This window comes from Salmo salar, chromosome ssa03 (genome assembly GCF_905237065.1).
Source record: "Salmo salar chromosome ssa03, Ssal_v3.1, whole genome shotgun sequence".
Taxonomy (NCBI): domain Eukaryota; kingdom Metazoa; phylum Chordata; class Actinopteri; order Salmoniformes; family Salmonidae; genus Salmo; species Salmo salar.
The window spans coordinates 70239141-70383319 of NC_059444.1; the positions used below are offsets into that span (position 1 = coordinate 70239141).

The following is a 144179-nucleotide window of genomic DNA, read 5'->3' on the forward strand; positions in this document are numbered from 1 at the left end:
TAATACAAAGAATGTATAATCTTAATTCTTAGACAATAGAACCATACCTGCAATAGTATTATGAAAAGACAGGACAGGAACACATCAGTCTCCAATGCACCACCTGACAAGTTGTTCTACACAGGAGCATGAAGAAAGGTAAAACACATATCCTGTCTCACATCCCCAATACATTGCTAGGTGCTTTCAGTGTTGATAGTAGCAAAATACAACTCATGTACAAAACCACTGCAACACAAACAAGTTACAATGTAAAATCGCCTTAGAGGGCAAAAACTACATCCCCCATAATGCAACACCATCACTAGTCGGCAGCTCAGCTAGCCGTCTGCATCACAGAAAGAAAGTCATGCTAGCTAGCAACACTTTTAGCACTATGTAACTATATTAATAACAACAATAAAACTCTGAAAGTTACGTGTTTCGATAGTCTCACATCCCCTTATAACAATATCTACAGCATTAACCTTGGGACGTTTATTTATTTCACGTTACGGACTTCTACAAAGGAGTAATCTGCAACCCGTACCTTTCTCTCTCAGTGTTTTCTCAGACTGAGGAGAGCGGGATCTATGGGTACAACCAGGGTGTTAGTAGGTGACGTAAGCACCCAGATAAAATAAAATACATTTAATGAAACAAAACCTGAAGATGTTAACATCATTCAGCTACTGTAGCTGCCTACCTAACATCAACAGGCATCACCAGTAGCGCAACAATTAAAATTAGAAACCAAAAGTAAAGTTCCTGGCGATCTGACTCCCCCCTTCTGTCTGAACTCGGAATATTACTGTTCGCGGGCTTTTGGCCACTGACCCTCAACCTGATTGTTCTGTTCTGCGTTGTGTACTATTCTAATAATTTGAAGTTTGCTGGAATAACCATTTTAACTCTACTACATTTAGAAGCTTCTGATAGGCTAATTGACATAATTTGAGTCAATTGGAGGTGTACCTGTGGATGTATTTCAAGGCCTACCTTCAAACTCAGTGCCTTTTTGCTTGACATCATGGGAAAATCAAAAGAAATCAGCCACGACTTCAGAAAAAAACTGTAGACCTCCACAAGTCTGGTTCATCCTTGGGAGCAATTTCAAAATGCCTGAAGGTACCACGTTCATCTGTACGAACAATAGTACGCAAGTATAAACACGATGGAAGAACACCAGGAAGGATACACGTTCTGTCTCCTAGAGATGAACGTACTTTGGTGCGAAAAGTGCGACTCAATCTCAGAACAACAGCAAAGGACCCTGTGAAGATGCTGGAGGAAACAGGTAAAAAAGTATCTATATCCACAGTAAAACGAGTCCTATATCGACATAACCTGAAAGGCCGCTCAGCAAGGAAGAAGCCACTGCTCCAAAACCGCCATAAAAAAGACAGATTACGGTTTGCAACTGCACATGGGGAGAAAGATCATACTTTTTGGAGAAATGTCCTCTGGTCTGATGAAGAGCATCATGTTGTGGGGGTGCTTTGCTGCAAGAGAGACTGGTGCACTTCACAAAATAGATGGCATCATGAGGAAGGACAATTATGTGGATATATTGAAGCAATATCTCAAGACATCAGTCAGGAAGTTTAAGCTTGGTCGCAAATGGGTCTTCCAAACTCCATGCATACTTCCAAAGTTGTGGCAAAATGGCTTAAGGACAACAAAGTCAAGGTATTGGAGTGGCCATCACAAAGCCCTGACCTCAATCCTATAGAACATTTGTGGGCAGAAATGAAAAACTGTGTGCGAGCAAGGAGGCCTACAAACCTGACTCAGTTACACCAGCTCTGTCAGGAGGAATGGGCCAAAATTCACCCAACTTATTTTGGGAAGCTTGTGGAAGGCTACCCGACACGTTTGACTCAAGTTAAACATTTTAAAGGCAATGCTACCAAATACTAATTGAGTGTATGTAAACTTCTGACCAACTGGGAATGTGATGAAAGAAATAAAAGCTGAAATAAATCATTCTCAATACTATTATTCTGACATTTCACATTCTTAAAATAAGTTGGTGATCCTAACTGACCTAAAACAGGGAATTTGTACTAGGATTAAATGTCAGGAATTGTGAAAAACTGAGTTTAAATGTATTTGGCTAAGGTGCATGTAAACTTCCGACTTCAACTGTACGCCACTGCTTGTTTCCGGTCTTCCCTTGATTAACCTAGCTAGCTAGCATGTAGATTGTAGCTATAGCCAACCTAGGCTAGGTTTACTGCTCTCCCATCTCTCAAAACAAAGTAATCCCCAACAGACAGTATGAATAAGTGAGCTCATGACTGCCAATTTTGATGTCAGCTTTTGAAATACCACAGACTGTATCATAATAAAAAATAACTAGCTAGGAGTAGGAGCAGGACAAACATCAGGGCACTACATTGGATCTCCTATGCAGAGGCAATCAAGAGAATTGAGAAAGAATGTGATGCTAGTGTTGAACATATGGTCATGGATGCATCACATCCAGTAATGAACGTTTGTCAATCAAGAGAACTGGACACGCTGTGTGTGATTAAAGGGGATTTTGTGGCATTCATTGCAACTGTTATACATGGTAAGGTTCAAGTGTTAAAGAAATCAAATAAATTGGACATCATTGTGGCTGCGGCAGAAAAGTTTCTAGGCCTGAAAGTATTCACAGTGGAAGACCTAAGGGGTAATGACGAGGGAAGAACCGCCCTCCCAGACTCGTGAGCCTGGATAAGGGTCAGATTTGACTTTGTGATTTTAATAGAAGAAGCAGCGTTATTTTGTATATATTTTTTTGTTAGTATGAATATTTTCATCCAAAACATCTTTTGCTTTTTGGGGATATTTTTGTTGTCATCCTGCACAGTCGATGGCAGTAATACACCTTTTCTTGGTTGTAGTCCACCAATAAATCCCAAAGAAGAAGAATTAGGATCAGTCTCTGGGGCCTTTTCTCCATTAGATTTGTTCAACTCCATCCTCTCTCCTCCGTCCTCTCTGGCCTTTTGAAAAAGGTCAAAGGTAATCGAGGAGAGGCGGCGAGGAGAGGGAAAGTGGACGAAAATGCGCTTCTATGACATGAGACTCTCCTTCTCTAATCACGCGTCATCAGGCAAATTATGTTTACATGGTGGAATCCCAAAATAAATGTATAAAGTGATTTAACAAATTATAATTTAGCTAATTGAGAAAGACATTTATAGACAAAAAGATAAGTAGCATATTGTTTTTTAAATGTTAGCATGCTTTTCTCCTTCGAGAAAACAATAGCTGATTCGAAGGGGATTTGGCAGAATTAAAACCTCTTCTGCAAAAGACTCAGCAAGGATACACTTGTGCTTCCTCGCCAAAGGACGCTGTCGGGGAGGGGAGAACCGTCTTCTGTTTACCTTTCTTTTTTTTTTTTTTAACAGTATTTTTATTGGAGTTTCACAATTTTCACCCATATTAAGAGATACAAAGACGAGGCAAAAAAAACAGCACTCACTTACACATATCCGTATGTATGCACGCACGTACACACACACACACACACACCATTTCCCTCTCCCCGCTCAGCGCTTCTCTCACCCCATCCCCCTCATTGCGTCTCTCAATACATACATTTTAAACAAACATAAACAGAAAAAAATAAAAATAAAAAATAAATAAAAAAAGCTCAGTTTAAACCAAGAAGTTGAGTTCCCCACATGGAATGTACAGTGTAATTCTGAAATACATAGATCACCATTCTAAGAGAATCCTCGCAGCATAATAGCTGACACTTCAGGTTCTAGGTAATTTAGGTAAGGTTCCCATACTTTGTAGAACTGATCTGTCTTAGAATGCAATGTACATGTCAGATATTCCAGCGGCACCCATTCAAATAGTATCTTATGCCAATCTTTAATAGAGGGAAACTTATCACTAATCCACTGTAAAAGTATGTTTTTCCTCGCTGCGAAGGTGAGGATGTTGTAAAGCCTCCTCTTACCCACAGAAGTTACATGCCTACTAGGGAGACCTAACAGTAGAGAGACTGGGTCCAATTCTAGATCGACCCCTAGGATCTTTTCAATTTCAGGGCAGAACACCAGACCAATATCTTGGTATTTTGGTACATGACCATAAACAGTGTGTTAGGGTGCCTGTATCAGTTTTACATTTAAGACACTGAGGAGAGGAGGAAGAGGGGCTAAAAGCATGTCTGCGATTTGGGGATATATGCAATCTGTGTATTATTCTTAATTGAATTGCTCTAGTACGATTACATATAGATATTGTTTATGCATATTTCCAAATGTCCTCCCACATCTCTTCGTCAATAGTAACAGACAGTTCTTTCTCCCACACTTGTTTCACCCTCTGTGTATCGACAGCGGAAAAGGACCTTAAAGCATCATAAAACAGACTTACAGACATTTTCCTTTGTGGGAAAAAAAGCATTCTTTCAATGACAGACATATCAGGGTTGCCAATTAAGGTGGTGCTCTTCAGAATATAATGTCTTACTTGTAGGAAACGGAAAAAGTCCTGCTTTGGGAGTTGATATTTCTCGACCATCTGCTCAAATGACAATAAAATCTTATCCGCAAATAAGTCATTTAGTCTACGTATGCCCTTATTAAGCCAAACGTTAAAGCCAGCATCCAGCAATCCTGGGGCAAAATCTGGGTTGTTAAGAATTGGGGTAAGAGCAGAGGTTAGTTTGGACCTTCCCAGGAAACGTTGAACTGACCTCCATACTTTGAGTGTGTTAAGTGTAATGGGGTTGTTACAATGATCTTTTACAGACTTGAAACTTGTGAGAAACAAAAGATCCTGTAAAGGGTATTTTTAAAGAGAAGTCTCAATGTCTAACCAAATAGAGGAGTCATCGTTTGTGATCCAGTCTGAAATATAACATAGGTCGGCACACCACTGATAGAACCTGATATTGGGCAGATCCAAGCCACCCATAGAACTTGGCAGCTGCAATATTGCCATCTTAAGTCTTGGCTTGCGTTTACTCCATATAAAGGAACTTAGCCATCCATTTACATCCTTTATTACCTTATTGGAGAGTAATACTGGGATCATTTGGATTGGGTAGAGTAGCCTAGGTAAAATGTTCATTTTCAAGAGGGATACTCTACCCAACCATGAAATCGGAAGAGAGTTCCAGCGCTCCAGATCCTGTCTTATTGTGTCGAACAAGGGAACAAAATTGGCTTTGTACATTTGTTGGAATTTAGGAGTTACAAATATACCCAGATACGTAAAACCTGAGGGAAACCATTTAAAAGGGAAGGGGGGAGAAGTATTAGGTACAGAGTGAAGGTTACCAAGTGGCATAGCCTCTGATTTAGTTAGGTTAATCTTGTAGCCTGAGAATTCGCTGAATAACTCAATAATATTAATAAGAGATGTGATTGAAGTCTCGGGCTTAGAAATGAATATCAGGACATCATCAGCATACAAGCTTATTTTATGGTGAACATCACCAATGAGCAGCCCCTGTATAGCAGGCGTTACCCTGATGGCCTCGGCCAGTGGTTCCATAACAAGTCCAAATAGGAGGGGGGACAAAGGACAGCCCTGTCTGGTACCTCTGTGTATAGGGAAGCTATTTGACCGTAGTCCATTAGTAAGGACAGCAGCCTGAGGATCATCATATAAAACTTTCACCCATTTTATAAAGTTGTCCCCCAGACCAAATTTATTTAGAGCAAAGAATAGGTAAGACCACTCCACACAATCAAATGCTTTCTCAGCATCTACGGAGAGCACAAGACCATCCATAGCACTTCATTGGTAGACTTAAATTACATTAAGAAGACGTCTGACATTGTTACATGACCTACGTCCCTTAATGAAGCCAGTTTGGTCTCCTTTCACAATTAGTGGCAGTGAGTCCTCTAATCTTGTGGCTAGAATTTTAGAAAGCAATTTTCTATCCACATTCAGAAGGGAAATTGGTCTGTACGAGGAACAAGACTCCGGACATTTTCCCTTTTTGAGAATAAGTGATATGTTGTGTGGCAAAGAAGGGGGTCGAGTGATAAATGGCAGATATGTGAGGGCAGAACTAATAAACGGGCTCTGCCCGATCACTAAAATGGCCACCCCGATCAGAACTACAGATCACAAAATGGCCAAAACTACAATTCCCAGAAGCAAGGGGAACCCTCAGAAGGTGGAGCCGACCCACAGATAAAAGGTCAAGAAAAACCAGGAAGAGAGAGAGAGGGCGAGAAGGATCTATGAACCATAGAGAAAGAGACAATCTACATTGGCTGGATTTACCGTGTACGAGCTGGACTGTTTTGGACTTACCTGTTGGCGTTTAGACCTGGACCTACCGAGAACCAGATTTGTGTACCGAACCCTGCTATCCTTGACCTTACCTGCGGCCTGGGTGGACCAGGACAGCGAAACAAACACACAGGTACTGTCATGTTCGAAAGAACTTTCATTCTGGGCTGACTTTGGTGACAGTTTCCCACTTAATTTGTGACAAACGCTCCTAACTTTGAAGAGGTTTGCCACACGTGGTGGAGAATGTGGGTAGTAGATTAACCATACCGCTGGTTAGGTAGGAAAAAAAAAAAAAAGAGTTTAGTTAGCACTCCAAAGGGGAGTCAGGTTTTTTTTTATTTGTGGCTTTGTTTGGTTAGGACAGTTTTTTTTCAGGAAAATGAGTATGGAGGGAGCCATACAGGCCCTGTTACAAGCGGCGGCCGCCCAACAAGAGGCAACTAGAGCTCAACAAATAGCTCATCAGGATGCAATGCGAATGTATCAGGACACGTTACAGGTCCAGCACCGCACCAACCAGCTGCTCAGAGAAGAGCAAGAGAGAAACACCCGGGAGTTAAGAGAAGGCCTAAAGGTGCTAGCGGACCAAATTGGGGCTCAGTTACCAGCTGTAAATACCCAAAGGTGGGCCAATCATTTTCTTCAAAAAATGACAGCGCAGGATGATGTGGAAGCATATCTTACCACCTTCGAAAGGACGGCAGAGAGGGAGAAGTGGCCGAAAGAAGAATGGGCAGGGCTTCTGGCACCATACCTGGCAGGGGACGCTCAAAAAGCATATTTAGACCTGGAGTTGAAGGATGCACAGGATTACGATAAACTAAAGGGAGAGATTCTGACTAGACTGGGAGTGACCGATACCGTGAGGGCACACCGCTTCCACCAGTGGTCCTACAGACCGGGACAACCCCCCCGAACACAGATGTTCGACTTGATTCACCTGGCACGGAAATGGTTGCGACCGGAGACCCGTTCGTCCGCCGAGGTCGTCGAGACCATCGTACTCAACCAGTTTCAGCGAGGTCTACCCCAAGAAGTGCGACGGGTTGGCCAGAACGAGGTACTTTCTGCCGACCATCTCGTGGGCCTGGTTGAACGGTATTTTACGGCAGGAACAGCTGAGCAGGCGCAGGAGGAAAGATTCCCATTCCCCAGGCCTGGGCGAACCAGCGGACAGGGTAAGACTGTCCCAACAGGGGGAGGGGGAGGAGAGCAGTGTGGGGCCATGAGGAAAGAATCAGAATCGGGCCGAGACACTAAGGGAAAAACCGGAAACCGGGACTGGGGGTCGAGGAGGTCTTCCCCCCGGAACCCTATTATCTGTTACAATTGTAATCGACCGGGACATATTGCAGCCTACTGCCCTATTAAAGAAGAGCCAATGCAATGTAACCTCGGTGAAAAAGAAGATGAGATACGGTATGCATGTCCCGTGGTAACCACTGTACTTGAAAGATCAAGAAACAAACATATGTGCAGGGTGAAGGTTGAAGGGAAGGAGGTTGAAGCACTACTGGATTCCGGCAGTATGCTAACCCTGGTCGTTGCAAACCTAGTGCCGACGCATAAACTGGATACAAGTCAGGATATCAGTGTTACGTGCATTCATGGGGATACCCGCCTGTACCCCACAGCATTAGTGAGCATACAAACAGAGGACGGTCTGCTGGATTATGAGGTCGGCGTGGTCCCAAAGATGCCATATGATGTAATATTGGGTAGATACTTTCCTAACTTTGCGAAGTTAGGTCAAAAGAACAGCATATTTGAGAAGCCAACAACCCTGACCAAGCAGGAAGAAGCATGGGGCCTTCAACCAAGGTCAAGAAAAGAGGTCTCCCAGGGGCCAACCTCACAGGTACTAGTAGGGGAGGATGAGGATGAAGTGGCAAACCTCGTTGATAATGAACAGCCCAGTACTAGTGGGGCTGGGGTCGATCTGAATCCAGAGGATGACTATCTAGAACCAGCAGATCTGGCAGGGTCCATGACTAATTTCGGGACGGCCCAACACCAGGATCCAACCCTGCAGCAAGCCAGAGCAGACGTGCAGGTCGTAGATGGTACTCCCATAAATGATAGGATGATGCCTAATAGTTTTCCCCACTTCATCATGAAAAATGGTTTGGTGTACAGAGTCTCAAAAATAGGGGTTGATGTGGTGGAACAGTTGTTGGTCCCCACCCGGTACAGGAAGACAGTACTGGATCTAGCTCATGGGCACATTCTGGGTGGACACCTTGGTATCGATAAAACCCGAGACCGGATTGTAAGGAGGTTTTACTGGCCAGGAATTCAGGCTGAAGTGGCTCGGCATTGTGGAGAGTGCCCGGAGTGCCAGGTAACAGCTCCCCGACCAGCGTTTAGAAGCCCGTTAGTGCCACTCCCCATAATCGAAACGCCATTTGAGAGGATAGCGATGGATATAGTGGGCCCACTACCCAAATCTGCCAGAGGGCACCAATACATTCTGGTCATTCTAGATTATGCCACTCGCTACCCAGGAGCCATTCCCCTTCGGACAATGGCTTCCAAAAATATCGCCAAGGAACTAGTGCTATTGTTCACCAGGGTCGGGGTCCCAAAGGAGATCCTTACTGACCAGGGGACCCCCTTTATGTCCCGCCTTATGGCGGACCTTTGTAAATTGTGGCAGGTGAAACAGTTGAGGACATCGGTTTACCATCCACAGAAGGACGGGCTGGTTGAGAGATTCAACCGGACCCTGAAGTCAATGCTCAGGAAGGTAATCGACAAGGATGGGAAAAACTGGGATTGCATGTTGCCATATCTGATGTTTGCCATTAGAGAGGTTCCTCAAGCCTCGCTGGGGTTTTCTCCCTTCGAGCTGGTATATGGGAGGCACCCCGGGGAATCTTAGACATCGCCCGGGAAACCTGGGAACACCAATCCACCCCGTATACTAGTGTCATAGAGCACGTCACGGCAATGCAAAACAGGATAGCCACAGTCATGCCCATCGTCAGAGAGCACATGAGACAAGCACAAGAGCACCAGCGGCACACTTATAACCGGCAGGCTACCCTGAGGGAATTTCAACCGGGAGATAAGGTGTTAGTGCTGATCCCCACGGTAGAGTGCAAACTACTAGCCACATGGAAAGGACCATATGAAGTACTGGAGAGAATAGAAGAAGTTAATTATCGGATCCGACAGCCAGGTCGACGGCCCCAGGAACAGATATATCACATAAACCTGTTAAAAGCATGGAGAGAGAGAGAAACACTAATGGTCACGTACCCCACACACACTCAGGAGACAGCCGAAGTAAATATTTCCCCTACTTTGTCCCCAGCACAAGTACAGGAAGTAAAGACCCTGATCCAGAAAAACAGAGATGTGTTTTCAGAGGTACCCGGCCGAACTGTAACAGCTCATGATATCGTTTCCCTACCAGGGAGAAAAGTGAGCATGAGGCCATATCGGGTACCCGAGGCTCGACAGGCAGCGATTAGAGCAGAGACGGAGAAAATGTTGACAGCTGGAGTGATCGAAGAGTCACATAGTGAGTGGTCTAGCCGAATTGTGATGGTCTCCAAGCCCGATGGGTCTTTGCGGTTCTGTAACGACTTTCGGAAGGTAAATGAAATCTCCAAGTTTGATGCCTACCCCATGCCCAGAGTAGACGAACTACTGGAGAAAATTGGTAAAGCTCGGTACATTACGACCCTGGACCTGACAAAAGGGTACTGGCAAATTCCTCTGACCCCCAGGGCCAAAGAAAAGACAGCCTTTGCAACCCCTGACGGTTTGTTTCAATACACCGTCATGCCATTCGGCCTACACGGGGCCCCAGCCACCTTTCAACGGCTCATGGACAAGGTCCTAAAACCGCACCAAGCATACGCCGCAGCTTATTTAGATGACGTGGGGATCTACAGCCCAGATTGGGAATCCCACTTACCCCGGGTACAGGCAGTGTTAGACGCCCTTAGAAAGGCAGGGCTCACAGCGAACCCTGCCAAGTGTTATGTGGGGTTAGAGGAAACTGAGTATCTGGGATACACAGTGGGAAGATGATTAATCAAACCCCAACGTAAGAAGGTGGAGGCAATTAGAGAATGGCCGAAACCAGTAAATAAGAAGCAGGTTTGAGCCTTCCTAGGGCTGACCGGGTACTACCGGAAGTTCATCCCAAGTTATGCCACAGTGGCCGCCCCACTCACCGACATGATTAGAGCCAGAGGGCCAAACATAGTCAAGTGGGATGAAAGGGCCACCAAAGCATTTAGGACATTACAGGAGGCCCTCTGCTGTAATCCAGTGCTGGTGGTACCAGACTTTGAGAGAGAGTTTGTGGTTCAAACGGATGCTTCAGAGGTCGGCTTGGGAGCAGTGCTGTCCCAAGAGGTAGAAGGGGTGGAACACCCCGTCCTGTTTTTAAGCAGGAAGCTGGAACCACGGGAAACCAACTACTCAGTTGTTGAGAAAGAGGCGCTGGCAGTAAAGTGGGCTCTGAGGCTCCAACCGTTGTGCAGAGAAAAAAGTGAACTCTCTGTTGGAGGGATGAAAAGCTCTCCAAACATCAGCATACCTCAGATCATCACAAATAGCTGTAAGTGACTTAGCTTGAGGAGAGAGTGAGGCTATACCACTGGGAAGCTTATCAATAAGGGGGTTCAACAAACAATTAAAATCTCCTCCAACCACTGCAGTGTCTGAGTTTAATTCTGAAAAGTCTAGAAATACCTTAGTGAGGAAGTCAGGGGGTGGGCAGGGGGGAAGTAAATATTCATTATGGAAATGCTCTGCCCTTGTAAAGTACCATTAACTATAACAAAGCGACCCAATTTATCTTTCACACACTTCAAGACCTTAAGTGGTAGGTTCTTTTTCACAAGAATTGCTACACCTCTACTTCTGGATGTAAATGATGAGAAAAACACTTGACCAAACCCCCCTTGTTGTAATTTCAGATGCTCCTTATCATTCAAATGAGTTTCTTGTAACAGGGCAATATCAATATTTTATTTTTTCAAAAAGGACAGTACCTTCTTCCTTTTGATGGGGTTATGGCTCCCTCTAATGTTCCATGTACATACACGTAGTCTGTTACCTGCCATTGCGCTTTGACCATTCAATATCCAGACTGAATCCTACTGTAAAAATGGGGTGGTACCTTTTTCCATGTGTTGAACTCTCCTCTATCTCACTGAGCGTAAACAAACGATATGAACCCTGAACTCGAACTATACTAAACCCAAAAATTAAACATGAAAAGATCCAAAAGGGGGTTTTCCCACTAGCTAACATGCAGGGGATTTCAACTTTCCAATGTAGACTCTTAAGTCTGCATTGCCACTCAATAGCCTCATCCTTTATATATGTGGAAATTAAAATCAATAGAAGAAGATTGAGGCTCTTCCACCTAAAACCAAGCCTGGGCACCAATATAGGTTCACACATATCTCAGTCTGAGCTACGGCGGCTACGGTTACTTTAGCAAGAAAAATTATAACGATACGAATATTACTGAACAGGAGCACATGAGAACTTACACCACTGTTTCATGATCAGATTAAAAATAAAATAAGACGTTATCCAATGCTGCGGAGGTGCAGCTTAAGGTTATTTACCCGAGAGAGTCAATAAACGCAGCAGCCTCTTCAGATGTGTAGAGTTTTTTAGGCGATCCGTTGACCATAATCTTCAATGTGGTCGGGTACAGCAGTGCGTAGTCGATCTTCATTTTCTTGAGTCGAGCCTTCACATCAAACGCTTTGTGCCTTCGTACAACCGCTGTGGAATAATCATTGAAGAATGAGACCTTTGGACCTTTACGTTGACTACCGTCAGAACCGATGTTTCTAGCCGCATCCATGACGCGCTGCTTGTCGGTAAAGTTGTGGAACTTTATAACCACTGGTCGTGGGCGCTGATTGGGACCGGGTATCGGTGCTTGAGAGCGATGTGCTCTGTCTAGCTTTACCCGACCAGCCTTAGAGTCCATTTGTAGGTAGCCAGGGATCCATTCCTCAAAAAATTTTACTGAACGTGTCCCTTCAGAATTTTCCGGGAGTCCCACAACACGTATATTGCATCTGCGTCCTCGATTATCCAAGTCGTCAATGTGCTCCGCCATTTCGCGCACCTGTTTCTCAAGTGCTTTTATCTTAGTGTCCATGGATGTAGTTGAAGTTTCCACAGTAGCAATTCTTCCTTCCGCCTCATCAACACATTTGACAACCCTCTGTAGTTCAGCTGAATGGCCTGCTATTGCTTCCAGGACCGTTCTTATCTTAACATCGATCACTTTAGTAATGTTATCCGTCATCCTTTGAATCACCAGGTCCATTGTGCCTGGTGTAATGTTGTTAGATTCGCTAACGTTAGCTAGCTCCTCCTGCACATCTACATGGATGCCGGTTTTGGTCGACTTCTTAGTAGCTCTGTTGGGCATGTTGTCGGAGATTTTTGAGAAATAGTCGCCAAGACTCATTGTAGGGTAACTTTTATTTAGCCAATTCTACCTCTTTTTCAAGCTAGGAGATTAATGTAAGAATATACATTTACGAATACCGCGTGAGCTCGCTGAAACACCGTGTTCTCTCTACGGCGCCATTTTGTTCCCCCCCTGTTTACCTTTCTGACGAAGTGACACACACCTCGACCCTTTATCGGTTTCCGGCTCACGGCGGAAAGAGGACGGAGGAGAGAGGATGGAGGCCGGACTTTTGCCCAAACGGGCTTAGGAGATGTTATACGTTTTGTTCTATGAGATATGAGTCAGTTAACATGACCTTTGAATTATGAAGCCTTTGTGTGCTTTATGTGCTTGTTTTGATTATATAAATACTTCAAAATTCACAAGAAGTGACATTAGCTGATGATGATCTCATTGAACAAAAAGTATAAGATCTCCTTAGCCTGTGTTTACCACAGACCTTATTTTTGCCATTTTCCAAAATCACAAATTTTCCCATAGAATTTGGCCAACAAGCCATGGTGGAGTTAGTGGCTGTGTTCCTCTGCCCAGGCGTTGCTGACGCATGCCAGATCTTATAACGTCTGGATAGGTATTTTACGTATCAGCTAACCACATCATGGTTGCGTTCCCCTGCTCACACGTTGCATGAAACAACTAATGGTTGCGTGCCACGTCATCGACTGTGTCATCGATTGACAGATTGCTATAATATATGATGTGGTTAGTTGATATGTAAAATGCCTATCCAGGTGTTGTAAAAGCTGCAAGAAGTCAGCAATGCCTGGGCAGAGGAACACACCCAATATGTTATAGCAATCTGGTGCCCAATCTCAAGTAACCATTGGTTGATGCATGCAACGTCTGAGCAGGGGAACGCGTCCAGTGCCTACAAAAAGATGCCATTACTATAGCCAAAGACAGTACAGTATGAAGATAGAAATCCCTTACCATGCTTGATCAGACTTGTAGGCGATGTCATGGCGACGTTAGCTGGCTAAACTCATGCCCAGAAACAAGTCATCAGGTCTAACCAATAATCTATATGGATCTTTATCTACATAAAGATTGATGATGCTATGTATTGGCCATTGAGAGGCTTTGAAGCCACCTGTCAGCCATATTGGCACTCCCCAATAGGAGCAGTCCTCCATAAGAATGAATGGAATTCTACAGTATTTATATTAAATGTTTCAAGGACAATCTTTTTTGTTGTAGTGGGGACATTAATAACATGAGTCATCTCTAAAAAGGATACATTTAGGACATTTATATACAGTACCTGCTCATTCCATTTTTTTTATTACTATTTTCTAAATTGTAGAATAATAGTGAAGACATCAACACTATGGAATAACACATGGAACCATGTAGTAACCAAAAAAGTGTTAAACAAATAAAAATATATTTTATATTTGAGATTCTTCAAAGTAGCCACACATTGCCTTGTTGATGTCGTGGAAATATACAGTCGATCAAATTTCTCAAATACCGGAGCCTGTGAGTTCAAATAGACTTTTATTACAGCATAATAAAAGCTGAGCTCGTTCATGAATACAACTACTTTCCAGTCTTGGCTCATACTTCTTATACATTTTTCCTCCTTACGTCACACCCATAGTTACTCCTCTTAATGACTCATCCCCTCTGGCATTTAGCCACCGTTATCTTATTGCCTTGCACTAAGTTTAGTTTGGTTTCATATTAGGGCATGGAAACTGTAGAGCCACACCAATAGTTCAAGGATACAGACATGTACTCGCCTTAAGACAGGTTGATGCATGTAGGACCATAGCAACAGTCCTTGGCACTTTACAGAAGTAACCAGACATGTCATCCTGCTAACTCCTCTGAAAGGGACACCCATGTTCTGGAAAAGACCCAAGAGGTGTAACCATAGCAACAGCACATATTAGGCCATAACACAGTTGCAGGAATAACCAGTCGTGTCCACTCTCCAGACAGGTGCATGTCTAATGGTGTCTAATGACCCAGAGCACATATAGAGTGCACCCATCTTACTAGCTCTCCTGCAATTAATAATCAACACACATGGTCTGGAAAATTCTCAATAATGACAGCTTTGCACACTTGGCATTCTCTCAACCAGCTTCACCTGGAATGCTTTCCAACAGTCTTGAAGGAGTTCCCACATATGCTGAGCACTTGTTGGCTGCATCTCAGTGCTAGAGGCGTCACAACAGACCCTGGTTCGATTCCGGGCTGTATCACAACTGACTGTGATTGGGAGTCCCATAGGGTGGTGCACAATTGGCACAGCGTCGTCCGGGTTAGGGTTTGGCCGAGGTAGACCGTCATTGTAAATAAGAATTTGTTCTTAACTGACTTGCCTAGTAAAATAAAATAAATAAATATCAATAATATTCATGCAATTACAGAATACAGATAATCTTATACCTGAATCATGTCCTCTAGGAGGATATCTGTCTATGCTATTTTGTAGAACCATATTAAAGTCTCCCCCAAATATCAGCTTTGAAGAAGGAAAATGATCTAGGGGTGAATTTGCATTCTCTTTTATATCTAACGATAGTTTTTATTTTGCATTTCTTGAGTTATAACCAGAAATATTACAAAGTAAGAACTGTTTTCCAGCCGTTTCAATTACAAAAAATACCCAGTGACTTCGTGTATGAGTCTTAGTTGTTAATACAACAACAACAAAAAATGCCCATGCTGTAGATATCTATATCGGTCCACTAATGCAGGACTAGTAGAAGCCCAGTGCACCACTTTTGTGAAAACATTTTAACTAATTGTATTTTAGTGTTTACCAGCATTTGTAACTTGAGTCTGATAATTATCTGTACAAAAACAGTTAATCTGATAATACTTGTGGAATATAAAAATATTTGCTTGATATATGTTTCCAGTTTCTTGAAATACTTTGCAAATGCAATTTATTTCTATGTGAAAACTGAAATGGTCTATTCATTCCAATTTTAGTAGACATTCTTATCCTGGGCAACTTACAGTGGTGAGTGCATACATTTTCATACTTTTCCCCCGTTGGTATCGAACCCACAAACCTAGCATTGTAAGTGCCATGCTCTACCAACTGAGCCACATCATCCCAAACCACTTGATGTCTCAATGTACTCAATTACTGTATTGTGCGTTGTTTTTATTCAATGTTGATGGAAAGTCTTCAATTACAAACCTAGATGACCAGCCGTACAATACAGTAATGAACATTTACATTGTGGTTTGTAAGGATGGTAAATTACTACTGCCCAAAAAGTGGATGTTTCTAGATTTCCAGAAGGCCTTTGACACTAAGCCATATGTTTTTTTATACCCTCCACAAAATGTGGAGATTTCTTTATTAACGCAATAAGAACCTATACAATGAAAGTAATAGCTCTCTAAAACTTGCCAATGGCACATCACCTAAATTTGAAGTCAATAAAAGAGTGAGGCAAGGTTGCCCAATAGTCCATTCCTCTACCTCTTGATAGCTCCATTTTTACAGTTGAAGTTTACATACACCTTAGCCAAATACATTTAAACTCAGTTTAGGTCAGTTAGGATCACCACTTTATTTTAAGAATGTGAAATGTCAGAATAATTGTAATGCGACGCTACTGGCGGCAGAGAAGTCAGGCGCAGGAGAGCGGAAACTGATTTACAACGGTTGTGTTTAATAACCATAAACCACCGTCAACAGAACAATACAATAAATGGGTCAAATAAAACCCGGTAAATACCAGCATACCGTGCACAAGCACTACAACAAACAATTACGGACAAGGACATGGGGGGGAACAGAGGGTTAAATACACAACATGTAACTGATGGAATTGGAATCAGGTGTGATGGAAGACAAGACAAAACCAATGGAAAATGAAAAGTGGATCGGCGATGGCTAGAAGGACCGCCGAACGCCGCCCGAACAAGGAGAGGGACCAACTTCGGTGGAAGTCGTGACAATAATAGTAGAGAGAATGATTTATTTCAGCTTTTATTTTTTAAATCACGTTCCCAGTGGGTCAGAAGTTTACATACACTCAATTCGTATTTGGTAGCATTGCCTTTAAATTGTTTAACTTGGGTCAAACGTTTCCGGTAGCCTTCCACAAGCTTCCCACAATAAGTTGGGTGAATTTTGGCCCATTCCTCCTGACAGAGCTGGTGTAACTGAGTCAAGTGTGTAGGCCTCCTTGCTCGCACACGCTTTTTCAGTTCTGCCCACAAATTTTCTATGGGATTGATGTCAGAGCTTTGTGATGGCCACTCCAAAACCTTAACTTTGTTGTCCTTAAGCCATTTTGCCACAACTTTGGAAGTATGCCTGGGGTCATTGTCCATTTGGAAGACCCATTTTCGACCAAGCTTTAACTTCCTGACTGATGTCTTGAGATGTTGCTTCAATATATCCACATTATTTTCCATCCTCATGATGCCATCTATTTTGTGAAGTGCACCAGTCCCTCCTGCAGCAAAGCACCCCCCACAACATGATGCTGCAACCCCCGTGCTTCACGGTTGGGATGGTGTTCTTTGGCTTTTAAGCCTCCCCTTTTTCCTCCAAACATAAGGATGGTCATTGTGACCAAACAGTTGTATTTTTGTTTCATCAGACCAGAGGACATTTCTCCAAAAAGTACGATCTTTGTCCCCATGTGCAGTTGCAAACTGTAGTCTGTTTTTTTTATGGCGGTTTTGGAACAGTGGCTTCTTCCTTGCTGAGCGGCCTTTCAGGTTATGTTGATATTGGACTCCTTTTACTGTGGATATAGATACTTTTGTACCTGTTTCCTCCAGCATCTTCACAAGATCCTTTGCTGTTGTTCTGGGATTGATTTGCACTTTTCGCACCAAAGTACGTTCATCTCTAGGAGACAGAACGTGTCTCCTTCCTGAGCGGTATGACGGCTGCGTGGTGCCATGGTGTTTATACTTGCGTACTATTGTTTGTATAGATGAACGTGGTACCTTCATGTGTTTTGGAATTGCTCCCAAGGATGAACCAGACTTGTGGAGGTCTACAAAAATATGTCTGAGGTCTTGGCTGATTTCTTTTGATTTTCCCATGATGTCAAGCAAAGAGGCACTGAGTTTGAAGGTCGGCCATGAAATTCATCCACAGGTACAGCTCCAATTCACTCAAAATATGTCAATTAGCCTATCAGAAGCTTCTAAAGCCATGACATAATTTTCTGGAATTTTCCAAGCTGTTTAAAGGCACAGTCAACGTAGTGTATGTAAACTTCTGACCCACTGGAATTGTCATACAGTGAATTATAAATGAAATAATCTGTCTGTAAACAATTGTTGGAAAAATGACTTGTGTCATGCACAAAGTAGATGTCCTAACTGACTTGCCAAAACTATAGTTTGTTATTAACAAGAAATTTGTAGCGTGGTTGAAAAATGAGTTTTAATGACTCCAACCTGTGTATGTAAACTTTCGACTTCAATTGTACATCTACTGGTATCCCAGAATTAATTTACAGGTATTAAGATAGATAGATGAAAGAGAAATTAAGATATCCCAACTGGCAGATGATACCAAAAAAAATGTTTAAACCATTTGGAAGTTCCTCTAGCCCTTGATGTAATTATGACTTTTTCAAAGATCTCAGGTTTAAATCTGAATTTGAAAAAGTGTGACATTTTAGCATTGATAGGTACTGATATCACTGAAGCTTGCAGTATTCCAATCAAAGACACAAACTTATTTAGGGATAAAAATTACAAAAGAAAAGGAGAGAAGAACCTTAATCTTTGCCCAGTTGTCTCAGCTGTAAAAAAAAAAGTTTAACTCATGGTTAGGCAGAGATTTGTCCATTCGAGGAAGAGTTTTGCTGACTAAGGCTTGTCTAGAGCCTCTTATGCATTCTCTTGTCCTGATAGTCCCAAATCTATTTGCTCCCAATTAGATGAACAAATAAACCTCACAAAGGGAAAACTATGTTCTTACAAACAGTGTGTGAGGGCGTAACATGTTGGACTTCACTACTTTTAACCAAGTCTTAAAAATGTATTGGATAAAGCGTTACTTTAACGACCCAAACATCTTTCGGTTTACAATACCAAATCTTATTTTCAATACATTTGGTGGTTTAAGTTTCCTTTTGCAGTGTCCTTATGCCGTTGAAAAACGTCCCGTTAAACTGGCTGATTTCCACAAACAGATGCTTAATTGTTGGTCCCTTCTATACAAACATCATTTCCCCCCTCATAAGTATGTTATATGGAATAGTCTTGTCATAAAATATAAAAACAAGTCACTGTTTTTGGAACATTTGTTAAGGAAGGATATTTCACTTGTGGGCCAGCTGCTCAACTCCAATGGACATCTGTATATGTACAATCACTTTTTTGAGAATGTATCAGCTCCCTGTCTCACCAAAGGAATATGAAATGGTGTGAAAAGCAATACCAGATGGTGATCTAACACTTGAAACAAACTAGGGTCAATACAGATCCATCACTTGTAAATTCAACCATAGTAATTAACAGTTTCTCAATTATTGATAAAAATGTAGATAATTAATTAATTATTGAAGCTTTTTACAACAGTGATGTTCCAATAGCAACATGTTGGTGGGACTTGCAATGTGTTGTACATTTGCCAAAATAAGTCATATATATTACCCCTCCAATGAAAGTATTTGTAAATATATTATAAATGTTGATGAGAAATGTCAATCTGGGTCAGAATCAGTTGGGCATTTGTATTCCAATGTGTGTATGTGACTATGTTCTGGGTGGATCTTCAGCTGGACTTGGTAGGGACGTCCATCTGCAAGTGATTGTATTTTTGATTTTGATAGTCCAAGATTCTCCACTAGAAGTAGAAGCAGTTGCTAGGGACTCTTTTGGAAGAAGCTAGCTAGCTAACGAAGAATAACAAAGAATATCTAGTTAACAGAAGAAAAGAAAGAGAAAATCAGGACAGAAGAAAAAGGATATCAAAGTGAAACAGTTCTCTAAAGACACAGGAGACAATAATACAAGAAACAACACTTCTGTAGCTTGTCAACTATGTGTCTGTCTATCCCTGTTCTCTCCTCTCTGCACAGGCCATACAAACGCTCCACACCGCGTGGCCGCTGCCACTCTAACCTGGTGGTCCCAGCGCGCACGACCCACGTGGAGTTCCAGGTCTCCGGCAGCCTCTGGAACTGCCGGTCTGCAGCCAACAAGGCTGAGTTCATCTCAGCCTATGCTACCCTCCAGTCCCTAGACTTCCTGGCGCTGACGGAAACATGGATTACCACAGATAACACTGCTACTCCTACTGCTCTCTCTTCGTCTGCCCACGTGTTCTCGCATACCCCGAGAGCATCTGGCCAGCGGGGTGGTGGCACTGGAATCCTCATCTCTCCCAAGTGGACATTCTCTCTTTCTCCCCTGACCCATCTGTCTATCTCCTCATTTGAATTCCATGCTGTCACAGTTACCAGCCCTTTCAAGCTTAACATCCTTATCATTTATCGCCCTCCAGGTTCCCTTGGAGAGTTCATCAATGAGCTTGACGCCTTGATAAGTTCCTTTCCTGAGGATGGCTCACCTCTCACAGTTCTGGGTGACTTTAACCTCCCCACGTCTACCTTTGACTCATTCCTCTCTGCCTCCTTCTTTCCACTCCTCTCCTCTTTTGACCTCACCCTCTCACCTTCCCCCCCTACTCACAAGGCAGGCAATACGCTTGACCTCATCTTTACTAGATGCTGTTCTTCCACTAATCTCATTGCAACTCCCCTCCAAATCTCCGACCACTACCTTGTATCCTTTTCCCTCTTGCTCTCATCCAACACTTCTCACTCTGCCCCTACTCGGATGGTATTGCGCCGTCCCAACCCTCGCTCTCTCTCTCCCGCTACTCTCTCCTCTTCCATCCTATCATCTCTTCCCTCTGCTCAAACCTTCTCCAACCTATCACCTGATTCTGCCTCCTCAACCCTCCTCTCCTCCCTTTCTGCATCCTTTGATTTTCTCTGTCCCCTATCCTCCAGGCCGGCTCGGTCCTCCCCTCCTGCTCCGTGGCTCGACGACTCACTACGAGCTCACAGAACAAGGCTCCGGGCAGCCGAGCGGAAATGGAGGAAAACTCGCCTCCCCTGCGGACCTGGCATCCTTTCACTCACTCCTCTCTACATTCTCCTCTTCTGTCTCTGCTGCTAAAGCCACTTTCTACCACTCTAAATTCCAAGCATCTGCCTCTAACCCTAGGAAGCTCTTTGCTACCTTCTCCTCCCTCCTGAATCCTCCTCCCCCTCCCCCCCCCCTCCTCCCTCTCTGCGGATGACTTCGTCAACCATTTTGGAAAGAAGGTTGACGATATCCGATCCTCGTTTGCTAAGTCAAACGACACCGCTGGTCCTGCTCACACTGCCCTACCCTGTGCTTTGACCTCTTTCTCCCCTCTCTCTCCAGATGAAATCTCGCGTCTTGTGACGGCCGGCCGCCCAACAACCTGCCCACTTGACCCTATCCCCTCCTCTCTTCTCCAGACCATTTCCGGAGACCTTCTCCCCTTCCTCACCTCGCTCATCAACTCATCCTTGACCGCTGGCTACGTCCCTTCCGTCTTCAAGAGAGCGAGAGTTGCACCCCTTCTGAAAAAACCTACACTCGATCCCTCCGATGTCAACAACTACAGACCAGTATCCCTTCTTTCTTTTCTCTCCAAAACTCTTGAACGTGCCGTCCTTGGCCAGCTCTCCTGCTATCTCTCTCAGAATGACCTTCTTGATCCTAATCAGTCAGGTTTCAAGACTGGGCATTCAACTGAGACTGCTCTTCTCTGTGTCACGGAGGCTCTCCGCACTGCTAAAGCTAACTCTCTCTCCTCTGCTCTCATCCTTCTAGACCTATCTGCTGCCTTTGATACTGTGAACCATCAGATCCTCCTCTCCACCCTCTCCGAGTTGGGCATCTCCGGCGCGGCCCACGCTTGGATTGCGTCCTACCTGACAGGTCGCTCCTACCAGGTGGCGTGGCGAGAATCTGTCTCCGCACCATGCGCTCTCACCACTGGTGTCCCCCAGGGCTCTGTTCTAGGCCCTCTCCTATTCTCGCTATACACCAAGTCACTAGGCTCTGTCATATCCTCACATGGTCTCTCCTATCATTGCTATGCAGACGACACACAATTAATCTTCTCCTTTCCCCCTTCTGATAACCAGGCGGCGAATCGCATCTCTGCATGTCTGTCAGACATATCAGTGTGGATGACGGATCACCAGCTCAAGCTGAACCTCGGCAAGACGGAGCTGCTCTTCCTCCCGGGGAAGGACTGCCCGTTCCATGATCTCGCCATCACGGTTGACAACTCCCTTGTGTCCTCCTCCCAGAGTGCTAAGAACCTTGGCGTGATCCTGGACAACACCCTGTCGTTCTCCACTAACATCAAGGCGGTGACCCGATCCTGTAGGTTCATGCTCTACAACATTCGCAGAGTACGACCCTGCCTCACACAGGAAGCGGCGCAGGTCCTAATCCAGGCACTTGTCATCTCCCGTCTGGATTACTGCAACTCGCTGTTGGCTGGGCTCCCTGCCTGTGCCATTAAACCCCTACAACTCATCCAGAACGCCGCAGCCCGTCTGGTGTTCAACCTTCCCAAGTTCTCTCACGTCACCCCGCTCCTCCGCTCTCTCCACTGGCTTCCAGTTGAAGCTCGCATCCGCTACAAGACCATGGTGATTGCCTACGGAGCTGTGAAGGGAACGGCACCTCCATACCTTCAGGCTCTGATCAGGCCCTACACCCAAACAAGGGCACTGCGTTCATCCACCACTGGCCTGCTGGCCCCCCTACCTCTGAGGAAGCACAGTTCCCGCTCAGCCCAGTCAAAACTGTTCGCTGCTCTGGCACCCCAATGGTGGAACAAGCTCCCTCACGACGCCAGGACAGCGGAGTCAATCGCCACCTTCCGGAGACACCTGAAACCCCACCTCTTTAAGGAATACCTAGGATAGGATAAAGTAATCCTTCTAACCCCCCCCCTAAAAGATTTAGATGCACTATTGTAAAGTGGTTGTTCCACTGGATATCATAAGGTGAATGCACCATTTTGTAAGTCGCTCTGGATAAGAGCGTCTGCTAAATGACTTAAATGTAATGTAAATGTAAGTATGTGATGAATTTGATTATCATTCTTGCTACATATTACATCCATAAAATGCATTTTTTAAAGAACAAAACATCCTATTTTAAGGTAGATTTAAATAATTACTTTGCCACATTGAATACTATGCTCTGTAAGAATAAGAAGGTAATGAAATAAATTGATAGTCGTTTAAGCATTTCAAATAGATTTGTCTGTAAAAACCCTCTATTTGTTTCTGTTTTTGTGTTTATCTGTTTGTTTGTGATGTTTTGTGTTACCATTTTTAAGAAGAATGTATAGATTTTTGTAACATATTTGAATTTGTATCCTTCAAAATTGTTTAAATTCCATACATTTTTTAAATAAAAAATACTGAGGTCTGTAAGTCACTTCGGTATGGAAGTGCCATGAAAAGAGTCTTTCCACAGAGTTTCTAAACCCAGAAGCGCAACATCGCGAGACATCCGGGAACGCTTGCGAAACAGACTAGCCCAAGGTTTGGGGTTTGATAAGTCAAAGAGAGAAGTGAACATTTTTTATTTTCTCGAAATCTAAAGGCACAACCTAGATTCGAGCCAATGTCTTAAGTAGCTGAACTTATTACTCCAACCTCATGAGAGTGACAAACTGATATGTTTTCATTTTCGTCAAAAACAACTTTATATACAAGGTTATATAAAAAAGGTTGCCAGATCGAATCCCCGAGCTGACAAGGTACAAATCTGTCGTTCTACCCCTGAACAAACTAGTTGACCCACTGTTCCTAGGCCGTCATTGTAAATAAGAATGTTCTTAACTGACTTGCCTAGTTAAATAAAGGTTAAATAAAATAAAAAAAATGATACATGCCTTTGATTTGGAACGGCTTGCACATGCGCAGTACGGCGCGATAGACCGTTAAACCCGATGACGTGTTTCTACGCATGATCTTAGCTAACCAACTTCGCCATGACATCGCCTACAGCTGTGATCGGGAATTTCTATCTTCATACTGTACCATCTTTGGTGTTCCTCATAAGAAGAACGTGACATATTTGACCGGGATCTGAAGCATCCGGTATGTATCATATGACCAGAGAGGAAGCTTAGAGGCAAATCTGTCTTCCTCCAGCAGGTGGCGTTTTTTCGCACACCAATGAGTGTCGAATTTGGCCAACCTAAAAATGAATGGCTTAGTGGATCCATAAGGTTTATTTGACCGAATAGAAGTTTCGTAATGCTTAAGTTGTTACGAGTGTACTGATATAAGTGACATTACATCGCGGCAACTTTGCAAAAAATCACTTTACATAGGCGTTGTCTCGAAATAGCTATGCATATTCATAGCATAACGAGTCTAGTTTATGCTGCATTCAAAACAACTGGGAACTCGGAAAATACGTGGTCAAATCATGACGTCAGTGATCTCAGGTCGGAGCTCTAGAAAGCGGCCCGAGTTCGAATTCAGAGTTGGATGACCGTATCCCAGTCGGAGGTCGTTTTTTTCCCCAAGTTGCCAGCTCTTCTGAACGCACGGAGAGATTTACGCGGCAGTAGCATATCTCTCCATTTAATACAGGCATTTGACGTCAACTACAGTCATCGAATATTAAAAATATGATTACAATAATCACATGTATCCACCAATGCAAAGAAAATAGGCCGCTAGACAGCACACGGTGCCGCTTTATGGACATCGACTCAATCGTTAGGGCGGTGAGACCTGTATCTTGTCACTATATCCAGATTCTTTGATATGACTCACGGTGGCGGTCCGAATTTTGTTGTCTCGTGACCTAGTAAATACTAGATAAAGTCATAAACCCCTAAAATGTTTATTGAAAAAAATGTCATTTTAACAGTAACTACAATGCTCACCATATGCCTAACTTTAAATTAAGACCCAAAGCACACTTTTGTTTTCATACATTTTTACGATATATTAATGACGCCAATTCTGTTGCAAAGCATTTCTTTAACGGAAGCAAACGGAACGAAACGGGGGAGGGATCTTCCTTGATTTGTCCAATAGAAACTGTCGTTTTGCAACTGTTTGGCTAATGATTACACCCCTGTTGTGCACACAGTCATTGAATGTGCATGAGATAGAAGAATGCACATATAAAGTTTATTGGCGGAGGATGTTTATTTTCTGCACGAGTTATTTATTATTGTCATTCGCTGTCTTGTTGGCTTGAAATTTAGCTTTCTGGTTTAATTACCCTGAAAAAGATTCACTGAACGCAGGTGCGTGTTGTTTACATCTTACTTTGACTTTGTTAATACTGTTGCAAGTGCTTGAAAACAATGTCTAGAGATGATAAACGTAACTAGATAACCAGTTCAACGCTCATACTAAATCTAGCTACAGTACACATTATCGTACTAGCTACAGTAACGTTAACGTTAGACTGGAGAATGTGTCTAGACAGTGCTAGCTACTTTCTGCTGTAGTTCAGTTAGGGCAGGTTGTTTAGCTAGCTATCGTTAGCCAACTAAAAGTTAGCTTGCGTAGTTGACGTTATCTAGTGAGTGCAATACATTTATGCCACATAGCAGCAGATATAATGGCCTTAGCCAACTACTCAAGACAATGCATCACTAGTGTGATGGCATGAAATAGTTAGCAGTGCTAGTTAGCTAGCTATCTGCTTTCTCACAAGGTGTTCTGCATTTTCCCTGACGGAAAAACTAGATTTGTATAAAAGCGGTATCTATGAAAGTGAAACATTATGTGATTGTTTGGACACAGTTTTGTGAATAATTTGATTTAGGATTTGCCATTACTGTATCTTCCAGGTTGTGATCTCCAGTATTGGTGTCCATCATGGCAGGAGGCATCACAGAGACCGGGGAGCTCTACTCCCCGTATGTGAGTATCAGTATTAGACCCAGCAGTGTTATACTCATTCTCCTAACTGTTTCATGTCAGGTATTTGGTGTGCATTATTTTTTATTTTACAATCTTTTTGTAAAATGTCACTCCATATACGAACTTATACGAACAACAACTTCCAGACACACACAAAAAAACGACTACATCTCATCTGCCCAGACCCGCATGCTCACACCCCCATCCCTAGTGCCTGTATTATTGTTTGCCATAGTGCCTGTATTATTGTTTGCCACTTGGCCTGAAATTGTATCAATTTGTTATTCTCTGAAGCCCATGCCTTTTCAATATTCACATAAATAATTAGATTAAAAAATATATATGTGTTAATGATTGGCGTATTGATTTGATTTCCAAGTCTTCAGAGAAAGGTTTTTGAAGATGAGTGATGAGAAGAGAATTGTCCAGCCCATTGGGTGTCTCACTACATCCCCCTATGTCATGTCTTAAAATATAGAGACAGAAGGATTAAAAGTAAGTTTACATTGTAATACTTATGACAATCAACTTTCTAGCTCCGCCCACAACTTCCAGACTTTATAGAATTCCCAGAAAGCATGGATTATTGAGTCATTATTAGTTTTACACTTAAGACATGACTCTGCCATTGTGCTGTATAATTTGTGAATTTAGTCTCTTGTGTATATAATATATTCTATATATTAGTTTATACTGGATTAAGTGTAAATGTTAGTTATCTGTAATGTCGTTAGTTATACTCCAACTTTCCCTCCATCTTGTTCCAACATCAGTTATTTTTTACATCTTTGTTCCAATAGTTTTTTTTCCCGAAGAGATTGTCAGTTGGATGTGGTCTCTGCCAGGTTTTTATATCTTCCTATCATATGAACATAATTTTCTTACTCAAATAAGATTCCCTCAAGGTTGCTCTGATGTCAAGAAGATTTAAAATCAAAATTTTGTGATGTGTAACTTTTAAGTGTGCTGTAAATTCTGAAGAGAGGTTGACAAATGTATAATGGATAGCAAACGCTGAAAAATGATCTAGGCTAAATTAGTTCAAGTTACCTGCATGAGTCCAAAGTCCACACAATATGTGATAAAATTATTTAAAATAGTGATGTGCACCTACTCTCGTATAGATGACATTTTTATCCCTAAAATGTTCATGAATTCTGCTGCTTGTACAATCGGACCCATAGCGCTTTCAGATCACGCCTTTGTCCGCCTCCGCTTTGACCTCTGTAAGAACATCCCGAGATCAAAGAGCTGGAAATTCAACACCTCCATGCTATCAAATGAAGCATTCCATACATTGGTCACAACATGGATAGACAACTACACACAAGACAAAGACTCCTGTTTCTCCGGCCAAATGTGAGACGCTGCCAAAGCCACACTAAGAGGTCATCTGATTGTATATGATTCCTCAGAGAAAAAAGCAATGGAAGCACACAGGTTAGAGCTTGAGAAGGAACTGGAAGTACATAAACAATCTCCAGACAGCGCCTCCTGGATTCAACTTAAAGCAGCTAAAGCAAAACTAAACTTGGACTATACTCGGAGAGATATTGCATACCAATTTAAAAAAGAGCAGTCGGAGCATACAATCATGGCCATCCGAACAGAAGATGACGAGGTCACATATGTTCCAAATAAGATACATTTAACTTTTCATAATTTTTACTGCAAATGTATATGCTTCTGAAAGAGCACGTACAGATGCAGAACTCCATTCCTCCCTAGAGGGAATTTAGCTACCAAACCTATCAGAGACCAACCAAGATCTCAACTCCCCTTTCACTCCCGAGGAGGTCTTAGCGGCAATTATCTCCATGCCACCTAACAAATCCCCAGGCCCAAACAGATTTCCCAGAGTTCCACAAAGCTTTTTGGCCACTACAAAATAATTACCATACTGCTCGATGAGACTAAACACTCTTCTTCCCAAAATAATAAAAGTGTACCAAACTGGATTTATTAGAGACAGGTACTCTTCTGATAAAATTCGCCGTCTTTTTGATATTATAGATCAAGTAAACGCACGGAAGACCCTTGTTCTGCTGGCTTCACTGGATGCTGAGAAAGCATCCAGTGGGCTCCCGAGTGGCACAGCGGTCTAAGGCACTGCATCTCAGTGCTAGAAGCATCACTACAGACCCTGGTTAGATTCCAGGCTGTATCACAACCGGCCGTGATTGGGAGTCCCCATAGGGCTGTGCACAATTGGTCCAGCATTGTCTGGTTTAGGGTTTGTCCCGGGTAGGCCGTCATTGTAAATTAGAATTTGTTCTTAACTGACTTGCCTAGTTAAGGAAAAGGTCAAATAAAAAAAACGTTTGACAGGATGGAGTAAAGCTTTCTGTTCTCAGTCTTAAAAGTTCAATATGGGTCCAAACTTTATCAAATGGATTAAGTCCCTATATTCTTATCCAAATGCCATGGTGTCTACTAATGGTCTAAACTCGGAGAGATTCTCTTTGGGATGTGGCACAAGACAAGGATGCTCGCTGTCCCCTCTCTAAGTGGATGACGTCTTACGCTACATATCCAACCCTGAGAAATTCCTCCCCTCCATTTCAGACACACTTTCTCAGTACGGCAAGTTTTCAGGATATAAGATCAATTTGAATAAATCCATTGTTTCCAATGGAAGACACAGGCTTTCAATACCTTGGAATCTTTGTAACACCAGATCTGAATTGCCTTTTCAACTACCACTCCTGGATCAAATCAAGAATGACCTCCGAACCTGGATCTCCCTCCCAATTAGCTTAGTCAGAAGAATCCATGTTATCCATATCAACATACTCCCTAGATTGAACTATTTATTTCAGATGCTTCCATGCTATCTCCCAGTTTAATTTTTCAAAACAACTAACCAACGCATCACTGTTGTTTGAAAGAAAAGTACATTTTTTGTCCAATAAAATAAAATAATTCAGAAATACAGTGTAGATATTGTTAATGTTGTAAATGACTATTGTAGCTGGAAATGGCAGATTGTTTTATGGAATATCTACATAGGCGTACAGAGGCCCGTTTATCAGCAACCATCATTCCTGTGTTCCAATGACATGTTGTTAGCTAATCCAAGTTTATAATTGAAAAGGCTAGTTGATCATTAGAAAACCCTTTTACAATTATGTTAGCACAGCTGAAAACTGTTGTCCTGATTTAAAGAAGCAATAAAACTGGTCTTCTTTAGACTAGTTGAGTATCTGGAGCATCAGCATTTGTGGGTTTGATTACAGGCTCAAAATGGCTCTAACCAGAACATAAAGAGTAGGGTGAGGCCCCGGTACACAACTGAGCAAGAGGACAAGTACATTAGTGTGTCTAGTTTGAGAAACAGACACCTCACAAGTCCTCAACTGGCAGCTTAATTTTATGGTACCAACAAAACACCAGTCTCAAGGTCAACAGTGAAGAGGTGACTCCGGGATGCTGGCCTTCTAGGCAGAAAAAAAACAAGGACATTTCTAAGTGACCCAAAACATTTGAACAGTAGTGTATATAGGGAAATAAAAAATCTAGAATCAAGTTCTCCACTCTATCGAAACCTGAATCTAAGGGTGTTCTTGCCCTTCCCTGCCTGTAAATCAAATTGGATTTGTCACTTGTGCCGAATACAACAGTGAAATGCTTACACTGAAATGCTTACTTACAAGCCCTTAACCAACAATGCACTTTTAAGAAAAATACCCCCCAGAAAATAAGAAATAAAGTAAGAAATAATCCAAGAGCAGCAGTAAAATAACAATAGTGAGTCTATATACAGGGGGTACTGGTACACAGTCAATGTGCGGGGGCACCGGTTAGTCGAGGTAATTGAGATATCTACATGTAGGAAGAGTTATCAAAGTGACTATGCATAGATAATAACAGAGTAGGAGCAGTGTTAAGTGTGGGGGGGGGGGGGGGCAGTGCAATTAGTCTGGGTAGCCATTTGAGTAGATGTGCAGGAGTCTTATGGCTTGGGGGTAGAAGCTGTTTAGAAGCCTCTTGGACCTGGACTTGGCACTGCGGTACCACTTGCTGTGCGGTAGCAGAGAAAACATGACCAGGGTGGCTGGAGTCTTTGACAATTTTTAGGGCCTTCCTCTGACACCGCCTGGTATAGAGGTCCTGGATGGCAGGAAGCTTGGCCCCAGTGATGTACTGGACCGTAAGCACTACCCTCTGTAGTGCCTTGCAGTTGGAGGCCGAGCTGTTGCCATATCAGGCAGGGATGCAACCTGTCAGTATGCTCTCAATGGTGCAGCTGGAGAACTTTTTGAGGATCTGAGGACCCATGCCAAATCTTTTCAGTCTCCTGAGGGTAGTGCTTTTGTCGTGCCCTCTTCACAACTGTCTTGGTGTGCTTGGACCATGTTAGTTTGTTGGTGATGTGGATGAAAGGAACTTGATGCTCTCAACCTGCTCCACTACAGCCCCATTGATGAGAATGGGGGCGTGCTCGGTCCTCCTTTTCCTGTGGTCCACAATCATCTCCTTTGTCTTGATCACGTTGAGGGAGAGGTTGTTGTCCTTATGTTACACGGTCAGGTCTCTGACCTCCTCCCTATAGGCTGTCTCATCATTGTTGGTGATCAGGCCTACCACTGTTGTGTCATTGGCAAACCTATTGATGGTGTTGGAGTCGTGCCTGGCCGCGCAGTCATGCGTGAAGAGGGTGGTGTTTAGTCCCAGGGTCCTTAGCTTAGTGATGAGCTTTGAGGGCACTATGGTGTTGAACGCTGAGCTGTAGTCAATGAATAGCATTCTCACATAAGTGTTCCTTTTGTCCAGGTGTGAAAGGGCAGTGTGGAGTGCAATAGAGATTCCATCATCTGTTGGGGAGGTATGCAAATTGGAGTGGGTCTAGGGTTTCTGGGATAATGATGTTGATGTGAGCCATGACCAGCCTTTCAAAGCACTTCATTGCTACAGACCTGAGGTGCTACGGGTTGGTAGTAATTTAGGCAGGTTACCTTGGTGTTCTTGGGCACAGGGACTATGGTGGTCTGCTTGAAACATGTTGGTATTACAGACTCAGGCAGGGAGAGGTTGAAAGTGTCAGTGAAGACACTTGCCAGTTGGTCAGCGCATGCTCAGAGTACAAGTCCTGGTAATCCGTATGGCCCTGCGACCTTTGAATGTTGACGGACACAGTCATCCGGAACAGCTGATGCTCTCATGCATGTTTCAGTGTTCCTTGCCTCGAAGCGAGCATAGAAGTAATTTAGCTCGTCTGGTAGGTTCGTGTCATTGGGCAGCTCGGCTGTGCTTCCCTTTTTAGTCTGTAACAGTTTGCAAGCCCTGCCACATCTGATGAGCGTCGGAGCCGGTGTAGTACGTTTCGATCTTAGTCCTGTATTGAAGCTTTGCCTGTTTGATGGTTCGTCGGAGGGCATAGTGGGATTTCTTATAAACTTCCAGGTTAGAGTCCCGCTCCTTGAAAGCAGAAGCTCTACCCTTAGCTCAGTGCGGATGTTGCCTGTTATCCATGGTTTCTGATTGGGGTATGTACGTACAGTCACTGTGGGGACGATGTCATCGACGCACTTATTGATGAAGCCAGTGACTGATGTGGTGTACTCCTCAATCTCATCGGAAGAATCCCGGAACATATTCCAGTCTGTGCTAGCAGCATCCACTTCATCTGACCACTTTTTTTATAGACTGAGTCACTGGTGCGTCCTGCTTTCATTTTTGCTTGTAAGCAGGAATCAGGATAGAATTATGGTCAGATTTGCCAAATGAAGGGCAAGGGAGAGCTTTGTACGCGTATCTGTGTGTAGATTAAAGGTGGTCTATATTTTATTTTTATTTTTTTATTTTTTTTTATTAAAAAAAAGAAAAAGTTGTCTTTTTTTTTTCTCTCATGCTGGTAGAAATGAGGTAAAATGGATTTAAGTTTACCTGCATTAAAGTCCCCGGCCACTAGGAGCGCCACCTCTGTTTGAGCGTTTTCCTGTTTGCTTATGGCGGTATACAGCTCATTGAGTGCTGTCTTAGTGCCAGAATCGGTCTGTGGTGGTATGTAGACAGCTACAAAAAAATACAGATAGTGTTGTCTACAGCTTATCATGAGATACTCTACCTCAGGCAATCAAAATCTAGAGACTTCCTTAGATATCGTGCACCAGCTTTTGTTTACAAATATACATAGACCGCCACCCCTTGTCTTACCAGAGGCTTCTGTTCTATCCTGCCGATACAGTGTATAACCCACCAGCTGAATGTTATTCATGTCGTTGTTCATTCACGACTCGGTGAAACATAAGATATTACAATTTTTAATGTCCTGTTGGTAGGATATACATGCTTTTAGTTCGTCCAATTAATTATCCAGCAATTGTACGTTGGCCAATAGGTGGCAGATTAGCCACTCTTCGGCCGATCCTCACAAGGCACCCGGATCTCCTTCCGCGATACCTCTTCCATCTCTTTCTCCTGCAAATGACGGGGATGAGGGCCTGTTTGGGTGTCTGGAGTAAATCCCTCTCGTCCGACTCATTAAAGAAAAATTATTCATCCAATTCAAGGTGAGGAATCACTGTTCTGATGTCCAGAAGCTCTTTTTGGTCATAAGAGACAGTAGCAGCAACATTATGTACAATTGTACTACTGGTCTGCCCAAATCAGCAACATATTAACATGGATCACAAACAGACAAGACTCAATGTGGATTCAGATAGAGGCCCAATCCTGTGGTTAATTTCCCCTAAGCTCAATTATATTCATTAATGACTTTAGTGATGTTGGGAACATACCCAAAACCTTTGATTTACAACACCCTACTAGCATGGAAGGACTGCAAGAAATCCCTTTAATTTCCTCCCAGATATGCTCTCACTTGCCTATAGTAAACAACCCAGACTCGCCAAAGTCCAGAGTGATGCCAACTTTTATCTTTGGCATACTCTCAGGATCAGGACCTATTCAGACCTGTTTCATCAGAATGCAACTACACTGAAATCCTTTCAAGAGCTCTGCAGGGAATTCGAATGTGCACATTTTCTGTTGTTGATATCTTCAAATTAGACACGTAATTTCCTCATTCACTTCCAAGGGGAGGTTTAGAGCTCATCTCAATTAAGTTGAGACCCTTCTTTCTACAGCACAATCCATCAAAGGCAAAATCTCCAATATCTATAAATTCCTATACGAGAGTGTGGGTTCCTCCTTACTCTTAAAATAATCTGGGAAAAGGACCTTTGTCTGATTATCAGTGATGAGTTATGAGCGGAGGTTTGCGACAGGATATGCTGCTCCTCTACTAATATAAAAATGAAAGTATATAATTACACATTTTTGTTCAAATTGTATTACACCCCAGTGAGACTCCATAGAATGAATACAGACAGTTTTCCTTATTGTAAAATATGTACCTCTGAAAGTAGAACTTATATGCATGTATTTTGGAGTTGTAGAGAGATCTGGTCATCTATACATACTACTGCATGTACAGTTTGATATGACCTCATGTCTCTATCTTCTTAATGTTCAGCAGGACTTTGTTCTTGATCCAGACAGAGAGAATTTGTTTAAGACTATCACATACTTTGATGTAAAATGTATTCTCCTGCTGGGGGCTTCAAATTCCTCCCCTGCATTTTAAAATGTGGCTTGACCAGATTGCTGACTTTCTTCCTCTTGAAAAGCTCACTTACGACCGCCGCAAGAGACATCCCAGGTTTGATAGACTCTGGTCTCCACTACTCAACTTTATTTCAAACTGGACAGAGTGAATGGGGTGATTTAAGAAAATGTGTGTATACAGGAAGTGTAAGTTGCTCTAAAGCTAGTTCTTTACTTGTTGTCTCTGCGAAAGCTGGAAATGTGAAACACGATTACTGATAGTGCTGCTGCAAATTTGTTTGTTGGTTATTTTGTTTTATTCTATAATTTGTCTGCCACATCTGTGATTATGGAATGTGTTTTGTTTGTTGATTTGAAAAACAAGAACTTAATACATCTTTAAATTATACAATAGTGATGTTGAGCAGAAAGGTTGTGGGGAGCACGTGCGGTGGTTACTCATCTGGTCAGGACACTGAAAAGAGGAAGAAGGAATGCTTAGGCACTGAAAAAGGCTACCACTGATGAACTTTGATGACCCAAACCATAAATTCTGTTTAGCAAAGCATTATTGTGAGGCCTGTCTAGGTATTTCACAAGTTTCTGCAGGGACTGATATCAGCATGGCTATGTCTGCTTCAGCTGTTTTAAGGCTAGTTGTCTTGTGGTTAAAGTGCCCTTTCTAGATGAAATATTAATGAACTGAAGGGATGGATAGGGATAAGGGCTTTTTAGTGATCTGACCTTCTGTTCACTGGTCTATCTGTATGTCACGGTGTCAGCCCTACGTCTTTACTGCTAGATGGGACTGTAATAGTCCACAGCTGAGGACAGTGTTTGAATAAGATCAAGATAATGTCTTCAGTTGACCAGTGTGTTGCAACTTGGCAATGTGAGGTCAACATGTTTTTCTTTACACCCGTGCTAAACTGTCGCATGATTTCCAGGGTTCAAACTTCACTCCCTTGACCAGAGTGTGGTGTTACGTTAAGTGAAGGGAGGATAATGTCCAGTAAACAGGATCGTCCAGACGTACTGGCCTCTTGTGGACCAAAACACAACGACCCCCTCTAATAGAGCACTCCCTTGGTCTAACCTCTTGTTCTGTGTCTTTGCAGGTGGGCTTGGTGTACATGTTTAATCTGATCGTGGGCACGGGGGCACTGACGATGCCCAAGGCCTTTGCCCAAGCAGGTTGGGCGGTCAGCCTGGCGCTCATCTCCTTCCTGGCGTTTATGAGGCGAGTTCCTCGTAGGCTCACTGCCTTTCCATTCATTTCCACAACATTTGCCTTACATCCACTTCCCCAGCTCTCACTTTAGTTTAAGCACACCATAGCACAAGAGTAATTTACCATATTTAATCCTTATCGTCCACACCTAAGGTCCTCCCAGCCACCTAAGTGGAGTTATTGCCCTCCCTATCAAATGGGATGCCACTCAGTAATCTAGCAGGGAACAACCAGAGCAGGAGGAGTTGCAGATGAGTTGATGCAGCGTGTCAGTCAGCAGGAGGAAGTTGATGATGCAGGATGTGTTTCATTAGGGTAGTATATGAGGAAAAAGGGGAGACAGTAGACACACAGAGATGCAGATCAGAGGCCAGTACTTTAGCTTTGTGATGTGGATTTAAACATACACTGTGCCTTTTAACAGTCATGTTTTTATATTGCTTTGTTTTTGGTTGAGATCTAGAGATCTTATTTTATCACCAAGGATAGTGTGCAGTTAGGCAAGGTCACAGACTACAAGAAATACAACACAATGATATTCTATGACAGTTGTTGACAATGGGTCATACAATTCTACGTTTGTATAAAATTGTTATGCTGAGTATATAATGTGTGTAGACTCTTCAGGGCTAGTTTTTGTCATCTGAATATATTTTTCTGAACCAACTTTGTTTAATTTTCATCAGTTACATGACCACTACGTTTGTGATCGAGGCCATGGCAGCGGCCAACGCTCAGCTGCGCTGGAAGAGGAGGGAGCAGGAAGAGGTGAGTTAGCAGATAAAAATAACCAACAGGTGGAAGTAATGAAGGAAGAGTGATAGTCGACACTCATACATACTGTCTTTTCCAGTGATCCCTACTCATCAAGTGAAGGCCCAGATTCGCTAGTTCACTACCCCTTAACTTCTATGGGCTAGGTGGGACACCAGCGTCCCACCTGCGGGACACAGCCAGTGAAATATCAGGGCGGAAAATCCAAAAACAACAAAATGTCATAATTCAGCTTTCTCAAACATACAACTATTTTACACCATTTTAAAGATACACTTCTTGTTAATCTAACCACATTGTCCGATTTCAAAAAGGCTTTACAGCGAAAGCAAAACATCACACAGCCATTTTCCAAGCAAGGACATGTGTTAATAAAACCCAAAACACAGTGAAATGAAGCACTAACCTTTGACGATCTTCATCAGATGACACTCCTAGGACATTATGTTACACAATACATGTATGTTTTGTTCGATAAAGTTCATATTTATATCCAAAAACAGCATTTTACATTGGTGCGTGATATTCAGAAAATGTATTCCCACCAAAACGTCCGGTGAATGTGCACATCAATTTACAAAAATACTCATCATAAACGTTGACAAAATGCATAACAATTATTTTAAGAATTATAGATAGACTACTCCTATTGGTCCAGTGTGGCTCAGTTGGTAGAGCATGGTGCTTGAAACACCAGGGTTGTGGGTTCGATTCCCACGGGGGACCATTACACACACACACAACAACAACAAAAATTGTATGAAATGTATGCATTCACTACTGTAAGTCGCTCTGGATAAGAGTGTCTGCTAAATGACTAAAATGTAAAATGTCCTTTTATGCAACTGCTGTGTCAGATTTTAAAATAGCTTTACGGAGAAAGCACATTTTTCAATATTCGGAGTACATAGCTCAGCCATCACGGCGAGCTATTCAGACACCCGCCAAATCCGGGGCAACCTAAACTCAGAATTAGTATAAGAAATATTGTATTACCTTTGCTGATCTTCGTCAGAATGCACTCCCAGGACTGCTACTTCCCCAAGAAATGTTGTTTTTGTTCCAAATAATCCATATTTATGTCCAAATACTGTTTTGTTCGTGCGTACAGATCACTTATCCAAAGGCATAACGCGCGAGTGCAGAACGAGAGACGAAAAGTCAAAATGTTCCATTACCGTACTTAGAAGCATGTCAAACGCTGTTTAAAATCAATCTTTATGGTATTTTTAACGTAAAATTGCGATAATATTCCAACCGGACAATAGCATATTCATTGAAGAAGAAAAAGAAGGAGGGGCGCGCTTGCGGGACCGAGCATATCCAATCCCTTTGTTGCCAGGCAGACCACTCAGTAACTGAGCTCCTATTATCTGCCCAGTGACAGGAAAATGCTCAAACCACTTTCTGAAGGCTTTAGACAGCCAATGGAAGCCTTAGGAAGTGCAACGTCACCCACAGACACTGTAGCTTCGATAGAGAATCAAAAGAACAACTACAATTCTCAGACTTTTCACTTCCTGCTTGGATTTTTCTCAGGTTTTTACCTGCCATATGAGTTCTGTTATACTCAGACACCATTCAAACAGTTTTAGAAACTTCAGTGTTTTCTATCCAAATCTACTAATAATATGCATATTCTAGTTTCTGGGCCAGAGTAGTAACCTGTTTAAATTGGGTACGTTTTTCATCCGGCCGTGAAAATACTGCCCCCTATTCCAGACAGGTTAAACCTCAGCACCTTTACAGGAAGAGTAACCTCAAGGCGCTCAATAGACCATTAACCTCTCTGGGCTAGGTGGGACGCTTGCGTCCCACCTACTCAACAGCCAGTTGAATCCCGTGGCGCGTTATTCAAATACCTTAGAAATGCTATTACTTCAATTTCTCAAACATATGACTATTTTACAGCATTTTAAAGACAAGACTCTCGTTAATCTAACCACACTGTCCGATTTCAAAAAGGCTTTACAACGAAAGCAAAACATTAGATTATGTCAGCAGAGTACCCAGCCAGAAATAATCAGACACCCATTTTTCAAGCTAGCATATAATGTCACATAAACCCAAACCACAGCTAAATGCAGCACTAACCTTTGATCTTCATCAGATGACAATCTTAGGACATTATGTTAAACAATACATGCATGTCTGTTCAATCAAGTTCATATTTATATCAAAAACCAGCTTTTTACATTAGCAGGTGACTAGCATTCCCACCGAACACTTCCGGTGAATTTACTAAATTACTCACGATAAACATTCACAAAAAACATAACAATTATTTTAAGAATTATAGATACAGAACTCCTCTATGCACTCGATATGTCCGATTTTAAAATAGCTTTTCGGTGAAAGCACATTTTGCAATATTCTAAGTAGATAGCCCGGCATCACAGGGCTAGCTATTTAGACACCCAGCAAGTTTAGCACTCACCAAAGTCAGATTTACTATAAGAAAAATGTTATTACCTTTGCTGTTCTTCGTCAGAATGCACTCCCAGGACTTCTACTTCAATAACAAATGTTGGTTTGGTCCCAAATAATCCATTGTTATATCCAAATAGCGGCGTTTTGTTCGTGCGTTCAAGACACTATCCGAAAGGGTAAATAAGGGTGACGAGCACGACGCGTTTCGTGACAAAAAATGTCAAAATATTCCATTACCGTACTTCGAAGCATGTCAACCGCTGTTTAAAATCAATTTTTATGCCATTTTTCTCGTAAAAAAGCGATAATATTCCGACCGGGAAATCGTTTTTTAATACAAAGCGAGTGAAAGTAAAAGCATGCTATCCCCTCATGCACGAGCCTCAGTCTGATGGCCCTCTGATAGAGCACTTGCCAAACGCGCTAATGTGTTTCAGCCTGGGGATGGAATTACATTGTTCAGCTTTTTCCCGCCTTCTGAGAGCCCATGGGAGCCGTAGGAAGTGTCACGTCATGCCAGAGATCCCCTGTTTTTGTTAGAGATGATCAAGGAGGGCAAGAAATGGTCAGACAGGGTACTTCCTGTAAGGAATATTCTCAGGTTTTTGCCTGCCATATGAGTTCTGTTATACTCACAGACACCATTCAAACAGTTTTAGAAACTTTAGGGTGTTTTCTATCCAAAGCCAATAATTATATGCATATTCTAGTTACTGGGCAGGAGTAGTAACCAGATTAAATCGGGTACGTTTTTTATCCGGCCATGCAAATACTGCCCCGTATCCCCAACAGGTTAACCTCTTACATCTAGATGTTCCGCTAGTGGAACACCGCTCCAATATCCAATGATAGGGCGTGGCGCGAATTACAAACTCCTCAAAAATCCCAAAACTTCAATTTTTCAAACATATGACTATTTTACACCATTTTAAAGACAACTCTCCTTTATCTAACCACCTTGTCCGATTTCAAAAAGGCTTTACAACGAAAGCAAAACATTAGATTATGTCAGGAGAGTACCCAGCCAGAAATAATCACACACCCATTTTTCAAGCTAGCATATAATGTCACAAAAACCAAAACCACAGCTAAATGCAGCACTAACCTTTGATGATCTTCATCAGATGACACTCCTAGGACATTATGTTATACAATACATGCATGTTTTGTTCAATCAAGTTCATATTTATATCAAAAACCAGCTTTTTACATTAGCATGTGATGTTCAGAACTAGCATACCCACCGCAAACTTCCGGTGAATTTACTAAATTACTCACGATAAAAGTTCACAAAAAACATAACAATTATTTTAAGAATTATAGATACAGAACTCCTTTATGCAATCGCTATGTCAGATTTTAAAATAGCTTTTCGGTGAAAGCACATTTTGCAATATTCAGAGTAGACAGCCCGGCCATCATGGCTAGCTATTTTGACACCCACCAAGTTTGGCACTCACCAAACTCAGATTTACTATAAGAAAAATTGGATTACCTTTGCTGTTCTTCGTCAGAATGCACTCCCAGGACTTCTACTTTACACCCAATGTTGTTTTGGTTCCAAATAATCCATAGTTATATCCAAATAGCGGCGTTTTGTTCTTGCGTTCAAGACACTATCCGAAGGGTGACGCGCCGGCGCGTATCGTGACAAAAAAATGTCTAAATATTCCATTACCGTACTTCGAAGCATGTCAAACGCTGTTTAAAATCAATTTTTATGCGATTTTTCTCGTAAAATAGCGATAATATTCCGACCGGGAGACGTTGTTTTCGTTCAAAGACTGAAAATGTAAAATGGACTCTTCACGCGCATGCCCGTTTCATTGTTCTCAGATCGACCACTATCCAAATGCGCTACTGTTTTCCGCCCAGGGACTGCAGAGTCTGCAGTGTTTTCTATCCAAATCAAACAATTATATGCATATTCTAGTTTCTGGGCAGGAGTAATAACCAGATTAAATCGGGTACGTTTTTTATCCAGCCGTGAAAATACTGCCCCCTATCCTAAACAGGTTAAAGAATAATATGGGGAATGGAGCGCTTGCCACTCCCACAAATGTGTGATTAAACAAGCCTTGTAGTGTCCTCTACTGACTCACCGGGGGGGGGGCAATTTAGTTTTCAATCATTGTTACTTTAGTCATTTTAAATACTAACGGATTGTCATCTCGTGCAGAGATTGATGGAACTGGTGGAGTTCGTTTTCTTTTTTACAGAAAAGCAGCAAGTCATTTTGCCTAATGCCCAAGGTTTCCACTGGAGGAGTTATGAGCGTAAGGACAATGGGTCTGGCTTTGACAGAGCCCCAAACCCCATGGCCTTGATTCATGGCTCACTTAGTCTTCCTTCCAGTATTTCCTCCCACATAATGGGAAGAAGGGAGGCACAGAGTGGGAATGTTTACCCTTGAACATTCTTTATTTCTTTCCGCTCGAATGAAGCACATGAAAAAAATTAAGCTGTTCCTTTAAAGTGATATACTGGCCAACATTTTCTGAGAAAGTCCCAGAAAATTGTATTAGTTTGAATTTGGGGGGACTGACTCTACATCTCTCGGATGTGACGGAGAAATAGGATAGATCTGCTCTTTTGACTCAGCCAAGGCCACATCTGTCACTTAGATGCTTTGTTTCTGTTGCTGGCATATTCTCTTCCAGTGAGCCACCCACTTCATAGTCTCTCCCACACCCTGCCCAACCAGCTGTAGCTGCTCTTGTTAATTCAACTGATAATGACATCCTCAATGTCGATTGTAATTGAGCATTAATTAATATAAATTGGTAGATGAAGAGTTATGGGAGGGCGTCAGATAGGCGCTCATATCTATTGTATATGAGGGGGAAAGCTCCCTCATCCTCCCCAGCATATTCCAGCTGTTCCAGGCAATTTCCAGATGCTGCTCCCCTCCACGTCACATGTCCAGCAAATATAAAACAGTGTTAATAGGTTGTAAACTGACTGTTGTTGGCACTGAGCAATAGGACTTGTAGATTAGGAGTGAAGTCAGTGTTGGGTGGAGGCAGGCTGGTTATCCTCTTTCCATCACCCTCATCTTCAGGTCCAAGACAGCGACTCCACCTCTGATTATTCGGATGATGATGTCCGGGGACGATCAGAGCCAGAGACGAGGCCCATTTTGTCAGTCCGTGAGTATAGTGTTTCCCTCATCCCTCCTGAAGACTAGACACACTGCTAAGGTTGTGTTGAAAATAAGGTACACTACATGGCCAAAAGTATGTGGACAGCTGCTCGTCGAACATCTCATTACAAAATCATGGGCATTAATATGGAGTTGGTCCCCCCTTTGCTGCTATAATACCCTCCACTCTTTTGGGAAGGCTTTACACTAGATGTTGGAACATTGTTACAGGGACTTGCTTCCATTCAGCCATGAGCATTAGTGAGGTCTGGCATGGATGTTGGGAGATTAGGCCTGACTCAGTCATTCCAATTAATCTCAAAGGTGTTTGATGGGGTTGAGGTCAGGGCTCTGTGCAGACCAGTCAAGTTCTTCCACACCGATCTCGACAAACCCTTTCTGTATGGACCTTGCTTTGTGCATTTGGGGGCATTGTCCTGCTGAAACAGGATTGGGCCTTCCCCAAACTGTTGCCACAAAGTTGGAAGCACAGAATCGTCAAGAATTGTATTGTATGCTGTAGCGTCAATATTTCCCTTCACTGGAACTAAGGGGACTAGACTACTGAACCATGAAAAACAGCCCCAGCCCATTATTTCTCCTCCACCAAACTTTACAGTTGGCACTATGCATTCGGGCAGGTAGCGGTCTCCTGGCATCCGCCAAACCCAGATTCGTCTGTCGGTCTGCCAGATGGTGAAGTGTGATTCATCACTCCAGAGAACACGTTTCCACTGCTCCAGAGTCCAATGTCGGCAAGCTTTACACCACTCCAACCGACGCTTGGCATTGCGCATGGTGATGTTAGGCTTGTGTGCGGCTGCTCGACCATGGAAACCCATTTCATGAAGCTCCCAAAGAACAGTTATTGTGCTGACGTTGCTTCCAGAAGCAGTTTGGAACTCCGAAGTGAGTGAGTGACTATTTTTACTCGCTATGAGCTTCAGCACTCGGTGGTCCCGTTCTGTGATCTTGTGTGACCTACCACTTCGTGGCTGAGCCGTTGTTGCTCCTAGACGTTTCCACTTCACAATAACAGCACTTGCAGTTGACCGGGGCAGCTCTAGAAGGGCATAAATTTGACAAACTGACATGTTGGAAAGGTGGCATCCTATGACGGCGCCATGTTGAGAATGGACACCCTTCAAATTAGTGTATTTGGCACAAAACTCGATTTTAGAAGAGCTCAGTACGAGCCATTCTAGTGCCAATGTTTGTCTATGGCGATTGCATGGCTTTGTGCTCGATTTTAGACACCTGTTAGCATGGCTGAAATTGCCAAATCCACTAATTTGATGGGTGTCCACATACTTCTGGCCATGTAGTATATATGTGAAACCATTGAGTCTTGTGGAGGATTTGGAATTCTCTTTTTTGTCGTCCCTCCTTTTTGAAGGCCTCAATTCTTAAGCATATGTTGATTATGACATAATCAGATCAATCATAAATTGTATGTATCCTCCATATGTCATTGGTTAATGTCAATGTTTTATAGAAGGAATGACATCAGAATCACTCGGATTGGAATGACTCACCACTGCGTTCTCATGTCCATGCATTATCACAGAGCGAACAGGAGGAGGACACGTTGATCACTTTGACATTGTGGAGAGGGTAGAGATGGGTCAAATGGCCTCCATGTTCTTCAACAAAGGTAAGAGCCTATTCTCATTCAGTACTTTGAGTCAGGGGATATGATGAACCCACACTCCGTTATTGAATGAAGTGTTGCTGATGCAGCTATGTGCAGGGCATGGTAAAACCTGTCCTCCTTGTCTAACAACTATGGAGGAGTCTTGAAGGTTGTGTGGGATAATTTGGGGACAGTTTCTTAACCTTTAAATGGGAATCATTGTTAGATTCCAAAAGTGAGGCTGTTAGCTCTCTAATGGGGTGTAATTGTACACTGAGTGTACAAAACATTAGGATAATAGTGAGTTTATTATCCTAATAGTCAGTTGCACCCCCTTTTGCCCTACAAGGTGTTGAAAGCGTTCCACAGGGTTACTGGCCCGTGTTGACTCCAATGCTTCCCACAGTTGTGTCAAGTTGGCTGGTAGTAGATCTCTACTAGTAGCATTGTTCCATCTCATCCCACAGATGCTCAATTGGATTGAGATCTGGTGACTGGGTAGGCCACTGCAGTAAAGATAAATTCACTGTCATGTTCGTGGAACCATTCCTGGACAATCCTAACCTTGTGCCATTGAGTATTATCCTGATAATAAAAAATCTATTTGCAGATGGATACACTGCTGCCATGAAGGGATGCTCCTGATTGGCGATAATGTTCAGATATCCTGTGGCATTCAAATGTTCCTCCATTTTTATCAAGGGGCCCAATGTATGCCATGAAAACACACCCCACACCAATATACTACCACAACCACCACCAGCCTGCAATGTTGACACAGCATGATGGATGGATGTACTTGTGGTTTTCTCCATTCCCTAGTCCTCCCATCAGCAAGAACCGGGGTTCATTCAGATCAGGCAATGTTTTTCCAAGTGTCCATTGTTTTTATTCCTTAACCCACTGCAACCACAGTTTTTTGGGGTTTTTTGCTGGAAGAAGTGGAACTCTTTAAGGTCGTTGGCTGCCATACCCCATTTGTGTCAAGGTACGACTAGTTGTGCATTCTTTTATGAGTCTTTGGGCACCAATGTTGTACTGGACTATCAGTTGACTAACTGTAGCCCGTCTGTTGCGCTGCACAATTTGTCAGCCTCCTTTGTCCTCTTTCATCAATGACCCGTTTTCGACCAATGGCCTGCCGTTGGCTGGATGTCGTTTGCGTGGCTGATCATTCTTGATACACACGGTAAAGTGTTGAGCGTGAAAAACCCAGCAGCGTTGCAGTTCTTGATACATAACAGCTGCGCCTGGCACCTACTACCATACCCCGTTCAAAGGCACTTAAATATTTTGTCTTGTCCATTCACCCTCTGAATGGCACACATACACAATCCATGTCTCAATTGTCTCAAGGCTTAAAAATCCTTCTTTATCCTGTCTCCTCCCCTTCATCTACGCTGGTTGAAGTGGATTTACAGGTGACATCAATAAAGGATCATAGCTTTCAGCTGGTCAGTCTGTCATGGAAACAGCAGGTGTTCCTAATGTTTGGTACCCTCAGTGTATATGGCTAAATGGTTGTATTTCCCAGGCCATCACATTGCTGTTGTTTTAGTCTCCCCAGCGGTGTGTGTGGGCCTCCTGCAGGCTGCACCAGCGGCGGTGAACATGTTAAAGCCTCAGCAGCCTGAGTGATGAGCTAATTGAAAGCAGAATCATGTTCACCTTGAAACAGAACAACCTTGCTGATTTACATTACTCACCTACGTCAGAGTAGACACTCCTCGGTGTGCAGGGCCCGCTCACTACCCCCTCCCCACCCTCTCCTCCTCTGCTGGCAGGTCAGGCTGTTTCTCAAGTAGTATTAACCAGGTAGGTGACTCAACAGTCTGCAGCATACATACCTGCAGCGCCAATACTTCAACAGCATCGCTTTTGTCATCTCTGATGATAAAAAGGTCAAACCGTTCTGCTCCACTCTGACAATGTCACCTGTGTGCAGATCTCTTCCTGTGTTGTGATCCGGCTCTGGCCACTAGGTGGTGCACTTGGCACACTCACACAGAAAATGATTCACTAACTCACACAAAGCCAGGCAGGCATGCAACATGCTGTTAGAGAAGCAGCAGTGTTGTTCCCTAGTGGAACACTCCGGCTGCAGTCTCTTCTTTCCTATTTCTCTCAGCCCTATTAAAATTGATGTGTTAAAACACTCTTTGGTGATGACCTCTCCCTGTGTGTGTGTGGAGTGTGTCTGGTGTGGTGTTGTCCTCGGATGCAGGTGAGGGTGAGGCGCCACGAGGAAGTATCGATCGGTGGCAGAGATAAGAGTCCCCTTTTTCTCTCTGTGTGATGTGGGAGTGCTGCCCAGTGACTCTAATCAGAAATGAATTAGATGGGCACTGGGCCCAGAGAGAGGAGTGAGAGATGCTGCTCTTTCTCTCCGCTCAATGGCGCTCCAGCATAATGGAAGTCTTGTTTGTCTCTCTACCCAGATCTCCGCTGATATGAACTCTTCTTTGTGTAATTAGTGCTGGGAGGTAGTATAAGATTAGTGGTATGTCTGATCAGGGAGTTTTACTGGTGTGGTAAAGCTGTCAGGCATTAAAACAAAATCTCTTGTTTTTTTGTTGAGGGATTGGATAGTGGAGTGTTATTGAATGTGTTGTTGTAGTTAATGGGCTTGGTTGTGTGAGTGAAGGGCTGAGGCCTGCGGTGGGGAAGGGCAGCTCACAGAGCCTATCAGCTGGCCTCTTGAATCCTTACTACCTCGGGCTGGTTCTGGTTATTGATGGGACTGTTCGACCGCACTGGGCACCACTGGCAGGAAAGGCACTTTTTCACTTGATGCGCAGATGCAGATTCGGTGTGGATGTGTGGGGGAATCCTTTTTTTTTCCTTCTCCCCACTTCATGTAATTGAAAAATAATCACTATGAAAGGGCATTCGACTTCCTCCTGAGCCAAAATTGTCATAGCAGCAGAGCAAGCTTGGAATAAGGCCATGGGTATCGGCCCCGCTGGTACTGACAGGAATTTTGATGGGGGCTGGTTTATCTGCGGAGCAGCGAGGAGAGTGCGTGTAGTGTTACTGTAACCTTCCCCATCCACAATTTGCAAGTTGATTAGAAGACGACTTTGGCTAATATCACAAAGGGGGGTGAACAACAGAGGCTGGTCTGTGTGCTCCTTCGCCCATCTCAGCCCACCGTCCCTCTAGGTAGAAAAGGCAGTAGAAGTCATGTATGGGGATATGGATGATGTATGGGGATATGGCAAACAGAGGGAGAAGGTACAGGCTCTATAACATGCACCACCTTATACCCTTGACTTATAGAGAGGAATACTAAGCCAGTCTCCTTTATTACAGACCCCAGCTTTAATGAGTACCTAACACCGATGCATACATTTTTTTTTATACTTGAATGACTTTTCTTAAATGTCATACTTGTACGCTATGAGGGGCACTGACAAAAGGAAAATGGGGAGCAGCGCTGCCACTAAGAAGATAAATGGACATATTTATGTCAGCCATTTCCCCCCCTCCCACCACCCCAATTACATAAGCCTCAACTAAAATAGTTTTCAATTCTCTATTGTATATGAACATAAAGGATGTGCTTTCCTTTTCAGAGGGCCTGCTGCTATTAATGCTCAACTCTGATTATCCCAAGATCCAGATCAATATCCTAAGTTTTATCACAAAGAATACATCTCACTCAATAAAAGCCCATTGGGGTTTCAAAATCAAACCTAAGGAAAGTAATTTCTGTTGCATCCAACAAACCACCTTTAGTTGTCAGGCTCTCACATTCCTGCCTGATGAAGCTCCACGATAGTAGAGCGGAGACCAGTACAGCTGTGGCTTCCAGCGTGGTTGGCATTCAACAAAATGGCTGTGGATGTTGGAAGGAAGCAACTTCCTAATGTACCTCTTCTTCTGGGAACCACTCCTTCCTCCTCCAGACCCAGCTAGAGAGGCTATCAGGGCCTCTGTCAGTCTGCGACAGTAGGGTGATTGATAGTGACGTGTGTCCGTGCCGCTAGGGGACTGAGTGGAGCTCCTATGTGAAGAGTCATTTGCAGCAGCAGCGTGTGAGCCTCTGGGCATGGGTAATGGGGAGGTATTAATGACAGAGCCTGGCAGGGCAGCATCCTCTTGGTCATGCTGGGTCCTCACCTAGCTATCGCTCACTGACATGGGCAGCACAGGCAGCCCTGATTCCCCCTATCTGAGGCAAAAGCTCTAACAGGCTTCCTTTCCATAGGGCCAGATGGAGACATGCAGGAATGGTAGAGAGTACTGTACAGTGCTAACCTCTGAACGTGGGGTTGTCGGAGAGGAGGTGAAAATGGAATGTGTAGAATTGATGCAGAGAGAATCGAGTCCCGTCCCCCCCCCCACCAACCTGTGAGATACTTTCATACTGTAATCAGTGTGCAGATCAATACTGATAGGTACAGTATAGTGTAATCACACACACTGATGTCTTCTTGAGTTATCAATGTTTATTTTCCCCAGCCTGTGTTTTATGACCTCAGTGCACCACTGCACAATGATGTGATCAGATGGTCCTGGAAGAGAATAAACACAACCTGGCTACCAAAGTGCCCTTTGGTTCCCTCTCCCACAGTACTTTAGCACCACATTATCCTCAATGGAGGTAAGATGAGTGGTGGTGCTAGCTAGGTAAATGTTTTCTGTCATCGCCCTTTCCCACAGAATTTACCTGCTGTTAGACTCTCCATCTAACTCAAACAGGGCTGCAGCAACTTACTGTAGCAACTGTAATATAGCTTCATATCATAATGCAGTCTACTGTAAGTGTCCATCCAACCCTGTCATAAAACAGGTGATAACTGTTTTACAACTACATGGGCTTACCTGTCTGTTGGACCAACTAGTCCTCTTCCATGTCCCTTTTCTTGTTTCCCTCAGCTCGGCTGTGTGATGGGCAGCAGAAGGTTGCCATTTGTCCCTTTACTCTCAGATCAGATTAATTCAATTTAGCCCTGTAAAACTATAAACCCCTCCCTTTTATTGATTTTTAATGGACTCCACACTCTAATTTCCCTGTCAGTAATGAATTGGCTGCCAGGGCCAGTAGGACACAGGAGCCTCCCACATGAGAACTCCAGTGTATGATGGATGCCTGGCACACCATGGCTATCGGTCTCCCGTTGTTGAAAGCTCTCAATCTCCACTCGTTGCGCCAGCTTGGATGGGCCAGTAGTGTGAGGTGGGTGTGGGGGAGGTAATGAGGAGAATTTTCATCATGAAGTGATTACTTTCTTAATTAGTGTGATTAATATTCTTCCGGAGGAGCGGAGAAATGTGCTGCTGCAGTTGTGGCTGCCATCCCGGAGGGAGAAGCAGGAGATTGATGGAGGAGTGGAGGTGTAGAGATGGAGGAGATTGCCTCTGATGGAGACTGCACGTTCAGCTGTTGAAGTTTGACACAAGTTGCATTGACCATGTTTCATAATCAGGCATCTGACGTCTGTTAAAGATGAGGAATGTGTTAGCTAAGCTATCCCTGCATGTGTGTAGGCAGATTCTCTCGGAGGAATTGATAACACAGTCATATACACTAGAAATATACAATGTATGACATTTTATGTATAGATCCAGGTATAATCTGCTTATGTCTTAACCGTTTGGTTTTGTTTTTCAGTTGGTGTCAACATGTTCTACATCTGCATGGTAGTCTACCTGTATGGAGACCTGGCCATCTATGCTGCTGCTGTACCCATATCACTAATGGAAGTAGCCTGGTAAGACCAGCCAGCTTGCTGCTGATTCATTACATTCATGGGTTTCTTATTCGGGGGTATTATTTCAAGCAACTTTATGACTACTGTGGGTGCAGCTGACTTTCCCAAGTACTTGGAGCATTTACTTTTGGCAGGACAAAGCATATCCCTTTCTCTCAGTTCTGTTTTTGTTTCTGCACTTTGGCTGTTCCCTGACCTTCTTTCTCAGTAAAACTTTCTGATGAGGGGGCCTTTAGCCTTCCTGACCTCCCACCAGTGCTCTTGGCATTTACTTTTTGTTGATTGGCTTCCAGACAGGTTTTTAAGTCCCCTCCACTGGCCCGGTGGGCTGGGTGACATCACATATTCCATATTGTTCCATTCTCAGACGGTATGACTTAGCCTGCAGATCTAAGGGAGGCTCTTCTCTAGAGAAACTATTGTCCTGGTGAGACCACCTTAACCGTCAGGATCACAATTCAATTTGGTGTAGCTTTATGACAGAAAGATGATTGACTTTCTTATGGTGTACCAAAAAGTACAATTTCAACCAAAGACCCCCGCGCCAAAAACTTAAGCGCTCTCCCATTTTGTCCAAATGACGTTAGATTATCAGTGACTTTTTAAGGGTTCAGTGAGACCTGGGAGTGCCATATAGGGGTTTCTTATGAACATGATGTGGTGAGGATGAGATCCTTAAAAATGTATAGAGATACTTAGCTTTTAAAGGTGAAGGTGAGTGAATACATTTCAATTCAAGATTACAATTTAACCACTTACCACATCAGAGGAAGTTCTATTAACATACCAACCTAATAGCATGAAAAATATACGTTTGTCCCCCTCTGACTCAGCGGGGTCGAAATGCCCCGTGGTAACTTTCTAGCTAAAATGTGAGGCGGAACAGACACTTAAAAAGGAATTACCCTATGGCACAGACCGGAGCTCCCCGCCCGACTGGCTCTGCCACTGAGGAGAGCCAGGAGATTGAGATCGCAGAGCGGTATCTCTTTGTAAAGCCTTGCCACAGCAGACTTCTCAGTGGCAGAGGCAGACTGAGCATCAATTATGGGACATAATCATTAGAGTCTGCCGCACCTTGTTGGCAGTACTGAAAGAGTTTTGTGATTGCCTCAGAATGACAATGTGTAATTTTCCACCAGGAAGACTGGATCATCACTTCAACTCAGTAAAGTCTTGTGCAGTGATATAACTTTTACTGATACTTTTCTTACTGATAATCTAACCGCTCCGAGGTAGTAGGAACTGGCATCACTGATAATCTAACCACTCCGAGGTAGTAGGAACTGGCCTCACTGATAATCTAACCGCTCTGAGGTAGTAGGAACTGGCCTCACTGATAATCTAACCGCTCCGAGGTAGTAGGAACTGGCCTCACTGATAATCTAATCGCTCCGAGGTAGTAGGAACTGGCCTCACTGATAATCTAACCGCTCCGAGGTAGTAGGAACTGACCTCCCTGATAATCTAACCGCTCCGAGGTAGTAGGAACTGGCCTCACTGATAATCTAACCGCTCCGAGGTAGTAGGAACTGGCCTCACTGATAATCTAACCGCTCCGAGGTAGTAGGAACTGGCCTCACTGATAATCTAACCGCTCCGAGGTAGTAGGAACTGGCCTCACTGATAATCTAACCGCTCCGAGGTAGTAGGAACTGGCCTCACTGATAATCTAACCACTCCGAGGTAGTAGGAACTGGCAAGTCTGCAAAGTTTTAGTAATTCTGCCCTGTCATATTTAATCTTTTATCATTGTTTCATGTTCTTTTGCAATATTGTAAACTAGTCTTTCCTGTCATATGTTATTCTTGGACTGATTTGATCTGATCATGAAGGGATCTGTAATGATCACCAGTTTGTCTGTTCTCTCTGTAGTGGTAACCACTCATGCAGTGCTGGCGGTGTGAAATACGACGACACCGACTTGTGCTGGGGGCCTGTCACCAGGAAAGACGCCTACAAGGTGTTTCTGGTGAGTACATACTGCACCCCTGTTTCTCACCGCTGTCCTTCTACCCCCGTCCCAAAGGCCCCTGGAGGACACATGATGTACCACACCTCTCTCTGTCAGCCCCTGCCATCGTGACTGAGCCCCAATGTGCCAACCCCTGTCGGTGTTTGTGTCAGCCTCAGCCCAGAGAGCCCCTTCCAGTTCGGTCTCCCTCTCACGCCTCCCCTCCCGCAGCCCTGAGCAAGTGTGTGTGCCCTTGAAGTCTTAAGAGAGCGAAACTCCTGCGATTTCCACTTTTGCTTTAACTTTGCCGGCCGACAGTGATAGATGTGCTGATCTCCTCCTGTATTATTTCCCCCCTCCACTGTTCTCCCTCCACCATCCCTCCTCCCTCCACCCTCACTCATTTTCAACAGAACGAGCATACCCAAACAATTCTCCAATAAATGCATTGTTGTTTTTTATCTCGTCTGGGATAAGCCTCTTACATCATGTCAACGAATTGAAATTATGCTGATTTATAATCTCCTCCTGTATTTTTTGTTTACCTTGCAGTTTCACAAAGTTTCCTTTTAGGAAAGGGACATTTCCACCTCTGTGTTAATTTATCTAACTGATTGCTTCTTATTGCTTCTTATTATAGTAGATGTTGAGATGATGTCTGCTTGGTAATATGTTTCAAAAAATTGACTGTATCTGACAAAGTCAACTGTTCTCTGGTATTTCTTGAAGAAGTTGTCTCCTGTTACTAGTTTTGGTCTCTCCTGCTTACAGGCATTTGGACTTCTATTGGCTTAGTTGTATTTTCTCCCATTTTCTTCTCCATGAAACCTTATTAGATTTCATCCCGTGGTGGACTCGTCCTTAAATAAATAATTGGGCTTTGATAAAACATTCATCAGCTTCTGTTAGCACACAGGGAGTGGAGTGTCTTCCTGCTCCTCAGCCCCCCTTTGTCTTTGACGTGCCTGGGTCAAACGCTCTGGCCCCTTAGCCACTGCCCACCACTCCCCATGATCACTTTAAATAATTGATTGACTATTCCTTTTAAGCCCAGCTGCTCTCCATACACCGCTCTGTCCTGCCCAATGGAAATACCTCTCCTCTCCCACCTACGCTATGCCTGCTTATGCCCTCTGACACGTCTCTGCCCCACCCCAAAGACCAAGGTGCCCTTCGTCCTAATGATGAGTCTATCTAGGCACAATGTCCACAACATCTAGAGTCTTTGCCATCTGGAGTCATTATGCAGCCCAGTATTTTCCTTTTTCTTTACAACGTCCATATCATTTCACTGGAAGGCTTCAAGCTCCAAACTAAGTGACCTGCTTTATCACCCTACTGCAAAGTCTCTTTATGAACTGAGTGAGTCAGAGGGTGCTTTAGTATTGACTCCTATTGTAATATGCTTAATCAGAAAACAGTTGTCAGAAAGGCTGACAATACGGCATTGGGAAATGCTTAATTATTTTGTTTTGGTTTAGCTAAAGAATTCAAATGAGCCTATTCATTCATATATTATGCCGTCCCATTCTTTGAGTGTATGAAAAAGGCATTACAAAAAGAACCATAATTACAATTCCTAATTACTTTTTTGTTTTGGTTATGCAATTAGTTTGACTTAGTTTTGAGCCTCTAAGAGGGTGTAGGCATTAGCAAACACACTGCGTTCAATATGTTAGCGTTAGTTGCTGCTCAGTTGTTGTATACCAATGGAATTGCTCAAAGCTGGTCTTTGAACTATGTTCAGGAGGTTCTCTGTGTTTCAGTGGTCATTCTATCTGTTAATGGCCCTTCTCTCCTGTCCTCATCAACCACATTTCTCTCCTCACCATCACATCTTCTCAACCTCAAAATTGAGTAGTCTCTCCTGGCAACAGATTGTCAGTTAAAACCTTTTCAGGCTAGGGGGTGGTATTTTCACGTCCGGATGAAAAGTGTGCCCAAAGTAAACTGCCTGCTACTCAGGCCCAGAAGCTAGTATATGCATATAATTGGTAGATTTGGATAGAAAACACTCTAAAGTTTCTAAAACTGTTAAAATTATGTCTGTGACTATAACACAACTTATTTGGCAGGCGCAACCCCGAGGACAAACCATCCAGTATTTTGTTTTTTGAGTTGACAGTGTTTTTTCAATGGCTTTTCTATGTGGATCTAGATTTCTAAGGCACTTGCTTGCAGTTCCTATCGCTTCCACTGGATGTCAACAGTCTTTAGAAATTGGTTGATGTTTTTCTTTTGAGTAATGAAGAAGTATGGCTATTCAGAACGAGGGTCGAGCCTAGTGTACTGTTGTGTTTGGGGCGCATGACCTGAAAGCTCGCTCCACATCGTATTGAACACAGTTTATCTCGTCTTAAATTTGATCGATTATTTACGTAAAAAAATACCTAAAGTTGTATTAGGAAAGTTGTTTGAAATGTTTGGATCAAGATTACAGGTAACTTATTAGATATTTTGTAGTCATGTTGCGCGAGTTCTGAATAAAACGCGCCGAATAAATGGACATTTTGGAGAAATAACGACGGAATTTATCGAACAAAAGGACCATTTATGATGTTTATGGGACATATTGGAGTGCCAACAGAAGATCTTCAAAGGTAAGGCATGAATTATATCGTTATTTCTGAGTTTTGTGTCGTGCCTGGCGGGTTGAATTATGATTGTCATGTGTTTGTTTGATGGGGTGCTGTCCTCAGATAATAGCATGGTTTGCGTTCGCCGTAAAGCCTTTTTGAAATCTGACATGGTGGCTAGATTAACAAGAAGTTATTCTTTAATTTGGTGTATTGCACTTGTGAATGTATGAAAGTTAAATATTTTTAATACTTTTTTGGGAATTTCGCGCTCTGCAGTTTCACCGGATGTTGTCAAATCGATCCCGTTAACGGGATTCGATCCATAATAAGTTTTAATCCTCCATTTGTACCTTGACCAGGCATTTGTAGCTCCCAGTTCTATAGGTGTCATTGATAAGGGGCTTTAATCCCATGCTATGGTGTTATCGGTTTCCTTAACCTCTTACATCTAGACGTTCCGCTAGCGGAACACCTGCTCCAATATCCAATGATAGGCGTGGCGCGAATGACAAATTCCTCAAAAATACAAAAACTTCAATTTTTCAAACATATGACTATTTCACAGCATTTTAAAGACAAGACTCTCCTTTATCTAACCACACTGTCCGATTTCAAAAAGGCTTTACAGCGAAAGCAAAACATTAGATTATGTCAGCAGAGTACCCAGCCAGAAATAATCAGACACCCATTTTTCAAGCTAGCATATAATGTCACAAAAACCCAGAAGACAGCTAAATGCAGCACTAACCTTTGATGATCTTCATCAGATGACACACCTAGGACATTATGTTATACAATACATGCATTTTTTGTTCAATCAAGTTCATATTTATATCAAAAAACAGCTTTTTACATTAGCATGTGATGTTCAGAACTAGCATACCCCCCGCAAACTTCCGGGGAATTTACTAACAATTTACTAAATTACTCACGATAAACGTTCACAAAAAGCATAACAATTATTTTAAGAATTATAGATACAGAACTCCTCTATGCACTCGATATGTCCGATTTTAAAATAGCTTTTTGGTGAAAGCACATTTTGCAATATTCTAAGTACATAGCCCAGTCATCACGGGCTAGCAATTTAGACACCCGGCAAGTTTAGCCTTCACCAAAATCAGATTTACTATTATAAAAGTTTGATTACCTTTTGTTGTCTTCGTCAGAATGCACTCCCAGGACTGCTACTTCAATAACAAATGTTGGTTTGGTCCCAAATAATCCATCGTTATATCCGAATAGCGGCGTTTTGTTAGTGCGTTCCAGAAACTATCCGAAATGGTATATCAGGGTCGTGCGCATGGCGCAATTCGTGACAAAAAAAATCTAAATATTCCATTACCGTACTTCGAAGCATGTCAACCGCTGTTTAAAATACATTTTTATGCAATTTATCTCGTAAAAAAGCAATAATATTCCAACCGGGAATCTCCTTTTCGGCAAACAGAGGAAAAATCACAAAGACGGGGGCAGCCAGGGCACGCGCCTAAGCCCACAGTCCCTTGATCGGCCACTTGAGAAAGGCGATAATGTGTTTCAGCCTGGGGCTGGGATGACGACATTCTGTTTTTTCCCGGGCTCTGAGAGCCTATGGAAGACGTAGGAAGTGTCACGTTAGAGCAGAGATCCTTTGTAATTGAATGAGATGGCAAAGAAGTTCAAGAAATGGTCAGACAGGCCACTTCCTGTAAAGGAATCTCTCAGGTTTTGACCTGCCATTTGAGTTCTGTTATACTCACAGACACCATTCAAACAGTTTTAGAAACTTTGGAGTGTTCTCTATCCAAAGCCAATAATTATATGCATATTCTAGTTACTGGGCAGGAGTAGTAACCAGATTAAATCGGGTACGTTTTTTTATCCAGCCGTGAAAATACTGCCCCCTAGCCATAACAGGTTAAGGGATTTTACTGTGGTAACTGCTCTGTGTACCATACGTATTAATCTTAAATAATCAATAGTGTGTGTACTGTGTATGTTGTGGTTTTGTGCTAAGCACTAATGCAACCTGAACTTCCTCAGTTGGGTGCGCATTTTGGTCTGCCTGGGCTGCCGTACTGTGTAGGGCACCACTGGCTGCCACAGGGGGAGTGGGATTGATGTCGGACACATTAGTCCAGCCACAGCGTTATTAGGGTTTAGAAAAGGAAGCAAGGAAAGATTAAAGGGCAGCCCGATTACAGCATAACGGCGCACAGCTGTAATCCCCGTGTGGGTGGCTGTTTGAGAGAGAGTGAAAGAGAAGGAGAGAGCATGATATAGAGAACTCAGGCTAATGTCACAAACAGACAGAAGTAGGGTTGATGGAGTGGTTCCTCCAGGGGGCCTTCTACCCTCTGCACCCTCAAGAATGGACTGTTGTCCATACAGACAGGCTTACGAGCTTTTTTTCACCTGCCCTGTACTGTGTTGGTCTGAAAGTCACAACCCTGGGCGTTGCATGTTTCGGGCCACCGGCCTCCTCATCAGACCAGTTTTTTATAGATGCCACCCACATATCAGTGGTCTGCCCGGCCAGACCGTTCTAATCGTCATCAACTGAGCCACAAGCTAGTCTTATTCTAGATCTCATTGGTCGATTTGAATGTCCCAGTCCCTTTATCAGAACAAGATACAAAACACATTTCAGTTGAAGGCATTCAGTTGTACAACTGACTAGGTATCCCCATTTCCCGTACATGACCAAAACTGTGGACACCTGCTCGTCGAACATCTCATTCCAAAATCATGGTCTGCACACTTCTGCACTCGGCGGTCCCGTTCTGTGAGCTTGTGTGGCCTACCACTTTGCGGCTGAGTCATTGTTGCTCCTAGACGTTTCCACTCCACAATAATAGCACTTACAGTTGACCAGGGCAGCACTAACAGGGCAGAATTTTGACGTACTGATTTGTTGGAAAAGTGGCATCCTATGACGGTGCCACGTTGAAAGTCACTTAACTCTTGAGTACGGGCCATTTTACTGCCAATGTTTGTCCATGGATGTTGCATGGCTGTGTGCTCGATTTTATACACCTGTCAGCAACAGGTGTGGTTGAAATAGCCGAATCGAACAAAATTTGAAGGGGTGTCCACATACTTTTGTTTGTGTCTGTGTGTATATAGTGTACCTCACATTATGCTTGTAGATCTCTCATTTAATTTGTCATTTTTCCTCAGACAGTTGCCCCACGGTGGTTGCAGCAGTGTTTGTTGTGCTTTGACAACAGATTGTGGGTTATTTTTAGTATGTGACAACAGCTGTCCCAGTTCAGAAAAGTAGTTCTGCTCTACTAGCAGACCCACAAGGCTCTGGGGATCAGCACAGAGAAGGGGAGAGAGGTGAGAAAAACACTGACCAAATCAAGGATCGTCTATTATATAGGAGGGACTATTTTGATAACCGCTGTCAATAGATTTCTTCAGCTTATCTGAACAATTGTGAAGAAGTTACCGTCTTCACAGCCTGTCTAGGGCTGGGAATTTCCAGGGACCTCAAGGTGTTATCACGATACTTAGGTGCCAATATGATATGTATTGTGATTCTATATGTATTTCAATTCGATAATGCTGCAGAGACGAGAGCATGAGAAAATGAGTTTTGATTAGTCATGGAAATAAGTGCTGAAAACAAGTTGGCTCACTATTTTAAAAAGATGAAGAACAAGCTGTAGGATGAAAAATAACGGAGTTTTTGCTCGGTACAGCCGACTTGCTCTAGCTAATGCTACCAAGCAACAACAAAAAGTGTGTGTGTGTGTGTGTATATATATATATATATATATATAAAAATCACACACACAGTTGAAGTCGGAATTTTACATACACCTTAGCCAAATACATTTAATCTCAGTTTTTCACAATTCCTGACATTTAATCCTAGTAAAAATTCCCTGTTTTAGGTCAGTTAGGATCACCACTTTATTTTAAGAATGTGAAATGTCAGAATAATAGTAGAGAGAGTGATTTATTTCAGCTTGTATTTCTTTCATCACATTCCCAGTGGGTCAGAAGTTTGCATACACTCAATTAGTATTTGGTAGCATTGCCTTAAACAATTTAAACTTGGGTCAAACGTTTCGGGTAGCCTTCCACAAGTTTCCCACAATAAGTTGGGTGAATTTTGACCCATTCCTCCTGACAGAGCTGGTGTGACTGAGTCAGGTTTGTGGGTTTCCTTGCTCGCACATGCCTTTTCAGTTCGGCCCACAAATCTTCTATAAGATTGAGGTCAGGGCTTTGTGATGGCCACTCCAATACCTTGACTTTGTTGTCCTTAAGCCATTTTGCGACAACTTTGGAAGTATGCTTGGGGTCATTATCCATTTGGAAGACCCATTTGCGACCAAGCTTTAACTTCCTGACTAATGTCTTGAGATGTTGCTTTAATATATCCACCTAATTTTCCTACCTCATGATGCCATCTATTTTGTGAAGTGCACCAGTCCCTCCTGCAGCAAAGCACCCCCACATGACGCTGCCACCCCCGTGTTCACGGTTGGGATGGTGCTCTTCGGGTTGCAAGCCTCCCTCTTTTTCCTCCAAACATAATGCTGGTCATTATGGCCAAACAGTTCCATTTTTGTTTCATCAGACCAGAGGACATTTCTCCAAAAAGTACGATCTTTGTCCCCATGTGCAGTTGCAAACCGTGGTCTGTTTATTTTTTATGGCGGTTTTGGAGCAGTGTCTTCTTCCTTCCTGAGTGGCCTTTCAGGTTATGTCGATATAGGACTCGTTTTACTGTGGATATACCGTAAATTCCGGACTATAAGCCGCAACTTTTTTCCCACGCTTTGAACCTCGCGGCTTAAACAATGACGCGGCTAATATATGGATTTTTCCCGCTTTCAACTTTTTTGTTTACTGTTTAGATTAAATCGAGCGCTCTCAAACTTCCCATCATTCTGATTATGGTAGTCATTTTGTCACCCTCATCATGGCAAAGACACGGAGAAATGCATATGATGCAGCTTTCAAGTTGAAGGCGATTGATCTGGCTGTTGGAAAAGGAAATAGAGCTGCTGCACAGGAGCTTGGTCTTAATGAGTCGATGATAAGACGTTGGAAACAGCAGCGTGAGGAATTGACTCAGTGCAAAAAGACAACTAAAGCTTAGTACTAATTTTTTATTTTTTGTTACAAGCCGTGTTTCGTTAACCTCTATGGGCTACTCAACAGCCAGTTGAATCCTGTGGCGCGTTATTCAAATACCTTAGATATGCTATTACTTCAATTTTTCAAAAATATGACTATTTTACACCATTTTAAAGATAAGACTCTCGTTAATCTAACCACACTGTCCGATTTCAAAAAGGCTTCACAACAAAAGCAAAACATTAGATTATGTCAGCAGAGTACCCAGCCAGAAATAATCAGACACCCATTTTTCAAGCTAGCATATAATGTCACATAAACCCAAACCACAGCTAAATGTAACACTAACCTTTGATGATCTTCATCAGATGACAACCCTAGGACATTATGTTATACAATACATGCATGTTTTGTTCAATCAAGTTAATATTTATATCAGAAACCAGCTTTTTACATTAGCATGTGACTAGCATTCCCACCGAACACTGCCGGTGAATTTACTAAATTACTCACGATAAACGTTCACAAAAAGCATAACAATTATTTTAAGAATTATAGATACATAACTCCTCTATGCACTCGATATGTCCGATTTTAAAACAGCTTTTCGGTGAAAGCACATTTTACAATATTCTCAGCTATTTAGACACCCAGCAAGTTTAGCACTCATCAAAGTCAGATTTACTATAAGAAAAATGTTATTACCTTTGTTGTCTTCGTCAGAATGCACTCCCAGGACTTCTACTTCAATAACAAATCTTGGTTTGGTCCAAAATAATCCATCGTTATATCCAAATAGCGGCGTTTTGTTCGTGCGTTCTAGACACTATCCTAAAGGGTAAATAAGGGTGGCGAGCATGGCGCAATTCGTGACAAAAAAATTCTAAATATTCCATTACCGTACTTCGAAGCATGTCAACCGCTGTTTAAAATACATTTTTATGCCATTTTTCTCATAAAAAAGCGATAATATTCCGACCGGGAATCTGCTTTTAGGTAAACAGACAAAGGAAAAGAAAGCATTCGGTCGAAGCGGGCACGCGCCTAAGCCCATAGTACTCTGAGTGGCCACTTGCCAAAAGCGATGAAGTGTTTCAGCCAGAGGCTGCCTCGATATCGTTCAGCTTTTTCCCGGGCTCTGAGACCCTATGGAAGCCGTAGGAAGTGTCACGTTATTGCACAGATCCTGAGTCTTCAATAAAAAGAGCCAAGATGAAACACTACTTCTCAGACAGGCCACTTCCTGCTTGAAATCTTCTCAGGTTTTGGCCTGCCATATGAGTTCTGTTATACTCAGACACCATTCAAACAGTTTTAGAAACTTTAGGGTATTTTCTATCCAAAGCCACTAATTATATGCATATTCTAGTTACTGGGCAGGAGTGGTAACCAGATTAAATCGGGTACGTTTTTTATCCAGCCGTGTCAATACTGCCCCCTAGCCCTAACAGGTTAAAGCCTATTATTTTTGTTACAAGCCGTGTTTCGTTAAAGCCTGTGTAAAGTTCATTTGTTTCAATGTACCGGTAGGCACCTGCGGCTTATAGACATGTGCGGCTTATTTTTGTTCAAAATATATATATATTTTTAATTCAGTGGGTGCGGCTTATATTCAGGTGCGCTTCATAGTCCGGAAATTACGGTAGATACTTTTGTACCGGTTTCCTCTAGCATCTTCACAAGATCCTTCGCTGTTGTTCTGGGATTGATTTGCACTTTTCGCACCAAAGTACGTTCATCTCTAGGAGACAGAACAAGTCTCCTTCCTGAGCGTTATGACGGCTCCGTGGTCACATGGTGTTTATACTTGCGTACTGTTGTTTGTACAGATGAACGTGGTACCTTCAGGCGTTTGGAAATTGCTCCCAAGGATGAACCAGACTTGTGGAGGTCAACAATTTATTTTTAGGTCTTGGCTGATTTCTTTAGATTTTCCCATGATGTCAAGCAAAGAGGCACTGAGTTTGAAGGTAGGTCTTGAAATGCATCCACAGGTACACCTCCGATTGACTCAAATTATGTCAATTAGCCTATCAGAAGCTTCTAGTCATGACATAATTTTCTGGAATTTTCCAAGCTGTTTAAAGGCACAGTCAACGTAGTGTATGTAAACTTCTGACCCACTGGAATTGTGATACAGTGAATTATAAGTGAAATAATCTGTCTGTAAACAATTGTTGGAAAAATGACTTTGTGTCATGCACAAAGTAGATGTCCTAACCGACTTGCCAAAACTATAGTTTGTTAATAAGACATTTGTGGAGTGGTTGAAAAACGAGTTTTAATGACTCCAACTTCTGACTGTGAACTTCTGACTTCAACTGTGTATGTATGTATGTATGTATGTATGTATGTATGTATGTATGTATGTATGTATTAAATACATTTTTTTTACACATCGATACTTGAAGTCAAAGTATCAATATAATATTGTCCAAAAATAATCTTCCGATATGTAACTATATCGATCCCCCCCCCCATCACTAAGCCTGTCAAACCACTCTCTAGGATTGAGAGGTAGTGCCTACACATAGTATGAACTTTGCACCTCATGCATGCAGAGGATATGAGTGAAACTCAATAACAATATTCACTGGATTGCACGGAATGGAAGTCACAATTCTGGAGGTTAGCCTCACACCTTACCCTGAGGTGTCTGGACTATTTGTCAGGTTGACTTATCGTCAATGGCCAGCTCTGCGAGTTCTTTTGAAACTAAAAGTCATATCAGTTCATTCAGTGACTTTGTGACTGAAATGAAAAAGGTATTCCAGGTGATCAAAGGTTTTGTCATTCTGGAAACCTTCAATGGACGTCAAGCTTTTCACACAGCTTGTGCTGGGCTGTACTGTATGTCAGTTCCTTTCACATTCTTTAGTCCCATTTCAGACGGAGCTCAGACGACATTGATTGTAAACACAGGCTTTTGTCATAGCAAGACGGACTAATAACAGCATACAAGCTGCACGGTGGGTGGCCTGTTTGGGTCGCTCTGACCTTTGATTAGATCAATGGTGTCCACACAAAACAGTATGAATCATGCTGTGGAGCATAGCAGCCATTTTCTCCATCACGATCTGCAATACCTCTTTTACACTTATACTTATACTCCCCTTTTACACTTGTAGGAATTTGCCTATATGGATAGGGCTAAATTGAAATGTTTCTGACAGAAGAAATATGAAAAAGATATGCATAATCATGGTAGCAATTGAAAGGGAACAGTTTTGAGATTATTGGATAATTATTGGACCAAAGGTGAGGACACAACAGATCACCTGACACAAGACCGAATCCAAAAATTACACTGCATTTTATGTTCATTTTACATTTATTGTACTTCTGTTGCATTTGTTCATAACAAAATCTGGAATTACTCTGGATATATTCAGTAACATAAGAATATTCCTGGAAAATGTGGGGTAGGTGCAACATAAGACAAATAATTCCAAGTGTTTGAGTGAGAGGACTAATTGGTCTATCCAAGAGGCCACAGACCTCTCCAAAGTGTGCACGTGTCTTAAGTAATTTTAATGCACTTTTATTACTCAGAGAAAAGTCTTCAACTACAAGGTGCTTTTTTTTGCCCTCTTGTCTGTGTCGTATCCTGCATCCCAGCCATCACACAATTACTGTTGTTTTCACAATCCAGAAACTGTCCATTTATAAATCACAGTCTGGATCAGGTGGGCATCATTTGAAAGCTTGTTATATTGCCAACATGACAAACAAAATTCTAAAGTACGATTTTACAGTGTTAGGCTTTCACAATGCAGTTCAGGGAAATGGGTCATAATTTTGGTGCGCGTTAGAATGAGTGCATGTGCCGTGGCAAATTTTCTCCACAAAAGACAAAAATAGGCTCATTCTGTTTAGACACCCCAGTTTATGATGCCATGTCATCTTGTAACTGTACATCAAACATAGTGATCATAAACGTTGATATTGCATATGCATGAGTTTGATCATATAGATATGTGAAGTGTACATTTTGTACTCACTTGTATGACATAATACATAACAAACGTCATCTTCCAAAATACATAGTCCTCTTAATTTTAATGGGTGTTTGTGTAAGTAGCCGCAACTACTTGTCACACTCGTTCAGAACAGCGGTCAGTCAAACCCTTACAGTGACGTGAAGCGCAGAACTCTGACATCATGTTACTCTTCAGCCACAGCATTCCAATTTAGGCATTTATCCGTGCCCAAATCTGCTATTTTCAACCTGTACACGGTACGAGTGTAAAGGGCTACGAAGATGAGTTGGGTGAGATTTGATCTGCTGCTGACTGATTCTCGTGTCCAGAACCCAGGCTGTTTTCACTCTCCCTTAAAACCAATATACATTATCTTTAGACACTAAGAGAAATCTTACATCCTACCCACTCACTTCGATTGGGCTTTTCCTCAGTCATGCATATCCAAGCGTAAGGTTGTAGGTCATTGTGTGCTTGACCAATCCTAGCCGTTGACCTGCCCTTTACATTGGACTGCAGTTTTAATTGTAAGGATTATGTTTCGTCGTGAAAGTGCAACAATGGGGTCTTTCTGGGGACTGGCTTAACCCCAGCAGAGAGATTTCCTGAGACCTCAATTAAATCTCTTTGTCCGTTGTTGCTCCCTGGCGAGGTTTACCTTTTGATTTTCAATTGCAATTAGCAACACCATTGGGACTTTACTGCATAAAAAAGGCCCTAGCTGTCCACTGGTTCCATAATGCGTACATATACTGTTGGATAACCCAACTGTGATTTAAATGGCTGATTTTATATTGAGAATGTTTTTCTTGTGGTTGAGAAAGTGATGGAAATCAATACTGTATATCAGCTCAAAATTAGGTTTTGCTGACACTGCATTCTTTCCCTGTTTGTCTTTATGCATATGTGCGTATTAAAGGCTGTGTCCATTAGACCACTCAAAGTGAGTGGATGCCCAGTGAATTGAAATATTCTCTCAGCGGGCGCCACCCACCATGAAACGAGGCCACCTTTGTGTCAACCATCTGTTTAGATCCACTCCATTGAACGAGTCAGACTCACTCACACACTCGGGGACCCACAGAGAGAACAGACGCAGATAAGCCCAGATAATACGCACAGATACAGTATTTTACCCCAGGGTTTCTTTTCATGCCTCTGTCTGCATGTTGAAAAGCGAGTGATGCTTTCTTCAGATGTTTGTATATTTCACTTTGGAGGAGAGGGAGCGAGGGTGCTGTAGTGTAGCTGCAGCTCTGTTGTGGTGCAGCCATCCCAGAGCTGCAGGGAGATGACAGTGCAGATGGTTTAATAGAGATTACCTCAGCAGGGGGAAGTGTTTGAGTTGGGAACCACACAAGGGGAGTCCACTCCACACCACCACGAGGCAGAACCCAATCAGAGCAGGACACTGCAGAGGAACACAGCTGTACTGGGAGAGGACTGGAGGGACTGTTGGCAAGGGGGACTTAAGAGGTCATGCAGGATCTCTGAGTCAGAGAACAATAATGTAGGCTGAGGATCCAACTGATCATTCAGTCAGAGACTTTTGAAAGACTAGAACCTATATTTACATTTTACATTTTAGTCATTTAGCAGACACTCTTATCCAGAGCGACTTACAGTAGTGAATGCATACATTTCATACATTTTTTTTTTACTGTCCCCCGTGGGAATCGAACCCACAACCCTGGCGTTGCAAACACCATGCTCTACCAACTGAGCCACACGGGACTGTGGCTTACCTACTTACCCTGTTTAGGAAGAGTTTGTCCCATCTGTGTTTGCTAACTACAGCATATTGCTTCCACTCCAGCAGATTGAGCAGTTGTTAACCCTTTGTGTGTGTTGTGCTGGTGCTGCTGTCACATTACCATAAAGAGTGGCAGTTAGCCACACGAGACAAACTGCTAACGCCATCAAATGTGCTTAAGGATCTTTTTGGAAGCTGTCACTACAGAACTCTGTGGCTTGTGTGCCTGTGATTTGTAACCAAGGTAGTACGTGGTTTAATTATTGCTTTCAGCCTGTCCATTTAACTCAGTTTTTCCTCCGTCTTTTTGCTTATAGACTTTGCAGACGATCATCATTTGAGAAGTTATTTCACTCATTGGTTTTGAGAAAACAAAACAAGAGAGTAGTGTAGCCAATTGCTTTCTATTACTTTTAATGGAATTGTCTGTGTCAATTGTTTATTCTTTCCTTTTCTCAGGGGAGTAAGATAAAATAGACGTATTTGGCCTGTCTAACACGTTGTTAAAGTCCGTGCCTCGTGTTTAAGGAGAAAATCTACATGCTGAGTACAATATTGTTTTCTGTTTTGAAAAGCTGGTTATCTGGTACAAGGACATTGCAGAATGATGTACGGGTCTTGCTCGGTGGGTGGCTGAAAGCTAACAAACGTGATTCTCATGAAATTAATCTGCCGCTTAAACGGAACACAGGCTCCCATTTAAAAAGGGACAGGTTTCAAGAGACTTTTACATTCAGACCCTGTGACCTTGGGCTGATTGCTTGTATGTCTGTGTGTTGGTGTATTTGTCGGGGCCTGCTGGTTAGGCTGACCAGACCCAGCCTCCTATTGAAAGAATGACCCAACCGTTTGCGCCCTTCTCCAAAGCCAGGAAATAAAAAGGGACAGTCCGTTTCCTCATATAGAGCTTGTCTTTTTCAATTACACCGTGACATGGAGCATATTCATGAAAAGGCCCCTTAGTTGATGTATTATTTAATTTATTCTTCATAAGGTCCATCGTCATAATTTAATGAGACCTTGTTCTCTGTGCGATTATGGCACCCCCTTCTCCCCATCCCCCACATCCCCTACTAAAAGTTAGCCGAGGTCCTATTAAACCACAGGCAAATTATCGTTTCGAATTTCCTCCCAGATATGTCCCTTGCCTGTCATAAATCTTCTCTTTGCAGTGTTGCTCGTTATTTTTACCTAGGTGTATAATGGTTTCTTTTGAGGAGCCAGAGATTTTAATTAGGCAAACCAACTGGAAGACAACTGCACCCCAGGACCCCATATGAAGTCATCATGGTTCAGTGTAGCAAATGAATGCTATGCTCATCATTGTTTACTTTGACAACTGACAATTGTTCACAATTTACTTTGGCTACCCAAATAGAGGCTGCTGGCACAAATGTATCCGCAACAGTTTTTCGGGAGGTCTGGTTAAGCTAAACCCATATTTCTGGGAAGTTGTGAATGATAAAGTAGGGAATAGTTTTAAATGTTGGCTAAGAGTTTAGCTCATGTCTTATCCTTGGTATCCTCTCCTCTCTACAGAGGGAAGTGAATTTTGAGATCCAGTGTAAAGGCAGAGCTTTAGATCAGCCCCTCGATTGCGCTGTTGAACTAAGAATGACCTTTACAGGTCACACCCAAGTTCAGTATTTGTTTACGCTGATGTTCAGTGATTGTTGTATGCCACAACATTCTCTGATAGACTTCAAAGGCTTGAAACTCTGAACATCAGAGGGGTTTTGAAGCTAGGATAAATGGAGTATTCCAGTCTTATCTGTACAGTATAGAGTTGATCATCCTCATTTCCTCTCCTCATTGCTTCAGTCTCTTTCTGTTTCAGTAGTGGCTTGGTGATATTACTGAAGTTACTGACTCATATCTATAAAATCAAACTTTATTTGTCATATGCGCTGAATACAAGTGTAGACCTTACCGTGAAATGCTTACTTACAAACCCTTAACCAACAGTGCAGTTCAAGAAGAGTTAAGAAAATATTTACCAAATAAACTAAAGTTAAAAAAAGTTTATAAAAAATAAATAAAAAGTTACACAATAACGTAACAGTAACGAGGCTATATAAAAGGAGTACCGGTACCGATGAATTGTTCAGCAGTCTTATGGCTTGGGGGTAGAAGCTGTAAAGGAGCCTTTAGGACCTAGACTTGGTGTTCCGGTACCGTTTGCTGTGCAGTAGCAGTGAAAACAGTCTATTATTTGGGTGACTGGAGTCTCTGACAATTTTTTATGGAGTCTCTGACAATGTTTTATGGGCTTTCCTCTGACTCCGCCTATTATATAGGTCCTGGATGGCAGGAAGCTTGGCCCCAGTGATGTACTGGGCCGTACGCTCTACCCTCTGTAGCGCCTTACGGTCAGATGCCGAGCAGTTGCCATACCAGGCAGTGATTGAACTGGGCAGGATGCTCTCAATGGTGCAGCTGTAGAACTTTTTGAGGATCTGGGGACCCATGCCAAATCTTTTCAGTCTCCTGAGGGGGAAAAGGTTTTGTTGTGCCCTCTTCACGACTGTCTTGGTGTGTTTGGACCATGATAAGTTCCTTGACGTCCACATCACCAACGAACTAACTCTTGACCCGCTCCACTACAGCTGATGTTAATAGGGGCCTGTTTGGCTCGCCTTTTCCTGTAGTCCACAATCAGCTCCTTTTGTCTTGCTCACATTGAGGGAGAGGTTGTTGTCCTGGCACCACACTGCCAGTTCTCTGACCTCCTCCCTATAGGCCGTCTCATTGTTGTCACTGATCAGGGCTACCACTGCTGTGTTGTCAGCAAACTTAATGATACTGTTGGAGTCGTTTGGCCACGCAGACGTGCGTGAACAGGGAGTACAGGAGGGGATTAAGTACACACTCCTGAGGGGCCCCAGTGTTGAGGATCAGCGTGGCAGACATGTTGTTGCCTACCCTTACCACCTGGGGGCGGCCCGTCAGGAAGTTCAGGATCCAGTTGCAGTGGGCCTAGGATATCCGGGAGGATGCTGTTGATGTGAGCCATGACCAGCCTTTCAAAGCACTTCATGGCCACTGAGGTAAGTGCTACGGGGCGGTAATCATTTAGGCAGGTTACCTTCTCTTCCTTGGGCACAGGGACTATGGTGGTCTGCTTGAAGCATGTAGGTATTACAGACTCAGTCAGGGAGAGGTTGAAAATGTCAGTGAAGACACTTGCCAGTTGGTCAGCGCATGCTTTGAGTATACGTCCTGGTAATCCATCTGGACCTGCGGCTTTGTAAATGTTGACCTGTTTTAAAGGTCTTGCTTTAAAAACATTGTGCCATCTGGTTTGCTTAATATAAGAAATTTGAAGTTATTTATACTTTGTTTTACTTTTGATACTCATATTTAAAACCAAATACTTTTACACTTTTACACAAGTAGTATTTTACTAGGTGGCTTTCACTTTTACTGGAGTAATTTTCTATATGGTATCTTAACTTTTACTGAAGTATGACAAGAGCGTTACCGAGAGCGTTATCACACAGTCATCCAGAACAGCTGGTGCTCTCGTGCATGCTTCAGTGTTGCTTGCCTCGAAGCAAGCATAAAAGGCATTTAGCTCGTCTGGTAGGCTCGCGTCACTGGGCAGCTCACGTTTGGGTTTCCCTTTGTAGTCCGTAATAGTTTTCAAGCCCTGCCACATTCGATGAGCGTCAAGAGCCGGTGTAGTAGGATTCAATCTTAATCCTGTATTGACAATAACCCTGTATTGGTTCGTTTGATGGTTTGTCTGAGGGCATAGCGGGATATCTTATAAGTGATTAGTGTTCCGCTCCTTGAAAGTGGCAGCTCTAGCCTTTAGCTCGATGTGGATGTTGCTTGTAATCCATGGCTTCTGGTTGGGATATGTACGCACTGTCACTGTGGGGACGACGTCGTCGATGCACTTATTGATGAAGCCGATGACTGAGGTGGTATACTCCTTAATGCCATTGGATGAATCCCGGAAGATATTCCAGTCTGTGCTAGCAAAACAGTCTTGTAGCATCTGTGTCATCTGACCACTTCCGTATTGAGTGAGTCACTGGTACTTCCTGCTTTAGTTTTTGCTTGTAAGCAGGAATCAGGAGGATAGAATTATGGTCAGATTTGCCAAATGGAGGGCGGGAGAGAGCTTTGTATGCATTTCTGTGTGTGGAGTAAAGGTGGTCTAGAGTGTTTTTTTATTTATTCAATTTTTTCCTTTGGTTGCAAATGTGACATGTTGGTTAAAATTTGGTCTGTGGTGGTAAATAGACGGCTACGAATAATATAGATGTGAACTCACTTGGTAGATAGTGTGGTCTACAGCTTATCATAAGGTACTCTACCTCAGGCGAGCAAAACCTCGAGACTTCTTTAATTGGTCCAGCTCCTTTTGGAGGATGAAGTGCCATTAGTAATCTTACTCTTGATCTCTGTTTAAAGTTGGTCCAATCTAAATGTGACACAGAAAAAAATAGCGAAATAATGCTTTTTAGCCTATTAATTGATGGAAATACATTTGACTGGTCATGCTTATCGGTCAATAGGTTCATTTGCATAATTTTGTGGAATTAAATTGGCTCGTGTATTCGTTATGTATCTTATCATACACATACAGATACAGAGCCTTTGAGTGAAAAATCTGTCAGACAGCGCAAGAGCTCCCGAGTGGCGTAGCGGTCTAAGGTACTGCATCTCCAGTGCTAGAGATGTCACTACAGACACCCTGGTTTGATTCCAGGCAGTATCACAACCGGCGGTGATTGGGAGTCCCATAGGGCAGCGTACAATTGGTCCAGCGTCGTCCGGGTTTGGCCGGTGTAGGCCATCATTGTAAATAAGAATTTGTTCTTAACTGACTTGTCTAGTTAAATAAAGGTAAAATAAAAACAAGAAAATAATAATGAACAGAAACCGTTTCTATCTCCTTTTACTGCTTCACTATTCTCATTCAGAGGAGTGAACAGCCAACGAGAGCATACAGGTCGCAGTGGTGGGTAGTATATGGGGCTTTGGTGACGAAATGGATGGCACTGTGATAGACTGCATCCAATTTGCTGAGTAGAGTGTTGGAGGCTATTTTGTAAATGACATCGCCGAAGTCAAGGATCGGTAGGACAGTCAGTTTTACGAGGGTATGTTTGGCAGCATGAGTGAAGGATGCTTTGTTGCGAATTCTAGATGTAATTTTTGATTGGAGATGCTTAATATGAGTCTGGAAGGAGAGTTTACAGTCTAACCAGACACCCAGGTATTTGTAATTGTCCACATATTCTAAGTCAGAGCCATCCAGAGTAGTGATGCTTGGCGTGCGAGCAGGTGCGGGGTGCGATCGGTTGAAGAGCATGCATTTAGTTTTACTTGCATTTAAGGGCAGTTGGAGGCCACGGAAGGAGAGTTCTATTGCATTGAAGCTCGTCTGGAGGTTAGTTAACACAGTGTCCAAAGAAGGGCCAGAAGTATACAGAATGGTGTCATCTGCGTAGAGGTGGATCAGAGAATCGCCACTATTAGTGCCAGCGAGTAGGCTTTGACGTTCAGTCTCTCTAGCACGGGTATAGGCCTGTTCAATAACTCCCTTATCATACCCACGTTGCAGGAACCTAGTGTGCATACCATTTAGCTTTGCGATCAAAATTTATGGCTGTGCTACAGTTACTTCGGAGTCTTAGGCATTGAGCCACCGGTATGTTCCGCTTATGGTGTACGGGGTGGTTACTGTCTGTGTGTAAATGTTTATTCCTACTCTGCGGCTTGCAGAAGATAGTAGACTCCGTCTGTTTTCTTCTCTTCTTCTCTCTGTGGTGAATTTGAGATTGGTGTCAGATAAATTATAAGATATGTACTCTGAGATGCGACCTTCAGTACCGTTCCATACCAGTAGGATGTCGTCTATGTATCTTTTCCAAAGGGTGATATTCTGGAAATATGGGTTTTTCTGGACATCATAAATGAAGGTCTCCTCCCAGTGTCCCATAAATACATTTGCAGAGTTAGGAGCAAAGTCAGCTCCCATTGCTGTACTTTTAGACGGAGGTAAGAGACCCTCAGGTCTAGTGTTGAGATAGCGTGAGAGTGCTCGTAGGCTTGCGTCATGCGGGCTATTAGTGTAGAGAGACTGAACATCAAGTGTAACCAAGATGCTGTCGCATTTATAGTTATTGATGATCTTAAGCACATCATGGTATCTCCTAAAAAGGCTGGCAGTGCTGGCACATGTTGAGATGAATAAATCATCATACTGAGATAGGTGTTCAACAGGGCTACTGTTACATGACACTATGGGATGTAAAGGAGGTTCATCCATACTTCTATGTATTTTCGGTAAGCCATCATAAACTGGACAGGCTGGATTAAAGTGACCAATAAGAAATCAATCTCTACCTTTTTTTGTTGTTGAGTGCCCTAACTTAATTTTACCTCAAATTATTCCTTTTGGAAGTTTTCCTTGGTAAGCCCTTCTTATAGTTATTCTAACATGTTCAAAGTGCACATCAGAAGTCTGTAAGAAGGACCACATATCGTTGCATCCTCGACATGCATGTTCTTCTGAATGTGATTTCTGTCACTCTGAGCACGGTGTGTGGATGTCCTAATCAGGTTACGCACCCAATGCATATGTTGCCGGTCAAATGTCCGGCACAACCATTTCCTAATGGAAACCCTCATGTGACATCGTTATTCAAACAAAGCGGCAGTGTGTGAGGGCATACATTTGAGACCTCAGTGGTCCTCACCATTTAGTCTCAAATAGACTCACACAAGTGGAACACTGCAATCACTTGCTTAATCATGCTGTAAATGGTTGTTAATAGTTGAGCGATTGCCTTTTAAAAAGTTTAGGCCTACACATGGATTCTCTGTCAGACTGTCCTAAGACCGTATGCAGGCGGATTGTGAAAGTCTTGGCCTGACAAATACTAGTTGGCCATGACAAGCCCAGCCAGTGTGATTTATTAGTACTGCAGTGAAATAAATAAAGATGCATCTATATGCGTGCTTTAGTCTTCATGTGGGCTAGCCCTACAGCGGTGTGTACATTTGAAATACCACAGGTCAAACTTCTTTGATTTTACTGACGTCTGCTTCAACTTCCTTCATTAGTTTTCTGTCATCTCCTACTGAGACAGAGTGAAGCGGAATTGGGCACAACTGCATTACTGTAGTGTTGAGTAAAATATCCCATCTACACTTACCCCCCACCCTCACCTACACTTACCTCCCCCTCCTCCATGTCCTGTCCCATCCTCTGGCTGCTGTCATCCTTCCTCTCATTACAGTCATCTTTAATTGCGTAGAGACTAGATGGTTGTCTCCTGGGTCATCTACTTAATTAACAGTAAAAGTGTCTGTGTTGAGTATATCTCACTTCCACCGAGAGCGGGCTGTGTATGAGAAAGATGAGTGAGGTTGTTTTTCTCACAGTGATGGTAGCCATGAACTAACCATTAGGCTTATACATCTGGACATCAGCTTGACCTTGGTGAGTGTGAAGCTAATGGAATCAAGACAAAATGTGTTCCTTGAAGCCTTGTCAAAGTTGCAATTTTTTGATTTAGCGTTGTAAGGTCATATTTTAGACAGTTATTGAGGCAAGCTCACTTCTGGGTAGAGTCCGTGTGTACTGGGTGCGTCATTGAGTGTTTGTGGGACAGCTGTAACACGTGGAGGTCCAGTGGGTACCCTGTATGTCAGGCTACTTGGGTCCACACACCTCTGTATAAAGATCCTGTCAGAGACACTGACCCATTCTATCTGACAGGTTTCCAAACTCGTCCATAGCCTCAGCCTGGCTCACTGACTTCCTGAAGCCTCCTCCATAGGTGGACTTTCACTCACAAGCCATGTCCACGAAGAGAGACAGTGTTATTTATTCATCTCTGGTGGTTTTATATCCCTGTATATTTTGGAAGTGTTCAGTTTACGCTTGCCTGACAGTGACCTCGGGGCCTGCAGGGCCGGTGATGCATCCACAGTTGATGCAGATGAGATCTGACATTGATGAGTCTATGGCTGTTCGTCACACAGGGGGATGGCAAGGCTGCAGCTACCACAAGATAAGCTCTCCTTTATACCCAATAAAGCCTCTGTCTCTGTGTGTCTCTCCTACACTCACTGAGGGGAAAATAATGAATGAGCCCAGGCCTAACATCCCTTCAAGTCATTTATGTATTTTGTGTTTGTACAGCAGAATTGCTTTTTTTTTTGGGGGGGGGGGGATCAAAACAAGTTGTTCGATGCAGTTCTAGGAATGTATTCTTCTGAAGACTGCAGGAGTTGGGGCTCACACACATCGCACCGAATGTGGATCTAGCGTTCGTCTGCAGATCGTTCAGCACGCTGTGTTTTAGGGTCCACCCGCTGTAGACATTGGACTGCCTACATTTTTCATGCGATTCTATTTATAATAACGTCTTCAACGTATCTCAATCATTGTCATGTGGTTTTTCAAAATTCTATCTAAATGAAAATGATACAAACCTAAAAAAGTTACTTCTATTGCCATTTCTAACTATGTAAAAATTGCCTATATAAAGTCACAAATAAAAACATTGCAGCCTGCAGGTAGAAATATCCAGATAAAAAAAAAATATATATCCTTTAAATCACATTGGCTACACATGGCCTGTCTGCAACAAACTTTGAACACGGTATCAACTATTAACTTGGGTCTGGCCCAAAGCTTGCTCTAGTGAACTTGCAACATTGTATAAAATATTCTGGGCCTTCAGTTTCCTGCGCCAGTGAGCTCGGTACAGACACAGCTGTAGGCAAAGACTTGACTTGGGCTGGAGCTCACTGGAGCTCACTGGAGCTGAGAGCTGTTCCTCTTATAGAATATTAGCTCAAAATTATTGTGGAGCTCCTGCACCTAAATAGAAACCGTACCAACTAAGATGTGTACCGGAACCTAAGTCCAGCACTGATAAGAAGCCTTTTTTATGACTTTTCCACTGGATCAGGGCATGACATATTTCCCTTTCACGCCGAGTGGTTATCGAAAGGGAGAGAGCTGGAAAGATTTTTCAAATGCATTGAGGAACTATTGTAATTATCAATGGATGTAAAAACAGACTTTGTTTGCTTGCTGTTTGAGGTGAAGAAAACAACATCACTTTGAGAAGCTCCACAGGTCATTCATTAGTAGTGGTGTGGTTAAGCCAATCAGAAATACTATCAGATCCCCAAATGGGCATATTTATATGCCTACATTTGTGCGCAGGCCAGGTAGCCTATAAGCCTACTTCTATGCGTGTGCATCCTTACTCAAAATTGACTGGAGCGCCCCCAACAAAATACAATGACTAAATTGACAGAACTCGTAAATGGAATTAAACAAACCATGAGTAGCATAGGTTGTACACTCTGCAAACAATGTGTCCATTTCGACAATGAGAACAGGAAGACTGGAATAATATTGAATGCATTAAATTAAATGACCGTAACAAACATTGTAGATTAAAAATTATAGGAATTTACCTTAATTGTACTACTGGTGATATACAGTGCATTCAGAAACTATTCAGACCCCTTCCCTTTTTTCACATTTTGTTACGTTGCAGCCTTATTCTGTGGTAAATTAAATTGATCGGACATGATTTGAAAAGGCACATACCTGTCTATACAAGGTCCCACAGTTGACAGTGCATGGCAAAGCAAAAACTAAGCTATGAGGTTGAAGGAATTGACCATAGAGCTGGGGAAGGGTACCAAAACATTTCTGCAACATTGAAGGTCCCCAAGAACACAGTGGCCTCCATCATTCTTAAATGGAGGAGTTTAGAACCACCAAGACTCTTCCTAGATCTGGCCGACTGGCCAAACTGAGCAATCGGGGGAGAAGGGCTTTGGTCAGGGAGGTGACCAAGAACCCGATGGTCACTCTGACAGAGCTCCAGAGTTCCTCTGTGGAGATGGATTGCCTTCTGGAAGGTTCTCCCATCTCTGCAGCACTTCACCAATCAGGCCTTTATGATAGTAGCCTGACGGAAGCCACTCCTCAGTAAAAGGCACAGCCCGCTTGGAGTTTGCCAAAAGGCACATAAAGGTGCCTAAACAAGATTCTCTGGTCTGATGAAACCAAGATTGTACTCTTTGGCCTGAATGCCAAGCTTCACGTCTGGAAGAAATCTGACACCATCCATACGGTGAAGCATGGTGGTGGCAGCATCATGCTGTGGGGATGTTTTTCAGTGGCAGGGACTGGGGGACTAGTCAGGATTGAGGGAAAGATGAACGGAGCAAAGTACAGAGAGATCCTTTAATGGAAACCTTCTCAAGAGCACTTAGGACCTCACTGGGGCGAAGGTTCACCTTCCAACAGGACAATGACCCTAAGCACACAGCCAAGACAATGCAGGAGTGGCTTCGGGACAAGTCTCTGAATGTCCTGGAGTGGCCCAGCCAGAGCCCAGACTTGAACCCAATCTAACATTTCTGGAGAGACCTGAAAATAGCTGTGCAGCGACGCTCCCCATCCAACCTGACAGAGCTTGAGAGGAACTGTAGAGAGGAATGAGAGAAACTTCCCAAATACAGGTGTGCCAAGCATCATACTCAAGAAGACTCGAGGCTGTAATTGCTGCCAAAGGTGCTTGCGTCCCACCTACTCAACAGCCAGTTGAATCCTGTGGCGCGTTATTCAAATACCTTAGATATGCTATTACTTCAATTTTTCAAAAATATGACTATTTTACACCATTTTAAAGATAAGACTCTCGTTAATCTAACCACACTGTCCGATTTCAAAAAGGCTTTACAACGAAAGCAAAACATTAGATTATGTCAGCAGAGTACCCAGCCAGAAATAATCAGACACCCATTTTTCAAGCTAGCATATAATGTCACATAAACCCAAACCACAGCTAAATGTAGCACTAACCTTTGATGATCTTCATCAGATGACAATCCTAGGACATTATGTTATACAATACATGCATGTTTTGTTCAATCAAGTTCATATTTATATCAAAAACCAGCTTTTTACATTAGCATGTGACTAGCATGTGACTAGCATGTGACTAGCATTCCCACCGAACACTGCCGGTGAATTTACTAAATTACTCACGATAAACGTTCACAAAAAGCATAACAATTATTTTAAGAATTATAGATACAGAACTCCTCTATGCACTCGATATGTCCGATTTTAAAATAGCTTTTCGGTGAAAGCACATTTTGCAATATTCTCAGTAGATAGCCCGGCATCACAGGGCTAGCTATTTAGACACCCAGCAAGTTTAGCACTCATCAGTCAGATTTACTATAAGAAAAATGTTATTACCTTTGTTGTCTTCGTCAGAATGCACTCCCAGGACTTCTACTTCAATAACAAATGTTGGTTTGGTCCAAAATAATCCATCGTTATATCCAAACAGCGCCGTTTTGTTTGTGCGTTCTAGACACTATCCTAAAGGGTAAATAAGGGTGGCGAGCATGGCGCAATTCGTGACAAAAATAATCTAAATATTCCATTAACGTACTTCGAAGCATGTCAACCTCTGTTTATAATAAATTTTTATGCCATTTTTCTCATAAAAAAGCGATAATATTCCGACCGGGAATCTGCGTTTAGGTAAACAGACAAAGGAAAAGAAAGCATTCGGTCGAAGCGGGCACGCGCCTAAGCCCATAGTACTCTGAGTGGCCACTTACCAAAAGCGATAAAGTGTTTCAGCCAGAGCCTGCCTCGATATCGTTCAGCTTTTTCCCGGGCTCTGAGACCCTATGGAAGCCGTAGGAAGTGTCACGTTATTGCACAGATCCTGAGTCTTCAATAAAAAGAGCCAAGATGAAACACTACTTCTCAGACAGGCCACTTCCTGCTTGAAATCTTCTCAGGTTTTGGCCTGCCATATGAGTTCTGTTATACTCACAGACACCATTCAAACAGTTTTAGAAACTTTAGGGTGTTTTCTATCCAAAGCCAATAATTATATGCATATTCTAGTTACTGGGCAGGAGTAGTAACCAGATTAAATCGGGTACATTTTTGATCCAGCTGTGTCAATACTGCCCCCTAGCCCTAACAGGTTAATGTGCACAAATTGTCAGGAGAGTGCGCATTCTGGAGAGGGAAGTGCATTGTGCATCTGGGCACATGGTCAATCAGTCGTCAGCATTGGCCATGACACATTTACGGTGATATGGTCTCAGCTGAAGTCAGGGCAAGAATGGCCTCAGCAGAAGTCAGGGCGTTCGTATTTCTTGCCCTTCGCGGAGCAGTGCAGAGCTGTTGTCAAGGAAGTGAGTTTGTTTTTATACAGGATGTACCGCCCCCACCTACCATCAACCAATCATGTCAATGCGGAGCTGTACAGAGCCCTCTGCATTGTTAAACAATTTGGGAGGCGCATGGTGAAGGGGTACACAGTTCGAATTGGCCTCTGCATGCCTCTGGAGGTTCCGCAATTGCTTCACACACTGCATATGGAGCCTCCAACCACATTTTTGAATCAAGCATACATTGGCTTTTAGTCTAGGCCTCCGCAATCGATTAGTTCACTGAGATGGGCGCATGTGTGTGTGTGTGTGTGTGTGTGTGTGTGTGTGTGTGTGTGTGTGTGTGTTACTTCTCTACTAAAGCAATCTCGGTCGACCAACAGCTTAACGACCAAACAATCGACCAGTCGACTAATTGGGGTCGTTCCTAAAAATAGGTGCGCACTCAGTTCGCAAATTAAGTTCAGAGGTGTTAAACACTCTCGGCCAGCAAAAGCTATTGACGCGTCTGAGCCCTTAGTTTCAGTTTTGAAGATCGTCTGTGTGCAGTTTTACGGTGACACCAATGGGAAGCGTGGTTCTGATTTTGAAAACTTTAGGCCTATCTGAATCAAACTCTGTAACTGAATATCTACAACATAAAAAAAACGATTTTTGCTCGTCAAGAATGCAGGTTTGAACTGTCATTTTCTAATTAGAAGAAAAAATGATGTTCATGGTGTGAAAAAAATTTACTTGATGATACATTTTAATTCAAACATTCCCCCTCGCTGCAAATACTGAATGGTGTTTATGATATATGCCTCTTAACACTGAATTGAGCCCACTTGGTCCATGCAGTAGAAACATCCCAATCCTCCTACACTGTGTTACTACCCTACTACCCTTGTTGAATATGTGATCATGGATGAGCTTTAGACACTTTCGTGACACTCTGTAGTGTTCCTCTGTACACAGATTATAATGGATAGACCTAATATTTGTATCCTTAAGTCAGTTAATTCAATTTGTCTCAATAAATTGACTGAGGCAAAATATAGCCTTGTTTCTTAATTGCTTTCATTTTTTCCATTAGAGCAAGGGCTGGGTGTTGGTTGTTCAGGAAATTCGTCAAGGCAATCTTTTCTATTTAAGCATCAATTTATTTGATAATTAATTTCGTTTTTTAATTATGGCTGCTTGATAGTCATGCATTTTATTGATTAATGATGCCGGAGGTAGTCTCTCTTTCATCCTGACAGACGCAAAGCGCCAGAACGTTTGAGAGTACATGGTGCTGCTGCCCCATAGGCCCTCCTCTTTCCTTCTCATATGTGTTGCCCCTCCTTTTAATCTCACTCTTCTGCTTTCTCCTCATTTCTCTCCTTGTTCCCCTTGCTCTCACCATGTTCAATGAATCAATTGACTTGTTACCATCATCAGTTTGGGTTTATACATCCCTCATGGGCTTTTATGGCCTATTGTATGTACAGTTGAAGTCGGAAGTTTACATACATACACCTTAGCCAACTACATTTCAACTCAGTTTTTCACAATTCCTGACATTTAATCCCGGTAAAAATTCCCCTGTCTTAGGTCAGTTAGGATCACCACTTTATTTTAAGAATGTGAAATGTCAGAATAATAGAGAGAATGATTTATTTCAGCTTTTATTTCTTTCATCACATTCCCAGTGGGTCAGAAGTTTACATACACTCAATTAGTATTTGGTAGCATTGCCTTTAAATTGTTTAACCTCTATGGGCTAGGTGGGACGCTAGCGTGCCACCCGTGGTGCACTCCATCAACAGCAGGTGCATTTCAAGAGCGGCAAATTTGAATCCAAATAAATGTCAAAATTCAAATTTTTCAAAAATACAACTATTTTACACCATTTGAAAGATAAACATCTCCTTAATCTAACCACGTTTTACGATTTCAAAAAGGTTTTACGGCGAAAGCATAAATTTAGAGTATGTTAGGACAGTACATTTACAAGAGTTGTGTGTAATGTTTTGTCAAGTCAAAGACAGGGTCACCAAAACCATAAAACCAGCTAAAATGATGCACTAACCTTTTACAATCTCCATCAGATGACACTCCTAGGACATTATGTTAGACAATGCATGCATTTTTAGTTCTATCAAGTTCATATTTATATCCAAAAACAGCGTTTTACTATGGCATTGATGTTGAGGAAATCGTTTCCCTCCAATAACCGGCAGTCAAGTCAGCGTCACAAATTAAATAATTAAAATTAGAAAACATTGGTAAAATATTATATTGTCATTTAAAGAATTATAGATTTACATCTCTTGAACACAATCAACTTGCCAGATTTAAAAATAACCTTACTGGGAAATCACACTTTGCAATAATCTGAGCACTGCGCCCAGAAAAATACGCGTTGCGATACAGACTAGACGTCATGTTGGGGAGATCTAAAATCGAAAATACTATGTAAATAATCCATTACCTTTTGATTCTCTTCATCAGATGTCACTTCCAGGTATCACAGGTCCATAACGAATGTAGTTTTGTTCAAAAAAGCTCATCATTTATGTCCAAAAATCTCCGTCTTGTTAGCACATGATCTAAGCCAGCCGGACTTCTCGTCATGAACGAGGGGAAAAAATATATTTCCGTTCGTTCAAACATGTCAAACGTTGTATAGCATAAATCATTAGGGCCTTTTTAACCAGAACATGAATAATATTCAAGGTGGACGAATGCATACTCTTTTATAACGTATTGGAACGAGGGTACCCAACATGAACTCGCGCGCCAGGTGTCTAATGGGACATCATCGTTCCATGGCTCTTGTTCGGTCAGATCTCCCTCCAGAAGACTCAAAACACTTTGTAAAGGCTGGTGACATCTAGTGGAAGCAATAGGAAGTGCCAAAATATTCCTAAACCCCTGTGTTTTTCAATGGGATAGGTTTAAAGTCAATACAACACATCAGGTATCCACTTCCTGTCAGAAAATGTCTCAGGGTTTTGCCTGCCAAATGAGTTCTGTTATACTCACAGACACCATTCAAACAGTTTTAGAAACTTTAGAGTGTTTTCTATCCATATATAATAAGTATATGCATATTCTAGTTACTGGGTAGGATTAGTAACCAGATTAAATCGGGTACATTTTTTTTATCCAGACGTGCAAATGCTGCCCCCTAGCCCTAACAGGTTAACTTGGGTCAAATGTTTCGGGTAGCCTTCCACAAGCTTCCCACAATAAGTTGGGTGAATTTTGGCCCATTACTGCTGACAGAGCTGGTGTAACTGAGTCAGGTTTGTAGGCCTCCTTGCTCGCACACGCTTTTTCAGTTCTGCCCACACATTTTCTATAGGATTGAGGTCGGGGCTTTGTGATGGCCACTCCCATACCTTGACTTTGTTGTCCTTAAGCCATTTTGCCACAACTTTGGAAGTTTGCTTGTGGTCATTGTCCATTTGGAAGACCCATTTGCGACCAAGCTTTAACTTCCTGACTGATGTCTTGAGATGTTGCTTCAATATATCCACCTAATTTTCCCTCCTCATGACGCCATCTATTTTGTGACGTGCACCAGTCCTTCCTGCAGCAAAGCACCCCCACAACATGATGCTGCCACTCCCGTGCTTCACGATTGGGATGGTGTTCTTGGGCTTGCAAGCATCCCCCTTTTTCCTCCAAACATAACGATGGTCATTATGGCCAAGTTCCATTTTTGTTTCATCAGATCAGGGGACATTTCTCCAAAAAGTACGATCTTTGTCCCCATGTGCAGTTGCAAACCATAATCTGGCTTTTTTATGGCGGTTTTGGAGCAGTAGCTTCTTCCTTGATGAGCGGCCTTTCAGGTTATGCCGATATAGGACTCGTTTTGCTGTGGATATCGATACTTTTGTACCTGTTTCCTCCAGCATCTTCACAAGGTCCTTTGCTGCTGTTCTGGGATTGATTTGCACTTTTCGCACCAAAGTACGTTCATCTCTAGTTCTTCCTGAGCGGTATGACGGCTGCATGGTGCCATGGTGTTTATACTTGCGTACTCTTGTTTGTACAGATGAACGTGGTACCTGCAAGCGTTTGGAAATTGCTCCCAAGGATGAACCAGACTTGTGGAGGTCTACAATTTTTTCTTTGAGGTTTTGTCTGATTTTCTTTAGATTTTTCCCATGATGTCAAGCAAAGAGGCACTGAGTTTGAAGGTAATTCTTGAAATGCATCCACAGGTACACCTCCAATTGACTCAAATTATGTCTATTAGCCTATCAGAAGCTTCTAAAGCCATGACATCATTTTCTGGAATTTTCCAAGCTGTTTAAAGGCACAGTCAACTAACTTAGTGTATGTAAACTTCTGACCCACTGGAATTGTGATACAGTGAATTATAAGTGAAATAATCTGTCTGTAAACAATTGTTGGAAAAATTACTTGTGTCATGCACAAAGTTGATGTCCTATTCAACTTGCCAAAACTATAGTTTGTTAACAAGAAATTTGTGGAGTGGTTGAAAAATGAGTTTTAATGACTCCAACGTAAGTGTATGTAAACTTCCAACTTCAACTGTATACAATGTATAGGCTGTCCACCAAAACCCTCATTGTACCAGCCAAACCATTGTCCACTTTTGACCCATGTTTTGGGCCTGTTTTATGCTCAGCCCCTGCCCATGTCTGGCTGTATCGAATTCCTCTGTTCTCCATTCCACTCAGCTAATGTCATTGACTGAGCATTAATGTGAGGAACTGCAGATTTTGTCTCTCGATAGATGCACTTTTGGTCTTATCTAATTTTGAATCAAATAAAATACAATTGTATTTGTCACATGCACCGAATACAACAGTGAAATGCTTACTTACAAGCCCTTAACCAACAATGCAGTTTTAAGAAAATCCCCCCCCCAAAAAAGTAAGATAAGAATAACAAATGATTAAAGATCAGCAGTAAATAACAATAGCGAGGCTATACAGGGGGGTACCGGTACAATGTGCTGGGCCACCGGTGTCGAGGTAATTGAGGTAATATGTACATGTAGGTAGAGTTATTAAAGTGACTATGCATAGATAATGACAGAGAGAAGCGGGAAGGGGGGGGCAATGCAAATAGTCTGGGTAGCCATTTGATTAGATGTTCAGGAGTCTTATGGCTTGGGGGGTAGAATCTATTTAGAAGCCTCTTGGACCTAGACTTGGCGCTCCGGTACCGCGTGCGGTAGCAGAGAGAGCAGTTTATGACTAGGGTGGCTGGAGTCTTTGACAATTTTTAGGGCCTTCCTCTGACACCGCCTGGTATAGAGGTCCTGGGTGGCGGGAAGCTTGGCCCCACTGATGTACTGGGCCGTATGCACTACCCTCTGTAGTGCCTTGCGGATCACGTTGAGGGAGAGGTTGTTGTCCTTACACAACACGGTCAGGTCTCTGACATCCTCCCTATAGGCTGTCTCATCGTTGTCGGTGATCCGGCCTACCGCTGTTGTCATCAGAAAACTTAATGATGTTGTTGGAGTCGTGCCTGGCCGTGCAGTCCTGAGTGAACAGGGAGCACTGGAGGGGACTGAACACGCACCCCTGAGAGGGCCCCGTGTTGAGGGTCAGTTAGGCGGATGTGTTACCCACCCTTACCACCTGGGGGCGGCCCATCAGGAAGTCCAGGATCCAGTTGCAGAGGGAGATGTTTAGTCCCAGGGTCCTTAGCTTAGTGATGAGCTTTGCGGGCACTATGGTGTTGAACGCTGAGCTGTAGTCAATGAATAGCATTCTCACATAGGTGTTCCTTTTGTTCAGGTGTGAAAGGGCAGTGTGGAGTGCAATAGAGATTGCATCATCTGTGGATCTGTTGGTGCGGTATGCAAATTGGAGTGGGTCTAGGGTTTCTGGGATAATGGTGTTGATGTGAGCCATGCCCAGCCTTTCAAAGCACTTCATGGCTACAGACGTGAGCACTATGGGTCAGTTGTCATTTAGGCAGGTTACCTTAGTGTTCTTGGGCACAGGGACTATGGTGATCTGCTTGAAACGTGTTGGTATTACAGACTCCGACAGGGAGAGGTTGAAAATGTCAGTGAAGACACTTGCCAGTTGGTCAGCGCATGCTCGGAGTTGGGAATAACCCTATTTTTTTTTGGTTCTCACATTCTCAATACGTCCTATTGAGGCTCATCATCAGTGTCACTTATGAGTATGAGGGAAAGGAACAGCCCAGTGATGGACAGCCTTGGCAGAGCCCACTTAGATCTCTGAGATCAGTGGGCCCGTGCTGTCACTAGTGGATCAAAGTTTCTGTGTTCGCCACCATACCTTCACACTCCTCCTGTTGCTGTATAACGTTCCTCCACTGAGTGCCAGTGGCCAGCTGGGAGAGACACTGTCGCTTCAGTGTTCATCACACGTTGACCCAGTCTCCCAGCTCGCACCCATCAGTCACTGCAGGGCCGCAACCACAGACCTGCTCTCACTGGCCTCTGAATAATGGTTCCAGTCGTTCCTCTCTGAATCACAGGAAACACCACCAGAACAAGCCTTTGTTTTAGAGTAGAGATAGTGATGGTTCTGAGAATGGAGTCTGAATATTTAACAATGAATATGCGTTGAGTAGGGTTGAATTTGTTTGAAGGCAAATCAATGGACCTGGCGTTTTTATTCAAATATGTGAATGTTTGGTTTGTAGCAGTCGTCCATCTTGTTAGTCTATCCATTCGCTTGTGCACATGCTGATTTTTCCATGCGAGATGCCGATATCCTGTCAAGCAGTCTTCCATAAATTTGACACAACGAACACATTCTAAAAGATGGTACCTCGCTCCACTGTGCCTGTATCAATCAGTAGAACCGCATCCACCCAACCTCTCTTGTTTTCCCTTTTCTTTCGAAGGAAGTTGAAAGGAAACCGGTGACCTCAGTTGAATTGTTATTTAATGTATTTTATCGTTTATCCTCATTAGTCAGAAATGAGCCGGAATGGAATCCTATCTCCCTCCCACCCACCCATGTAGGTTTTTCCATGTAAAATCTGCCCGGAATGAAGATTAACATCTCAAACAAATGGCTGGGGATCTTGGGACTGTGGGGATTGGGAATAGTTATCCTTGTTCTGCTGTATGATGGTGAGTGGATTACAGTGTTCCAGGCTGCATGACCGACCACATGGCATTCTTATGACCACGACTGTAGAGAATTCACCATGAGTGGTCTCTGGCTTCCGGGTTTTCATCCATTAACCCCCTCCGCCTCCACCCAAACACCAGCAATAACACAATGGCCAGAACACTAAGCAATATAAAAGCAAGATTCCAAACAGCTTTGTAGCAGTCAAGTGATGCAGTACTCTGATTTGAATCCAATCCCAGTAACCAACCTATCCTAGAGCACCAAGACAGCTGTGTGGTGGTAGTATCTGGCTGACCCCTCCAGAATGAGGTAACCAATATGGTGATTAATTATTTAAATCGGTGCATGGATCAGAGATGTGTTATATGGGCCAACTATAATGGCTAAAGTGCCCACGTGAAAATACTCACATATGAAGTGATTAACCAGACCAACGGATTGACTCAAAGATGGAATGATGACACAAGCCAAAGCTAATCAAAGGCTGTTGCATACACATGACTCCCTCACACACAAATCTTTCACATAAAATAGTGATTACTTGTTGACATTGATTGTCAGACACTTTTCCCACCATGATCTTTGGAGAGATTATGGACACCAGCAGATTAAACAACCCAATGATTTGGGTTTTTAAGTTTGATATCAATGAATTTGTAGTTCCCACAACACTACTAGTATTATTTCATGATCACACACCATCTCTCTACTCTATAACCAAACTGAGAGGGCACTAGGAACCATACTGTTGCACTTTCAACTAAAGCACCAAACCCAGAAAGTCTTATTCTCCAGCACTTTGGTGACTCTAGTCCCATGGTGATTGAACTGACAGGTGGGTGAGTCATTCCCAGCACTCCAGTGATTGAGCTCACCTCCCCACCATGCACAGGAGGTGGCCTGCTCGGCTAGGGAGCTCATTACTGTAGCCACATGGCCTGCTGGAGGTACCTACTGTGTGAAGAGGAAGAGAGAGAGATGGAAAAGAGAGATGGAGAATGTGAGAGAAGAGGCGGCAGGAGATCTCCAGGCCCTCTGGTCCTGACATTGGGACATGATGAGAAACGGATGGTGTCCTTTGAACGTTCTCTTTTTCTGGGTCACCATCAATGTTCCATCATTTTTTTCGGCACTGAGCAAATTTTAGGTCTGCTGAGCACAAACTTGAACCTTGTATAAATTCTGTGCAACTTCCGGCGCTTTTACTGTGAACACAGGCTGTACCCGCTTTTTAAGTTTTAACAGTGGCCAAGTAGACTACTGTGGCTATTTGATCATAATGCAGGCCCTACAAGAGTGGCCTAACATCAAAAACAATAGAGAAATGCATCCCATAACAGTTTAACGTGGAAATAGCTATTGAAAGCTGTTCTATGATACAGCCTACAGTAGCAGCCAATGCGGTGTTCATTGTAAGCCTACATTCCATTAGGCTTTTGAAAACATGCAGGACCTGACGTTAACCTGTTTAGCCACTTGTCCTTCAGACAAGGAGGTAACTGGAAATGTTGTATTGTGCTTAATGCAAGAACCCACTTTACAAAATAAAATGTATTATTATCCCCATACATTATTATAACAAATAATCATATAAAACTGTATGCTACCCTCACTATTGGCTTGATAGCTTGTACAAGCCTGTCTTAAAATACAACACTGCCCCTTCAAGACATAAACAGCTCTTTACCTGACTCGCTTTTCAAAGATGGCCAGAAATGTACACATTTGGGGCAAACAAACTAGTCAAGATGAGTGAAGTTCAACTTTGTGCGTCTCTGTGCAGGCTGGCAATTGTGGGCGGCAGTCCTGGGGAGCTGCGTGCCGGAACATTGGTCACAATCTAAATTAAGGGTCTGTGTATAGTGCCAGAATTGTGGTTAAAACGCAATTTTACTGTGTGTTCACCTGGCAACAAACCGCATGTTGACTAATTATTATGGCAGAAACAGAACTACTACAGATTCTCCTGTCATTGTTATCAGATAGGATATTGTCCCTAGGGGTCTGTTTGCTTGTCTCTTCCTTCCAGAAGCGCTCTAATGGTCTGTGGAGAGACTGTGTACCCTTTCAGCCGGGGTAATAGAATAAATCAGTGTTTGTATCCGTCGTCAGCCTGGTCACTTTTGCAGTTTTCATCTCTGACTTATTGTTTATTGCATTTCACTCAAGTGTGTGATTGTGGCAGGTTTGGTATTGCTCACCGTTGTCTGATATTGAGGTAAGAAATGGCTGATGTTTAAGAATGTCATTGTCGTCAAAAATGAAACACTCCTAGTCATGATTGAGGGTATCACTCTGCCGGAACAAAATCATCAGCACACCGCGAAGAGAGGGAAGGAACATAATGTTTTCTCCGTGACAGGGTTTGTTCTCACTATGGATACTTTTATTGCATAAGTTTGAAACGTAAGCACTCTGGGTCAGGAAAGAACATGCATAGACAAAAATTTATTTCAGTGCAGCGCGGGGAAGAGTGAGATGAATAAATCAGTAGAGCATCTTGAACGTAGAATTAAATGCATCGAAACCAAGTGCCAGTCAATCTTCCTAAGACATGGAACTCTAACTATATTGTCTTTGTTTTTCCCCTTTGCATACTTGGCAGGGAGTGCTTTGCTTCCTGTGTCTCCTTGACAGTCCTAAATAAGTCCACCTGAGTGCTTGGCTGGCCCGTGGGCACTGACTCCGTCTACACCAAACCTTATTAATAGCAGAACCGCCTTTCAATTTAAAGATCACTGAACACAGATGGCGCTGAGGGCTAGGGATTTGAAAGGACATGTTTTCACTGTCATTGGTTCTGAGGATGATAATAGCTGGCCCAAAATGGACTTGAATTGAATCACAGTCCCAACCGCTTTAATAGTGATGTTGTCCTCATGTCTCAGTCAGTAGCCATGAATGAACCAGCCTTTGATTAGTGAAGACTGATATTATCCCCATGCCATTATAATTTGTCCTGTCACAACAATTATCAAAGCTGTGTGTGTGTGTGTGTGTGTGTGTGTGTGTGTGTGTACACACACGCACACAGTTGAAGTCGGAAGTTTACATACACCTTAGCCAAACACATTTAAACTCAGTTTTTTACAATTCCTGACATTTAATCCTATTAAAAATTCCCTGTTTTAGGTGAGTTAGGATCACCACTTTATTTTAAGAATGTGAAATGTCAGAATAATAGTAGAGCGAATTATTTATTTCAGCTTTTATTTCTTTCATCACATTCCCAGTGGGTCAGAAGTTTGCATACACTCAATTAGTATTTGATAGCATTGCCTTTAAATTATTTAACTTGGGTCAAACGTTTCCCACAATAAGTTGGGTGAATTTTGACCCATTCCTCCTGACAGAGCTGGTGTAACTGAGTCAGGTTTGTGGGCCTCCTTGCTCGCACACGCTTTTTCAGTTCTGCCCACAAATCTTCTATATGATTGAGGTCAGGGCTTTGTGATGGCCACTCCAATACCTTGACTTTGTTGTCCTTAAGCCATTTTGCCACAACTTTGGAAGTTTGCTTGGGGTCATTGTCCATTTGGAAGACCCATTTGCGACCAAGCTTTAACTTCCTGACTGATGTCATGAGATGTTGCTTCAATATATCCACCTAATTTTCCATCCTCATGATGCCTTCTATTTTGTGAAGTGCACCAGTCCCTCATGCAGCAAAGCACCCCCACATGACGCTGCCACCCCCGTGCGTCGTGGTTGGGATAGTGTTCTTCGGCTTGCAAGCATCCCCCTTTTTCCTCCAAACATAACGATGGTCATTATGGCCAAGTTCCATTTTTGTTTCATCAGATCAGGGGACATTTCTCCAAAAAGTACGATCTTTGTCCCCATGTGCAGTTGCAAACCATAATCTGGCTTTTTTATGGCGGTTTTGGAGCAGTGTCTTCTTCCTTGCTGAGTGGCCTTTCAGGTTATGTCGATATAGGACTCGTTTTAGTGTGGATATAGATACTTTTGTACCGGTTTCCTCCAGCGTCTTCACAAGATCCTTCGCTGTTGTTCTGGGATTGATTTGCACTTTTCGCACCAAAGTACGTTCATCTCTAGGAGACAGAACGCGTCTCCTTCCTGAGCGTTATGACGGCTCCGTGGTCCCATGGTGTTTATACTTGCGTACTGTTGTTTGTACAGATGAACACGGTACCTTCAGGCATTTGGAAATTGCTCCCAAGGATGAACAAGACTTGTGGAGGTCAACAATTTTTTGGGGAGGTCTTGGCTTATTTCTTTTTGCTTGACATCATTGGAAAATCAAGAGGCACTGAGTTTGAAGGTAGGTCTTGAAATACATCCACAAGTACACCCCCAATTGACTCAAATTATGTCAATTAGCCTATCAGAAGATTCTAAAGCCATGACATAATTTTCAGGAATTTTCCAAGCTGTTTAAAGGCAATGTCAACTTCTGACCCACTGGAATTATGATACAGTGAATTATAAGTGAAATAATCTGTCTGTAAACAATTGTTGGAAAAATGACTTGTGTCATGCACAAAGTAGATGTCCTAACCAACTTGCCAAAACTATAGTTTATCACGACATTTGTGGAGTGGTTGAAAAACGAGTCTTAATGACTCCAACCTAAAGTGTATGTAAACTTCCGACTTCAACTGTACTAGCTACACCACCAACCATCACAAAATGGTGTTATATGCTGGGAGTCGGTATAAGTATCATCTGTCAATCTAAAGCCCAGTTTATTGACTCAGTGAAGTTCATTGTTGAGGACAGGAGAGGAGATTTGTGTGTTGACCTGCCAGTGCAGTCAGCTATGGCGACATGACTCACTGACCACATGCAGGCTATTTCCAGATACCCCTCTCTTTATTTCCTATAGCTCTAAAAACATCCGTCTACGGCTCTGAATTTGTAGTATTTCTTTTAATGAGCTTTCTTTTGGCCTTTTCACCTCCTTGTCCCTGTCTCTAGGCTCCTTCTCCGTCCTATAGTAAGATGGTGCAGAGTGTGTAGTTATAGGTTCTGAAGAGGGTGACTAGGAAAGTGTTAACTCCTGCAGCAGTGCCTCTTGTCGCTCTGTCTGTTCCTCTGTCTCTCTCTCTCTGCGCCCCCCCCGTGCCCTCCTGCTCCTAAGGCCCTGCCAACACTGGGTCTGAGTCACCCTACAGCACATGGCACCTGATGCCTTCTCCCCTCGCCCACACTCTCTCTGTTCCTCTCCTCCCCATACTGTACTCAAGCCATGCCTCTCTTGCCTCCAGCCCTGGCCCCTCTGCCAGCCTTCCGGTCCTGGCTTTGGCATCGCTTGCCAGTGTGATGCCATCCCATTCCCCATCCCATTTGTCATTACCATCACAAAACCTTGTTGGCAAAATGGTTTCTTCCTTCTCTGCTCTCTCAGTCAGAGATGAAAGGCTCTCTCCAACTTTCTGTAAGTCAGTGCTGGCCTTCACCGACAAAGCCGTATCAAGATACAGCACAGAGCTGTTTTTGCTGTTCGTATTCTTTATCCATTTGAATTGTTTTGTGTTTTTGTGTTGCTTCCTCTGGCTGTTGTGCTGTGGTTAAGTGCAGTCCAGTGTCCTGAGGCCTTATTGTCTGGCTGTGGTAGTGGGAGGTTGTAATTGGTTAGAGGAGGGGTCTTGATTCATGTGTGGTGCTGACTGCACAAGAAGGGTGAAATTCATCAGCCACCCCACAAACACTATGCCTCCCCACTCTTATTTTATTTTTTTTATAAACAAGATCAGTTTTTAAATGATAACTTTGTTTCTTTTCTCTTTCATGAGATAGACAGAAGTTTGCATCATCTCCTGTTTTCTTACTTTTTAGTTTGCTTTAAAAACCGTCTTTCTTTCATAGCAGACCAACTCAGCTCTCCCCCTCCCTCCAGCCACATGCGCACTACTGCCTTAACACCAGGCCAACACCAGAGTCTCATCCACAGAACTATCTCCTCTTCTGTAGAGACCATATGTTGCCTCCAGCTATGGCAGTGAAAAGGTCCCGTTCTAACATGCTCTTCACGTTCATGGAGAATCTCTGTTTATATGGGTATTCGTCCGGTCCAGTAGACTCTCTCTCTCTCCAATGTAAAGCCTCGAGGGCCCTTTTTTATTTTATTTGACCTTTTATTTAACTAGGAAAGTCAGTTAAGAATAAATACTTATTTTCAATGACGGCCTAGGAACAGTGAGTTAACTGCCTTGTTCAGGGGCAGAACGACAGATTTTTAAGACATGGTATATGCCATCTCAGAGGTGAGGGATATGTGCTTGTCAAGAATAGGGCGGCAGATAGCCTAGTGGTTAGAGCGTTGGACTAGTAACCTAAAGGTTGCAAGATCGAATCCCCGCTCTAACCACTAGGCTACCTGCCACCCTATTCTTGAGAAGCACATATCCCCCACCGCTGAGATGGCATATACAGTGAGGGAATAAAGTATTTGATCCCCTGCTGATTTTGTACGTTTGCCCACTGACAAAGAAATTATCAGTCTATAATTTTAATGGTAGGTTTATTTGAACAGTGAGAGACAGAATAACAACAAAAATTCAGAAAAACGCTTGTCAAAAATGTTATAAAATGATTTGCATTTTAATGAGGGAAATAAGTATTTGACCCCTCTGCAAAACATGACTTAGTACTTGGTGGCAAAACCCTTGTTGGCAATCGCAGAGGTCAGACATTTCTTGTAGTTGGCCACCAGGTTTGCACACATCTCAGGAGGGATTTTGTCCCACTCCTCTTTGCAGATCTTCTCCAAGTCATTAAGGTTTCGAGGCTGATGTTTGGCAACTCGAACCTTCAGCTCCCTCCACAGATTTTCTATGGGATTAAGGTCTGGAGACTGGCTAGGCCACTCCAGGACCTTAATGTGCTTCTTCTTGAGCCACTCCTTTGTTGCCTTGGCCGTGTGTTTTGGGTCATTGTCATGCTGGAATACCCATCCACGACCCATTTTCAATGCCCTGGCTGAGGGAAGGAGGTTTTCACCCAAGATTTGACGGTACATGGCCCCGTCCATCGTCCCTTTGATGCGGTGAAGTTGTCCTGTCCCCTTAGCAGAAAAACACCCCCAAAGCATAATGTTTCCACCTCCATGTTTGACGGTGGGGATGGTGTTCTTGGGGTCATAGGCAGCATTCCTCCTCCTCCAAACACGGCGAGTTGAGTTGATGCCAAAGAGCTCTATTTTGGTCTCATCTGACCACAACACTTTCACCCAGTTGTCCTCTGAATCATTCAGATGTTCATTGGCAAACTTCAGACGGGCATGTATATGTGCTTTCTTGAGCAGGGGGACCTTGCGGGCGCTGCAGGATTTCAGTCCTTCACGGCGATGTGTGTTACCAATTATTTTCTTGGTGACTATGGTCCCAGCTGCCTTGAGATCATTGACAAGATCCTCCCGTGTAGTTCTGGGCTGATTACTCACCGTTCCCATGATCATTGCAACTCCACGAGGTGAGATCTTGCATGGAGCCCCAGGCCGAGGGAGATTGACAGTTCTTTTGTGTTTCTTCCATTTGCGAATAATCGCACCAACTGTTGTCACCTTCTCACCAAGCTGCTTGGCGATGGTCTTGTAGCCCATTCCAGACTTGTGTAGGTCTACAATCTTGTCCCTGACATCCTTGGAGAGCTCTTTGGTCTTGGCCATGGTGGAGAGTTTGGAATCTGATTTGATTGCTTCTGTGGACAGGTGTCTTTTATACAGGTAACAAGCTGAGATTAGGAGCACTCCCTTTAACCTCTATGGGCTAGGTGGGATGCTAGCGTCCCACCCGTGGTGCACTCCATCAACAGCAGGTGCATTTCAAGAGCGGCAAATTTGAATCCAAATAAATGTCAAAATTCAAATTTTTCAAACATACAACTATTTTACACCCTTTGAAAGATAAACATCTCCTTAATCTAACCACGTTTTACGATTTCAAAAAGGTTTTACGGCGAAAGCATAAATTTAGAGTATGTTAGGACAGTACATTTACAAGAGTTGTGTGTAATGTTTTGTCAATTCAAAGACAGGGTCACCAAAACCATAAAACCAGCTAAAATGATGCACTAACCTTTTACAATCTCCATCAGATGACACTCCTAGGACATTATGTTAGACAATGCATGCATTTTTAGTTCTATCAAGTTCATATTTATATCCAAAAACAGCGTTTTACTATGGCATTGATGTTGAGGAAATCGTTTCCCTCCAATAACCGGCAGTCAAGTCAACACCACAAATTAAATAATTAAAATTAGAAAACATTGGTAAAATATTATATTGTCATTTAAAGAATTATAGATTTACATCTCTTGAACGCAATCAACTTGCCAGATTTAAAAATAACCTTACTGGGAAATCACACTTTGCAATAATCTGAGCACTGCGCCCAGAAAAATACGCGTTGCGATACAGACTAGACGTCATGTTGGGGAGATCTAAAATCGAAAATACTATGTAAATAATCCATTACCTTTGATTCTCTTCATCAGATGTCACTTCCAGGTATCACAGGTCCATAACGAATGTAGTTTTGTTCAAAAAAGCTCATCATTTATGTCCAAAAATCTCCGTCTTGTTAGCACATGATCTAAGCCAGCCGGACTTCTCGTCATGAACGAGGGGAAAAAATATATTTACGTTCGTTCAAACATGTCAAACGTTGTATAGCATAAATCATTAGGGCCTTTTTAACCAGAACATGAATAATATTCAAGGTGGACGAATGCATACTCTTTTATAACGTATTGGAACGAGGGTACCCAACATGAACTCGCGCGCCAGGTGTCTAATGGGCCATCATCGTTCCATGGCTCTTGTTCGGTCAGATCTCCCTCCAGAAGACTCAAAACACTTTGTAAAGGCTGGTGACATCTAGTGGAAGCAATAGGAAGTGCCAAAATATTCCTCAGCCCCTGTGTTTTTCAATGGGATAGGTTTAAAGGTAATACAACACATCAGGTATCCACTTCCTGTCAGAAAATGTCTCAGGGTTTTGCCTGCCAAATGAGTTCTGTTATACTCACAGACACCATTCAAACAGTTTTAGAAACTTTAGAGTGTTTTCTATCCATATATAATAAGTATATGCATATTCTAGTTACTGGGTAGGATTAGTAACCAGATTAAATCGGGTACATTTTTTTTATCCAGCCGTGCAAATACTGCCCCCTAGCCCTAACAGGTTAAGAGTGTGCTCCTAATCTCAGCTCGTTACCTGTATAAAAGACACCTGGGAGCCAGAAATCTTTCTGATTGCGAGGGGGTCAAATACTTATTTCCCTCATTAAAATGCAAATCAATTTATAACATTTTTGACATGCTTTTTTCTGGATTTTTTGTTGTTGTTTATTTTGTCTCTCACTGTTCAAATAAACCTACCATTAAAATTATAAACTGATCATTTCTTTGTCAGTGGTCAAACGTACAAAATCAGCAGGGGATCAAATAATTTTTTCCCGCACTGTACCATGTCTTCTCAGGCCAAGAGTGGTAGCAGTCCATCACTTGGTGGCAGATGGATGGGAGGTATCATCAGGCCTGTGATGGACTGTTGTCTGGCTGGAGGATGAAGTATGGCACGTTAGACTGTCTCATACCACAGGTCCAGAGGCAGACCCAGACACCGCTGACCATTCAGCGCTTAAATATGTCTCACTGTCACTCAACCATTAACGACTTAACCTTCTTTAGGACACTCCACACTTTCCATAATGCCTCCTCCATTACACATGAATGAGTATTGCAAATGTATGTCCGTCGCTCCAAGATGTAGTACATTTTCGGGAATTCTGCACTGATTTGTAGCAGTCACCCGTAGCTTGTATTAAGTACTATTCAGCACTTTCATCTCCTGACACGTGGGATTCACAATTCTCCATAATTCTGGAAATAATAAGGTCTTAAATGAGTCTGGTCCCACCCTTCCCTGTCGGCTGGTCTCACTCTGTTGCATCCTTGGCATTAGCATTCAGCCAGCACTGTACCCTTCCCTGTCCCCAGTGGATGGCCTCCTTGTGCAGGTAGAGGCTGTCTACATTCTCTGTCCTGTCTCACACTTATGTCACCAACACTGACCTCTGTGTCCTGCCCTCACAACCCATGGGCCCACCCTGTAAATACAGCACAGAGGGAAGGGGAGAGCTGAGGGTGGAGTTAGGGAGGTTCATGGGGGGTCAGAGGTCCTGGAGATGGAGAGTGACTGGAGCAGATCAGTTTTCTGAGTGGAACATTTCTCCATCTGTATCTTTCTGTCTTTCTGTCCCCACTTTGGTCTCCTGATTGAGCTCTCACCCCCAGGCCCTGTTAGAGATTATTGTGTCTGACTGTGTGAGTTCTACCCTGCAGGCTCCTCTTCAGATGACATGCCACTGAAGTGACTGGCCTTGAGATCACACGTCACTCAACCTCCGCTATCAGACATGGGATTGTCAGAGAGAATGGGATAGATGGGGAATAGAGAGAGGGGGCTGATGCCACTGATGATTGCAACTCTCGATAAGACCCATCTTTGTTATGAGGCAATCGGTGATGGCTTCAAAGAATTTCAACTTACATTTTTTATTTGGGGGTTTGGCATCTTGGTGTATATTGGGTGGAAAGGGAATAAATAGCCTCATGTTCTCATGAGACAGAGTTATATCTCTATCTCCATCTTGGAAAAATCCAATTGTACCATTTGTCATTTATTTCCCATGCTGTGGAAGTATAAACACAACCCAAACACACACTGGTTTGTGAATATGTTGTATAAAGTGATTTCCAATGTGTTTTAAGATGATCCCTCTCTCTCTCTACAGAGCATCTTCACTGTGATGTTGGGCCCTTTTGTCTTCTTCGATGCTCAGAAGACCAAATACCTCCAGATCCTCACCTCACTCATGCGCTGGATCGGTAAGACTAACCTATCTTACCTTAAGGTATACAAACACCATAGGCTGATAAAGGTTGCTCTGGACAGACTCGAGGCACGCATCTTCAAATAGTCACATTAAATGTGGATCTCAATTTATTTTCTAGGTAGAGCAATTCAAGCTGTGAAATTCCCAGGAACTTTATCGAAACGGTAAATCTGTCATGGGTATTTATTTAGGAAGCGCTTTAATGTGCATTATCTCTTCCAAGTTTGTCTGCATGATGGAGGGTGTGTCTTTCCTTCCATTAAATATCACACTCCATTATCCCCGGGTCACGGTCTCACGCCTTCTCCCAGATTGCTCTTTGTCACTGTTGCAAATGTTTAGGGGAAAAAAACACTTTATTCCACCTGGCTGACGGTCTGAACCTTGGTGGGAGCAGTCCTCCTCTTCTTCTCCCTCTTTCATTCCTCTCCTTCCCCCTCTCCTCTCTGTGGCTCCTGTGCCTGGGTCCGTCGATCATACGGCAGTCCTGCTCCGTGTCCTGATTCCCATCTCCTCTCATCCCTCAGCCTGACAGGTCTGACAGCCCGTCCCAGGCCTGATTGGACCGTCACTCACAGGGCGACGGACGAAAATAAACCGCCCGTCCTGGACCTGCTGTTAAAATCACAACACTACTGAATCATGGCTCTGCCGCCACCCCCATGTGGGCATACTACTGGCACCCACAACAACACACAGGGCAGACACACACACACACACACACACACACACACACACACAGGCGCGCATGCACGCGCACACACACACACACACACACACACAGTTGCGTGCACATAAACAACACACACTGTCCATTATCTGGCTATCTACAAAGCACCCTGGGATTCTGGCTACACCCCTCCCACTCCCTTTTATATCCCCGCCCTCCCCTGGCTCTACCTGTGATTGATTGGCTGTGTCACCTCTGCAGGCCTCTCTACAGCACCAGCTAATGATTCAAAATGGCCGCAGTGGCAGCTCTTTGTTTCCTTACTGCACCGGTGCCACGGAGCATGGGGATAGATGGCCTGCCTTTTAAAGCATAGGGCACTGAAAGCTGAGGGGTTTATGCAGCCATCAAACACAGAGTTGGAGACCGTTTTAAATCCTATAAGAAAAACATTATGGGCCGAAGTTTAGGAGGAACAGACGGCTGAAGAAAAATGAATGGGCTAGACAGCATGCTTGAGTCCTAAATCTCTAGTGTCAACAATTATCTTATTTTTTTTAGTTTAGGTATGTTTCTAATGTTTAGCTCATCTCAGAGGAATTAACACTGGAGACCTAACCTAATTGATCAATTTAAGTACTGCTCTTATTTAAAAAAAAAAAAAAAAATTCAAGAAAGGCAAGTGGCTGTCTAAAGAAGTATTCAACTGATTTTGCCCTCTGAAATTCATGTTGAAGAGTTTTCTGGCAATTTGTGGTTCTGTTATCAGGACAGGGGCAGCATAGTCTGTCTGACCTCTCCACCCTGTCTCTACAGTTTCTCTAGTCTCATTTTGACACAGAAACAGCATCTGTCTGTACTAGATTTGCTGCTAAACCGTTAGGGCTTGTTTGTCTGGCTATACCAGCCTATCCAACCCTGAAAGAGAGAGCTCACTGACAAAGGTCTCAAGAGTAATTGGATGCGCAATAAAAAATACAACCGGCAAATGGAAAAAGTTACTCCATTCGGTAACGCATAAATACACTGAACAAAAATATAAACGCATCATGAAACAATTTCAAAGATTTCACTTAGTTACAGTTTAAGGAAATCAGTCAATTGAAATCAATTCATTAGGCCCTAATCTATGGACTTCACATGACATAGACTACAGCTGTGCATTTGTTGGTCACAGATACCTTAAAAAAAAATGTAGGGGAGTTGTCAGAAAACCAGTCAGTATCTGGTGTGACCACCATTTGCCTCATGCAGTGCGACACATCTTTCGCATAGAGTTGATCAGATTGTTGATTGTGGCCTGTGGAATGTTGTTCCGCTGTGCGAAGTTGCTGGATATTGGCGGGAACTGGAACATGATGTCGTACACGTCGTATCCAGAGCATCCCAAACATGTTCAATGGGTGTCATGTCTGGTGAGTATGCAGGCCATTGAAGAACTGGGACATTGTCAGCTTCCAGGAATTGTGTACAAATCCTAGCGACATGGGGCTGTGCATTATGCTGAAACATAAGGGGATGGCGGAAGATGAATGGCATGACAATGGGCATCAGGATCTTGTCATGGTATCTCAGTGCATTCAAAATGTGATTGTGTTGTCTGTAGCTTATGCCTGCTCCTACCATAACCCCACCGCCACCATGGGGCACTCTGTTCACAATGTTGACATCAGCAAACCGCTTGTCCACACATCTGCCCGGTACAGTTAAAATCGAGTTTCATCCGGTCTCAGAAGATCTGCAGGTGAAGAAGCCAGATGTGGAGGTCCTGGGCTAGCATGGTTACAGGCCGGTTGGACGTACTGTCAAATTCTCTACACTGACGGCTTATGGTAGAGAAATTAACATTCAATTCTCTGGCAACAGATCTGGAGGATTTACTGTAGTCAGCATGCCAATTCATGCTCCCTCAACTTGAGACATCTGTGGCATTGTGACAAAACTGCACATTTTAGTGGCCTTTTATTGTCCCCAGGGATGTAAACAAATTTGTACACAACATTTTACCGAAATACGCTATTTGTGCATATGGGACATATTTGGGATCTTTTATTTCTGCTCATGAAACATGGGACCAGCACTTTACATGTTGCGTATATTTTTGTTCAGTGTATATATTTGTTTTTTATGGCATGACGCTCTGGCCGTAAACTTAAAGAGAGCGAGTGGGTTCAGCACAAAGGGTACCACTTCAAGGCAAATAATTGATTACCAAGCCAATGCATCGTCAGCCAGAATGTATTCTGGGTCTTTTTCTCCATGACTGTTATTGGGTCATTTATACAATCTTTAGCTGTCCTTCTTTCAAAGTTACAGCCTCTGGCACCAGTTCAAAGTTTCTGAGGTAACCTATGTTTTCCAATTCCTCGAACGTTTCCCATTTAAAAGCGATTTTGATTATGTATGTGGTCATTTCGAGGGCCTTGTGGTAAAAGGGGATGTGTTATGCTCTCAAGGCATTGATTGTCTGTCCTGTTAAAGATACTGTACTTTATCGTTGGCCTGCAGCAAGAAAATGGGACTCGGGAGTGATTCATTTAACCTGTTATCCATTTCATCACGTGTCCTCTGACTCCTCTCCTCACTCTGATTTAGCTCCACTCTTTTCACCCACTGAAGCTGCTGAATTGGACACGTTGTTGGACTTGAATGCATACGCGTGTACTGTAGCATAGCTTATGTCTTAGCGAAGGTTTTGACTTAGCAAAGCTTTGGTCTGAAGGGAGGAATTTAATATCAACTTAACGATATTATGAAACTAATAGTAAACCTCTTTCTGTCACGATGATGGGATTCATGATTGTTTTAAGAATGTCATTAGTATGCACTGTGAATACATCTCTGGATTAGGCCCATGGTTTTACACCTTCATGTACCAGGTATCTTCGAATCATCCTATGATTCCTTCTCTGCACCTTAAAGACCCCAAAAAACATGAACAACAGATCCACATTAATGTTAATGAAGCATCACTAACAAAACAAAACCCTCAAGGGTAAGAATATTTATTTTTTTATGAGAAGACTAAGAATGTCTTAAGATATGTTTGAAACTCGTAACAAGTCCTCCAGGGTTTTTTGTTTTCAGTCAAATGATTTCGATAATGACTCTGTAGTACAGTATGATACGTTTTTAGACAGCAATTATATTAATGTTCTTGTCACTCTGAAACCATATCACAACATCAAACCACATTATTCACATTTTTCACAGGATTCTCACCTATTGACAACACATATTTTAATAAGCAATTAGTACTACTGAGTTTTTCCTTTTTTTTCTAGTGCCAACCAGTATGCAGTTATCCTTAAAATATAACTGCATTATAGCAAACTGTCTGTGCATGTTAGTCACCTTTCTCTTCACTTTTACATTAACCTGCATTTGCCAGATTGAATGACTTTCCACCACTATCAGATCCTTTCTTGTCTTCTAAGATACCAGATATTGATACCTGCGTAGTTATGTCCCCTGTTCAGCCACTTCCATTCTTTTCTCATGGCCCTTCTCTTTCATACTCATTACTCACCCTAGACAAGGGGCCAGGCGGCCAGGCTCCCCTGCCTACCTCTCCACTCACCCATGATGCCCTATGGGGGAGTGCAGGGTGATGATGGTGGTGGATGAGGAGTGCAGAGCAGTGTGGGGAATGTTAGGCGAGATGTGTTGAAGCCCTGTCCAACCAAGCTCACTACACACTTTTTGTCTTCCCCACTGAGGACATGACTTACATAGTGGACATAGTAGTCCATATGTGTAGCCCTCTTGTAACTCCATCTCCTGTCCCGGTTGTGATCCCATCACTCTGCTTGTAGCTGCTTCCGTCCATGGTCCCACTTCGCTGGAGCCATTAGAAACTATTTGTGTAGTTTTTCATTTGCGTTTCCCATTTGTGTTCCTGTTTATTATTTCTCCTACTCTATACTCGGTTCACCGACCCATCTTTTAATGTCATAGTTTTGTTGACTGATGACCTCATAGGCTCTTAGTTGAATGACTATATCGCTCACATACTGCACCCAGTCTATGAACTCCCGTAGGTGCTCACCCATCTCCATTGGGTGAGTTATGTGAATAGATAAAGCTTGCTGCCTTGTTACCTTGTCCCCATCCTCTCTAGCAGCACAGTGTGAAGAGAAAGAGGGGGATCATTATCTGCACTCGACAGCAGACCGGGAGAAGGGTTAAGAGCTGACACTTTAATTGATTTTGAGTGAAGAGGAATGGGCGGAAAGGCACCAAGCTCGGTAAACGAGCATTAATCACCCTGCTTCTGTCTCCACAGGGATGGATGGATAGGTGCAGAGCCTCCGTGGCGCTATTTATTACCCTTACAGCCATGGCATATAGATCCTACTGTATGCTGGGAATGGAGAAATCATGCATTCTGAGAACACTGTCCTCCCACTATCACATTTGTTTTTTTAGACATGGTGAACTACACCACCACCCCAGCCAGCTTTGTGTGGAGTATCCTCCAGCTCAATAGGAAAAGAGGCTGTGAAATGAACTAGGGCTGTTACTCTCTCTGGAGAAATGAATAGCTGAAACCACAGGCCACAGTGATCTGTGGATCCCTATCCAGTCCATCCCATTGTCTTGGTTTAGGGAGTAACCAGGGAGCGTTACAGCTACCTATTGCCATTTCAAGCAGAGAGAGAGGGTAGTATTTGTTTTTGAAGGTCAGGGAGGGAATTCTACTAGTGGCTGATTGAGCGGAACCTAAGAGTTTGCCCAGAGAGGCTAATGTAGAGTGCGTCTCACGGGGAATGTTGAAATATTGCTGGGCGTTCATGAACTTCCCAACATCAGCGCAGTTCAGAAGTCCTGAAAATTGCATTAAAGGAAAATTCCAGATTGGAATGCATCATTCCTTTTCTTGTCACAACAGACATTACTTTTAGTCAACACTTACCACGGAGTTGTTCAGATAGAAAATATGTCTTCAATCAAATGTATTTATAAAGCCCTTTTGACATCAGCCGATGTCACAACGTGCTGTACAGAAACCCAGCCAAAACCCCAAACAGCAAACAATGCAGGTGTAGAAGTCTTAGTTTGACACTTCTCTTTCAGAAACAAAACATAAACAGAGCTCAGATCCTAGTCCTTTACTCAGATCTCTGTTGAGTTTTGATATATAGAGAAATACATGTGGGCAGCTTTTTTCCCTATTTGTTTTTGGGCACCTCTCCTTGATCCTTTTTAGTATTGGTGTTTGGTGTTTCATTTTGTAATGAGACCTTTGTTTTGATAGTGAACACAATTTCTAGGAGGTGATTAGGGGAAAACTTGTAGGATGTCTTCTGCTGTGGTGTTGCACGAGGTCAGTTGAAGCTCAATATCCTGATAACTAAGCCCTTAATCATGACTGTTGACTTCCGTCCCCCGCTCACCTCACCGTGTTGTTGTCGTCGCCTCCATTTCCTTGTCTGAGGGAGGTGAGGGAGTAATGAGAATGTAAGACGGTGCTTCTAGAATGTATTTTTAACAGCAGTCTGGGGTTGTAGTTTACTCTTTCTTTGGGTTTCGTCATTGATCGGCAGGAATACTAGAGGTCAAATGCAGAACTTGCTTTGAACATTTTACGTTTGTCTCATTTGAAAAAAATGTCAGACCTGAACAGGATTTGATATTGAAGACAGAAGCAGACGAGAATTTGCTTTATTCATATCTTGTCTGCCTTGTACGTCCATTGCATCATGAACCAAGCATTCTAGGCTCAATAAATTATTTGAAAAATACATTTATATTCTGCACTCACTGAATGTTTAATTACTGTTGGATGGGTGTTTTAGCTAACCTGGTGCAACCACCCACTGAATGTTTAATTACTGTTGGATGGGTGTTTTAGCTAACCTGGTGCAACCACCCACTGAATGTTTAATTACTGTTGGATGGGTGTTTTAGCTAACCTGGTGCAACCACCCACTGAATGTTTAATTACTGTTGGATGGGTGTTTTAGCTAACCTGGTGCAACCACCCACTGAATGTTTAATTACTGTTGGATGGGTGTTTTAGCTAACCTGGTGCAACCACCCACTGAATGTTTAATTACTGTTGGATGGGTGTTTTAGCTAACCTGGTGCAACCACCCACTGAATGTTTAATTACTGTTGGATGGGTGTTTTAGCTAACCTGGTGCAACCACCCACTGAATGTTTAATTACTGTTGGATGGGTGTTTTAGCTAACCTGGTGCAACCACCCACTGAATGTTTAATTACTGTTGGATGGGTGTTTTAGCTAACCTGGTGCAACCACCCACTGAATGTTTAATTACTGTTGGATGGGTGTTTTAGCTAACCTGGCGCAACCACCCACTGAATGTTTAATTACTGTTGGATGGGTGTTTTAGCTAACCTGGTGCAACCACCCACTGAATGTTTAATTACTGTTGGATGGGTGTTTTAGCTAACCTGGTGCAACCACCCACTGAATGTTTAATTACTGTTAGATGGGTGTTTTAGCTAACCTGGGGGGGGGGGGTTCAAGATACCAGCGTTTGGAGCTTAGCTCAGCCTTATGGTGAAGAATGTAGGTGCATTTTGTTTCTTATCTTTGGCCTAATGTGCAATTTGCAGTGGCACGGCTGAGTGATTGGACTAATTTGATGTTTTCTTGAAAACTGTAGATAATGTCATGGAGTTGAACTCTGCTCTGCCCTGTGGAGTTGAGCTGCCCTATGGGGTGCTAAATGGCAGCCCTGCTGCGGTACTGCACACGCTGATCGCAGGGCTTGTCTCGAAGTAGCCAGGCAAGCAGGCCATTATCACCAGCTGTCACACACGCCGTGGCTGTCCTGTCCCCCTGCTTCTGATAACCAAGACTATGCCATTATAGGATATCACCAAAAAACATCTGAAGCAAAAGATTCGGCAAACCTAGAAATCAGGCAAACTGCCAGAGCTGCTCATTACCACTGAGACTCAACCAAGTGGTCTCATCATTGAGCACCTCGTTTAAAGGACACCTCCACCACTTTTCAAACTCATTTTAATTATCTCCAGCACAATACGAGTGTCTACATATGTGAAAACTGTGCATTTCTATGTTTTATAGAAATAAATAACGTTAAAATGTTTTAAACACTATGAGATTCGTGGTGACTGGGGAGCAAGAAAATACCCTCCCTCTGGCTAGATACATGTTGCAGGTTTTGAAAATCAGTTTTAAAAAAAATAATTGAAACTTTTAATCCTACCCTGTAATGAGAGAATGTCCTTTGTTATTGTTTTAACCACAGATCATAGAAACACTGTTTTCACAAATTATGTAAACACTGATTTGGTGCTGGAGGTAATGAATGTGAGGTTGAAAAGTGGTGGAATTGCCCTTTAATTAATGATGGGATGATTGCTGCAAAGGAGTGCTGCTGGAGTTGGACTTGGATTTTAATCTATTAGGGAATGGAAGCAGCAAGAGGCCAGTTTGTATACCAGTAGAGAGTAATGCGCCTATCTACTCTCAAAGCCTTTGCTAGAATAATATCCCGTATGTCTTTTACTGTCAGAAAGTTGAAAGCACATGAAAAGCCCTTGACCTGTCAACTGTTATTATAGACTCTGCTTCCCACATCAAGCGCAAAAGCATTGGTACAGGGAGTGTACTACTCACAAAATCAGAACAGTGGTGTGCTTCAAAGCTCCTCACCTGAAGTCATTTTGTGCTCCTTAATGAAATCAAGGAAACCCGTCCCAGGGCAGCGGCTGAAGAGGAGTCTCTCTTCCACAGATACTGTATTCTACAGCTCCTTGGGGGGTTGAGAGTGCCGGCCAACCTTGGCTTAACCGCAAACGTTTTGTTTGCTACCGCTGGAGATGCAACTGTAAGTGCCTCCTCTGGGGGGTGTTTAAGTTGAAGCATTCCCCACAAGGTCATTGCCATCCCCATTGAAGTGCTATATGTCACCGGTAGCAGTTATGTGGATGTGATATGTGACTGTTTGACACCTACACAATGCACTCAGTCCCTCCCCGATGCCGTGTGACGAGTGCAACCCGCAGACAGGCGTGTAGAGCAGAGAGTGTTAATGTAGAAGTCCAGGTAATCACCATCTCATCAGAGATATCTCTGCAAAGAAAATCATCCCATCTGAATGAATTCGTTTTTCACCTGAGTGTCCATCGATAGAGAGGCAAGAAGGAGTGTCCATTGTTGATTGAGGATTACCAGGAGGATAAAATGAGTGCTTCAGAGTAGACTCCATCAGTAAGTCAATGACACTGCCCTATAGAGGGAGGAGAGTAATATGGCCCAAAGATGCAATGTAAAATGTATAATTATTAGATTAATTTTTTTATCATTACGGCGGTTGAAAAATATTTAATTTGCTGTGAATTTATGATGCAATGACTTTATTTATTGCTGGCTCTATGCTATTATCAATGGGTTGTAATCTGACTAACTGCGTTGGATTTTCTCTCCAGACACACTGTCCCCGTGCCTCTAAAGCCCCCCTAGTGATCAAAGAGTTCCTCCTATTCTTCGCCGTTAGACAGATAAAACAGTGAGATTCATAGCTAAGGCTGCACCAAGTACTATAAAACCCACACATGGTTGCCCTATCTCGTGTAGCATGATCCAGTTGCAAAGGAATGATGAATGAGTACATTATCAAAATGTACTTTGTTCTACTTAGTGTCCAGTTCTTTCATCTGATCGACTTTCAATCGCTTTCAAAGATAAGAGGAGTTAGTTCAGTGCCTTAAGTAAGACAAATGAGGCCTTGTCTTTAATGAGCACTAAAGCATGATAGTTGGGATCAGAGCCATAGAGAAATTCTCTGTCACTCCAACTTCTCTGCCATAGGAGAGAAATTCTGTCACTCCAACTTCTCTGCCATAGGAGAGAAATTCTCTGTCACTCCAACTTCTCCGCTATAGGAGAGAAATTCTCTATCACTCCAACTTCTCTGCCATAGGAGAGAAATTCTCTGTCACTCCAACTTCTCTGCCATAGGAGAGAAATTCTCTGTCACTCCAACTTCTCTGCCATAGGAGAGAAATTCTCTGTCACTCCAACTTTAGGGGACAGAACTACAGTAGAAGGGTCGACTATGCTTTTTTACAGATCGTTGTTTACCTTTGAACCTCACTTGTTCTCTGTCACAGACGTGTGTTTGTCAAGCAGCTGCCAAAGTCATTATTTAAGTTGTGACCTGGCTATGGCTTCCTGATCTATAACCCAGAAGGTAGCACCAGTTATTTGGGTGGGTTCCATTCAGCCGCTCCAGTATACCTGCTCAAAATGGAGCCGTGTCAAAGATTGCTGCCAATGTCATTCCACTCTAATACCATGTGATGCATCCTGACCTGAAAGTCATGATTTAAAAAAAGATCTTTCCCCCAAACTCTCCCTGCCCTTCACACTGTCTGATCAGCCTGTGTTGATACCCGCGGAGCCGCAATGCCTTTTGCCATTCACTATCAATTTGAGGCGCGATGCCGAGCCTCCTTGTCCCAACCTTAGCCTGTGCCGCTGTACGGTGGGAAAAGAGCAAAGTTCTCTATCAGCTTTTTAAAGCGTGGCCCTTCCCTCATAAAGGAGCCAGTCACTGACCGTGTCACCAGGGGTTATACAGTTCAAACCCTGCCGAGAGGAGCGCACTGGGCTGCGGCATCAGAGGCAGATATATCAAGATGAAGAAGACTGTAACATAAATACCAGTGCCATTTTCCTCCAGGCTTCCATGGGCCTCACCGAGGGGATAGGAGGGGAGTGTGATGAATCACTGTGCTTGTTGCACCACGACAAACTCCCATTTCAGCCTTGCTGGCAGAGAAAAGACGTGTTGCTCTGGTGAAGGTTAAGCATCTGTACACTAGCCGTGCGTGGCGTCCCGTCCTATAAGACTCTCTTAATTAAATGCCCTCCGCCCATGTTCCTTCCTGTATAGCCTGTTACCGTTAATGTCAGGGAATAGAGGAGAAGCGTCTCCCGCTGTCCGTCCTCTGTCATGACCAGCGGGACGGCTCCTTTTGATGGCTGTTTCACACACAGCGGATGTACATTACTTCTCGGGGAGAGAGAGGGAGAGTACAGCAGGCAGACTGTCATACAGCACATTGTGTTCGATGCCTGAAGTGAGAGGGACAGCTGATAACTATCCCCACTGACAGTCTCTCATGTCCAGTCAGATGAAGATACAAAGTCACTACAGTACATACTGTATTCTCAGAGCTGAGTCCCAATGTGGCCCATGTTGGCACATTGAGTGTTGACCTCATCTGCATAGTTTTTCCATATGCTTTGACGTGATGTCTTTGGGGACTATACTTGTTGTGAAGGTGTTATTTGCTCTTATTTGCCGATGTCCTTGAGTGCTGGTCCACTGCCCATTCTCTACATAGACTGTGTTAAAACAGGATTCTGCTCTGGCCTGCTTCTCCTGTCTTGAGCCAATGTTGACACTGGATGTAGGCATCCATTAAATCTTGACTCTCTGAGCTTTAATCCTCAACAGGTCTGGGGCTTTGGCCACTGCTGGGCATCTTTAGCTCAGTGTCCACCCCAAACTAAGTCCACACAAAGCACAAGGGAAAACTTGTTTTTAAGAGTATTCTGTCCCATTTTAAGATGAGTAAGTAATCACATTAGTCAAATTAAGATGTTTGCATTTAGCCTGTTAGTTAACAACTCTTGTCTTATTTCAGCTTGTTCTCTCCAAAGGCATAATCCCACTACTTGTTAGCTATCCTACTACCTCTGTCATTGGTAGTTTTCCCCCACCCCCTCCTCGGAACATTTTGTCCTTGTAATTGGAATGAAGCATTTCATCCCCCTGACATACATCAAAGTGCCACGGCAGAAGCACACAGTACCTGATTAATAGGGGCAGATTAAAACTCCACGTTCCCAGCCCCTTTCCCCCCTTGCTAGCTCTGGAATATTTCACCTGTGCCCCGAAGAGTGTAAAAACCCCTAAAACAGTGGAGGATTGGAGCAGAGGACTACACTCCTGTCCCGACCACACCTGATGCTCGTGAGAGACCTTGAAGGAGGATGAGGCTGCCGGTGGCACCCCTCTCCCCCGTCTCCTCCCTATACCCCCTCCCACCGCCCCAGTAGCTGCAGATGAATTGGTAATCCGCTGGCCCCTCACTCAGGCCCTATCTAAAGAGCCAATCCATCCTCCCCCCTGACACTGATGGGTTGCCTCTCCTGGCAATTGGGCCCAGATGGATGCTGAGATATTGCCGGCAAGTACAAGAGAGCTTTGGCTCTACTCTAACCTGCATAGCTACACAGGGCTGTGTGGGTGTGTTTTGAAGTGGGATACTAGTGGTGCATTGTAGTGGGGTGAGCAGTGAAGCAATGTGCGTTCTGAACGTCACCCCGTGTGAGTGTGATGAAAGCTGAGGAGTGGGCCGTGGAGTGCGTCTGTGACTGATTCTCTGTTTAATGGCCTGATTGGGTTTGGGAAGGTGAGGAGATGGGAGGGAGGGGATGGGGTGGGACAGGCAGGACTCTGAGCCTTTAACAAGACTGGCATCCATGCTAAAAGCTCTCATTTAGTAACGCCCAGCCCAACAGCCAGAGAGGCAGTCGCACCAATCGATTTGGGGATGGCCTTTGCGCAAACAGTATGAGGTGGAGACGCTGACGCATTTTGTACCACCCAGCCTCCAACCTCTGCTGACTTTGAGTTGGATGAACTGAGAGTCAGAGAGCCTTCACATACTGTGTATATAATCCATAGCATAGCATTCCTATAGGCTGTAGTCTTTGCCTGCGGGATAGTTTCAGTATTATCCTCATGAGGCATAAAGCCTTCTGCCCTTTGATGGGTGGGAGTTTAGTTCATAACTAGATGGACTGCATATTGTTTCTGCAGTCAGCTGACTGATGCTGGCTTGTGTTTCTACCTGGATGGCCATGCTCAGGCATTAGCAGCATGGAGGACAGAGGAGGAAGCTGAGTTATGTGTCCGTCCTGTCCAGCTCAGCACTCTCCCACAGCCCATTAGGGCCTAAACGATCTTGCCTTGTCAACATTAATTGCTTTCAGATTAGCAATGGTAGAAGGCTTGCCCTTTAAAAGGTATTTTTAAAAACAGTGGTGCTATAATGAAATGTAGGGGTGGATTAGGGGAGGGCTACATAAAGGGATCATCACAGAGGTTTGGCCCTAATCTGACCTCGGGGATGTTGCAATATCTGAACCCATCAAAAGCATTCAGGGATTAAGCAGTGTGTAGCTTTGCCTAGTTGGCATGCACCGGATCACAATTTGGCATCAGAAATATGCAATAATGTGAACCCGGTGAGCCGAAGTCGAATGTCATAAAAATGTATATTTATTATCTGTATCCTTAAATGCCTCGTCGTGTCATTTCTTTACTCGGCCAATCCTATTACAGTTGTCATGAGATGATGTAGGTGTATTATAGATTTGGCCAATATTTAGCTTACAATTTAATTCACTTTTTACATATTATACTTTACTCTGAGGATTTTTGTGTTTTCGTTTGCATGCAACCAAGTAAAATATGGGTTTGATTTGGTCTAAATTGTCAAATTGTTAGAATAATTTGTATGTGTTAGTAAAATGACTTAACTGTTCCACTCTGAAATTATAGAATAGGGTGATATGTTTGAGAATCATGGAAAGATAAAATCAGGATATGGGGAGATCGGTTAGGATTGTAAACCTTTGAGGTTATATTGTTTTTAGTAGGGATGTAAACCGAGTGAAGCTATAGAGTAGGTAATGGAAAAACATGGGAGGGTTTCAAACCAAGAGGGTCATAAAGGGGGAGGGGAGGTGAAAGCCTTGAAGAATGTGGCAAGTTTTATGGTTATTTGTGGTGAGTGGAAAAGTACTGGTTGTTTGAGCAGGGAGTGGTCTAAAGATAGGAATATGTGTGTATTATAAAAGGACTGAGTCCTAATTTTTTACTTTAGAACGTTCTCTGAATAAACTGTACAGACCTTTTGCAGAATGCTGAGTCCTTGCCTAATTATTATTATTAACCCAGTGTCTTACAAACCTTGGGGATTAGTCAAGGCTTATTGATTGTTAATTATTATCATTGGGATTTGAAAATTCCCGTAACACAAATGAAAGGAAATTTGAGCTTTATTTTACCGTAAAAGCTTCCCTTTCAACTCTCCTAGTACATAGCCTTGATTTAAACTGCATGAGGCTATAACAGTCCCTCTGTGGGAGCTGATGTTACCTTTTGAAATGACGTACACACACACTACTTGTTTGTTTTGGTGTTGTCACATCACTTAACTCCAGCACCTGCTGTTTTTCTGTGTGTCTTTCAGCATTCACCATGATGATTATCCTGGCTCTGATCCGTATTGGTAAAGACCGGGGCGAAGGCCACCCCCGTATGGCCCAGATCTCTGGGGTGCCAAACCTGTTTGGAGTGTGTGTCTACTCCTTCATGTGCCAGCACTCCCTGCCCTCCCTGGTGACACCCATCTCTGATAAGAGGCGTGTGGGAACCCTGGTGGTGTGTGACTATGTCCTCATCCTTGGCTTCTACGGCCTGCTCTCCTTCACAGCCATCTTCTGCTTTAATAGCTCCCTGCTGCACGACATGTACACCCTCAACTTCACTGACAACTGTGACGTGCTGGACATCCCCGCGTTGCGCTACTTCCTGGGCCTCTTCCCCGTCTTCACCATCAGCACCAACTTCCCCATCATCGCAGTCACGCTGCGCAACAACTGGAAGACCCTCTTCCACCGCGACGGGGGAACCTACCCCTGGGTGGTTGACCGCATCGTCTTCCCCCTCATCACCCTGGTGCCGCCCATCATCGTGGCCTTCTGCACCCACAACCTGGAGTCCCTGGTGGGCATCACGGGCGCCTACGCTGGCACGGGCATCCAGTACGTCATCCCCGCCCTGCTGGTATACTACGGCCGGCGCCACCTGGTGCCTATGCTGGGCACGGACGAGGTCAACAAGCACCGGTCCCCGTTCCGCCACACCTTCTGGGTGTGGTTTGTAGTGGTCTGGGCTACCTTCTGCCTCATGTTTGTCACAGCCAACATCATCCTGGAGGACACCAAGAAATGAGGACACTGACTGACTGTGAAAGACCGGTTTCTCTGTGTGGGTGTCTTGTATTTCTATATTCTCTCTACCTGAGGCCTTCCAGAACTTGGTACAGGTCGAACAGTGTGCCTTTTTATGCTGCTCTTGTAGCATAGGAAACCCTTTTAATTACAGCGGTAATCAGCAGTTGAAACAATTATAAAGTGTCCTCCCCACCCCTGTTTCAGTAAAAAGCTTGAGGATGGGACTGGAGAAATGTAACCATTATCAAATTCATAGACCAAGATATGCATGCAAGGACTAGCCATCCATGATATCAAAATGATAGTTTTAACAATGTTTTAAAGCTATGTAGTGTTTATTTACATTTACTTTGTTTTCAAACAGTCCCTGTTTCGGTAAAAAGCTTGAGGTTGGAGCTGGAGATGTAAACCATTATCAAATTCATAGACCGAGCTATGCATGCAAGGACTAGCCTTCCATGATATCACAATTATAATTTTAACCATGTTTTTAGGCTATATAGTGTTTATTTACATTTAATTTGTTTACAACATTGCAGTACAACAAGCTTATTATAGGTACTGATCAGTTGTGAGAGTTGAACTAAGCGGATGAGGCATTTAGAAGTTATATTCTTCAAGAATCAATGGGCACATAGATTTATTAATTATATCAACTGCAGATCACCCCTTTTAAGAGTAATCTATACCATTTGTGGAAAGAGACCAAATATCTAGTGATTGTATGAAAGCTGCTACCGTATGTAGGAACACAAGGAAGAGGACCTTGTTCACTCTGTTCCAGTGTCCCTCTGTAGAAAAATACAAGCTGAACGATCAAAGACTGTATTAGCAAGGCATTTCACTACACAACAGCACTGTTTTTAAGCATATACAAAGAGCTGGTCAACTTGTTTCCAAATGCCTCATTTTAAATCCAAAATAACTGAAGGAAGGATAGAGCAGGGAGGTGTCAGTGTTCCTCTGGACCTTCAGAAACAGTGTTGTGGCTAAAGACAGAATATGCTGAAACTATGGAGAGAGCTCAGTGGAGGAAAAATAGAACCTGACAACTAACTCAGCGCTCCTGTTGCTAATGGCAATGCAGAGAGACTTTAATGCGGCTTTAAAATGAACTTGGGATGGTGAAAAAGGCAAGCTAAATTAATCTGCGATAATCAGTTTATTATGGCTGGCATTTCTTCATTCCTCACTGGTGGCTCTGCCTCAGTTCTCCTTGTCTTCCCTATGAACAATGAACCTTTCTCCATGACAGATCACTGACTGATGGGCCTGATGGAAGAGCTCCGTCCCTGGTCATCAGGAGACCGATCTTGAGTTCAAACTCTGTACTCATACCACCCTCATGTTTTACTGTTCACCACCAAATCATCAGCCCTTCATCAGCTCCATGTCAGCACCCGACTGCTCTCTGTTGAACTTTGACCCCAGAAAGTTATCAATGGATACAGGAAGGTTTATGTTGGCTACATCACCAGGAGCCAACTGGTACGGTGCCTACTGTGCCCACAAAGACTCCTCTACAGTAGTCCCAGTATATCTCTTTTTGCAATCACTGGTTTCCTCATACCGTGAACTGCACTGTTGGTTAAGGTCTTGTAAGTAAGCATTTCACGGTAAAGTCTACACTTGTTGTATTCAGCTCATGTGGTAAATAAAGTTTGATTTGATTTTAACCATCCGTCTCATGCTCGCTCGTAACGAGAATTTCTCAGCTGGCTGATTTGTTGTCAGCTCTTTACTTGAGGTTTTATTAGTTTCCTGGTAGCTCAGTTTGATCGACTAATTAGATTTTACTTCCAGACATGTGGAAACAGCCTCTTTGCCCCGAGCTCTGCTCATGCTAATGTCCACATTATACGCTTCTGTCTCCTCATTGCCATGTCTATATATATATATATATATATCTCTGCTCTATAGAATATATATATTATGTCCCATTATAGTCATCAAGTTTGGAGCCCAACTACAGGAGTCATACCTTTTTTGAAACAGTATTGTTGTTGGGGAATGTAAATCATGTTTTGTGGTGTAGGGTTCCATATTACACGGTCACATTTAGAATGGTGGTTTTCTTTTAGTATGTAAGTGCTAAAGTAATAGCTAAAGTGTATCGTTAGCTGCCTGTCATGAGCACACTCCTGGTCAAAAAGGGAAATGCTTATTACCATTCATGGTTTGCACCTGCAACTTTGCACATAATTGCCTTGGGTTTTACGTAGACTTTTGCAAATGGTTTATCATGAAGATTTTTATAAGGGTTGATAACTATGGTATTTATCTAACAGTCTTCAATGGTATTCTTAACCCATCAATATATACAGCTTGACACTATTTAAAATGCATTAGACTAATAGTCATGCATTGTAGCATATTGATGGCAGTACAGTATTGTTGAGGACTATTGAATGAGAGACCTCTGCATGTTGTTGGTATTGTGTGTGTGTTAGGACAGAAAAAGAGTGCTGACTATTTCTGTAACACTGCTTCTCTCAATATTGGGTTCCTTTTCTTCAATATTGGGTTCCTTCTCTTCAATATTGGGTTCCTTCTCTTCAATATTGGGTTCCTTCTCTTCAATCTTGGGTTCCTTCTGGTAATTATTGTAAACATTACATTTCTGCATGCAGCTCCTTCCAAAATGATGCAGCCAGTAGTCAGCTGTTCCTTTAAGGCTTGCAGGTTGTGATGGGTGGGATGGTTACTCCTCTTCTTATCTTCTTTTCAATACAAATGTGCAATATGCTTTGAACTGGGTTGGGGAAGTAAGATTTCAAGCGAATATTAACTGTTTCTGAGAGTGTTTTGTCTGTGTGTATACTTGTGTGTGTCAGTGTATGTGTCACTTTGAAAAGATTTTAAATGCGTATGTCTGACTCTTATTTGGAGTTGTGAAATGTGCCTTTTTCCCGGGGTTATTGTTTCCATTCATTTGTTGACTGTTGTTTTTCCTGGCATGTCTTTGTTTTAAGCAGCCTGTCAGATAAGATCTGCATGTAAGCCACTTAATTTAACTGACAACCAATGTCTCCTCAAAATAAACTGGGATATCCTTGTCTTCTAAAGTGTGGGTTTGCCTCGTCTTTGTTACTTTGAGACAGTTTTGTGATTATTAAAGAGATATATGTAATATTAACATAGTAATTTCAGAACATTTCCTTAATATATCAACATTTAATAGTGGAATGATAGTTTTTCACAATATTTTTTCCAAAATGTTTTTATTGGGCCCACACAAAATGTGCATGCTAATGGTGCAACCTTCTTATTGGCCAACAAAATATGGACTGGCACTTGTGAAATGAGTTTTTTTGAGGTTGGTTAGGTTTCGCAAATGTAAAAAACGAATGAACTATGCATTATGTGGGTTGAATGCTGTAACACAGAATAAAACAATGAATAAAAGTCCCATGATGTTAGACTGCCCCTTACTGCATATAATCTTTTAACCATCATTTATTCCCATTACTTTAATAAAATATTTCACTTTTTTTTGTGATTCTTCAAAGTAAATAAGGTACTTTTAGGGCTCCCGGGTGGCGCAGTGGTCTAAGGCACTGCATCTCAGTGCTAGAGGCGTCATTACAGACCCTGGTTTGATTTCAGGCTGTATTCCAACCGGCCGTGATTGGGAGTCCCATAAGGCAGCGCACAATTGGCACAGCGTTGTCCGGGTTAGGCCGTCATTGTAAATAAGAATTTGTTCTTAACTGACTTGCCTAGTTAAATAAAGGTTAAATACATTTTATGATTGCTGATACCAATACAAATGCAATGGATTGTGGTCATTGGAGTTAATTACCATGTTTTCTGCGCTAAACTTTGTAGAATATTGGCCTGTTGGAAACTACAACTCCCTACTACATTGCACAATTCGGGCTTGATCTGATTTATCTCTAGAGAAATTGCTGTAAGAAAATGCCCATTGAGCTCACAGAAAAAACTAAATGGAATTCAAATAATTGAACCAAGGTCGATCAATAAGTTGTTTAAAAACAAAGATAACTGAAATGTTGGTTAATTGCTTAGCACTGTCTAATTGACTGAGGCTAGCAAATCTCTTGTCAATTCGACCACAGACCAGTCAATTTGACAAGAGATTTGCTGGCCCCAGTCAATTTGACAAGAGATTTGCTGGCCCCAGTCAATTTGACAAGAGATGGTTTGTTGTTGAGTTGTTACATGTAGTACCTTTAATTCACTGTGTTGCACAAGGTTTTCAATGATTTTGCCTGTATGTGAATTCAATTAATGCTCAGTCTAAATGTTTTCAATTGTATGATTCCTATGTTTCTGTTTCGCGAAGGAAATAAAAGCGTTTTGTTTGTCTGGACCTTTTGAACCTTAATTAAAGAACAGATGTTTGAAATGAACTCTTTGATGGTGAAGTTCTGTTCTCATTAAACATTCACTTGTACTTACATTTCACTTCCTGTTTCTAAAGACCAATCATGTTCCATTAGAAACCCTTTGAAGATGAGGGTTTGAAACATTTCCAATTTGAACGGCCTGGTTTTGACAAAATACAACTGTCAAACTATCCCTCACAATGCTATTAAGCAGTTTATCTGTTTACCTTTTCATATTCAGATGACTGTTTAGAATGCATGAATCACTAGTTAAATGTTAATTTGCTGTCATTTTTATCGCTGTCATCTATCTCCTGTCATCAGGTGGCGGAGTTTGGGAAGACAGTGTCATTGGAGGGTGTGTGTGGTCTCCTGGCATCACTTCATGTTTTTCCACTCCCTGTCTCGCGTGAAGTTCCTCCCTAGTCTTTTGTCAGTGACAACAGATCCCTCTTTTTATGGTCATAATAAAACTTCCTGCTGAATTTCAATCTTGACAGGCCCCGTCATTTAACTCACCCTCTGGCCTTTTATGTACAATACCTTCAGAAAGTATTCACACCCCTTGACTTCTTCCACATATTGTTGTGTTACAACCTGAATTTAAAATGGATTAAATTGAGATGTTTGAGTCAGTATTCAACCTCTTTGTTATGGCAAGCCTAAATAAGAAAAATATTGCTTAACAAGTCACATTAGTTGCAAAAACTGTGTTTAGTAGTGTTTAATATGAGTTTTGAATGACTGACTACCTCATCTCTGTACCCCACAAGCAATTGTCTGTAAGGTCCCTCAGTCGAGCGGTGAATTTCAAACACGGATTCAACCACAAAGACCATGTAGGTTTTCCAATGCCTCACATTAAAAAAGCAGACATTGATTATACCTTTGAGCGTAGTGAAGTTATTAATCACACTTTGGATGGTGTCTCAATACACCCAGTCACTACAAAGATACAGATGTCCTTCTTAACTCAAAAAAACGCTCAGGGATTTCACCATGAGGCCAATGGTGACTTTTATACAGTTTATTGGCTGTGATAGGAGAAAACTGAGGATGGATCAACAACATTGTAGTTACTCTGCAATACTAACCTAATTGACATTGTGAAAAGAAGGAAGCCTGTACAGAATAAAAATATTCCAAAACAAGGCACTAAAGTAATACTGCAAAACATGTGGCAACGCAATTACGTTTTTGTCCTGAATATAAAGCTTTATGTTTGCGGCAAATCCAATACAACACTTTACTGAGTACCAAATCCTAGAGGAAAACCTGGTTCAGTCTGCTTTCCACCAGACACTGGGAGATGAATTCACCTTTCAGCAGGACAATAACCTAAAACACAAGGCTAAATCTACACTGGAGTTGCTTACCAAGAAGACACTGAATGGTTGTCTAGCAATGGTTGTCTAGCAATGATCAACAACCAATTTGACATTTTGAAACGAACACAATCCAGGTGTGGAAAGCTCTTAAAGACTTACCCAGAAAGACTCAAAGCTGTAATCGCTGCCAAAGGTGATTGTGGCATGTATTGACTCAGGGGGTTGAATTCTTATCTAATGAAGATATATTTGTCTTTTATTTTTCATATATATATTTTTTTTTTACAAATGTAAGAATCCCACTTTGTAACACAACAAAATGTGGAAAAAGTCAAGGGGTGTGAATACATTCTGAAGGCACTGTATGTGGGTGTGTGTTTGCGGGTAGAGCTGTAATTGGAAATTAAAACTTTGCTTGGCTTAATTTATTCACAGTTTATTTAATGTCTTCATGATTTATACCATGTTTGGATGGATGGAGAGGGGAAGAGGGGAAGGAAAAGGGTATGGGGTGTTACTGAAATTGACTGCACTGCTTTAATTGGATCAAATTAGGATTTTTGGCTGACCTGATTGGCCTCATCAGTACTCCCCCAGCACAGGGCCAGTGACACGTGGTTGGTTAGAAAGTAGACCGTTCCCAATACCTTGACTGGCTCACTTAACAATATAATGAGTCATCCTCAGACACATGCAATAGGCCTACAGAAGAGTTGTCTGTATTTGCCACTACTCATTATGTGATCTGCATTAGTGATTGTTCAACTGGCTGGCTCAAACTGATCCCCTGATCCATGCTGATTGACCATGTCTATTCCGCTGTGCTGACCACACAGTACCCTTTGCTGTGCACTGATTCCACCGTGTTTTCATCCACAACACAATCTTTATCACTGAACTTCATTTTGTGCTGTAGTCTTTGATCATGATGTTATTGATGTGGGAGAGGAGTCTATTGATCATGTATCTGCTGTCTTAACCAGTGTTGATAGAGAGCAGCAGGCAGGTGCATGATTCTGGGTGCCAGGTAGGTTGCACAGGGAAGCATGAGGCAGGGCTCTCTGCTACTGGAACTGCTGCAGCCCTGAGTCACAGAGGAGGGTACCACCTGCTCCTTATCAGTGGACACCTTCTGTCCTCCCTCCACTCTCCTTCGTTCTCTCTCCTCCACACCCTGGGGGAAGAGAGGATGTGATCAACCTGGCAATGCCAGGCTAGAGAGGCTTATTCTAGGTGTTGTATTAGGAGAGGTGCCCAAACCGACATAGCAGAGGAAGTCATTAAAGAGAAAGCAGTAGTAGCAGTTGGATAGAAGATCCCCTTATTCTAACAAGAGGGTGCTGGAGGATAGAAGATCCCCTTATTCTAACAAGAGGGTGCTGGAGGCTAGAAGATCCCCTTATTCTAACAGGAGGGTGTTGGAGGCTAGAAGATCCCCTTATTCTAACAGGAGGGTGCTGGAGGCTAGAAGATCCCCTTATTCTAACAGGAGGGTGCTGGAGGCTAGAAGATCCCCTTATTCTAACAGGAGGGTGCTGGAGGCTAGAAGATCCCCTTATTCTAACAGGAGGGTGCTGGAGGCTAGAAGATCCCCTTATTCTAACAAGAGGGTGCTGGAGGCTAGAAGATCCCCTTATTCTAACAAGAGGGTGCTGGAGGCTAGAAGATCCCCTTATTCTAACAACCGGGTGCTGGAGGCTAGAAGATCCCCTTATTCTAACAGGAGGGTGCTGGAGGCTAGAAGTTCCCCTTATTCTAACAGGAGGGTGCTGGAGGCTAGAAGATCCCCTTATTCTAACAAGAGGGTGCTGGAGGCTAGAAGATCCTCTTATTCTAACAAGAGGGTGCTGGAGGCTAGAAGATCCCCTTATTCTAACAACCGGGTGCTGGAGGCTAGAAGATCCCCTTATTCTAACAGGAGGGTGCTGGAGGCTAGAAGATCCCCTTATTCTAACAGGAGGGTGCTGGAGGCTAGAAGATCCCCTTATTCTAACAAGAGGGTGCTGGAGGCTAGAAGATCCCCTTATTCTAACAGGAGGGTGCTGGAGGCTAGAAGTTCCCCTTATTCTAACAGGAGGGTGCTGGAGGCTAGAAGATCCCCTTATTCTAACAAGAGGGTGCTGGAGGCTAGAAGATCCCCTTATTCTAACAAGAGGGTGCTGGAGGCTAGAAGATCCCCTTATTCTAACAGGAGGGTGCTGGAGGCTAGAAGATCCCCTTATTCTAACAGGAGGGTGCTGGAGGCTAGAAGTTCCCCTTATTCTAACAGGAGGGTGCTGGAGTCTAGAAGATTCCCTTATTCTAACAAGAGGGTGCTGGAGGCTAGAAGATCCCCTTATTCTAACAACCGGGTGCTGGAGGCTAGAAGATTCCCTTATTCTAACAAGAGGGTGCTGGAGGCTAGAAGATCCCCTTATTCTAACAACCGGGTGCTGGAGGCTAGAAGATCCCCTTATTCTAACAGGAGGGTGCTGGAGGCTAGAAGTTCCCCTTATTCTAACAACCGGGTGCTGGAGGCTAGAAGATCCCCTTATTCTAACAGGAGGGTGCTGGAGGCTAGAAGTTCCCCTTATTCTAACAGGAGGGTGCTGGAGGCTAGAAGGTTCCCATATTCTCTAAATGCTGCACTCTTGTTATTCTGGCCATAGGTTATCAGGTATTACAACCTGTTCCGGTGTCGACCCAGCCTATATGATAGTAAAGTTTTGAATACAGACAGTTTAATTGCTAAAGTGGGTATTCATTAGTAGAGTAATATATTTTTCATGGCATGCAGTATGTATCATGTATCTGAGCCTCAGCAGTCGGTGGGTTTAATGGAAGTCTGTGGGAGAGATTCAAGTCACACTGGAAGAAGTGTTTTAGGGACGATGGCCAAGCCCTGCGTGGTGAAAAGCTCTTATTGGCTAGCATCGGGAAGGGAATAGACAGGCATCGATAGTAGGGATAATAGGTTCCAACTAAATTACCCCTCCTCTCCAGCTACCTGTCTTAAATTGTTTTTAAATTGCTCTCCCTTTTTCTCTCTCCATCGATAGGTAGGAAGCCAGCACTGGTTGAATATTCTAGAGGAGCCACTGTCTGGAAAACATTTCAGTGGTTGATTTATGACCATTACAGGACCCACAGTGGAACACAACCACCATTTACTTAAGTCTATATTGTTTACGTTTTAGGGATGTTAAGGAGTCTGTGTGATCTGCCTTACCCTTCAGCTGTTCATCATCAATCAACTTTATCAGCCTACTGTCCCAATACTCAATATTCATTCGGTCTGCACTGGTTCCTCAAAAGCAGCATCATAACAGACTATAGATGGAATACCAAAATCTGTGAATAGCTTCTCTCATGCTGGGCTGTAGAGCGTTTCAAATTGATGTTTAATCCATGCCTGGAATACTGCATATACATGTAGAGGAATATCTGATGTTTGGGAAAATTGATAGTAGAAAGCGTGTTCTGTATCATGACAGACAGACCACATGATGGTATCTTTATGTACCATTACACCCGTTCAGGATTCAGGACATAGGTGGCTAGAACAGGTTAATCCTATCTGCTGTCTCCTATCTCACTACTGTCGTGTATTTGGCTATGCCGGATTAAGTGATATGACATGCTATTCTATAAAATCCTTTCTCTGTAATTAATATTACCTGATTAAGCTAATCATGTAAATGTAATTAACTAGAAAGTCGGGGCACCACGAAAGAGTGTTTATAGACCTGTTATCTTCCGAATAAACTCTTAAAGACCTAGTAATATTTTACATCAATAGCAGTCAATATTAATCGTCACCTTATTTCAGTCTCATCTGAAAGTTGTAAATTCTTGGTTATCTTCACGAACCCTGGCTAACAAGTTGAATCAGCAATACAAACTTTGGTTTAATTATTTATTTACTAAATACCTAACTAATCACACAGAATTACATATACACAGAATGCAAATTATGTCATACAGATAACGTCCCTGGTGGACGGAGCCGACATGACGGCTGGTTACACAAAGGAAAGGGGGTTGGGTTCGAGTGAAAGAGCGGGAAGTCTGAGGAACAAAGGGAGAAGCTATGCTATCGTAAATACAGTATCATATGCATTCTAAATTACCGCCCATTTGGAAAAGGAAAATGCAATAAATATTTACTCTGAGCTGCGCTTCGGTAGGTTGGTCGTAGATGCTGGCCGTGTTGCCCAACAGAGATCTTCCGGTCCTCGGAAGAATGTCTCAGGTGGTAAATTAGTTACGTTGTAGTATCATCGTTGTGTGTTAGGCTGGATCCGTCGTCCGTCCTTTCCTAGCCCACGTTTACAGCAGCCGCTGCTAACTCAACGGCTAGGAGGTATCACTTCTGTAGTGAATAAGAGTTCAAAGTTCATACCATTCGCAACCAAAGCTCACGCTGAGGTTAGCTTAGCTCTGTAGTTGACATGTTAGTCCTTTTAACGTGGAACCGTCGTCCTCACGTCCTCAGAACAGCTTATTATCTGAATCCTTCTGACATCGGACCGTCGCCCTAATGTACCCGGAACAGCAAGTTATTCGCCCTTTTAAGCAGAGGCTGCAGGCCTCGTGTACTCGGAACAGGAGGTTACATTTTCGTCAAGGGCTTATATAGTGGAGGGAGAAAAGGGTGTGTTTCATAGTTTATAATCCATGTCTCTTCACAGGGGCGGACCACTGATTGAGCAGAGCTCTAACCTTATGAAAACCCAATTCTCTCTGGAAGCTAAGATTACATTTCATCTTTTCACAAATAGTTTCATATTTAAACATTTAAATTGCACAACAATTCCATGTGAATCTGATAACTAAAATGTGTAGACTTTCCCAGATACAGTTTATGTCGTCCTGTCATCAGTCATAATGTCTCAGATGACAACCGAACTGACATCATATTCATTAAGTACCAACGCATATTCTCCACTGGTTGGATTACCGAAATATGGTTCCTTTCCCCCCACCGTTTGATGTTCCCAGACTCTATGTTTAACAAAGGCTATTCAAGAGTCCTTCAGTAGAGTCAAGAGAGAGAGAGGGAAGGGAGAAAGGTATTTATGGGGGGGTCATAAACCTTACCCACAGGCCAACGTCATGACACTACTGTCTACTGGGGAAGGGCTTGACACCTGTCTGGTTAACACACTCTCAATGGCATGAAATCACCTGTGACATGACATGGGTTTCTCCAGTCCATACACAGCTCTTACCCTTTCTCCGCCCCCTACAGTACAACACTGACAGTGTCCACTCAGGGGTGTCCTAGTAGAAGGTCAGTGTTTAGGTGGGGTAGCACTAGAAAAGGTCCCAGTAAGGATGCAGACATGCACTCATACTGTAGGCCTGCTACACGGAGCCTTACTCTCTGTCTTGTTGCGTGTTTGCATATCTCCATGTTGACAGCATGGCGGCCCAGCCTCAGACCGGACCGGGCTCTCAATCTGCCGTATTTACCCAGGATTCACAAGGGTTTCTCGCTGAGGATCACAGTGAGCAGTGAGTGAGCAAACACCATGGACGGGGTTGTCTCGCTGGCTGGCTGCTGTTTACTCTCGACAAAGTGTCAGGAGTGACCTTGGGACAGTGTGCAAACAGTCAGTTATCAATCCGCAGACGCTGGCAAACCCATATTATTTCAACATAATTCCCTCATGTCCCGGATTTACCCCAATGTGTGTTTTTGATGTTTTTAAAATGTTTTTGAATCGGTTTATCTTGGCGAGCCCATGTAACAATGTAATGCTTAGTCAAGATGATTTATATGGGAGTCTTAGTTACTGTCTGATTGCATCAATATTTTCTTTAGAATAAAGGTTTATCTTAAACCCCTATTCCCTCACTCTTAAGCCATTGCTGACCACAAACTGCTGTGGTTTTGGTTTAGACAATTGACCAATCGACTGGCTCAATACAGGGAGTGCGGTCCTCTCCCTCTCCCAAAAAACTGATAATAGATTTTAGATGATAGGAGGGGAGGAGGAGGAGGGGGTGGGTGCTGGTAAGAGGGGGTGGAGGTGTGTGAATTTAATCTGGGCGATAAGGCTCTCTCTCTCTCTATCAGTGCCCAGAGCTGTTTGAGCCCTGCCTCGTCATCCATCACTGGCCTGGGGAGCCGCCACCACCACCATCGCACCGCCGCAATGTGTGCTGCATAGCAGATGGGGCAGAGTGCAGCAGTCCACCCCCCCCCCCCACACACACCAGACACATTGCAGCATAGGTCCAGAGCCTGGTTTATTATGTTTCTCACATGTCATGTTAGTTACAGTCTTGGCTCAACAGCAGTGCAGCACAGGGACTGAAACATTCACTGCCTCTGACACACCTGTAGGCAAACCCGTGGCAAGGTTAATAGTGTTAATTACCACAGTACTACACACAGTCTCTTTGAGGATGACAGTGGCAGTTGCTAATCAGGCATTCTCTCAATACCTACCCTGCTCTCTCATTATTTATAAGCTACCTTTCCCATGGAAGTAATCAGTATGGGGGAAGGTATAGGAATATTTCACACTGGGCCTGAACATTTAAATGGGTCATCACTCAACTTCTGGACAGCACTAAGTCTATGTGATCACATTTCCCACAGACACCCGTGCTTGATCACATTCCCCAGATATGGAGAAGGTCATGGGTGGTAATATGACAGGCATGCTACATCTGTGTGTGTGCTGGGTGGGTAATTGGCATGAATGAGTGATCTGAGACTAGCAGTCCAAAGCTTCTCAGACAGGATGCAGTCCATGGACTTCCCCTGGGCTAGCTAGCTCGTCTGACAAAAACTGTGAGAATTTAAACTCTGTGTGTATGTGTGATTGTGTAAGTATGTGAGTGTGTGGATGTGATTGAGTAAGTGTGAGTGTGTGTACCCACCCGTCGACCATCCCTTCCCCAAGGGCTCTGATCGTCGGCTGGAGGAGGGAGGCAGGCTAGCGTGCGCCTGGCAGGAGAGGATTAAGAGACAAAGTTTGGATTGATGCGGTCCGACAGTGTCAGACAGTCAGCTCCACGCCTCTCATTAGGATACGCCGGCGGAATGTAAAATGTCTGCCGCTGATGGCAGCTTAAGCCCCGTAGAATGATGATGCTGAAACAGCCGCAGAGGGACTTGAGAGAGACACGCGGCAGCCAGGCAGCAGCTTTGGTCACTGTCACCTCTCCTGTCCCTGTCAATGTCTTTGTCCTCGTACTGTCTCTGTCCCCCTCCCTGTCCCCGTCCGTCTCTGTCCCTGTCCGTCTCTGTCCCTGTCCCCGTCCGTCTTTGTCACTGTCCCGGTCTCTGTTCCTGTCTCGGTCCATGTCTCTGTCTCTGTTCCTGTCCCTGTCTCTGTCCCTGTCCCTGTCTCTGTCCCTATCCCTGTCTCTGTCACTTACACATTGACAATTTGTCGCTTTGTCAACTGGAGTGTGAATCAACTACTGTGTGTATCAACTAGAGTGTATATCAACTAGAGTGTATATCAACTAGAGTGTATATCAACTAGAGTGTGTATCAACTAAAGTGTGTATCAACTAAAGTGTGTATCAACTAGTGTGTATATCAACTAGAGTGTGTATCAACTAGAGTGTTATATCAACTAGAGTGTTATATCAACTAGAGTGTATATCAACTAGAGTGTGTATCAACTAGAGTGTATATTAACTAGAGTGTGTATCAACTAGAGTGTATATCAACTAGAGTGTATATCAACTAGAGTGTGTATCAACTAGAGTGTTTATCAACTAGAGTGTGTATCAACTAGAGTGTGTATCAACTAGAGTGTATATCAACTAGAGTGTGTATCAACTAGAGTGTGTATCAACTAGAGTGTGTATCAACTAGAGTGTATATCAACTAGAGTGTGTATCAACTAGAGTGTGTATCAACTAGAGTGTGTATCAACTAGAGTGTATATCAACGAGAGTGTGTATCAACTAGAGTGTATATCAACTAGAGTGTATATCAACTAGTGTGTATATCAACTAGAGTGTGTATCAACTAGAGTGTATATCAACTAGTGTGTATCAACTAGAGTGTATATCAACTAGAGTGTATATCAACTAGTGTGTATATCAACTAGAGTGTGTATCAACTAGAGTGTGTATCAACTAGAGTGTATGTATATGTGTATTTATATTAAGGGACAGAGATAAAACACTTTGTTTCTGCATGTGTGAACATATTCATGTAGTATGAATGTGAGATGTGTTGTGCACTACATGTGTGTCAAAGTGTGGCATTGATCGTATGTGTCTTCATGCTTACTGTAAGGGTGTGATAAAGAACAGGGAGGTCATTTAGCTCATCTGTCTCACAGTGCTTGATGAACATGTAATGTTCCAGTTTGACTTTCCTACAGTCCTCTATGCAGCCATCTAGTGAACAGTCCTCTGTCCCTGGGACCCGGGCCCTGCCTGCATGTTCTGAATGGACTAGTATTGATTCACAAGATCTCCATCACATTCCTGACAAGGACACCTGCATTTAGACAACCTTTATTTTACACAGTTGTTAATTACGTTGATGTTTGTTGAAAGTGTCTTTAATCTACAGTATAGTGCTGAGCAATTAGTGCTTTTTGAGGTTGGTTCGGTTTTGGTTTGATAATAAAATAAAAATCACGGTTCTTATCATTTTTGAAAATGTTAAATGCATTATGAAATAATGACATTAAAATGATTTTAGGGCTTTCCTCAGCCATCAGCTGCCCTTCCCATGACCCTGACAGTGGGTTGAATTCTGTAACAAAACCAAATAAAAATATTCATAAGAGCCCCATGATGCTAGTGAATATCCATTACTGCTCATCACTTATTAACCATCATGTATTCACATTACTTACTTTAGGATTATTTTTCCTTGAAGTCATCATCAAATCTCTGCTCAGGCAGTATCAGCCAGCCAGCCATTGTGCTCCCCATTGATGGAGTCATCCTATTTAGCTAAGCTAGTAGTAGTGGCTAGCTGGCTGACAAAATCATTTCACTAAATCATTTCACTAGTTCATACTTTCAAGACTGCTTATTACCAACTACCTCAACTGTCAATCAAGTAGAGCTACCTCACAAACTGTCTCTATCTGCGGCATGTAGCCTAGCGGTTAAGAACGTTGGGCCAGTATAAGAAATCCCGCTATGCCCTCCAACGAACCATCAAACAGACAAAGCGTCAATACAAGGACTAAGATTGAATCGTACTACACCGGCTCCGACGCTCGTCAGATGTGGCAGGGCTTGCAAACTATTACAAACTACAAAGGGAAGCACAGCCGCGAGCTGCCCAGTGACACGAGCCTACTAAACGAGCTAAATTACTTCAAGGGCCTGACGGATTACCAGGACGTGTATTCTGAGCATGCGCTGAGCAAAGGCAAGTGTCTTCACTGACATTTTCAACCTGTCCCTGACTGAGTCTGTAATACCAACATGTTTCAAGCAGACCACCATAGTCCCTGTGCCCAAGAACATCAAGGTAACCTGTCTAAATGACTACCGACCCGTAGCACTCAGGTCTGTAGCCATAAAGTGCTTTGAAAGGCTGGTCATGGCTCACATCAACACCATTATCCCAGAAACCCTAGACCCACTCCAATTTGCATACCACCCCAACAGATCCACAGATGATGCAATGTCTATTGCACTCCACACTGCTCTTTCCCACCTGGACAAAAGGTACACCTACGTGGCATGCGTCCTCAAAAAGTTCTACAGCTGCACCATCAAGAGCATCCTGACTGGTTGCATCACCGCCTGGTATGGCAAGTGCTCGACCTCTGACTGCAAGGCACTACAGAGGCTAGTGCATACGGCCCAGTACATCACTGGGGCCAAGCTTCCTGCCATCCAGGACCTCCATACTAGGCGACATCAGAGGAAGGCCCTAAAAATTGCCAAAGACTCCAGCCACCCTGGTCATCAAATCAAATCAAATCAAATGTATTTATATAGCCCTTCTTACATCAGCTGATATCTCAAAGTGCTGTACAGAAACCCAGCCTAAAACCCCAAACAGCAAGCAATGCAGGTGTAGAAGCACGGTGGCTAGGAAAAACTCCCTAGAAAGGCCAAAACCTAGGAAGAAACCTAGAGAGGAACCAGGCTATGAGGGGTGGCCAGTCCTCTTCTGGCTGTGCCGGGTGGAGATTATAACAGCACATGGCCTAGATGTTCAAATGTTCATAAATGACCAGCATGGTCAAATAATAATAATCATAGTAGTTGTCGAGGGTGCAACAAGTCAGTAACACAAGAGTAAGTGTCAGTTGGCTTTTTCATAGCCGATCTTTGAGAGTATCTCTACCGCTCCTGCTGTCTCTAGAGAGTTGAAAACAGCAGGTCTGGGACAGGTAGCACATCCGGTGAATAGGTCAGGGTTCCAGCAGGTCTGGGACAGCAGGTCTGGGACAGGTAGCACGTCCGGTGAACAGGTCAGGGTTCCATAGCTGCGGGCAGAACAGTTGGAACTGGAGCAGCAGCACAGCCAGGTGAACTGGGGACAGCAAGGAGTCATCAAGCCAGGTAGTCCTGAGGCATGGTCCTAGTCATAGACTGTTCTCTCTGCTACCGCACGGCAAGCAGTACCGGAGCGGCAAGTCTAGGTCCAAAAGGCTTCTTAACAGCTTCTATCCCCAAGCCGTAAAACTCCTGAACAGCTAATCAAATGGCTACCCAGACTATTTACATTGTCCCCCAACCCCCATTTTTATGCTGCTACTTCTCTCTGTTTATTATCTATGCATACCGTAAATTCCGGACTATAAGCCGCAACTTTTTTCCCCACGCTTTGAACCCCGCGGCTTAAACAATGACGTGGCTAATATATGGATTTTTTCCGCTTTCAATTTTTTTTCTCCAAAAAAACACATTCTGTGACATGCTCAGTTTTTTGCCGGCATGAAGCTTTCATTAGACCAATGAAATTGCCGAACGGGTTAAGGTCAAACAACTTTTTTGTTTACTGTTTAGATTAAATCGAGCGCTCTCAAACTTCCCATCATTCTGATTACGGTAGTCATTTTGTCACCCTCATCATGGCAAAGACACGGAGAAATGCATATGATGCAGCTTTCAAGTTGAAGGTGATTGATCTGGCTGTTGGAAAAGGAAATAGAGCTGCTGCACGGGAGCTTGGTCTTAATGAGTCGATGATAAGACATTGGAAACAGCAGCGTGAGGAATTGACTCAGTGCAAAAAGACAACTAAAGCTTACTGCTAATTTTGTATTTTTTGTTACAAGCCGTGTTTGGTTAAAGCCTATTTATTTTTGTTACAAGCCGTGTTTCGTTAAAGCCTGTGTAAAGTTAATTTGTTTCAATGTACTGGTAGGCACCTGCGGCTTATAGACATGTGCGGCTTATTTATGTTCAAAATAAAAAATACAAAAAAATTCAGTGGGTGCGGCTTATATTCAGGTGCGCTTAATAGTCCGGAAATTACGGTAGTCACTTTACCTACATGTACATATTACCTCAATTATCTTGACTAACTTGTGCCCCCGCACATTGACTTTGTACCGGCACCCCCTGTATATAGCCTCCTTACTGATATTTTATTGTTGCTCTTTAATTATTTGTTATTTTTAAATTTTCTTCTTAATTATTTTTACTTCAGTTTATTTTAGTAAATACATTTACGTCATTTAGCAGGCGCTCTTATCCAGAGCGATTTACAAATACTTTCTTCACACGTATTTTTCTTAAAACGGACTTGTTGGTTAAGGGCTTGTAAGTAAGCATTTCACTGTAAGGACTACACCTGTTGTATTTGACGCATGTGACAAACCGAATGATTGCTGGTTCAAATCCCTGAGCTGACTAGGTGAAAAATCTGACGATCTAACCTTGAGCAAGACACTTAACCCTAAATGCTCCTGTAAATAGCTCTGCACAAGAGCGTCTGCTAAATTTGAAATGTAATCCCTCTTGTCTTTGTGTCATTCCGCTCTCATACAGTCTCGTGATCTGTGTGTATACGCCTCTGTCCGTGGTTGGAAGGAACAGGTGCAATGAATTATGGTCATTGTAGTTAATTACCATGTTTCTGCACTGAACTAGGTTGAATATTTGCCTAATAAAAACTACACGTTCCAATGAGCCCAGCGTCCCACATAGTTCTTGACTTAATTTCTCAAGTGAACGATTTAATTTCTTTCTAGAGAAACGGTGTGTTGAGTTCACAAAAAACCCTAACTGAATCGAATTCAAGTCATTAAACCAACGTCAGTCAATTAGTTCTTCGGGATCGGTGCCCCTACCACGGGATGGTTGCGCTAACGTAGGCTAACGTGATTAGCATGAGGTTGTAAGTAGCAAGAACATTACCCAGGACATTGAAATAGCTGATATTGGCAGAAAGCTTAAATTCTTGTTAATCTAACTGCACTGTCCAATTTACAGTAGCTATTACAGTGAAATAATACCATGCTATTTTTTGAGGAGAGTGCAGAGTTTTGAACATGAAAAGTTATTAATAACCCCCAAAAATTAAACTGACATTTTGGTGAATCGTTCATTACTATTATGCTATCTCAGCCCTTTATGATTAAATTAGGTAAGATAAGGTGAGGGTTGATCATGATGCATACAGTACAAATGCAATGTAGTTGCAGTACAAAATAGGCTGCAGTCTTTATGCTGCAATGGATTTGTACCTCCTCACTCCCAATTAAACCCTAATTTCAGGATTTCCATACACGCCTAGGGTTCAATCTGTTCCTTCGTCTTTTAAATTTTATGGAGGCACCAGTTTGGATTTGGATTCCATTGCAAATGAATTGACAGCATACTGTACCTCTGCCCATTCCTCTGAAGCCATCTGTCCCTCCACCTCTTCCTCCTCCTCCTTCTCGACTACCAAGCTGGAGGTATGGCCAGCTGGGCAGATGTGCAGTGACACTATCACGCTGCAGTCTGCAGTCACACAGTGTTCTGCAGCCAGGGCGGTGCAGGGCAAAAAGCTCACAAAGAACTCCTGCGTCGTCACTTCATCACCCTGTCATTAAGCCAGAGAGAGAGAAGAGGCAGAGAGGGGGGAGAGAGATAGAGAGCAGAGTGGGGAGGGGGTACGGGTCAAGGTCATTCTTCATCTTTATCTTCTTATCGAGGAGCAGAGGAGGCAACAACAGCCCTCATTGAAATACACTTCACAGAACATATAGAAAATGTTTTAAAGGTCTAATCTTTTCTCCAAAAAGCGGTTTTATACACGGAAAATGGGCATTCGAATGTTAGGATTTACTACTGAATGTTGGGGTTTATTACTCTATATAGTGAGACAGGCACAGTGAAATACCATCCACATTCCTCAATCGGTAGAGGTATATTGCTGTCTTACTACCTTCTTTACAGGGAGGAGAGGTGGGGGTTAGGAAGGAGGGGGTTCAGTGATGAGAGGGTCTTAATTGCATTCCCCTGGGGACATCACCTTCCATTGTTAGGTAGAGTAAATGGCTGAAAGTCTAAATTCATTGTTAAGCTGTCGCCACATTGATATCTGCCTGTGACCAATTTCAGGAACCCTCTTCATTTACTTTCCCCCAAAGCACTTCCCTGTGATGTCCTGTTGAAATGTGAGAGCATTGGTGACGCGGGGGCCTCATAAAATAGGCCTGGGTTCAATTTAAGTCAACACACTTCAGTATATAATGGCCAGCCTGAATTGCAGTCAGCAAGGTGTTGTTAAAGGAGAAGTTTGCTTTTTCAACCAAATCTCTACTTTTGATGGGATTTTGCTTGTTTTTGAAAAACTTACCCCAACCATCGATTCACTTCCTCATCCTCGTTGTGCAGTACTCTGAAAAAGCATGAACAAATGCTCCAAAAACACCCAAATACGTCCTTTTAGAATCGGAAAACGCCCTCAGTATAGTGATGCAGGTCTTTAGATGTCGTACACATTAAATTGTGTCATTCCGAACTTTATCCGCAATGTTATATTCCATTTTGTGCAACTCGAGCTGTTTCCCTTATCCAGCATTTCCATTCTCAGTGTAGCCTGCTGCTAGAATGGATGGAGAGGTATCACTTGATTCGCAACCAAATGGAATATAACTCATCTTGAAAAAACGTATACTAAAAACTTGGATATCAATCCGCCATCGTTAATACAATGGAAAAATCTAAGGATTTATTATGTAAATATTGAAATAGCATGGGCAACAGAGAAAAACAAATTGATACAGTTTCAGGCAAACAATAATGCAGCCACTAGGGATGGGGGTGTGAGTATGCAGTAGAGTCTGAGCAGATAATAGTAGTCATTGTTTGTGTGCGTCTGTAAATAGTTTTTCTTATGTATAAATTTGTATCTTGATGTGGGGGAAAAAATGGAAGAAAATGAAAAAGTTGCGTATAAAGTTCCGAATGACACAATTTCATGTGTACAACTACTAAAGACCTGCGTCACATTACATTTACATTTAAGTCATTTAGCAGACGCTCTTATCCAGAGCGACTTACAAATTGGTGCATTCACCTTATGATATCCAGTGGAATAACCACTTTACAATAGTGCATCTAAATCATTTTAGGGGGGGGGGGTTAGAAGGATTACTTTATCCTATCCTAGGTATTCCTTAAAGAGGTGGGGTTTCAGGTGTCTCCGGAAGGTGGTGATTGACTCCGCTGTCCTGGCGCCGTGAGGGAGCTTGTTCCACCATAGGGGTGCCAGAGCAGCGAACAGTTTTGACTGGGCTGAGCGGGAGCTGTGCTTCCTCAGATGTAGGGGGCCAGCAGGCCAGAGGTGGATGAACGCAGTGCCCTTGTTTGGGTGTAGGGCCTGATCAGAGCCTGAAGGTACGGAGGTGCCGTTCCCCTCACAGCTCCGTAGGCAAGCACCATGGTCTTGTAGCGGATGCGAGCTTCAACTGGAAGCCAGTGGAGAGAGCGGAGGAGCGGGGTGATGTGAGAGAACTTGGGAAGGTTGAACACCAGACGGGCTGCGGCGTTCTGGATGAGTTGTAGGGGTTTAATGGCACAGGCAGGGAGCCCAGCCAACAGCGAGTTGCAGTAGTCCAGACGGGAGATGACAAGTGCCTGGATTAGGACCTGCGCTGCCTCCTGTGTGAGGCAGGGTCGTACTCTGCGAATGTTGTAGAGCATGAACCTACAGGATCGGGTCACCGCCTTGATGTTAGTGGAGAACGACAGGGTGTTGTCCAGGGTCACGCCAAGGTTCTTAGCACTCTGGGAGGAGGACACGATGGAGTTGTCAACTGTGATGGCGAGATCATGGAACGGAGAGTCCTTCCCTGGGAGGAAAAGCAGCTCCGTCTTGCCGAGGTTCAGCTTGAGGTGGTGATCCGTCATCCACACTGATATGTCTGCCAGACATGCAGAGATGCGATTCGCCACCTGGTTATCAGAAGGGGGAAAGGAGAAGATTAATTGTGTGTCGTCTGCATAGCAATGATAGGAGAGACCATGTGAGGATATGACAGAGCCAAGTGACTTGGTGTATAGCGAGAATAGGAGAGGGCCTAGAACAGAGCCCTGGGGGACACCAGTGGTGAGAGCACGTGGTGCGGAGACAGATTCTCGCCACGCCACCTGGTAGGAGCGACCTGTCAGGTAGGACGCAATCCAAGCGTGGGCCGCGCCGGAGATGCCCAACTCGGAGAGGGTGGAGAGGAGGATCTGATGGTTCACAGTATCAAAGGCAGCAGATAGGTCTAGAAGGATGAGAGCAGAGGAGAGAGAGTTAGCTTTAGCAGTGCGGAGAGCCTCCGTGACACAGAGAAGAGCAGTCTCAGTTGAATGCCCAGTCTTGAAACCTGACTGATTAGGATCAAGAAGGTCATTCTGAGAGAGATAGCAGGAGAGCTGGCCAAGGACGGCACGTTCAAGAGTTTTGGAGAGAAAAGAAAGAAGGGATACTGGTCTGTAGTTGTTGACATCGGAGGGATCGAGTGTAGGTTTTTTCAGAAGGGGTGCAACTCTCGCTCTCTTGAAGACGGAAGGGACGTAGCCAGCGGTCAGGGATGAGTTGATGAGCGAGGTGAGGTAAGGGAGAAGGTCTCCGGAAATGGTCTGGAGAAGAGAGGAGGGGATAGGGTCAAGCGGGCAGGTTGTTGGGTGGCTGGCCGTCACAAGACGCGAGATTTCATCTGGAGAGAGAGGGGAGAAAGAGGTCAAAGCACAGGGTAGGGCAGTGTGAGCAGGACCAGCGGTGTCGCTTGACTTAGCAAACGAGGATCGGATGTCGTCGACCTTCTTTTCAAAATGGTTGACGAAGTCATCCGCAGAGAGAGAGGAGGGGGGGGGGGGAGGAGGATTCAGGAGGGAGGAGAAGGTGGCAAAGAGCTTCCTAGGGTTAGAGGCAGATGCTTGGAATTTAGAGTGGTAGAAAGTGGCTTTAGCAGAAGAGGAAAATGTAGAGAGGAGGGAGTGAAAGGATGCCAGGTCCGCAGGCAGGTGAGTTTTCCTCCATTTCCGCTCGGCTGCACGGAGCCCTGTTCTGTGAGCTCGCAATGAGTTGTCGAGCCACGGAGCAGGAGAGGAGGACCGAGCCGGCCTGGAGGATAGGGGACATAGAGAGTCAAAGGATGCAGAAAGGGAGGAGAGGAGGGTTGAGGAGGCAGAATCAGGAGATAGGTTGGAGAAGGTTTGAGCTGAGGGAAGAGATGATAGGATGGAAGAGGAGAGAGTAGCGGGAGAGAGAGAGCGAAGGTTGCGATGGCGCAATACCATCCGAGTAGGGGCAGAGTGAGAAGTGTTGGATGAGAGCGAGAGGGAAAAGGATACAAGGTAGTGGTCAGAGACTTGGAGGGGAGTTGCGATGAGATTTGTGGAAGAACAGCATCTAGTAAAGATGAGGTCAAGCGTATTGCCTGCCTTGTGAGTAGGGGGGGAAGGTGAGAGGGTGAGGTCAAAAGAGGAGAGGAGTGGAAAGAAGGAGGCAGAGAGGAATGAGTCAAAGGTAGACGTGGGGAGGTTAAAGTCACCCAGAACTGTGAGAGGTGAGCCATCCTCAGGAAAGGAACTTATCAAGGCGTCAAGCTCATTGATGAACTCTCCAAGGGAACCTGGAGGGCGATAAATGATAAGGATGTTAAGCTTGAAAGGGCTGGTAACTGTGACAGCATGGAATTCAAAGGAGGCGATAGACAGATGGGTCAGGGGAGAAAGAGAGAATGTCCACTTGGGAGAGATGAGGATTCCAGTGCCACCAGCCCGCTGGCCAGATGCTCTCGGGGTATGCGAGAACACGTGGGCAGACGAGGAGAGAGCAGTAGGAGTAGCAGTGTTATCTGTGGTAATCCATGTTTCCGTCAGCACCAAGAAGTCGAGGGACTGGAGGGTAGCATAGGCTGAGATGAACTCTGCCTTGTTGGCCGCAGACCGGCAGTTCCAGAGGCTGCCGGAGACCTGGAACTCCACGTGGGTCGTGCGCGCTGGGACCACCAGGTTAGAGTGGCAGCGGCCACGCGGTGTGAAGCGTTTGTATGGCCTGTGCAGAGGGGAGAGAACAGGGATAGACAGACACATAGTTGATAGGCTACAGAAGAGGCTACACTAATGCAAAGGAGATTGGAATGACAAGTGGACTACACGTCTCGAATGTTCAGAAAGTTAAGCTTACGTTGCAAAAATCTTATTGACTAAAATGATTAAAATGATACAGTACTGCTGGCTGGTGAAGTAGACTAGCTCGCAGTGGCTGCCTTGTTGACTTTGTTTGAAAGTGTAGCTGGCTAGGTAACCTCGATAGTTTCAGTACTACACCTTATCATGATACAAAGGCAACTATGTAGCTAGCTAACATAACACTAATCAAGACGTTCCTTTGTAATGTATTTCGTTTCTACAATGCTGCTTGTCAGTAATAGTTGGCTAGGTTTGGAAAAATGGCGTCGCGGGGGACGAAAATAGCTGGCTAGCTAACCTCGATAATTACTCTAAACTACACAATTATCAAACTATGACAAAGACAACTTATTGACTAAAATGATACAGTACTGCTGGCTGGTGAAGTAGACTAGCTAGCAGTGGCTGCGTTGTTGACTTTGTTTGAAAGTGTAGCTGGCTAGGTAACCTCGATAGTTTCAGTACTACACCTTATCATGATACAAAGGCAACTATGTAGCTACTGAGAGCTTAGTTGGGTGTTTTTGGAGCCGTTGTTCTTGTTTTTTCAGAGCCCCGTACTGCACAACGAGGATGAGGAAGTGAATCGCTGCTTGGGGTACGTTTTTCAAAAGCAAGTGAAATCGCAAAAGAAAAGTGTCTGGACCCTTCCATAACATGCCATTCACATCAAAAATAGAGATTTGGTTGTAAAAAGGAAAATTCTCCTTTAAGGCCATTCTCGACTTACTGTACATATCTCTTTCAAGCATACAGAAATAGATGGTCAATGTTAATTTCCACAGCGATGGCTTTCTTCAAATGTTGAAAGTGGTTCTGCAGTTGTGGCTCGTGACATATCAACAAGGTGTATGTTTTTTTTTCTCCTACCTTGCCCTTCCTCTAGGTCAGTCTGTGTGTGGTGTGTGGGGTATAAATTGATAGCAGGCTTTGGATGTCATATCTAATTAGTCTCAGTGTGCCCATCCTCTCTCCCCCACCCCATTCTCTCCCCCACCCCACCCCATCCTCTCCCCTCCCACCCCATCCTCTCTCCCCCACCCCATCCTCTCTCCCCCCACCCCATCCTCTCTCCCCCCACCCCATTCTCTCCCCCACCCCATCCTCTCTCCCCCCACCCCATCCTCTCTCCCCACACCCCATCCTCTCTCCCCACACCTCATCTTCTCTCCCCACACCTCATCCTCTATCCCCACACCCCATCCTCTCTCCCCACACCCCATCCTCTCTCCCCCACACACATCCTTTCTCTCCCCCCCACCTCATCCTTTCTCCCCACACCTCATCCTCTCTCCCCACACCCTCATCCTCTCTCCCCACACCCCATCCTCTCTCCCCCCACCTCATCCTCTCTCCCCCCACCCTGTCCTCTCTCCCCCACACCCCGTCCTTTCTCCCCACACCCCATCCTTTCTCCCCACACCCCATTCTTTCTCCCCACACCCCATCCTTTCTCCCCACACCCCATCCTCTCTCCCCACACCTCATTTTCTTTTCCCCCACCCCTCATCCTCTTTCTCCCCACACCTCATCCTCTCTCTCCCCACACCCCATCCCCTCTCTCCCCCACCTCATCCTCTCTCTCTGTCACCCCACCCTTTCTCTTTCTCCATGACTTTGTTTTATTAATGTCAGCCTGAAACTCCAATTTGTTTTCACCCAAATTACTTGTCAATAGGCCTGCTTAAGCGCGCCCCATTTGGCCGCCAAGTATAAGGAATCAGCCAATCGGTCACATCTGCAGTTCCTGGAGTTTGTCCACCCACGACTCTGCCTACTGAAGTTGAGGAGCTTTGGAGAGAAGCTTCAATGTCATTTTCAGACTTAATTCAGCAGAAGTTTTATTCATCGATTTAACGATTGAAGTCACGGTGTGGTGACCCCTGTCTCTCCATCTCTCTCTCTCTCTTCTTTTGTCTCTGCAGCTGTCAACTTCACGAAAGGTCCAAATGGAAGACAATATAACACCTTCATAAACCTCCTTTACAAGCTCCTAGTTAGGTCTATATCGCCTTCTAACAGACAGCAGCACTTACCTTTAAAAGGGCTCGTTTTATAAGAGGATGGCAGTGGACTTATAACACACACATTCTGGAAATGGAATAGGTTCAATGACTCTGCAAAGTTGTAAATATCAGTATGGGCTACATATTGTTGTCATTTCCTACCTTGCTTTCAATTGCCTCATGTGGCAAACACACCAGAGATACAGGTTGATACACATGGACACATGGTGCCCTTGTTGTCTCAGTATTCTGGGTTGATTTGCTGAGAGCTCTAGGAGGTCCTGAGGATGCTTCTGTTTTTACAGTCACTATTTATGGTGCCGATGCATAATGTTTGTCTGCTTCTTTGCTGCTTCTTCCCCCCGAAATGCTGTGGAGATTTACATTAGTCCTTCTCACCACCTTCCTCCTCGCCCTCTCTTTTCCCAGGAGCCCCAGAACTCTGTTTCCCTCCCCAGGGACACAGTGGACACCCCAGCTAAATCACTACTAATGCGCCTTGGTACGTGCCAGACACAGGCCGTGTTGTTGACCTGGGAATGGTACTATTTCACCCAGCAGGGCTTTGGTTTAGCTGTCCTCCTGACTGCCTGTGAGCCTCCCTAAAGCCTCTGGTCCTCATTGTCTCTTAATTGGTATTAGATTCCCACCACCTTTGTTCCACTTAGAATTAGAAGCAGCCAATTAGAATGGGAGACAGCAGAGTAAATCTGGGTGGCTTGAGGTTTGTGGGAAGGATTCCCTGTAGTATCAAACAGTGTTTGCTTCACATTTAATGTCTATCAACAGAATGTAACTGAGTTTACATTGCTGAAGAGAAAAGGGCTTAGTTGGTGAAATGGCAGAAACATGATTAAAAGGAAATGTTGAAGTGTCTTTTCTTTTCACCCCCTTTTTCATCATATCCAATTGGTAGTTCCAGTCTTGGCCCATCGCTGCAACTCCCATACAGACTCAGGAGAGGCGAAGGTCAAGAGCCATGCGTCCTCCAAAACACAACCTCGCCAAGCCGCACTGCTTCTTGACACAATACACGCTTAACCGGCCGCACCAATGTGTCGGAGGAAACACCGTACACCTGGCGACCGTGTCAGCATGTATACGCCCGGCCCGCCACAGGAGTCGCTAGAGAGCGATGGGACAAGGACATCCCGGCCGGCCAAACCCTGCCCTAACCCAGACGACGCTGGGCCAATTGTGCGTCACCTTATGGTCGCGGCCGGCTGCGACACAGCCCGGTATCGAACCAGGATCTGTAGTAACTCAGCTAGCACTGCGATGCAGTGCCTTAGACCGCTGCGCCACTCGCGAGGCCTTCCACACTGTATTTGTCTTTCTCCCAAATCCCCTCCCCCCTTTCCTCTGACCCCCTCCTTCCATCCTTGAATCCCTCCTGCCCCCGCTATTTCCATCCCTCCCTGTGGATAATGTTATTCCAGAACATGTTTTTTCCAGCAACTCTGACACACACACCGACACCCATAAATCCACAGGCTTGTTCCTGTAGTAGCCTGGGGAAGCAAGTCGTTAGGGCACAGTGCAATGGCTCATCGCTTTGCTAAGTGACCAAAGTCTTTTGAAAATCTAACTATTTCCCCATTTACTTTTTCTTAAAGCCCAACTGAGAAAACCTCTCAATGGGTTGTATATACCTCAAACTATTACTTTCTGAAAATGACTTTTAAAGCACTTTCAAGGTCTGCTTATGGCCAGTAGTTTGTCATTGTGGTTCTGTGGAACTAGAAATATAAAGAATTTGCCACATCCAGAGCCCTTAAATTGGTTCATGGTAATTGCTGATGTACAAGAAAGCATAGCTTTTGCATCATATGGTGACAGATGTGTTAATTCACAACTAAACTAATCACTCTCATGCAAACTAGCCAGTCAAGCTAAATGGGTTTTATTATGCCAGTGATTTGTTGGCTCAGGTGGTTCAACCAGGTAGCATTGCGCTGTGAGGATCAATGCTAATGTACCTGTGGACTCTAATGTGTTCTGTAATTATGGGATATTCGCCCAGCAAGTAATGGATGAGCACATTATCGCTCCTCTTACCATTCAATCTCAATCCTGTATGCATTAATTCATGGTTAGACCAATGACCTCAGCACTTTGGTTACGGCTTAAGAGACAACTATAGCACTGTCAGAAGCCCACATATCCCTCCAACAAGCTGTTCAGCTCCAAACAAATCCCAAACAAATTGAACATGACATTGAATCTGGAGCAACCTTGATGTCAGCGTGTCTGTCTCTCTACAAGTTGCACAAATTAGAATGCTGATTTAGCCACGTAGTTAGCATAGACACAGTCGAGTAGACACTGGGGTACTGAAGGATCACCTGAGGCTCTGCTACTGATTAGTGGAGCAATCTGAACGCTGCTGCTCCACTTATCAGGGAGACCTCTCTGTGGACCGACGCCCTCTGAAGGTCGCTCCTGGTGAAGGTCGCCCTCCTCCTCACGCTGATCTGACGTCAGCCATTAGCGTCTCGTTCCACTCCCTCCGAGTCCAAAGCCTGACACAATTAAGATGAATTAGCGTGAACACAACCTTAGATGTCTCTCAGACAGCCTAGAGAGCAAAATAGAGAGAGAGAGAGAGGAGGGAGATTGAGTTTATTGGAAAGTTTAAAAGGGAGAGAAAGCAATAAAAACACACCACAGTGTGACTTTCAGCCTGGAGGGTAAGCTTGTTAGATTGTATTGCTACTTTATAGGGTGGAAAATTGCACTGTGACATCCTGACACAGGTCAGGTGGTAGCAGCAGGCAGTGAATATGAGGAGTACTGGACATTAGGGTGGGAGGACGGCCTGTGGGGAGAAACAAACTGGTCCAGTTGATTCCAGCTGAAATGCATAATGGACTTTATAGAAATATTGACCGCTGCATCCTAATTCTCCTTCAAAACAGTAATTGCGTTAGGTTTTAAAAGCTTTGTAGCGCTGTATAATAGCATCCTGTCCGGTGACCTCCTTTCCATTGCCACAACACATACCCGATGTATATTACCAATCATTCCCTCCAGTAGCAGACATTCCACCAGCAGAGCGTACCTGAATCTTCTAATAGCTTTTCTAATGCGTCCAAAATATCCAGTTACATCAGCTGCTAATAACAGCCCACACTGTCTGTAATACCAGAGCCTGATGTTCATTGAGACATGCTCTATGTGGTCTTACAGAGCCTGGATCCTGGTAACCATGGCACTCACCTCACCCTGTCAGCAATGTTCATCTAAAACCAAACAGGTGGCTTCACCACACTCACTCACACACACGCACGCACGCACACACGCACGCACACACACACACACACACACACACACACACACACACACACACACACACACACACACACACACACACACACACACACACACACACACACACACACACACACACACACACACACACACACATACATTGGGGTTTACTTTCTAAGTGGGCTGTATAATAACCCATCCCTTTTAGTCATTTAATAAAAGTTAAATGTTATTTTCTAATTAATTTAGTGTTAAAAAATTACCCTACTTCTCTTTGGGCTGTCAAGGTAAAAATAAAAAGGTGATCATGCATTTGAGTGATGACAGGGATGTTGTGTATTTATTTTTTAAATACCCTATGGGATGTCCTTCCAAGCTTCACTGTGCTATGTTAAAGTTATTGGATGTTTTTGAGTTTGGATTTCTGGCACCTAAATACTCACATTCTTTACTCACAACGGTCCACCATTTTGGCATCCACAAATGATGTGCCTGTTTGGTAGAAACAAGTGACTAGAAGCAAACTTCCATAACACAGTATACGGTGCTGATCTGAGGGGACTGGGAGACTGAGTGGAGAAGTGGCAAAGGCAGCTCTGTGCTGGTCTGGTTGGGCAACTCAAGGGACTTTGCCACTAATTGACTGAGGGAAGAGGATGGGTTTTGGCTAAGGAAGGATCTGTTTGCTAACCCATCGACCCTCATAATTTCAGACAGGGAATTTATCCATTCATTGTCTGCCAGTTGAATGTTGTTGTTCTGAGTCCCTGGAGGCTATACAGGGGTTTTATGCATCTCAAAATGACTATCGGCCTAAAATTAAGCTCACTGTAAAAACATAATTTTAGTCTTTGTCATTCATAAAAAATTCACGACTCCTGTACAAACAGGTGTTAGCCTATTGGGAGGTGGGAGATGAGAAAGAACTCTTATTCGCTGACAGTAAATGCATTCAGTGACTGAATTAGTGTTTTGTTGTAAATGAGAACAACGTCAATCAGTGTCGAGTTTACAGTAGTTGCTGCCATGATATTTAAATTGTTGCCAAGTGCACCTGTATCAAATCTTGAACAAAAGATTGCCTCGTTGAAAAACCCTAACAACTATGGAAATGGATGATAAACAACATCAACGTAATGTGCCCTAGTGAAATTAAAATAAGAAATAACCTCTCAAGAAAATAAATGATTGACTGCATGCATCCCGTTTAAACGTGTTTCTCTCTACGGTGGGAATATATTCATGTGTTTTTAGATAGCAAATGCAATGTTTAATTGTACAGAAATGACTTTTAATGTATGAGTTTTCATCACTGTTAGCTTGATAAATAGTGTTTGAGATAGATTACTCCTTCTATGATAGAAAGGAGCATATTGAAAACAGCACCAAGATGATTCCTAAAACTTGGCCTCAGTTCTGCCACATTCCTATCATGGCCATTAAGTTCATAGGCAATACTGTGGGATGGTTATTCAGACCAATTTATCACACTTTTGGTATTTTGGTATTAAGCCATGGCCTGAGGTATAAGTCAGGCTAATTCAACAAATAGAGGTCTTTTTTTATTTAACCCAGTAAGATGACTGAGAACACATTCTCATTTACAGCAACTACCTGGGGAATAGTTACAGGAGAGAGGAAGGGGGATGAATGAGCCAATTGTAAGCTGGGGATGATTCGGTGGCCATGATGGTGCAAAGGCCAGATTGGGAATTTAGCCAGGACACCAGGGTTAACACCCCTACTCTTACAATAAGTGCCATGGGATCTTTAGTGACCACATAGAGTCAGGACACCTGTTTAACACCCCAGCCGAAAGACAGCACCCTACACAGGGCAATGTCCCCAATCACTGCTCTGTGGCGTTGGGATATTTTTTTAGACCAGAGGAAAGGGTGCCTCCTACTGGCCCTCCAACAGCATCTGGTCTCCTATCCAGGGACTGACCAGGACCAACCCTGCTTAGCTTCAGAAGCAAGCCAGCAGTGGGATGCAGGGTGGTATTCTCCTGCCCATATTTGATATTGATAGATGTTAGGAAGGATGATGAAACAAACTGGCCTGACCCTGACATGCAGTCACCAGCACTAGCCTCCTAGACCCCACCCAGTAACACCTCCTCCCCAGCCCAGTAACACCTCTGTCTTAGTGTCCAGCCATCTCCTGGTAAATCATGAAGGACCCCAGAAGAGAGAGGCCAGCTGGAATTGGAACCGGAAGAAGTGTGTAAATCCGGTCTATTGGGCTAATTGAGTCCACTGTGAATGGCAAACATGCTGCCACAGGTCTGTGAGGACGGCAGTAGTAGGTGTATCAGGAGCAGAAGTGACGGGAGTCTTAAGGTGAGAGACAAGACTCATTTCCGACTGATGAAATAGCCATTGCCGCCCTTTCCCATTTCAGCTGTCCTGTTTATTGCATCACCTAAAATGCTGGAAAAAATGTATTTCGGAAAGCAGGAGGAAAATCTCATTTTTATAGGCCGTCACATCATTTTCCTCCAGAGAGTCAAAAGGTAGAGGTACTTTCTCCTTCTCCCTCCCTCCCTCCCTCCCTCCCTCCCTCCCTCCCTCCCTCCCTCCCTCCCTCCCTCCCTCCCTCCCTCCCTCCCTCCCTCCCTCCCTCCCTCCCTCCCTCCCTCCCTTTGCTCAAAGTTGTTCTAGGAATTACATTGGATCAATATAATGTTATTTGTCTGTCCATGTTCCTCAAGGTGTGAAATAAAACCTATCAGTAAGCAGGTTTCGATCCAGTCATTTCAGGCGGATGAATTACTTGATGCATAAAAAACACTCACGCCAGGCCTTATGGAAACAGCAAATTTTTTGGTAAAACATCCCAATGTCGTCAAAACAAAATACACAAGACAAAGTGGGATTTTTTTGGGTCTGTGAAATAGATTATGATAAAATTCCAGTGGAAATGCTTTTATGGACAAATATTGATATTAAAAGCATAATTTCACAGTAAACTTGGAGTCACACGATAATATGTTTAGTTTGAGGGTAGGCTATCATTTGAATAGGGACATGATGATTGGTGCTTGGCTGCAATTATCAAATACAAATGATCTGGCTTTTATCCACATCTCATCATATAACCTACCCTGTCCAATTTATCAACGAACTGTCTATAGAGCATGCACCAAAACCAGATTGGGCAAGTTTGCAATATTATCGCAATAGGTTTTGTGAGAAAACCATTGGTAGAGTTGAAAATGCCATGGAAACCCATTTAACTTATATTCTTTATTCGGTACGTTGAAACTTAACCACAAAAGTTTTTTTTTTAATGTGCACTACGTCGTCATGCACATCCTTTTATAACAAGTCAGTTTGGTGGAAACACCCCTCTGGTGGTAATGTGCATATTGTTTTTAATGCAGATTTTAGAATGTTCGCATGAAAATCTGTCGCCAATTGGATGGAAACCTAGCTACTCCTGCCTTTTACACAACAGGAAGACACCTCCCCCTTTGTCTGTCTCTGCTTGGACTTTAATGGCTTCATTTAAGCCAATAATATGAACCCAGTACCCATGCATTATTTCCATGTTCTTTACGATAGAGGAGTTCCTTTGAAAAGAGATATAGTAAATACAACACATTCATCAAACAATCAGTTTGTAATTGCTATAGCACACACAACAATGTATGTAATCCCAGTGGTATTTGCATGTACTATAGATAAGGTAACATTGGATGTGTTTCTAAAGTGGTTGATTCCATATATGGCTCGAAGGTAACATTGTCTTCTTTAATAGCAATGCATCCCTACACTTTACCGTACATTTATATCTCATGTGGTACAATACAGCAATTACATGTTTCAATGTGCTCAAAACTCTTCTCAACCTGTGACTTATCTTCATTGTGTTTCATACATTTATGCTTCTCTCAGACAAACCACTTTTTCATAACGTCACAGTCCCCTACACATGCACGCACGCACACACACACACACAGAAATGATTCCCATAATTGCGTCCTTAATCATATTCATGTTTTATTATTCTTCATATAAGGAACTATTATCTGAATACTCAGCCTGTAATGAATCCGTAGCACAGTGCATTGATAATGTAATTCAGGAGAGAAAATATCAATATTTATTCATCACCGTAATTACACTATGAGGAGCATTTAGTGCCCAAAAAATGGTGTAATATATTGATGCAGTACACTGAGTTTTTATCTCCAGAAACGTAATGTAGCACTCCATTTACATTCTTAATTGGATCAACATACACTGCGTGCACAATTATTAGGCAAATTGTATTCCTCAGGATTCATTTTATTGTTGAACAAACACAATGCTTTCAGTCAATCCAAAATGTTATTGAACCTCAAACCTGAATGTTTAACTAAGGAAAAGTGAGTTTTGTCTTTCTCAGGGGAATATATACAGTTGAAGTCAGAAGTTTTACATGGTTTTTAGAGTGAAGTACATCGGAAAAAAGCAAAAGAAAACTGCAAGACTGAATAGGAGAAAAAACAAGCAACAAACAAAGAAGATAGGCTTTTGAAAAATAACTATTTTTCATAAAATTGTAGTTATCTTAGCAAGCTGAATTGTTTACCAGTTGCTAAGCAGTTGCTAGGGACTCTTTTGGAAGAAGCTAGCTAGCTAACGAAGAACAACAAAGAATATCTAGTTAACAGAAGAAAAGAAAGAGAAAATCAGGACAGAAGAAAAAGGATATCAAAGTGAAACAGTTCTCTAAAGACACAGGAGACAATAATACAAGAAACAACACTTCTGTAGCTTGTTAACTATGTGTCTGTCTATCCCTGTTCTCTCCTCTCTGCACAGGCCATACAAACGCTTCACACCGCGTGGCCGCTGCCACTCTAACCTGGTGGTCCCAGCGCGCACGACCCACGTGGAGTTCCAGGTCTCCGGCAGCCTCTGGAACTGCCGGTCTGCAGCCAACAAGGCTGAGTTCATCTCAGCCTATGCTACCCTCCAGTCCCTAGACTTCCTGGCGCTGACGGAAACATGGATTACCACAGATAACACTGCTACTCCTACTGCTCTCTCTTCGTCTGCCCACGTGTTCTCGCATACCCCTAGAGCATCGAGCCAGCGGGGTGGTGGCACTGGAATCCTCATCTCTCCCAAGTGGACATTCTCTCTTTCTCCCCTGACCCATCTGTCTATCTCCTCATTTGAATTCCATGCTGTCACAGTTACCAGCCCTTTCAAGCTTAACATCCTTATCATTTATCGCCCTCCAGGTTCCCTTGGAGAGTTCATCAATGAGCTTGACGCCTTGATAAGTTCCTTTCCTGAGGATGGCTCACCTCTCACAGTTCTGGGTGACTTTAACCTCCCCACGTCTACCTTTGACTCATTCCTCTCTGCCTCCTTCTTTCCACTCCTCTCCTCTTTTGACCTCACCCTCTCACCTTCCCCCCCTACTCACAAGGCAGGCAATACGCTTGACCTCATCTTTACTAGATGCTGTTCTTCCACTAATCTCATTGCAACTCCCCTCCAAATCTCCGACCACTACCTTGTATCCTTTTCCCTCTTGCTCTCATCCAACACTTCTCACTCTGCCCCTACTCGGATGGTATTGCGCCGTCCCAACCTTCGCTCTCTCTCTCCCGCTACTCTCTCCTCTTCCATCCTATCATCTCTTCCCTCTGCTCAAACCTTCTCCAACCTATCTCCTGATTCTGCCTCCTCAACCCTCCTCTCCTCCCTTTCTGCATCCTTTGATTTTCTCTGTCCCCTATCCTCCAGGCCGGCTCGGTCCTCCCCTCCTGCTCCGTGGCTCGACGACTCACTACGAGCTCACAGAACAAGGCTCCGGGCAGCCGAGCGGAAATGGAGGAAAACTCGCCTCCCCTGCGGACCTGGCATCCTTTCACTCACTCCTCTCTACATTCTCCTCTTCTGTCTCTGCTGCTAAAGCCACTTTCTACCACTCTAAATTCCAAGCATCTGCCTCTAACCCTAGGAAGCTCTTTGCTACCTTCTCCTCCCTCCTGAATCCTCCTCCCCCCCCTCCTCCCTCTCTGCGGATGACTTCGTCAACCATTTTGAAAAGAAGGTTGACGATATCCGATCCTCGTTTGCTAAGTCAAACGACACCGCTGGTCCTGCTCACACTGCCCTACCCTGTGCTTTGACCTCTTTCTCCCCTCTCTCTCCAGATGAAATCTCGCGTCTTGTGACGGCCGGCCGCCCAACAACCTGCCCACTTGACCCTATCCCCTCCTCTCTTCTCCAGACCATTTCCGGAGACCTTCTCCCCTTCCTCACCTCGCTCATCAACTCATCCTTGACTGCTGGCTACGTCCCTTCCGTCTTCAAGAGAGCGAGAGTTGCAGCCCTTCTGAAAAAAACCTACACTCGATCCCTCCGATGTCAACAACTACAGACCAGTATCCCTTCTTTCTTTTCTCTCCAAAACTCTTGAACGTGCCGTCCTTGGCCAGCTCTCCTGCTATCTCTCTCAGAATGACCTTCTTGATCCTAATCAGTCAGGTTTCAAGACTGGGCATTCAACTGAGACTGCTCTTCTCTGTGTCACGGAGGCTCTCCGCACTGCTAAAGCTAACTCTCTCTCCTCTGCTCTCATCCTTCTAGACCTATCTGCTGCCTTTGATACTGTGAACCATCAGATCCTCCTCTCCACCCTCTCCGAGTTGGGCATCTCCGGCGCGGCCCACGCTTGGATTGCGTCCTACCTGACAGGTCGCTCCTACCAGGTGGCGTGGCGAGAATCTGTCTCCGCACCATGCGCTCTCACCACTGGTGTCCCCCAGGGCTCTGTTCTAGGCCCTCTCCTATTCTCGCTATACATCAAGTCACTTGGCTCTGTCATATCCTCACATGGTCTCTCCTATCATTGCTATGCAGACGACACACAATTAATCTTCTCCTTTCCCCCTTCTGATAACCAGGCGGCGAATCGCATCTCTGCATGTCTGTCAGATATATCAGTGTGGATGACGGATCACCAGCTCAAGCTGAACCTCGGCAAGACGGAGCTGCTCTTCCTCCCGGGGAAGGACTGCCCCTTCCATGATCTCGCCATCACGGTTGACAACTCCCTTGTGTCCTCCTCCCAGAGTGCTAAGAACCTTGGCGTGATCCTGGACAACACCCTGTCGTTCTCCACTAACATCAAGGCGGTGACCCGATCCTGTAGGTTCATGCTCTACAACATTCGCAGAGTACGACTCTGCCTCACACAGGAAGCGGCGCAGGTCCTAATCCAGGCACTTGTCATCTCCCGTCTGGATTACTGCAACTCGCTGTTGGCTGGGCTCCCTGCCTGTGCCATTAAACCCCTACAACTCATCCAGAACGCCGCAGCCCGTCTGGTGTTCAACCTTCCCAAGTTCTC

At 43.5% G+C, this 144179-nt stretch overlaps 1 protein-coding gene and 2 non-coding genes across 4 annotated transcripts; 2 read left to right on the forward strand and 1 right to left on the reverse strand.

Annotated features, from left to right (window-relative positions):
- Positions 1-23704: 23704 nt before the first annotated feature.
- Positions 23705-111370, forward strand: LOC106606959 (transmembrane protein 104). Of its 2 annotated transcripts, none has more exons than XM_045715237.1 (10): positions 23705-23832; positions 25554-25626; positions 34293-34414; positions 35092-35173; positions 40671-40758; positions 42319-42405; positions 48002-48101; positions 49977-50073; positions 93494-93587; positions 107540-111370. In XM_045715237.1, exons 2-10 carry the CDS (start codon positions 25582-25584, stop codon positions 108301-108303), a joined length of 1479 nt encoding a protein of 492 aa, XP_045571193.1. In that variant the 5' UTR covers positions 23705-23832; positions 25554-25581; the 3' UTR covers positions 108304-111370. The 2 variants fall into 2 exon arrangements, with proteins under 2 accessions (XP_045571193.1, XP_014058932.1); XM_014203457.2 differs by lacking the exon at positions 23705-23832 and adding an exon at positions 24800-25001.
- Positions 35831-35906, forward strand: trnas-uga (transfer RNA serine (anticodon UGA)). Its single transcript has one exon. It is a non-coding gene; the product is annotated as a tRNA-Ser (tRNA).
- On the reverse strand, positions 63355-63428 carry trnaa-ugc (transfer RNA alanine (anticodon UGC)). Its single transcript has one exon. It is a non-coding gene; the product is annotated as a tRNA-Ala (tRNA).
- Positions 111371-144179: the final 32809 nt, after the last annotated feature.

Coding starts and splice junctions, on each gene's coding strand:
- LOC106606959 (XM_045715237.1), top strand. CDS start 25,582: ATGGCAGGAGGCATCACAGAGACCGGGGAGCTCTACTCCCCGTAT. Junction 25,627..34,292: donor GGGAGCTCTACTCCCCGTAT/GTGAGTATCAGT, acceptor GTGTCTTTGCAG/GTGGGCTTGGTGTACATGTT. Junction 50,074..93,493: donor ACGCCTACAAGGTGTTTCTG/GTGAGTACATAC, acceptor CTCTCTCTACAG/AGCATCTTCACTGTGATGTT.